Raw genomic sequence first — 135,714 nt, 5'->3', positions numbered from 1 at the left:
ATGTGTAAATCCAGCCATGTTTGTCCAAGGCTCAAAGCAAATGGAAACTAGGGCCAATACAGCTTTTACGTCTCAAAATGAAATTATGATCTTAATTCTTATGATAAGAAAGGAAAGAGGAAGGGAGTTCCCCTGGTTAGGTAATCTCTATTTCACCTTGATATCTTCCTTTGTGCTTTCTATTTGAAATCTGATTAAAAGCAGAGCTGAGTGCCATATACTGCAAATACCCCCCACACATCCAAGCACTTTCAGTACTTTTTATGGGACCAGCTATTTTAGTGGCTTTTTCTTCTTTGTGGGTTTTTTTGTTTGTTTTGGTGGGGTTTTTTTTGGTTTTTTGGTTTTTTTTTTGCTGGTGGTTGGTTTTGTTGAGTTTTTTTTCGTTTGGTTGGTTTTGCTTTTTAACATCGAAATAGACATATGTTAAGATGGTGCTGACAAAAACTGCATGTCAAATAACATTAACTAACTTAATTCATGTGCTTTGTGGACAGAGCACAGATCTGTGTTTAGAGCAGGTGAGAGTGTAAGGAAGGTGGAGGCAAAACAAATGCCCACTGGTTGATAGAGGGAAGAATAGTTCATAGTCTACTTACAGTTGTTATTCTTATTCCAAGTTGTTTTATAATTACATATATTGCTGGCATTTGTATTGCTCTGACTGTGGGAATGAGGATGTAAGAGTTCAAAACCACAAGTAATAAGCTATTTCAAATTAACTAAGAGTGCCCAAACTCAGAATTTCAGGGCTAAGAGTGCAAAGTTCAATGTACAATTTATAGACAGGGTGCCTTTTCTTTTCCTGCGATATGATACTGACTCATACCTTTTAAAATCAGTTTTAAAGTCACACTGTTTGACTTTCAGCATAAACTAAGCTCTTGAGTTTCACCTGGTGATTCTCAAATCCAGTGTGTAACATTAGAAAGGCCTTAAACCCCCGTCTCAAGACTGAATGGCAGTGATTCTACCTCCTCTTCTCTCCAGAGCCAAGTGCTCTTTCAGTGTGAGCTTTGCAAGTTGTTTGCATTGACTGGTACTTGTATTTCTCATTCAATTTCAGAAGCTGCATTACCTATAAGGCAATTCACAGTTAAATACTCAGCAAAAATAAAACATCTAGCATGTCCCTTGCCTTGGTTAAGTCAGTAATATAAACTGGGCATTACTGTGCAATTTGGTGCCAGACCATTTTCTCATATTTTTCTCTAATTGACACAGAAAAATTTTTGACGCAGAGGTTACTAGGTAAAGTTCAGATGTCCCAAATATCCCTCTAGTCTATTCTGCCATTCAGGACTATCTCTTTCAGATATCTTCTCATATTTTGCCTAGACTGATTTAAGTGCTCTATGCAACAAGGCTCTCTCCCTTTGAACATTAGAGATCAGGTTTATTTTTTAGTGCAAGACTAGTGAATCTTTTGTAGTGTAACACTGGTGAAAGAATGCATCTAATAGTGAGAGAAACAGAAAATACGCAATATTTGGGATGCAGTTTATTACTGGTCCATACATGATCTCTCCTGCTCTGCATCACTTGTGTCTGCTGCAGACATGAACAGTTCCAAGTGCCATTCAGAGATGAAGTTTTGTTCTCTCCTCAGACCGCAGCTTCCCAACAGCAGTGCAGGCTGCACAGGGAGCTCTCAGCACTGAGTAAGGAGAGAATATACTGGAATATAATGGAGATTCTTCACACAGATAAAGGAGAGTAGTTTTGACCTCAGTGTATCATGAGTAAGACACCAAGCTGGAGTCTGAAGTACAAGTATCCACCTGTCTCTTGGGAAATCCTCTGTTTGCTCTGTGATAACAATAATGCTGAAAACAGGCGGGCACTGATGAAGACGTAAGACCAAGTACAAGGGAGGTGCAAACAGGGTGACATTTTTAAACAAAGTAGAACACTGCCTACTTTCACCAGACCTGAATTTTAACTCTGATAGTTTGCAAGGGCTTACCTGGAACTGTACCTCAATTAAATATTCATTCGTGAGAAAAAAATACTTGTGTTTCATAGCAAACAGCTCATATACAATTTACAAATGGCTACATATATCCTTAATTTGTTTTCAACCACCCTACTAAACACTGAGGGCAAACTAAATCCATTTTATGTCAAGGCTGCAGATACACAGTCACCTTATCTAATCAGCCCCAGCTGCCTTAAAGCCAGTAACTCAGAAACAAAGAGGCTACCAAACCAAATAACTTCTGTGAGGCCTTGCTGGAGGAGAAGGGGATCAGGTTGATTACTGTTCACCTGCCACACTGAGGCATGCAGGTAACCTGAAACAAAGGGAGTTTTCAGTGCTTCCCAATGACACACCTACCCTGTGAAGTAATTACCTCTGACGCATGACACAAAAGATAAACAACAAGTCTTGTAGCATGTTGGCTAGCAACTCACCAAAACACTTTGGAAAATACCTGTGTGCCTCCTTTAAAATACTGGGTGAATTTCACGTGTTTACAGCAGGTAACTCAGGACCTAGGTATTTACTGAGTAGCACTCAAGCCTTCAAAATAAAGCTGACATGCTGCCTGGGATGTAACCAGGATGTCATACAGACTTGATTTGTTCCTAGGAAGAACACAGCTCAGGAATTCAGTTATTTAATAAGCCAGTTATCTTGTACGGGTGGCATGATGAATTCTTTGGTTTCTATTAATAAAAGAGAAATGTCAAGATGAGAGGGGAAAATCTGTCATATGTAACCTTATGAACAACTTCTGTGCTATGGTTTCATTTTTGTGATGTCTCAGCATTCACCAGCAGCACCTTTGGAGCTGTTTTTACCTTCAAGTGCTTCCAGTGTGGGAGGAGAAGGGTGAGGTGCTGCTGGACTCCAGAAGTAGGGTGTTGTGTCCCTCCACCTGGTATCAGTTGAGGGTGAGGATTAGGTGACTCCAGAGCTGGTGCTTCACGAGCTAATTGTTCAGTATGTTTAATTATCCTGGAACGGTAAAAGCGTTGTTGCAGCAATCAGAAATGAATTAGAGTTTCTGTATCCAAGAAGGCTGGCTGGTTTTCCTACCCATGCTATTTGGCCTTACGGACCTTGCTTTTTGGCCTTATGGACTTTGCTTTGGGTAATTTGATACAAACATATATCCACTAAAATCTTCATAGTCGTACCTTGGATCATCTCCAAAGCCAGGCCCAGTTTGTTCCCGAGTGAGACCAGGAGCACAAGATCTGGGAACACCTTGTAGTCCTGGATGAACCATATTGTCCCTAAGGCACGCCACGCTGTTACGTGCAACATTTTCCTGTGAGAAAGTGGGATGTCCTTTGTTGTTCTCCCTGGCTGTGTTCTGCCTGCCATGGCAGATGCAGAGGGAGGGGGAAGTACAGCACCAAGCTGCGGCCTCCTTTTGCAGCGTTCTGATGTAGGGCCATTGCTGTGAGCACTGGGGCTGCTGTCACAGTAAAGGCTGTGCCAGGGATCAAGGCTTGCTTGTGACCCAGCATGTTGAAGTGTCCAGGGCAGACTTCAGTGTCTGAGTGCTCTGGATTGAGGGATGCAAGTGGTTTCTTGCCTGCCACCCATAGGGAATGTGGTCTTTGAGCCCTATTTGTGAAAGCCTGCAAGGAGGGCTCAGCTGTCTCCATGTCTGCATGGCATGACAGTGGTTCCCCTGCCCAGCCCTGCATACAGCACTACAGAATGGGAAAGCTGAGAGTTCTGGCCACTGGCCTGGTTTCCCTTTACCTGTTTGACATGGTGAGGCAGGAAAACACCAAGAGGGCCTTAGAGATGACAGCAAAACAGGGTGTGCATGTACAGCTGATTCACAGGGTGGAGCAACAGCAGGACACACTGGCAAAGCAAGACACTTGGTCTCACAGGTGGGGACTCTTGTAGAGAAGATGTGCCTGGGAGGGTTCAGGAACCTCCCGGAGAACTGCACCTAAGGTGCTCCCAGAAGGTCACGTGGACAGGACTAAGCAAAGCACTTCACACACTTTATTTCTCTCCAAGTGCAATCATGTCTAACAACACACAATTTTTTCCCTTTGTGTTTGAAGTTATGGGAACTCTCCTAATCCCACAAGCAAGAAATCTAACAGCAAGGAATAATCTTCTAATGTATTATCTTTCCAGATATCTAAATGTGCTCCTTCCCTGCATTCCTCTCAATGCCCTCCACCCCTGTCGCCTGAAATAACTGCTCACTCATCACTAAAGTTTAGCCATGCTGTGCTGTACAAATCCAGAGAGATAAGAAACAATATTCTTTAGATAACAGCACAGAGTATTGCACAATGTTCTTTCTTGTCTCAGAGTTCAGTCTGCACCCTTAGTTAAAAAAAAAAAGGAATGTCAAAGCAAAAAACCAACCCCTCTTTAGAGAAATTGCCTCAAAATGCAGTGTGCAATGTAGTTAGTGCAGTGCTAAGGACATTTGAAATAGGGGTGCTGTTTCAAGTAAGATTGTGGCCACCATTTTCCCCATGGTTTCCAATGTGTAGTATTTGAAATGATGTCTTTTTCTGCGCTTCAAGTAGCAATTAAGTATTGTGTTTCAAATGCCACCACACATGAATGGTGAGTAAATAATGGCTTAAATAAAAACTAAAAAAAAAGGTTTGTTTGCTTTTGCAGGTGTTAAATTTCAGCAGGACAATCTAACTCAAACAAAGTCCTAAACAAAAGTTACTGGAATTCCTAACTGACAACCTGAGTTTCATGTTAGACAAGGCAGATAATCAAAATAATCTCTGATGCCTCTAAAATCTCTAACCACTGATTCTTATTGTGGCTGTAAATTTCTGAGATTGAGTTTTTTAACTTTAGTCAAAACAATTTTGTTTAAATTGCTATTGCATGGGAAAATGATTGCAGAAACTGCACGGGGTTAAAAGATTTATTTTGTAATGACTATCCTTAAAAAAATCCAAGCAGTAAAACTCCCACTGAGAAGTACATGCAAGATTTAAATTTGGATTTAAGTTATTTTCTTGTTCTTTCGGTAACTTGCTTATTTGTCCCTTGAGAAGAAATGTTTCCAGTACCCCGATGGATTCAAACTCACACCCTGTAAGCTATCACAGAATATCAGGAAAAATATTAGGAAAAAGGTAATTGAATAATTTTAGACACAGTAATTAATTCTGTGTAACCCTTTTATGGTAAACTCAGCTGCAGTGAAACCCTGCTTGTGGAGAAGAGAATGAGAGTTGGAAGTTGTTTTAATGCAAGCTAGTGTGCCTGTAAGTGAGCCCCTTTCCCCAGGACTCAAGCTTGCAATCCTGCCAGAGCCCTTCAGTCAAGACAGTGGGACCAGGCCTGTAACCGAGAGGTTTGGTGGAGAAAATTCCATGACTTCACTATGACAGGCTTCCACGGTAATTCTTAATTGGTTACTTTAGATTAGCCTCTCAGCCAACGCTTGTTAATGTGAAATGATAACATTGAACTGTGCTCATGGTTTAAGTATAATCCAAAAACCTGCATGAAGTGCACAGGGACAAAGTCAGAAATTATTATGCACTTGTGTGAGGACTGAATCAGGCTGATTTTGTCAACCCAATCACAGGATCACAGCAATCCAGCTGTTTATGGGCTTTATCAAACACCAGATTAAGACTCCATGTCTGTGCCAGTCATATGTTACCAGCCTGATTCTGCTACTTTTAGCCATGGTGCCATTACCTGATTTCTTATGCAATCTTATTTAAACACATGTAGAGATGGAAGAGGTGAGTTCTATGTTTCTTAGGAAACTTGAGATGACATGAATGGAACAAGTTAGTTGGTTAGCAATTACAAAAATCGGAGGTAATCGGGTAAAATTGAAATGGTCCTGGTTAGTACAGCTGTTTGTCTTCAACTCAAACTAAATGCCTATGCCTGTTTTTTGTCCCAGACAGAGACAGAAGAGAAAATCTTTAAAATAATGGATTCCTTTTAATCTGATATGTACTGGAATGATTCTCAGGCTGGCTCCAGGTGTTCTGGGCTAGAAACAGGCTGCTGTAGGTTGTGCCAGGGCCTTCACTAGAGCATGTGTGCAGGGCAGTACATGCAGGATGCAAAAGGGTGTGCTACAGCAGTCAGTAAACTTTATACTATCCTAAAAGTATAACAAGTTGGTTTAACTATTCTTCATGTCCTTTTTTTTCATTAATCATTAATATTCAGTTAATACAGCAGTGAGCAGAATGTACCCACAGATCTATCCATAAAGGAAGTAATTTACTGTCTGCTTTACAACAGTGTTGTGTACACACTTGAGATGCATTGAGTACTGCATTTCTGTGGGAGTAGTGGCACATTTGGGTGAGCAAACACAACACTTTAGAGAAAATTAAGCGCTTTCAGTCCTGCCCCAGACTACACTGCTACCAGCCTGCAACAGTGTAAAAATAAATCAATGTTACTAATTAAAAAGACTGAGGGAGTGAAAATTACCCAGCTCTTTAAAATTCAATGTTTGTCTTAGTTCCACAGCACTTCTGCTCAGTGCAGCTTGAATACAGCATTAGAGAGACCCTGGTCTTACCCCAAACACCCATGGATTTCATTGTCAGGGTCAGGCCCAGGATGGCTACTTGAGGTTTCTGACAAATGCCTTAAAATACTCTTCAAAGTTAGAAGTATTAATAAATAAATAATTCTACAACCCCGCTATTGTCCTGTTATAGCTACCTCTGGGCAAGCTAGATTGTTCTGTTCAAATCACAGTTCAGGTTTTAAATGTCATTATTCAATTGTTTCTTTCTCGACTGATGTAATGCTGTTTCTTACAGTGCAGCTTCACTGCTGAACAACGAATGGAACTGACCCACATGGAGGATCTGCAGGATCCTCGTTGGATTTGCAGCATCCCCATGCCTTAATGTGCATATCAGAACTGTCTCTGGGAGCCAGTGGCAGGGTGTGTTGTACCTCACTGTGAGGCTGCTGACTTCAGCCTTGCTGGCGTTCTCCAGGATTCAGTGAAATGACAAGACTTGTTTAACCCTGTGCATGTCCTTTAAAGTCTTGCTGAACTGGAGCCTGAGTAAAGCCCAGGCCCAGCAGGCATTCCTGTACATGCTCAAGGATAATAGTTGACTAATGAGTTCAGGGAGAGCTGATGGACAACTTATAGTGACTGTGATCTTCAGTACAGCTAATTTACATCCTTAACATTTTTAGAATTTCAGTATGGTGTCTGTACATCAGAAGTCACTGTGGCATACATACTGCCCTGTTTTCTTGCAGACATAGGAGCTTCAGATTCTTACTCTCAACCCTCCTACATTCCAATGCAATTCCTTTCCTTAATGAGCATGCACCCAAAATGACCTCGTGTTCCATTCTGCAAAATGGTGCACTGTTTCCCTGAATGCTGGAGCTCACGTTTTCACACCAGAAGTTGCAATTATTTTTCTGTGCAGCAAGATTTGCAACAAGACAGGCTTTGAAAACATATTTTTGGCTTCTCATTAGGCTGACAAGAATTTGGTCAGTCTGGTAAGAAATCTTTTGCATATGGCATATTAATTTTATTGAAGCACACCTTTGCATTAATCTTTTAAAAGAGCCTTTTGAATGCAAAGGCACATACTACTCCTCAGTCTGCCCTTTCCTGTGCTTTATAAATTTTTTTATTAATGAGGCAGGTAGAATCTGACTTCGTGCAATTGATCATGACATTGTGTTAACAACTGTAATATAGAATTAGCTACTTTCATGACTATAACATAATTTCCAAACTTTTCTCCATCACATGCTGTTCCTTATTTGTTACAGTTCATTCTTTGTCATTCTGGAGTCTCAGAAAACGGTGTGCTGTGCACTACAATGCTGACCAAGGCACTGGCAAGGCAGAAACTGGATCCATCTAATCATTAAGCACTACTCAGCCTTTTCCCCCCACAGTAGATGAGATTCACTGAGCACAAAACCTCATTGACATTCCCTGATGATACCTTTGATTTGTGGTGGTGGCAAAACTGCTTGTCCCAGTAACCTACAATTACTACATTTAAGTGATAAAACTCACACAAATCAATATCCCCACCAACGATGCAGTTTCACTATTTTAATGTTGCAGAACTACTTGCATTTTACTTTTGGCACAGGTTCTGATTTAATTCCCAGTTAAGTCAATGGGAGCTTCAAGAATCCTCCTCTGCTTCAGTGATAGGAAATAAGCCCAGCAGTCAAGGTTTATTCTCCAAATATTAGCAGAAATGCTCTGCTTATCAGGCAGTTGATACTGTTAGCTCAAAGGCAATAAAATCATTGCATCCAAACATAAGCTTTTGTTAGATCTTAGTTGACAGATGGATTTATAAGTTGATAATACAATCTTGAATTTCTTCTTAAACCTTGTTAAATTGAAGCTTTTGGGAAGTGTGGATCTTTCCAAAATAGCTCTTTGAGGAACAATACTGAAATTGTGATGCCAGTGAACTTTGACTTTCCAACCATTGTAAAGTGTCATTATAAGACTCTTATAAAACTGGAATCTAGTTTTATTTTTGTTTGGATAAAACAACCGAAGACACATGGACAAGGGCAGAGCTAACCAGATATCAGGTATCTAAACCTGCAAATTTAACTTTCTGCTCCCTTCTAAGCTTTTTCCCCAGTAAAGACAACTTAGCAGTGGGCTCTATAAAAGATTCCATGGACTTTTATGTGCTGAGGGCAGGTCCTCAAGCACTGTGACATTCCTGAAAAGACTATCATAGACTACAATGGACTTGTAATCAAGCTCTCAATGTGAGCATGAAGAAATTGCCCAATTTCAATTTCTAGATATAGTAACAGTGGTGGAAGTGCCCAACTTTGTGAAATGTGTAATTCTATAGTAAGCTGTTGTATATGGCTCAATAGTGGTCCCAAAGTGGCAGCTTGGGAACACTTCTAGAATAGTACATGTTAATTCCTGAGTGAACAGCTTTTTGGAAGTAGATTTTCTTTTAATGAGTTAATGAGCAGCAGCTGTTGGGAGGAATGCATTTCTCTTTCTTTCAACAGTGCTTCATATGTAGAACAAACACACATAATTTGTGCTGGTACAAGAATGATATGCTTCTAAATATATGGGCAAAAGACATAGCCAAGATTGTTCTTAAGACATTACAAAGCACTGCCAGGCAAATAGTAGCATAATCTTTAGTTTAAACAATTCAGTACACCTGGAAATAACTTTAAAGCCATAACATAAATGGGTTCTGAAACCCTTCAACAGGACATGGACAAACAGAAACAGCTTCTGCAAAGTTTATGTATTGCACTCTACTTGCCAGAAATGCAGTCTAAGTCAGGAAAAGGTGTGAACCAAATTGTTCAAAGTGCAACTAATTGATTATTTACTATCGCTGCTAGCAGGCAAGGAATGTAAAATGCCATTCCTGGTCTGTGTGCTTCGCATGTGACAGACCTGTGATCTGGCAGAAGCTGTCCAGAAGTCTTTTGGCTCAGGCTCCAGATTAACACAGATCTTGCCTGCGCAGACAAAATCCCGTGGGTGATGAAGGGCTTACATAAATGACAATTTCAGGGCTATACCAATATGTTGCTGCTTTTCCAACCTAACCTGCATTGCTCTGAGAAGATGCTGGGAGCATTTTTTTCTACTGGCTGTAGAAAACTGAGGATTTCAGATACCCAGCTCCATGTAGCTTGATTTCTACATTCTTCTGAGAGTTACATCCAACAACTTCGGGGATGATGACTCCTCTAAGACTTAAGGAAGGCAATTTGCACAGCTTGTTCCATCCATGCTACATTTGCCAAGCCAATAATTGCACCTTTCCTAGAGCGCTGTCTTAGCTGAACAGTTTGGTGGACTGGAGAAACTTCCACATTAATATAACAATACTGGGCAGTTCAATCTTGACACTACTTACTGTGGGGCTCTTCAATCACATGAAATGGCAGTCTGCTCTTTCACCTCTCCCTGTGGAGTTTTCTGACCCTCCTCTCATGTGTGCACTGATGTATCCACCAGGCCTGGAGAACTGAGGGACTGCAGCTGCCAAAAATCATATATCCCACTCATCTTCACACACTGTCTATATAAATGGAGCATGAAAGTCACACATGGCTTTTATGAGTAAGGTGTTCTAGTGGCTGTTTTTGAATGGCACTGAGTCCTGGAACCATTCAGCCCATTTGTTAAATGCTTACAAAGCACTCATGCTATATGCAAAAAAAAAAATAAATTCTGCAGTCACCTGAGCCCTGAGCCATCAGATTCTGTGCCATCCTGTCATGGAGGGCATCCTCACATGGGGATGTGAGGATGCTCCTATCTAGAGCTCCAAATCAGCAAAACTGAATTAAGGTATTTCAAGGTCCAGAAAAGGGCAATGAAGCTGGTGAAGGGTCTGCAACACAAGTCCCATGAGGAATGGCTGAGGGAGGTGGGGTTGTTTGGCCTGGAGAAGATGAGGCTCAGAGGAGGCCTTATCGCTCACTATGATTCCCTGAAAGGAGGCTGTAGCCAGGTGAGGGTCAGTCTCTTCTCCCAGACCCTAGTGACAAGGCAAGAGGACATAGTCCTAAACTGTGCCAGAGGAGGTTTAGGATGGACATTAGGAGGAATTTCTTCACAGAAGGGCTGGAATGGGCTGCCCAGGGAGGTTGGTGGAGTCACCATCCCTGGAGGCGTTTCAAGGTTAGACTGGATGTGGCACTGAGTGCCATGGTCTAGTTGACAAGGTGGTGTTCGGTCACAGGCTGTGCTCAATGACCTCAGAGGTCTTTTCCAGTTTAGCTGATTCTGTGAAGGGAGCCCGTACACCTAGAGATGGACGCAACCTGGCTGCTCCCTGCCCGTTCCTTTGGCTGGTGTCAGGGGTACCCAGGTGCCATGGCACACTTTCAGTCAGACCAGCGCCAAAGGCAGCTGTGCCTGGTGTCACCGCTCCCTCACACCCAGCTCCCATCACACTCACACCAGAGCCCAGCTGCCAGCCTTTCAGCGCTGCGCTGCCCGACACAGGGACAGGCGACTGCCGATGTTCTCCTGCTCTGCAGGTCCGGCTAAGGATGCACGGCCTGAAGAACCTCTGGCACCCTGCCTGCAGGCCCTGCCGATCCCACCCTCGGGCGCTGCTCCCCTCCCCGCAGGGAGGCGGGAGCTCCCCCAGCTGCGCCATCCCGAGCGGGCAGCGCCAGCGCCCGGAGGCGGCAGAGGGGCCCGGCCAGGGACGGACCGCATGTCCCCCTCCCAGGCGGCAGGGACCCTCGGGGCGGTTCGGAGCAGCCCCCGGCGCGGTGCCCGGGCATGCGCGCAGAGCCCGCGGGTGCCGCCCGTGCCCCCCCGGCGGCGTTGGGAGCGGCCCAACGGACTTTGCCCCGGGCGCGGCGGTGCCGTCACGCGGCGGCGCCCAATGGCCCCGCGCGCCCGAAATAGCGCGCTATAAATGGCGCTGCCCGCCCGGCCGGCCGGCCCAGGTGTGGCGGTGCCCGAGCGCGGGGGCCGCCGCCCCCGGCCCCGCCGCCACCGCCCGGCCCTCCCCTCCCCTCCCCTGGTCGCGGCTCGCCCACGCCCCGAGCGGCAGGCTGGGCGCGGTCCCGGCCCGCGGGAGAAGCCCCGGGGCAGGGTGTGGCGCCCTCGGGGCCCTTGGTGCCTGGCTTTGTCACTTTGTCCTCCCTCAAGGACTCGCTGGCTCTTCCTGCAGCTCTTGGTTCGTTCCTCCCTTCCAAGCGTGCGCTTCACCTGCCTCTGCAGCAACCGAGGGGAGCCGGTGCCACGCCGTCCTGAAAAACCCAAAGCTCTCCTGGCAGCGTGTCCTGTGTGTGCTTTTAAAACAGCATCTGTCTGAGAGCTGAGACGGCCTGTTCCCGATGAAGGAAGCGGGCTGATAAAGCTTATCGCCTTGGCCCGAGCTCTTCCATCTCTCCTGCATTAGTCTGAGCGCTGGTGCCACGGGAGAGGCTGCAGAGATAGCGCAGGGCCAGGCCCTCTCTGGGCAGGATGCTGCGGGGAGGACACAGGCCTGCCCTGTATCGGGCTCCCCACCCGATTAATGCACAATGAATGCAAAAACCCAAACCTACCAGTGGAAAAACCCTAGGTGGGATTTTCTTTTTATCCCCTTTCCAGCTGGGAAAGATGGGGGTGCATCACCAGGCGGTAAGGAGAGCAGAACTGTGAAAACTGAAATTACTCAGAATGAAAGCAAATAGTCCCCTATTTGAGGATGTGTGCCTTTTTTAAAAACAATGTTTAAAATATACCAAGTTCCTGGCTATACTCAAGACAGCAAGGGCTATAAGTGCAGTGGACCCCTTCCAAGATGTGTCCCTACTTGCCTGAGCTGGGCTGGTTTTGTGGACATGCTCCCAACACATGTTCTCGGTCTGCACTGTGCAATTGCACCTGTTCTCACCCTACTGCTTGGACATAGTCCTTTGCTACTCTCAGATAAGGTCTCTGCTGTAGGATCACTGAGTTTGGATTTGAGGTTGGGTTTTTTTTTTTGTTGTGTGTTTGCTTGGTTTTGTGGTTTTTTGCTTGTTTGTTTTTGGGTAGTTTTTTGGTGGCTTATTTTGCCTTTTTTTTTTTTTTTTTTTTTTTTGTGAGACCTTGTTAAGATAATAAAGAATATGCATTTTCTGTTGGGGAAGAGTATCTTGCATAATTTGTATACACACACAGATGTATATATGTATGATTTCATACAGCTGAATTCTCTAAATAGGAAGTTTATTCTCTTTTTCTTGTTGCCACTGGATTCAAGGAGAGGTATTTACTGAAATGCTTAGCATAAGAGCTGGGGAAGAAGAGTGATCATCAAATCAAACTATGAGGTGGCAGGTTCAGAAGAAGGTACCTCTTCACACAAAACAGATCTTGGAAGTTACTGCTACAGGACGTCAGGAAGCAGTTTAAGGAGCAATTAAGCATGATCATGGAAGAAAAATCTGCGCAGAGATGTTCAGCATGAACAGCTCTGATTCAGGAACTCTTTGAGGTGCAAATCCTCATCCTGCGGAAGCATTTTGGGGAGCAGCCTTCCCTGTGCTCATACTGTCATTAGGCAATTCCTGTTGGCTGCTCTGGAGATAGTCCTGGACTGGACTTGAAGTGCTGCTGTTTGACCCAGCATAGTCATCCCTGCATTTAACTGTCATTTCTCTCAAGGTGGGTTTTTTTTTCCCACGGTCTTTAGTAAGTCATAGACAGCAATTTTTGCAATAAATCTTTGTGACACAGAAATGCTCTTTCTTTATGTTCTGTACCTCTCTTGTTCTTTCCTGTCTGTTGCTTCAATTGAGGGATGGAAGGTGTTTCACTGTGTGTTTGTACAACACCACATTATCAAGCTGAGCACTGGTCCGTGCCTGCATTTCCTAGTTAATTATTTGATATAAATAAATATTAATAATCTGTATTTCTGAAGGTGGCCCTAAGCCAAAAGGCTTGCTGCTTGTTTAAACACTCAAAGTAAGAAACTGTGGAGATCCAGTCCTCGTGTGCTGGCAGAACGAGAGAGATGGGCCATTTGAGAAAGTGATTAAAATACCAGCAATACCTGCCTAAACAGTTACAAATTCCACACTCCACATCTGCAAGGGCTTGTATTTATTATCTAGGGCACGGGACCAGGCCTTGTGAGCCTGCTGACACTGAAGGGTGAGAGCAAGGATGAGGTGCCAGTGCTGTAGGGGGGCTGAGTGATGCGAGCCCCCCATCTCTGCCCTGAGCTGCCTGAGCCTGGCTGAGAGCCCATGGGGAGCTCCTGTTCCAGCCTTGCTGCTGGAAGGAGGTGGATTTCCACCCACACTTTCTGTTGAAAAGTCAGTTTGGGCATATAAATATTTGCAGGGGTTTTTTTTTGTCAAAAACAAGACAAATTTTAGGGCTCAGAAGTGGAAGTGCCCTGAGATCACATGGAGAAAAGGAGCATGATCATCCCAAGGTATTGAACAATATTCAGGCACAAGTCTTCTGAAAAAGATTCCTTTCCTGTCAAGGCTGGTGAACCTCTATAGACTCTCACGTGCTTTTCTAAACATAGTGGAAATCCAGTGTGTCAGTCATAAGGCAGGGGAGAATTACCTGAGGGAAGGCCATTTCCCTAAGGAGAAGTGAAAAGAGGACCTGTTTCTGCCGAGGAGAATCCTTGCCATATGGATTGGATTTTATAGCAGTGTAAGGCTCTAGGGTTGGAGGCGCAACTTCCCACATGTACAAGGGTCCAACTCTGGATGGATGTGGGCAAAAGCCAAGCAGTAGAGCTGTTGTTCTTCCTGTTTGTCTCACCTGTGTTCCCATTGCTCTGCTGATTGATGGCAGGTCAGCGAGAGGCTGCATATGGAATGGGACACAGCAGCTGCTTGCAGAGATTGACAGTGCAAGCCCATCCTGCTGAGAAGTCGTTTCTTTTACATGACTGCCATCTCTGTTGCTGATAACCATGCAGATTGTGGTTTTAGCAGCCCCTCAGAGACAGCTGTTTCATGAGGATGAGGAGTTCTTCAAAAGCTGTTTAAATATGAAACTACCTTGGACTTTGTATAGTGCTTTTCTCCAGAAGTGAATTAGCATATACTGTAAATAAAGACAGTAAAACAAAATTTATTCTTTAGTTGGAGGACACAGGCCTGGAAGGGATGGAATAAGGAGCTCAGTCCCACAGAACCAGCAACAGGGATTGGGCTTCAGCCCAGAAAAAGGGCTGCAGAACAATTATTCCACCCGCCCCACACTCAACATACATTTATACCACATCGTCTGCACTGCCATAGCAACCGTCTGTACTTCCCAGTAACTTCTTAATGAACCTCAGACTGGTAGTAGGTGTTCAAAAGTCCCAAGTCTGAAGTCACACAGGAAGAATGGAGAGGTCAGGGGCACTGGCACTGCTTCCCTGTGGCTGATGGGTTTTCCAGTCTCAAGTCCCACACTGCTGTGGCACCTCCTAAGCTCATGCAAAGTTCTCAGAGTACTAGGGAAGAGCTCTCCCAATTCCTGTGAGTTTCAGCTCGTGACTTAGATTCCCTTTTAGTTTTCCTTCAGTTCATCCAGTCCATTCCCACAGACACTACTAAAGCCCTATATTGTCTGCAAGGCTGGGCAGCTCCTGCAGCCCAGGTACAGGGTGTAGGTTGTTCCCATGGAGCAGTTCATCAGCATTTCTGTAGGGACTGCAAGTCACCCATGACTGGGATGGCAGGAGATCTTGTGTCTCAATAGCATTGGAGGGTAGCAATGTTTTCTTGGAGTGGGGCAGTAGCTGACACTCTTTGGAAGAGGAAATCAAATTGCCTAAAGGTACAGAGGTGGTGCCACACAGTCATAAGAAAAAAAAAAAAGAAACTTTTTTTTTAAAATTTTCCAGGAGAATGACTTATTTTTATTCACTGGTATGTCTCCAGACAGTGCTGATTTATAGGCACATATATAACATTTTCATTCAGTCTGTGTTTTCCACTAACCAGAACTAGACAGTTTCTATCATTTGGGCAGTTATATACATGAAAATATATTAATTTGAATTTGTAATTTTTACATTTTAGTAAATTATATTTTTGCTCCTTATTTGGTGTGCCAAATCTGCCAGGGGACCTCAGGCACAAGCACTGTGCTGTAAGAAGAAGAATGTTGGCAGAGGTGGCTCCCCAGCCCCATGGAGAGCATGGGGATCAGGTAAACCCATGCTGGAGCTTTCTCTTAGTTCTTAACCTTTGGCCATGTGAGGGTTTGGGCAGGCAGCTTGCAAGGTTGGTCATCCTGGAGTAACCTCACTTCTCCAGCCTCAGGACATTCACTTGCCTGTGCTGCCCAGCAGAGAGCCCAGGGCCAGCTGTCACCTGTCAGGCACAACTCCTGCACCCTTTGGCACCCCCAGCTCCCTGCCCACTTGTCAGCTTGTCCCTGCTGCACGACTCTAACGCTGCTCTGTGCAAATGTTTTGGGGCAGGTGGAAGGAAATGCAGATCAGAACACTGATCTGTCTACTAGCAAGATGCCCTCTCTGGGTCAGTGCAGTGCAATTTTATTGGCATAGGAGCCTGTCTGGCTCCTAAGTAAATTCTGTTGCCACTGCTATCTTTAAGTTAGAGCAAACTTAAATAATTCCCACTACTCAGCTGAAGGAATGTGACTGCCAGGCTGACTGCAGAGCCCAGCCGTGTCCTTTCACCGAGTCACTTGCAAAAGATGTCTTGGGAATGGCCATTATAATATTTTTCTTTTAAACTTAGGTACACCTTATCCATGTGAAGAAATATTTTTCATCAAATAAGCATTCCTGGTGCCTATGCTGCTGTTATCATTAAACAAATATTTCATTTAGGGGGTATGGAAACAGATTTATGAGGTTTTTTATCAAACACAACCATTAGCTGTTGACAAAAGAACACAGATTGCACCATATTTTAGGGTTAAGAGAATTGGCTCTCCTATTCTAATATATTCTCCAAATTTATTGCAAGGTAATTTTTGCCTTGCAATAAATTGTAGTAATATTTTCATGCTACTTTTTTTTTTCTTAAATACAGATTTTGAAGAGTGGGTATTATTTACAGGCTTGGATGTATTTGTGAATTCTAGTGATGTAAAAATGGCACTCATTTGAATGATGCTAGAGGAAAAATATCTACATGTAAGTTTTCACAAAACTTTCCACAAGTGCCCTCTACCCATACTGCAGCAGGTGGAGGTGAAATCCCAATTAGCTGAACCACCTTAGGCTGATCTTGTAGTCTCTTGACAATTTCCACAACATAAAAATCCAAACAAACTCTTCACACTCTACATTTAAAAAAGAAAAAGTGATATGAAGTCAGGAGCCTGTCTTTATAGATATAACCAAACTTTGCTTTCTTTTCTCTACTTGTGAGTTGTTCGTATCACTTCAGGTAGGTGAGGACAGGGACTCTCTGAACAATACTTTTAATGTTATGTGAAGATTAGCAGTCATGTACATACTTTGGAATTTCTCTTCAGAGTGTTCTTGACCTTTCATAAACCAATTTTACTGATTTATTGCAATTGGTATAAATAATTAATTTTTCTAACAACAATTTAAGAATAAAAATAACGTCATAGATAATTTAAATACTACAACTCAACACCCTCTAATTAAATTTTTCAGCCAATAAAACACAAGGTAGAAATGGCAGAAATTAAAATCTTCCAGTTGACAATTGTTCCTTGGATAATTCCTAAAATAAATATTAAAGTTAGCCTTCAGTGGCTTTAATCTTTTTGCAAATATCCACACCAATCCTCCTAGTGATGCTAAGTCTCTTGTAAAGGTATGAGAGGACATCCAGTAATGAGTAATCCCTAAAACTGATATTTAATATTCCACTAAAGAAGCTAACATATTTACAGTTCTCACATGCCACACCTTAATGTCCTTTTTATTTATTTTAAATCAGATAAAATAAGCCATAATAAGACTGATTTATATGAAGTCATGATAAGAGTCGCCATTCTCATGAAAACAAAACCATTGTAATAAAGCCCTGGTCCCATTGACTTCAACATCTAAACCAAATTTTCACAGCCGTGCTGATAGCTTTGCTGTTAGTAATTTCTCAGCTCCCTGTCAGGCCCCAGGCCCATCCTAGCTGGGTCTGTCTGTTCCATTTGCCTTGGGCAAAGGGGAGAGGGTGGCTGCTGGCAACCCTGCAGTAGCAGCCACATCAATCTCCTTGATTGTCTCTCTAAAGATTATCCTAATCCTCTGTTGCCCATTAGAACCATTTTGGTCCAAGCCCAATGGTAGAATTTTATTACCATTTCAGTTTTCAGGTTTTTGATTTTTACCCTAAACTATGGAAAACTTGGGTTTTGGTACCTTGCCAGGTTGCATCAGTAAGCCTGGCACTGGTCTCCTGGTCACTGCCACAGCTGTACATTTAGGGAAGCCCAGTCCCTAAGACTGGGGAGATCTGGAGAGAAATATTATACAACCCAAAGTGTGTGATAAGCAGCATGGATGCCAGAAAGAGCTTTACACTGAATAACCTCTGCATGACAAATGCTAAAGTAATGTCTGCTACGTCAACCACCCACGGCCATGGTGCAGACTGTGGGCAACAAATATGTGGGTGTGCAAGCCTACCTTTCAGGGAAGGCTCTAATCTCAGGTAAAGGTGCTTTGCTTAGTGTTATCAGTGACATCTGGTGGCGACAGACAGTAAAGTAATTTCAAACCTTTTGAAAGGTTGTGTAGGAGTTTGAATGGCTCATCCCAAATGAAGTATTTTTGACAAAGATGTATTTCCCAAAGTGTATTTCTTTCTGACAAAACCACATGGTGACCATGCTCCAAGCCAGGAGCAAACACTAAGCAGATCTGTATATAGCATGGGATCTTTTGTTGGTGGGAAACACTGGGACCAAGGAAGCCACCAAAATATGTAGTGTGCCTGAAAAGCAGTTGATAAACACCTGATCTTTGTTACTGTTAGCTGCATAGAGCCTTGTAAGTGTTCCAGATCTCACAGCCCTTCTGAATCAATGAGCATGGCAACAATTCAGCAGCTGGCAAGGAGGATCATGAGTGCTGCTGGGGGTTAAGTGGTGAGTGGGCCGGACTGAAACACCACAGAGGCCCCCACAGCCCCTGTGGGGACTGCCAGGGAGAAGCTGAGCACTTATCTGGACCCTATTTCTGTCTTCCCAGCCCCTTCTTGGGCTGGACACCTTCTGTAGAGGACAGCATTTCTCAGCGACGTAGTTCTTAGCTGAAAGCAGCAGAACCAGTGCACATGGAGACACATCTTCCTTAATTTTGCACTTAACCTCGTGGTGTAAATTGAAGACTTTTTTGTTTCAATACCTTCTGTGAGGAGAAGTTCCTTTCTCATTTTGGCCCAGTTTTGCAACAGAAGCTTTGTTCATACAGGAGACTTGTTTTGACAGTGGCTGGGGAATTTGCACCTCTCCTTTTCCTATTTGCATGGCCACATGTACTCTTCTTTCTTCTTGGGTGAAAAATAGAGAGGGTTATCTCTTCAGAAAAGCACCTTCTCACTCCCTGTGTGCACCTCACTTGCTGCTCTTCTGAATTCAGCTCTAAAAAGCAAAAGTGCAGGACTTTGCTCTGACTTTTAAACTTGACAATTCAGTAAGGTAAGCATTATCCAATAAATAAGCAGTGAAATGAAACAAAACCCAAAACTTAAAACACCACTAAAATCATATACGAGGCATCTGTGCATGTTGTAATGTCACATTCTCTGTAATGTGTTCTGCTCTTCTGAAATGTTCTTTCTTCTTGAAAGGACATTTCACATCACAGATTTCTGGAGCCAGCATTGAAACTTTCAAGTTTCATCTCACCTTGAAGAGCAAACAGTTCTTGAAGCAGTTAACTTTGATAAGGCAAGTGCAAAAAAGGACAAAGATAGGCTATCAGCTGTACTGAAAATGTGTCTATCTTTTCATAGCCTGTTCCTCCTGAGAAGCAGTGACAAAATAAAGACCTCTAGATTTGTTAGGTTGGGAGAATGATCCTCTGCTTTAAGCCTGCCAGAAAGGTTCTTGAAATCTCAGCATATCTGTAAAAAATTGTGCTTGAATCAGATATTTAACATTGGGATTTAAGTCTGGATTGTGAGTGTTGTAATTTTGAACTTCTGGAAGGCATTCCTGTAGAAAAACACTTTATTAACACATTGAACTGTCAGCAACTCTCTGTGTTTCCACAGATATATTCACATATCAAATTCAATAATTTGGCCCAGTTAGTCACATCCCTAGCCCCTTCTCATACCTGTGGAGCTGTCTGTGTGCTCTGGTGACTCCTTAACCAAGGCACAGGCAGGGAAGGCAATGTCCCCCTCAAATATTTCCATGCAGTTGTTTATGAGGAACTCCACCAGCACTGTCACCTGCACAAACAAAACAGCCCATTTCAGTCAAGACAGATTGAAAATTCTTTCCCCACCCTGCCGGCTATCTTTGTAGGAAGGACAGCACAGAGCACAGTGGCTTCTGCCAAAATCCTGGCTTGAGATCTAAGGGCGAGTCCCCCATGGGGAATAAGGCCCGATGCTGCAAACAATACAGACAAAACACCATCAGCCACAGCTTTGGCCTTGCTGCCCGAGGCCCAGGGGTGACAATGGCCACGGGTGCCCCTGGCCCTCCACATGCAAAGGCTGCAGGAGCTGTGCTGTGACTGTGGGGGCTGCAGGGCAGCTGCTGCTTTGCTCAGCATCCCCAAGGCCCAGGGGTGCTGCTGTGTTCAGCTGCTGCCATGGCCGTGGGATGGATCCCTATGGATGGCTCTCAATTGCCCCGAGGGAGCGGCTGCTCGGTGAGTCCAGCGCACCTTGTCGTTCATCTCCTTCTGCACTTCCAGCGGGAGCGCGCTGTCCGTGCCTGGGCTCAGCAGATTTGGGCCAATGCAGATGGCCAGGTTGCTGGAGTCCATCCTGTTGGTCTCAGCATTTTGGCTGATGTGGTGGAGCAGAGAGAGCAAGAGCTTGAGCAAGACGAGGTTTGGTCTCGGCAGCTTGTCAGCCACCCTGTGGGAACACAAACCAAATGTCACGTTAGTTGATGGTGCAGAGGCCTCTGCTTCTTGATTTGAGCAAGTCTCAATTAAACTTAGAGTGATACCACTTCCTCCAGAAAGGGGCATGTGTGTGCTCTCTGTATCTTTCAGAAATCCCCATCTGCAGCTGAGTGTGGGGTTAATTATGAGACCTTGAATTACAAGGTCTTGACTGAAAGGCAGCATTGCAGAAGTCCATGTACTGGCATAGATGAGGTGACATCAGGAGATGTCACTGGAGGCTTCCCAATGCCTATGGTTGTGCTATGGGGCTTTCAAAGCACTCCCAGTCAGTCCCCACACCTACTGTTCCTGAAGAGCAAAACACGGTGGTGGTCTCCATGTGCCCGAGCTCACCCCCAGCAGCTGTGGAGGCCCCGTGTCAGTGCCTGTCCCACAGCACCGTGACTGTGTTAGCTGAGGCACTGCAGCCTCTGCCCTGTTCCTATGCTGTTCTTTTTTAGGGCAGCCACCAGCAGGATCTGCCCTGGACAAAATGGAGTGACTGGCAAGGCTGTTTTCCCATCATCACCAGTTAGAGGCTCTTTGAGAGTGTTACAAAGTATTCAGAGACACTTAGATAAAGCAGAACACTGTAAGCCAGAAATGCATGGAGCCAGGGGATAGGAACATGGAGAGGGATAGGGACATCCTCTTCAGAAACCTAAGTGCTGCCACCACTAAGTCTAAAACCAAAAAGTCATTCAGATCTTCAAGAGGCTTTAGAAAAAGAGACTGTTGATCCATCACCCCAGAGCTGAGGAGACACAGAAAGGCAGGTATGTGGTTGGATGTAGGTCTTGGCTTCCAGGTGGCTGCTGCTCCCCATCTATGGGTCTGGCACACAGCCCTGACTGCATGTGGGGCTGCACAGCCAGGCACGGGTGCTACAGGATGCCTGGCTGCTGCAGAAGTTGTCAGCTGGAGGTTCTTTTGAGCATTGAGGAAACTTGCACTTCTGGATATGTCAGCTGGAAGGAAACAGTTTGGACTTTGTGTTTGATAAGAAGTCTGCCTCCTCTACAGTGTGGATTTGATAAGAAGCCTTTCACTTTCTCACAGGACTTCTCCTCCAGTTTGGCTGTGCACTCATCATGGCACAGGGGAGGCCACGGAGGTTTCCAGTTCCTGCTCCCTGCTCGGAGCCGCAGCATCATCATCGAGTGAGTGATGTGGGCACGGGGGAGCGGAGGGAGGCCGGAGGGAGCGGGCGCTGCAGGCACTAGAGGGCAGGACAGCCCGCGGCAATCCGCATGGAGAAACGGGCGCGGAGACAGCAATGTCACCTATTGCACATGGCACACCTGCACTGTGACACCCGTCTGAACTTCCCTCCTCTGCTGAACCCCAATGGTGTCGATCCCTTGGAAAATCTGGCCATACTTTAATGTCAGGAACCAAAACTTAGGGTCACCCTACACTGTCCACAGTACAAGCACAGACTCAGGTTTGGATTAGAAGGGACCTTTAAAGATCATCTATGCCCCTGAAAAGTCCACATGTCCTCTACTCAGTCCACACCACAGTTGTGGGTTCCAGGGCTTTTTAACTGCAGCTGCTGAATATTTCCACACCACACCCCAGCTTTCAAAAAGTTCAGCAGAGCTGTTTCAGCCTGTCCTTTGAGATTGGAGGAAAAAACACACTATCCTGCCTATATTCAAACATCTTTCTGGATGTCCCAGTAAGTAGCCCTTGTCACCTTCTTGCCAGAATTTGGTGTTTTAGCCTTCTGCCACCATTATGAGGTGACTCAGCTGAAGGTGAGAGAAATTGTGTGCCACAGCTCCAGCACACTTTGTGAGAGTGAAGCAGAGGCTTCAGCACACAGATTGGCAAGATGCTGAATTTCTGGGTTTTTGTTTGTGGTTGTCACAGAAATCTTCCTGCAATATTCATGCAGAAAAAGGATGTGGCTAAATTAAACCACTGAAAACCAGAAGTTGTTCTCTGGAGCAAATATTTCAAAAAGTTTGTATCCCACATGGGCTGCAAAATAAAGCTGGGAAAATTTTCAGAAGAGCTCAAGCTCCTGGGTGCTTTGAAAATGAGTCCAGGAATGTTGTCTATGTGGAAATCTAGTCCCACAGTCCAGTGGAAATGACAGGACACCCCCTTCTTTATACTGCTTAACTTCTGAAATCAAATACACAGACTCAAACCCCAATTCCATGTAGAGCAACCTTTATAAAAACAAATTAAACACTCAACAGCCACCTGCAAAATGCAAGCTGTACCTCAAAAAGCACAGATTATCATGGGCTTATTACCAAACCCTGTGCAGGGATCAGCCTTGTTCTGTTTTCACACTGCATTAAACTCATCTAGTCCGCAGTCCCAGAGCTGCCACTGGTGATTCATTTCCTCCAGCATCTCTGGCTGCTTTCCCAGGAGCAGAGCTCCCGGCACAGACCCTTGACACTGCTCCTACCCTAGTCCCCAACTAAGTAGCTGCCTGCATTAAACACCAACATTTTCCCCTCATGGCAACCTGGAGGGACAGCTCAGCAAGCTTTATGCAATGCACTTGCAGCAGTGTTTCCAGAAGGAATGCATTCCTGCTGTCTCACTGCTCAGGATTCACCAGCAACTCCTCTGGTGTTGTGCTTTGGCCTCAAGGGACAAATTCTGCCTCATCCCATGCTGCCTGATGCCAGATTCTCTCCAGACCATGGGACTGCTTTTGCAAGCAGCTCTTGCCAGTCAGGGCTGGAAATATGAAAAGGATGCAGATGTGCCTCTTTTCCAGTGCATATGTGCTTCTTTTCCTTCAAGATACAGTTCCTGAGCAGAGTTGTGGAACATCCTGGCATATGCAGATCCAAATCATTTGCAATGCCTGATCTATGTGCAGCAGTCCTGGGTGTGATCCATGACACATCTCCACCTAGTTAGCTGACCTGAACAGGAAAGTCCATCTGGGGATTATATGAGCTCTGGACTTGGACATAAACACCAGAAGAGTCCTTCAACAGCAACTGGAGAGCTGAGCAAACCAACCCAGGCACAGAGGTTGCCTCAGCCACTCTACAAGGTGCCGGCCACCAGCTCTGCAGGGAACATTTCCCCAGGGGTAAAGTGTTCATGTGGCCCAGTGCAAGAGTCAGGTACTCTCTGTTGCTAAATCTCCTTCCAGCAGAGACCTTCTGGGCTGCAGAGGCACACCCCTGCCCCCAGCACTCACATGGAGTAAGATACTCCTTCACTGCATGGTCCCTGCCAAGGGCTCAGCAGATCCCACTTCCCAGCCCTCACAGCAAACAGCACACAAAGGAGAGGCTGCACCTCTCTTTTAATAGAAGCTTAGGGAAAGCAGGATTATGGTGTTTGTCTTCCCAAGCTACCATTACACGAGCTGAGGCTCTCCTTCCCAGGGTACAGTTGGACATCTGCCTGCTGATGGGAAGCGGGGAATTAATTCCTCTTTCTGCTTTGGTCACATGCACAGCTTTTGCTTTTTTTATTAAACTGTCTTTGACCCTTGAGGTGTTTTTTAACCTTATTTTGTCCAATTGAGGAGAGGAGGTGAGAAAGCATCCAGGTGGGTGTCTGGGAACCAGCCAAGATCAACCCACCAGTCCTTTTCCTTGGGCACGAGATAAAGGCAGTTTTGATCTGGGTGTACTGTAGCTGCCGTAGGTGATAATTGGCAGGGCTCTGCATGGCACACTGGGCTCGCTGGATTTACAGTGTAACAGAGCCTCGGGCTCAGCAGTGGCTGCTTTCAGCTCCTCCTGCTGCAGTGCTTATCTCTGGGTTTCACCATGCCTGGGAGCATTCTGATAAAGCATAGCCCTGCCTTGGCCCTGGCACGGGCACTGCTTCTGTGCCAGGAGAGCTTTCCTGAGGAGAGCTGAGGGATTGCACCTCTCTCTTCCCCTCCGGGACTGATGTGCCTGCCTTCCTCTCCAGAGCTCCTCTCCACATCCTTATCTAGGCTGCTTGACTAATGTCATCTTCTTGTCATTTGCATAGTAACTACTTTTGGTCTGGTGTTACAGGGAACCAGTTTGCCAGTGAGGTGACAAGGCTTTGGGCCACCGATCCCTGGGTGCCTTCATGGTGTGTGGCAGGACTTGGTGGCTGCCTGGCGGCATTATCACCTCACATAGCCTGTGATCTTGCACCTCCACAGGCATGTTGAGCTGGCACTTGATTGAAGGGTGCCTTGCCTGCTCCAGTGAAACCCAGCAGCTCTTGGCACTACACTGGGGCTTTCCTTGTGCTTCTTGAGCCTCCCTTCAGCACCATCAGGGGAACGTGGTCGAGACAGGGATGTAAACCACATGTGGCAACACTTAGCAGTCAAAAAGAATCACTGGATGCAGAGGTAAATGGGTCCATACCAGCAATTAGTACAGGAGCAGGAGGAGGAAGTGTCTGATCAGGCAGCTGGTCCTTCAGCAAGGCAAAAAGAGGAGGAAGTGAGAGAAATGACCGGCTCTGAAACTTGGGCAGACTTCAAAATATGCTGAAACATTACAGCCACCAGTCTGGCAAGCAGATTGCTGCCACTAGCACTGAAGAGGGCATCCAGTATGTGAGACTACTAGCAGTGCTGGAAAGTCCCTATGGTGACCTGGATGACAACCATGTCTCCAAAGATGCAGATGGCCACTGTACATGAGAAAGTGCAGAAGGGTTGTCTGAAATTCACCAGCATTATATTCCATCTGCCTGGAGACAATGGGCTGACCAGGCTTGAATATATGAGCTGTGAAGAGAGCATCCCACTGACTCTGACTTTTGCAGGAAACCTGTCTCTCTCCTGTCCCCACAGGTCAGGGCCTTGGCCATCAGGGGCACTCAGACATATGCTGTGTGCCACTCTGGCTCCTCCTGAGTGACCTCACAAGGAAGTGGGATGGTGACCCTCCTCCGAGTTAGGAGCCCATGTACACAAGTTGGCTGGGAAGAGAGATGATGAGGAGGGCCATCCATGAGTGCTCTCAGTTCAGCTGCTGTTGAGATGGTGGAAGGCAACCAGCAGTCTCCCTGATATAGAAGAGGATTAAGAGTGCCTCTCTTGATTTTGGGGAAGGAACTTTTGGTCTGACGCTGCAAGGGTCTCCAGCCTAGAATAGAGGGTCACTGCCTTTGATCAGGAGGAGGAGAGGGGTGACCAGCTTTACTGGGCTGTGTGGAATTGATGGCCTGGCACACTGGATCCATGGAAGTCTAAAGTATTGCTAGACACTGGTGCACAGCGTACCCTAATGCCATTATGGCATGTCAGAGAGGAACCCATCTGGATTTCTGGATTAACAGGGAGATCACAAAAGCTGTCTGTACTGGGGGCTGAGGTGAACTTAACAGGAGACAAATGGCAAAAATACACTGTTGTGACCAGCTCAGAAGCCCTGTGTATCCTTGGCATAGACTGTCTCAGGAGAGGGTACTTCAAGGACCCAAAAAGGCATTGATGGGCTTTTGATGCAGTTGCCATCGATTCAGAGAAGTTGGAACATCTGCTTGCCTTGCCCAGCCTCCTGGAGGATCCCTGTGTCATGGGATTGCTGCACATCAGAGAACAGCAGGCGGCCATGGATGCCATGATGGCACACCCTTGGCAATTCACATCCCCCAAGGCTCCCTGTTTGCCTTCCATGATTCACCAGCTCCAGAGCCAAGGAGTGATCAGGAAGACTCACAAGGTTTTCTTTAAATCTACCTCTGTCCCCCTGTCCTGCTCAGGAGGGAAAATGAGAAAGCATCTGGGTGGGCATCTGGCAGCCAGCAAAGGTTAACCCAGCACACTCAAACTCACAGGCTGGTACATATGCTCATGTACCTGAATGTACATATGTTCTCCTCTGAGCTGATTCCCTTAGGAACAGCAGGCAGAGGAGACTGACTCAGCTTCAGGTGGTGCAAATAAATGTGGAAGAAACTTCAGGTTGGAGAATTTACATCAATTCTTTGAACTAATTATTATTGTTATTGTTAATAATAATAAAACCAACAATAATATTTTTGCTGTATTGCATAAAGCTTCCAGGAGGGAGAAAAAGCCGTGTTGAGTGAATGCCAGTGAAATGCCATCCCAGCCCCAAGGAAAGCCCGGAGCTGGCACAGGTCCTGCACTGTTCAGGTGGTCGGAGCGGGGCTGCTGGGGACACCTGAGGGGAGCTGTCAGCACAAGCGATGGCAGCAGAGCCTGGCTCTCAGCGCATACAAGACGTGGCAGATGGAGTGCAAAAGCAAAGGGGCTGGCGAGCAGCAGGGCCTTTGGTAATGAAGCTCACAGGAGCTCGCAGACTCCGCTCTGATTTTACTGGGCTGCCTTCCAGAGTGCGTCTTCACCTTTGTTTTTTTTTTCCCCTTAAGTATCCGCAAATGAAAACCTGCTAAGCCCTTGGATAAGTGTCTCTTTAACTTCTTGGTCTCTTTTGAATTTCAAATAGCAGTTTTTTATTATCTTAATTGGTGAGTGCCTGTTTTAGTTAGGCATCCCAGTTAATCTTAGTCTGTTTAAACATATGAGGCTTTGTGCAGATCAAAGTGGTTTCTTTTTTTAGCATAAGTATCAAAAGAAATATGAATTGTAAGAAATAAGATGACCATGTTTGCATTTCTGATTTCTCTCACTGTAGTCTTCAGCTGTCACCTTTAAATTAGCCAGTATTTTACATGCCAAAAAGTCCTGCCCAAGATGTTGTGTGAGCTTAGTAAAATTTTCTTCCCTTTGCAGCAATACAGAAAACATTTCTGATCTAAACAGCAAAGCAATGGTCTTTCTCACTTCTCTGGAGGTCTCTTATCTGTTCAATTCAAGCTAATATAAAATAATAAACACATTTGTAAATGCAGAAATCAATCACTGCTGATCATGCTGTCCAGGAACATATTGCAACTTCCTGAAAATCTGGCCTGCATTCATGTCCTGGAGGGCTTAACTGAGTCTTCACAATAGTTGCAGTGATGATGCCAAATCTCACGTAACTTCCCTGTTGATTTTTTGCAGGCTGCCAGAGGATGTCACAGAGCGGACCCAGCAGCTTGAAATGAACTTTTGTTAATATTTGGTACAAGTGATGTTCTCAGTAATAAAGCTGAAAAAATACAAGAAGAAAAAACCCAAACAAACCAAGAAGCCCTCCAGAAGTCCCTGAATCACACAGAGCCAGGAAAGGGAGGAAAATGCTGGCAGAACTAGGTGGCTGATTGGCAGCAGCTGGCTGTACACAAGCAGAGGCAGAGCTGCTGTCATTCGAAGCAACTTAATGCAGGGATCTGTATCTACCTTTCCTTTCAAGGGGTCTGAGTGGGTTTGAAAGGTGCTGTATTTTGCTGTTTTGTTTGGGGTTTTTTTCCCCTAAGGAGTGCCTTGTGAGCAGTCAGGGACGTGATAATTCATCCCTCCCCTCCTCAAGGACAAACTGGAGCTCTTATTAACCAGCCCAGATTTGACAGGACATTTGTCCTACTCATGGGAAAGAGCAGTTCCTATGCTTTTTTTCCTCGTGAAAATACCAAAATCCAGACTGCAAGAGCAAGTGTCCCATCTGGAGACAATTCATCATTACTTGAAACAATCCTGCAAATTTAGCTGCCAAGCAGCACAACTCAGTGAGAACAGGTCACTTGTAAAATATGATGGTTACGTACAGGCAAATCAGTAGAAGAAATAATCTACTTTGAAGCGATAAAGCTTCCCAGCACTTGGGTCACTTAGATTTCAATAAGGATATGGAGAACATTGGGTAGCAGAAAGCCAGTCTCAGTTTCTTAAGAGCTTTGTGCCATTCTTACCAGAATTAAAAAGCTGATTCCCCAGACCTATGCCCAGGACGATGAGAATGTCCTAAGACTGAAGTGGACACTTGTACGGATGATGAGAGAATTACAGAGTCTTCACATCCAAGCCAGTGGTGACACAGACCCCTATCCCTTATGCCACTTGGTCACATCCCTCATTCCTTCATTCCTGATGGACGCAAATTTCGTCTGCAAGTTGCCCAGCCCTGGTGCTCGCTATGTCTGACACCCTGCGGTGTTACATTCATACCTGCCACGCTGCCTCAGGAATAGTCCAGGCAGGGAGAGCTTGGCTGTGAAGAACCCGCGAAGGGTCTTCTCTTTGTAAGTCACTTCTCACTTCATTTCTCCCCTCGCCTATTGATTTTTGCCTCCCCTTATCCTGCAAACGCTGCCCGCGGACCCCCGGGGTTTGCTGCGGGCGGCGGCGGCTCCTCCCTCGGCGGGGAGGGCCGGGGGCGGCCGGCGCGGGGTCTCCGCTCACTCGCAGCGGCTCCGCGCCCGAGGCGGACCCGGACCGGGCCCCAGAGCGGGCGCTGCTCCGGCGCCTCCCGGGGCGATGCCGGGGCCGCGGGCAGGCGGCGGCAGCGGGGACCCCGCGCCCGAGGCGGTGAGTGCGGGGCGCAGCGGGGCGGGCAGGGCCGGGGCAGCCGCGCTCCTTGCCGGGTGTGAGAGGGGATGCGGCTGCTGCTGCCGCGGGTGACCTGGGCATAGAGACAGCTCAGGGTCTGCCGGGGTCTGAGCCTGGTCCCGAATCTGGTGACAAGCAAACCCCAGGACTGGAGATGGGGCACGGGGCCGGTGCCGGACTGCTGGGCTCACAGGGGTTCGTGGTCCCTGCCCCGCAGCGCAGAGCTCTCCTCATCCCGAGAAAGGGGTCACGGGAGCCGGGTGGACGCAGGGTCAGATGAGCAGAGGACAGGTCGACTTGCAGTTCCTCCCTTCTTGCCAGAAATGGGATTTAAAGAGAGTGCTTGGCGATGTCACTGCCCTGTCAAACTGCTCTGGCACCGTGTTAGGGCAGCAGAGTCTTGAAGAACAGAACAAACAAAACAAACATTTACTCAGCCACGAGTAAATGGACGTTGGTGGGTTTCTTGGCTATATCCATGTGAGGGGAAGAGTTTAAGATGTTTTTTGTTGTTTTTGTTGTTCTGGAGAGGTTTAACATCGTTGTAAGAAACACGTTTCCCTTTAGATCATGCTGTGAACGCTGTCCCATAGCACCTGGTAGTGCGTGTGAGCCCGGGACCGAAGCCTGGTCCCCGGGGGGGTCTCAGCTGCAGCGAACGCTGCCGTCAGCAGGGAGAGAAGCCCCGGCCACCGGCCCATCGATTGCGGGGCCAGAGGGGAGCGTTACATCATTTAGTCTGACCTCAGACAGGAGCGAGGTGCTGGCTGGAAAACAAAAAGAATGTTGCTGAGGATTGAATCTCTGCATTGAATAGTGACATTTCTTCATGACATTGTCAGCTCTGACATATAGACTTTTCTGTAGGGTTTACCTTTACACAGAGATGTGTGGATCTTAAGTGGTAGCTTCAGTGCTTCCAAATATAAAAGTTTGTCATTTTACATGACAACTGATCTGGTTTTCCATTGTTCCTCCTGCTCTTCAGAATGAGGGCCGCTAGCAGAAATGGGCTTTTTATACAATAAGAAAGAGTTTACATTAAAAAACTAAACCAAAACAAAAATGAGTTGAGGAAAAAAGAGAAACAAATAATAGTTACATTTTCTTCAAAGTTGTTTGTAGGAACATTGTAAAAAAAAGAAAGTTTCAGATATGCGTATTTTCCTCTCTCTTCTTCCCATTTCTTTCTTTTTAACCACTCTTTATTTTTCTGTTTCTGGTGAGAAAGTAGACAAGAAACAAAAAGAAAAGAGTAGGTGATTGTTTAGCAGAGAATGTTGGGATGCTGGTCGTGGCAAGATCAATTTTTACTTAGCTTTATTAAAAGGTAACCTTTCAATATACATTGAAAAATATTGCTATTTTCTTTAGTCATAACACAGTCCCAGTAATTGCACCTATAGCATGGACATAGATCCATTTTGCTGTGCTTTGACACTTCACTTTGAGTTTTGTGGATCTATTTTGCTTAAGCCTGATGTTATTCCAGAATAGCAGCAGCCTCTGAAAATGGAAAAAGAGAGTACCAAAAAAGGCTCTTCACCTTACCTCCCACTTTTGTGGATTTTAACAACATCCACAAATCCCTTGCAATGGCACAGGAATGGAACATCACAAGGAGGGCCAGGCTGTGCTGGGACATGATCCCAAGGGGCAAGGAGGGTGACCTGCTTCCCCAGCCCTGTGCATCCATCAGCCTGGTGCACCATCTGCCACAGACCTGTGGGTTCTCCTGGGAGCCTGAGAAATGTGTATGTGCTGCCGATAGTCACAGATTGCACGGTGTGCCAGGAAAAGGGACGGCGGGGTTTGCGGCTAATGAGGGCCAGTGCAAAGCTGCTTCCTGCAGTAATTTATTACCTTGGAAGGCAGGGGTGTGATGCCAGACAAATAACTGGCCCCGTGGGAGGTCAGGACACCAGGAAGGCAGGATCAGGAGGGCGGGAAGATGAGGGGGAGGAACAAGGTCCCAGAACCACAGCCGCTGTCTCCAGCAGCAGTGCCCAGCAGAACTTGTGGGGGGATTTGGCACAGCTGGGTCTTGGAGAGCCTTCAGCAAGGCCCCTGTGGAGACTCTAAATCACACTGATTGCACAGTCAATAAAGGAAATCTCATCAGTCCCCATAACCAGGCTGTCAGCTTTTAAACCTATTTAGACAAAAATCTGTTTATTGCTGTGTTGTTAGAAGCCCAGAGTAACTGTGCTGATTTGAGTGATGATAGTGGCACAAAGTAGCTTTGGAAAAGAGTTTTACTGTGGACCAGATAAAGGCAAATTCCAGTCTGGTTTATTCTGTGTAAGCCTGGACCCACACCTTGGGCTGGTTAGTTTAAATTGGCTGCTGCTGCTTATTTCAGAGGGACCATTCTGCCCACACTGATACAGCAAAGACCAGAAATCCTCCTCTTGCATGTATTTGTAAGTTCCTTCCCAGGCAGCTTGACTGAGCCAAACAAATTCTTAAGGGAATATCCATGGGGCAGCTCTCATGGGTACTGCTGGGGGCAGTGAGGCAGCAGAGCACCCAACAGATCCCAGGGGGGTACAGAGGTGCCCTGGTCCATGAAGGACAGAGGAGCCAGATAATGCCACCCATCTGTGTGTCACTGGGAAATACTCACAGAGGGCTGCTCATCTGAAATGTCAGCTAGTGGGACTGGCTGCAGAAATGGCCAGTGCATGCACCACTCAGGGTTTGTCTGCATTAATGGATTAGGAAGCACTTGAGAGTGCTGCCTGGCACTGCAGCAGAATTATCTAAAATCTGTATAAATTATAATATCACACATAAACTGCTAAAGCCAGCCCTGAACCCTCTTTGGCCCATGACAAATAGCACTGCCATGCTCAACCTCTTCAAGGCAGCAGCATCCAGGGATGTTCCCAGGAGCAGAGCCCTGACTCAAGATGAGCAGCACTGGCTCCCACAAGCATATCCTGAGCCATGAAACCAGGAGCATCTGCAGGTGGTTTGGCAGTGCAGCAAAACCAATGTCTTGAAGAGTGTTTGGATGGCATCCTCACACCTCTTGTCACCTCCTTGCTAATGACCTCATGTGAGAGACAAAATTGGGAAGAGGTCGAGGAAAAAAGCCATTTAAACTACTCATTGCCCTCAGGAGCCCCTTTTCCTCACCTTTTTGGCAGCCTCATCTGCTGGGGTGGTCACAACTGCCCCTGTCCCAGCCTCCTCTGCATGTGCCTGTACATGACATGACTGGGGAGAGTCCCTGGGAATTTCATTGTGTTCCCTGGGAAAACTTGGTTGAGGAAAGGCAGGTTTACCTGCCACCACACCTCCTGGAAATCCTCCAGGCTGTCCTCTCTTCTTCTGCTTTTGGTGTCTTGTGGGCTTTGAAGTGATCACTTCAAGTGAACTGATGTTCACATTGAGTCTTCCTGCCATTGATGGATTCTTTCAGGAGAAGAAGGGCACGATTTTCACAAAGACTCTCACCTATTGTGGTAGAAGAGGGTAAAGAGTCTTTTTGTTTTTCCTTAAGGACTGTAAAAGTATGTTAGTAGATGTGAGGGCATTTCTAAAAGTCATGAAGAAACAGAAGTCCAAGGTTTTAGAAATGGCATTGGTTTTCAGCTAGTGGTGGCTGTTACTTGCTGAAGAAGCTGGCCACTCAAAAATCTCTTCAGATGACATGTATACACACTTTAAAAGGCTTTCTGAATGAGTGAAGACAAGCAATGCATTTGTGCCTATAAACCAGCAGGATATGGTCAGCTTATCTGAAGAAGGATGACTGAACTCTGGATTTTCAGGGTTTTTGGTGGAGTGCTTTGAGATAATAAAGGAGATTAGATTTCTGTGCCAGTTGCAAAAAGGAAATAATTCAGTGCAAGGGTTGTTGTGCACCCTCAGTAATCTATATCCCACTACAATGTGCAGAGCACTGGGATACTTTTCAGACTTTCCCTGCTGTTTTTCTGGTTATGGTCGAGTCTTCAGGCAGACCTCCTTGTGGGTGCCTGGTGTGAAGCCTTTGCCTGGGGTGAAGCCCTTGCATGGTGGATGTAGGTGATTTCCTGGAGCAAATGGCTCCCAGTGAGTGCTCCTGAAGTTCTGCCATCTGCAGATGACATCCTTGCATTATTTACTGTGTGTCTCAGAATGAGAACAGGTCACAGGCAGGAGTAAGAAGGGCTGGAGCTAAACTTGTGGCAGAAACTGTGATATCCTCCGTTAACAAAAAAAGATTTCTGTTAAGTGGAGGAAACCCCCTGAAGAGAGAAAGTATGATGTAATTGATAGTGAATACTGACATAACTGTGTTCAAATTCTCCCAGGTCTTGGAACACAGGGCAAAGTTATTTTGTCCTCTCTGCACCTGCTGCAGTGTTAAGTAAAAATCACATGTAGTTTTTTTCCACCAAAGTAGCAGTAACACTGGGGAATAAAGTTGTTCTTCATGACATGACATTACCTTGTTCAATAAATCAAATAATAAGTCCCTTGTATTTGGAATGAGAGGAGGAACATCAGATCCAATATTTTCACTTATGTCAAAGTGTGCATGTGTATAAATTCATCACTTGAAATACACAGCTTATTTAATCTTGTCTATATGCATTTGGTAGATGAAATTGTGGTAACTCTAGAATAGAGTTAACATAAGAATAGCAGTAACAGAAATAATTTGCTTTACACTGATCTGGGGAGAGGAACAAAACAATTTTTCCCCACAGTGCAGAGCTCTTTCCTTGCTGTCCTGTGACACATCAATCCAGGCACCCTGAGCATCCTGCTGCCACCAGCTGTAACCCCCATGCCCACTCTGGGTGGGTGCCAGCAGGGTTGCATTTCCCTGAGCATTCCCTGTCTGCTCTGCACAGACAGTACCTTTTGGCTGGTCCTAGGTGGGCTCAGAAAAGAGTCCTGGCCAACCTCTCAGATGTTGCACCAGATTAAGAAATTAGTGTCTGCCCTCCCAAGGGCATCTTGTTTGGGAATCTGCACTGAGCAGTCCTTGTGGATTTAAAAGGAGGCAGGATGACAGACAGCATTGATGTGTTATACGTTAGTGTGGTCAGAGCTCAGAATACAAGGGAATAAACTGGGGAGAAAATGGGCCTCTGCCTGAGTCAGGATTCATCCTCACTTCCCCTGGAGGGTGCAGCTATTTCCATTGCTTTATCACTAGGCTGGTGTTTTATCCTGATACTGTAAAACCAATGATGAATAGACCATGCCTTCCATACATACTGGTATTTCAACTGGAGCTAGAGGACTTCCCCAGCCAGAGTCCCAGTGGGCTCAAACATGAAGACAACACGCTACATCTTCAAATGATCTTAGAAGGGTAACCTTTCTCCAAAACACATTTAATTCCATGAGCTCAGCAGTGACTGCTGTGACAGCAATATAGGCTTTGTCATGTACTGACCTTTTGTTGAGCACCACCTGCAGAAGAACTTCTGGTAATAATGAGTCAATACCTAGAAAAGACTTGATGCTCTGATAACATATGTAATTAGTAATTTCAAAGTTCATTTCTTTGACTTCAGATTGCATATATTTAGGTATTTGTCAAAGGTAGACACCAACAAGGGTCATGATAGTGCAGGCATGGGAACAAGCACTGCCTTCAGAAACCAGCTCCCCTGCAGGCATGAAGCAGTGTCACCTACTCCTGTCACACAAGGTCCCACATACATACACTGGGATAAATATACCAGTGTCAAACTAGTATAAACCAGGAGTAAATATACAAATCTCTCCTGTCTTTCACTGTTGCCAGGAGGAAGTCGTTTTCTAGTATCCCAGTGCAGTACTGCTGCAGCTTCGTGGCCATGAGTGCTGGCACTTTTCACTGCAGCCAGAGCAAGGTGACTTCTCCTGCTGCTGCTGCTGCTTTACTTTTTTCTGCTAATAATAACAGGGAACATCACCCATCTCCTCTGGGAAACTGCATTTGCTTGGCTTACATGGGCCATGGCACCATGGGGTGGCCTCATCTGGGCTCCCTGTCACCCTTGTCAGGGTCTCAGACACCTTCAGGGAGCACACGATGCCTCCAGCTCTGCTCCATGTGGTGCAGGGGCCTGCCCTTTGTGCTGGGCTGGTTTGCACTGACTTGGTGAGATCGTGGTAGAGGAGATCTGCAGACACCCCCAGCAGGGCTTGTTTGCCATTTGTGTACTGCATGGGGTCGTATGCTGCTAACATACTTTAAGGAGTAAAAATTGAGAGTTAGAGGTTAAAGCTGATTAAATTCTCATGAAATTGGAACAAAGTTCAATATAAAGCAGATGGTGATTTTAATCATTCCCTTTCCACTCATTTAATAAGGCCAAATGTTCAGAAAGTTCTCTGTAAATATATCACCCTGCTTTCCAAGTATCTCAAAAGAATTCTGTAACTACAACTTTAATAAGACAGGCATCCTCCCAAAAGGGCAGTAACCTGCCCTTTATTGGCCTCATGTCAACACTTGGCAGCAAGGAGCCATTTCTTGCCTCTGATGTTCCTCTGTTGTGTCACTTGTTCCTAAAATAGCCTCTTTCCTTAGCACTCATACTTGTGTTCAGATGGCAGGCAGCCACACAGAACCTGCTGTCCCAAAGCACAGATTGCAGGGATTTTAGATTTTCAGGAGGCTGGGAACTTCCCTGTGGATTTGGAGGAGGCAGCTTACCCACCTCTAATTGGAACCAGCTTTGTTGCCTCTGCATGCTGGGCTCACCAAGTGCAGCCTCCTCTCACCCTGCATTACAAAGTGTGGAGGTCTCTATCCCACCCTTTTGGTCCAAGGGCCTTTTACAGTCAGGACAGAGAAGTGGGCACTTCTGGGAAAGGACATGGCTCCTATTCTCCCAAGCCTGCTGCAAAAGTGGGGAGGGAAGTTTGGTGCCTGCAAGTGTCCATGTCTCCCCTCTCCCTGTAAAAGGAGCTCGGGTTGAGCAGCCTCTGTGCAGACACTGGTGCTGAGGTTGCCCTAAGTGACACCTGCTGGGGTGCCTCAGCTGGTGGCCCCAGGGCTTTGTCCCCAGTGCTGTGGCTGTGCACCTCCCAAGCTGAGCTGGCCCTGTGTGACAGCAGCTGTTGTGCTGACCACCATGGGGATTGGAGCCTTCACACTTGAGGGGAAATTTGGCAACATCCAGGAGTTAAGAGCACAAACACATATTCTCCTCCCATAGACAATTTGTAGCAATGACTCCTATAAGTACTCAAACCTCACTTTTGTTGGAGCTTTGCTGTAGGATGGAAACTGATGACAAACTTATTCTTGTTTTCAGCCCCTCAAGACTGTTCCTTCCCGTCGGTGTTCAGCGCCATCGCTCTTATTCAGCAAAGGTTTGAGCAAGCCATGGCTGCCTTCAGCCAGGTAGGTACATTGAGTGACTGCACAGGGGGTTGATGCCCAGGAGCAAGGTGATGCACCCTGGCTTGCCCATGCTTGTGTCATGGGGCTCTGCCGTCAGTGTCCTGCGCTAGAGGACCCCGGGAGAGTTGCAGGTGTGGGAGTGTACCTGTGGTGCCTGGGGTGGCTGGGCTGGCAGAGCTGTGGCTCCAGCAGTGGGGAATGCTGGTGTAGATGGGATGGATGGGAGAGGTGGTGGGAACTGCACTTCCTGCTACTGCATCCAGCTGCTCTTCTCGCCCTCCCACCAGGCCTGTGCAAGCCCAGCAGGAGATAAGCCTCTTCCCTCCATCTCTCACACCCCATGCCAAGGGCTACCAGTGCTGGCTCCTTGTTCATATTACTGTCACTAGTTTCTGCTAGTGCTGTTGAGAAGCCCCCATTGGCAGTTTCTCATTGGTGCATTCTGATTCTTTGTTTTCCGCCTGTTTTTCTTTCTTTTGGATAGCAAAGCCTTCAAAACAGGCAGAAGAGTTGGTTGTGATAGCATTTATTGCCTCATTTCACTACAGGTCACAACTTACCTACACAAACCAATGGGTGATGTTAGTGGCAGTGCCTCCTTCCTTGATTAAACTATTTCCAATGAGCAGAACACTGTTATTTGAACTGCAGCTATTTCACCTAAGTGCCCTGATTTCCCCTCAAATAAACCCAGTGCAGTTAGTCAAACAGGTCTGCTAACTGGGCATGGTGGTGTTGCAAGTGGGCTCATTATGTGTTACAAAAAAATCTTCCCGGGGAAAGGCAGAAAGGGAGCCAATATCTTGAGTTTTCATTTTTCAAAAATTCAAGGCCTTGAGCATTCCTTGCATGGGGAAGGGACAAGATGTGCTGTATGAGCTCTTATTAATTATTTGGCTGTTATGTCTCTGTTCAGAGAGAGCACATTTTTTTTGCATTCATTTCTTGACATGAACATCAGGAGCTGTCAGACTGTGAGAACGGCTGAGTTTAACACATTTTCCTTTTGCTGGAAACATTCCTGATTGAAGTCTGTGAAGTGGCTCTGTGTGACACCTCCTGGCTTCCCATATGGCTCCATCTTAGAGCCCAGAATCATCCTACAGCCCAGGAGGATAGGAGGAACTCAGATACTGAACGAGTGCCTAGGACCCACTGCTCTGCTTTTTGTTGATGCCATAATTTGCTAGGTGTTACGAGTGAAAAATACTATCACACACCCCACCCTACCCTCCTCCCCACAACAGCTACAAACTCCAGACACCTGCAGGAAAAAGGGGCTGTTAGTGCCACTGAAGGAAGGAGACAGCAGCATCCCTGTGTTAGCTGGTGATAAGGGTGATCAGCTGAAGGAGCAGTCGTGCCTCTTGCCCAGCCCTGAGTTCCTCCATCCTTCTCCCTCTGGCTTTGGTTTTTGGACATCTGTCTATGAAAACAGAGTGTGCTGGGCAGGAAAGTTGTCCCAGTGCCTCATCCCCACTTCATGCTTAGCATGGGCCCTCCCTCTCATTTCTGCAGGAGGCAGCATTTACCAAGCGCTCCTGCAGAGCATTCTCAGTGCTCTAATCCACATTGCTGCTGGTGCCATCAGCTAATTTGCAGCTCGTGCCAGCCCCTAATTTTGCTGCTCCAAGAGGTGGTTCAGCAGTAGCTGCCACCTCCCTCTGTCCTGAGCCTCGCCTCCACATTGTTCTCCAGACAGTGTGGGCAGGAGAGCCGTGATGCTTTTCACACTCTTTGCTCCTGTGGGTGGCTGCCTGCTTAGCCTATCCCTCGAGCTGTGCTAATCTCAGTAGCCTGGACAGAGCCCCAGTTTATTCATCAGCATCTGCCTCACAGCACTTATGGCCATCAAGACCTTGAATCAGCTCATCTTACAAAATGAAGTATCATTTCTACTGAATGCATTGGAGTCAATGAATATACAAAACCTCTGAGGTGCAGAAGAAAGTTGTGAAAGTCAGGTCAGACCCAGCTTCCTTTGTGCTGCACACACAGTCCCTCCCTGAGACCTCACAGCCTCGTGACCAAGCCACTGGTGGCTTCACTGTGATGTGAAGCAATGGAAAAGGCCCACAAAGCCCTGTGGAAAGTGATTTTTTGAGTGTGTGTGATCAGCACAATCTAATCATCCTTGAAACAAAAAATGTCAATTGTGTCTCAAAAAATGCTGCCATCTTGGGCAAACCCCCAGACTTGCTGTCTGCAGATGTGGTCTAAAGCCCCTGCACCTAGAGAAGCATAAAAAGAAAAGAAAGCCTCTATTTCACTTCACAGCAGGAAGGTGGAGTTGTTACAAGTAACCCGCCTTCATGAAGCTGTCACCTTTCAGGATGGAGAGCAGTCACAGATGAAATATTCCCTGATTTTTTTCTGTGAAGGCAGTGAGCTATGCATATGCCATGGAGCACTTACTGGAACGCTGTCCTGCATAGCCACAACACAGTGAGGATGAATTTCACATGGCAGCAATAGCCTTTGTGAGCTGGTTGCCAAACTGTGAACCGTCCACTCCTGACTGTTCTCAGTCTAAATGTGATTTTTTTCTTTCCTTTTCAGAATTTCACAACTAGATTGGGCTAATGCAGGTGATTGTTGGAGTGAACCATTAGTAATTTACAGAAAATTGATAAATTTGTTATTCCTGCAGGTTCAATGGTTTAGAAACTGGTATCATCCAGCCCTCAAACCAATTCCTTACTGCAATAGCATGCAGGCTATATTCTAATCAGCCAGTGCAGACCCAGACATTGCACGAAGAGTTGGCTCATGAGATAAAAGTCACTGAAGTGTCTGGTTTCTGAACCCATTGAGAAATTATCAGTAGCATTAGATAAAGGTAACATAAGCATAATCCTGTTCTTACTTTCTGGTTATTAATCAACAGGCCAATCAGAAATTCTTTGGATTTATGTTGGAAAACGACCAATGACTAATTTCAGGGAGTATATAAGGCAAATCTTTTGCTTTAAAGGAAACAGCCTCCATTACAAACCGAGACCCTAATGAAACTTATTCCTTGGGATATCTAGAGGATATTTTCTGAGAATTGATGTTTAATTTGTACCAGACATCTTGTGTACCTCTGAGGCTGAATTTGCATATTGCTCATTTGGTGCTAACTTCATTGCCCACTCCTGACAGGGGAGACATTAATTAACATGCATCCTCTTCAAATATTCATGGGGGCAGGATTCCTACCCCACAGGGTTTTCACTGAGATTTCCACTGATGTCATGTTAGAGATATCAGTGCACACAGACTAACCCTTGCCATGACTGCAGAGGCAGTTGCAGGAGCTGAGAGGAGCAGTGTATTGAAGTCAACACTTCACTGTCTTTCAGGAAAGTGAAGCAAGTCTTATCTGCAGCCTTTGGTGTGACATTTGGGAAAGTCATTTAACTAATGACTCTCTTGATTTCCCACCTGATAATGAAGGTGGCACTGCATTTCCTTGTGGAGGAAAACATCATTTTGGGGGGTTCTTCTCACTGAAAGAACAAATAGTGGGAGAGCTTGGGCTCTGTGTGGTCTTTTCTGTGTTACCCATGTTCCTTTTCCTGCCCAGGTAGCCAGGTCTAAGCAGGGAGGCACAGCATGTGCTGAGCTCTCCTACAGAGATTCTGGATCCTGTCCCAAAACTGAAGATCTGATTCCTGTCATCATGCAACCCCATTTATTTGCCTTTTTATTCTTGCCATGAGAAGCTGAGAAAGCTCAGGCAAGTGTCTGCAGAGATGCAGAGGGGGTGAGTCATGCAGAGCCTGGGGGCTGACAGCGGAGACCCCGGTGTGGAAGGCTGTGGTTAAGGGAGGTAGGAAGGTTTCTGGCTGACCACAGAACTAAAGTGGGCAGGTGTCAATGAAGGTTACTGCAAAACACAATCTCTGAAGGTGAATTCAGTGAGGTTGCTGGTAACACCACGGAGTTTTATGGGTCAGCTTAAAGCTTCAGTTTCCTTTCCATACCCTCCCACGACTCCTTGGCAGCTATACTGCTCCTGCCCTTCACTTTTTCTCTTCATTCACTTTTACTAACTTTATTTTTCACCCTTTGTGCACTTATAGTAGCTATATGTTTTAGCTCCCTTGTGTAACCAGCTGATAATATACTGTGAGTTTTCTTTCATACACTGACCAATGGGAAATTAATGAATAAAAATGTAATACTATCAGAGGACCAGCTGAATGGAAGCATAGCAGTCAGGGTGCTGCTTTTAGGAGAAGAGTGGGCATGCACCCCCTGCTCTGGTTCAGACAACATTCAGCATGACATTTCACCTCTGCACCACAAGTCCCCATCTGTAACACAGGGTTAATAATGCTGCCTTTCCTCATAAGGATAACAATATTGTGAGGAATGGAGAAGTTAGGAACTCAACAGAGGGATGGGGATGATTAATTTGGAGTTAGGCATAAGACAATCAGGGACTGCAGAGACCTGGAGCAAACTCAAAAGATGAGGTTTCTTCAGGGTAAGATTTGTCTTATTATTAACCCTTAGCATAGCAGGGCTCTGATCTATGCAGGATCCTTCTCTTTTTATAATACAAGTAATAAGTGAAAGTACTTCATATTTATTAAGAGCAATTTCCTTGAGAAAGAGTTTTGTGAAAACAGACCTATTTATAAACACAGAATAATGTGTCTAGCTTCTCGTGTGGGTTGGCTCAAAACAATTAATAGAAATTGCACTGCTGAGAAACTCAGAGGCTGGCTGACATTATTATAGAACATGTCTGCTTTCTTTGGAAAAGTTACATTTGTTAAAAAAAGTAACACTGAAAATATCACTCAAACTAAGAAGTTTCTCATGGGGAAATATATGTCCTTGTTGGTAGAGATCTTTAAACTTTTATTTTACCTATGACCTAACTTAAATTTGAGCTTCAGAAACTTGGCCTGTGATTCTTCATTGTGCTTTTGATAAATTACAATTTCATGAAAGCTGCAACCCAAATGCATTCAATAAACTCCAGAAACACGGGAAGTCAACATGTTTTGAAACAATATTGCCCTGACAGTGGCTGATGTTGCCACAAACATATCTGAGACTCCAGGAGCAGTGCCAGTGGGCTCTGACTAGAAGAGTTCAGTGGGGTGAATTGGGAATGTGTCCCGCCAGGGATCAGCCTGCATCAGGATGGCCTGCAGAGCCCACACAGCCATGTGACCAGAAGTGTCCCAGTGCAGTGGGCCATAAAAGCATCCACGAAGCTTTAAAAAGACTGCAGGGTCTTCAGGTGTTACAGCCCTGTTCCCAATTAACACCATTCCCTGTCTGGGGGTTATAAACAGCAGCAAAGGCTGCTGGGTGCTCTGGTACCAGTTCTGCTATTTATGTATTACAGTGCTGCACGATGGGGCTTGAAGTAAGCTGGAGACTTTCCACTGGAGATGAACTTGGAGCACTCGCTCTGTTTCACCTGCAGACTGGTGGGAGCAGAGTGCTCATGAGGTGGCCAGTGACAAGCCACACCCAGGGCTGGGCAGCAGCTGCTGCCCTTGCAGATGCTGACCTGAACAGCTGCTCCATGCAGGGCAGAATCTGTACTTCCAACAACACACCTTGTTAAAAACAGTAAAACTTTTATTTTGTGTCCAAGCCTCAGTCATAACCAGCTTATCTCTAAACAGCTAAGAATTTAATTTTACTTCTAAGTGAAACTCTGAGGTTTTCATGACCTTTCTTCACACACAGAGCTATTCCTATCTACATGCCACAAGGAACATGCAGCAGCATGTGCAATGTTGCCTAGGACTTAGCTGAGTCCATCAGCACTGCAGCCCTTATGGACAAACTCCATAAATGGCCAGTGGTGCTCATGGGATGTTAGTAGAATACAGGCTTCTTCATTGCAATTTAAAAAAATTGCACCTAGAGAAGACCTCAGAGGGATGGGGGTTTTCAGTGCTGTGACCCTGTTAAAAACTGGGTCTGAGAGGGAGCCTCAAACCGAGAGACGCACTGATGGAAATCGGGAGCATCGCGCTGTGCGCTAATGAACACCCATGACAGCTACATCCTGTGTGCTGCTGGAAAGGAAACACGCTGTGGGCGTCCCCAGGCTGACACTCACGCCTGCCATCTCCCCCTGCTGCTGCTGCAGACTGGGCAGCACAGCCAGCAGTGTGCTGGACATGCAGACCATGGGCACTCCAGAGCCTCCATCCAGAACCCTCCCATCCTCTGCAGCATAAGGCAGCCCCAGAGGTCTCCAGAGCAGGGCACCTGCTCTGCTAGCAAACATGTTGTTGTCAAGGACTTTCCCCATCACTCAAACAAGATTGTCCTTCTCAGAAATTGCTCAGGGGTTCCCAGCACAGCACAGCTCGGCCCAGGCCAGCCAGCCCTTGCCAGCAGCATCTTGACACCATCTGGAAACTGGCACAAGCTGGACAGGCCCAGCAGGCAGCTTGGATAATGTCTCCTTTGCTTGGCAGGGTGATAGCCTTGGACAGCAAAAATGTGGACTGCCCCATGCCAGGTCACCACAGAACCAGGTTCGTGTCACTGTGAAGAACCATCCTCTGCCCTGAGCCCAGGGTGTGGGCAGGGCCCAGCTGTGCCAGCAGTGCAGCCCTGGTCTCTTTAGCTTCCTTCTCCACTTCCAGCCATGAAAGGACATTGCTAATCTGCATAGACCCACTCCAGTGCCCCCAGCTGACCTAGGTGGGATTCCAAGCTAAAGCCAAAGCAAAGCCAAACTAAATGTTTCAGGCTTAGGAAAATTTGGAATTTTCCTTTTCCATATTACTTCCAGTCCCACGTGATTTCCTGCATGCCCAGAAACAATTCACTTTGTTGTCCTTCTCAGCATCCTCCCAGGGAGGAATACTGAGATTATGGGTGAATGAAAAGCAGATGAGAGCTGAGTCCTGTTGTTACCCCAAAGCAAAGGCACTTGGCACGTCCTTGTGCAGCCCACTTATGACAGTGGCAATGGGCACCTTTGAGATCAGGAAAGACAATGGGCTGCAGGGCCATCTCAATGCTGCAAGAAGCCCCAGGGCTGAGTTGAGCCACATGACACTCATCCTTCCCTTGCTCAGGTATGCCTGAAGCAGTTCCCTGACAGGGAGTCTTTGGTGTTTATTGAAGCTAGGAGAGCCAGGGTGAGGTGTCTCCAAGTTTGTTTGGAGATCAACTTTGAATTGTGCCATGATGTCACCAGAAGGAGTGGAACCAGAGGGTTTCCTCCCACTCTCTGTCTGTGGTCTCACATTTGGCAGGGTTTTTAAGTTCAATCACACAGTTATGCAATGCCTCTAGTGCCAGGCAATCTCCTGCTACCCAGGCCAGGAATACTTAGCTCCCAGGTTTAGCCAAGCATGGGTGCCTGTAGCCTCACATGGCTGTGAGGGACCCAGAAGGGCTCTGTCCTTAAGACAGCCAAGGTCAAAATGTGTAAACATGCTCAGACAACTCTTACTGGATGACACTTGCTACTCCCACTCTTTCTCCTTTCTACATATCACCTCCCACAAACAGCACCTTTCCCTTCAGTCTCCACAAAATTGGTTAATAGTTAAAGGTCAACCAAAGCAGCAAAACCTTTGCAGTTCTCAGCAGCCCTGAGCTCCCTGCCAGCACTCAGTTGGCACAGAAGCAAGGGCAGGGGAGGAAGCAGTGTGTATGTGGGTGTGCTCTTGTTGCACGAGAGAAGGGATTAGTGGAGCATCATCTGTGATTTTCATTCCAAATGTCACCATGTCACCTGCCCTGCAGAGGGAGAGGGAACTAGGCAAGCAACAGGCAGATGAAACTAGCTGGCTGCTGGAGGAGAACCTTCTTATGCCTTGGAAGTGTGCTTCACATTGTGTCTCACTCTGATTCTGCTCTCTTTGAGGTCCCTGGAGGTGTGAATGTTACCTGGTATGGGAACCAGGTGTCAATGAGATAGAAAATACATTTGCACTTCTTAACCCTGCATGAAAGAGGGCAGGCAGACTGGAAGGCACAAGATCCTCGGTTGGTCTCAGCCCAGTTCACTTGAGAATTTGCAGCCATGGAGGGACCTGCAGCTTGCAGAGGTGAATGTTCTTTCTTCCACTCCTGCAAATACAGGTGTCTGTAGGCCACCCAAGCCAATGAAGGGCCCTGGTATACTGAAGACAAGACCAGGTGTTTGGGTTTTATGTGGCAACACAGATCTGTTAGGGTCTCAAACCCCATCCTCTTCTCCTCTCTCATCCCAGGCAGCAGTCACTTCCTACTGTCCCCTACTGGAAAACTAAGTGACAGTATAATTTCCTAGTAAACAGTATGAACAGAATATATATATATACATATACATATATATATATATATATATATATATATATATATATATATATATATATATATATATATATGTATATCTGTATCTGTATACAGGAGTTTTATCAACATTATTCTACTAGGGTATGAATTTGGGTTTCCTTGAGACTGCTGGTGTAAACTTTCTGGGGGTCCTGGCATCCCCAGAGTCATGGGAAAGATGTCTCCACTGCTCCTGCTGCCGAAGTCCACAGCATTCTTTCTTCAGACCTGTCCACCAGTGTCTGCATGGCCCATGGCACCTGACCTCAGGTCTCCTAAGGAATAGCAGAGCTCTTTTATCCTCTGGGTGTCCATGGTCCATATCATGCTTTAATTAAGGTGGATGATGGAAACTGGAACAGGTAACTGGTTTTAAAGCATCTTTCACGTATTTATTACCCAGACAACCACTTGTAATGAAGCTTTTATTTACTCAAAGCTTGATGTGACCTTTGGGTATACACAAAGCAATTAGCAGAAGTAAGGAGATTAATTTTAAATTAGAAAAGTGTTTGAAATAGTGGGACTGAAGGATGTCTGACGCATTAGTGTCTAAGTTTTTTAAAGGATTTGAAAACTTGATGAAACTGTAGAAGGATCTCTTTAAAACTGTGGAAAAGGTTGAGAAAGCCCTGCAGAATGAATCTGAAGGATATTAGCCTGGGTAAAATAGTAAAAGGAAGATCAGAAGGTGACTTGGATTATGTGTGGGTGTGTTATTGTAGGGGAAACAACTGCAAGATGGGGCTCTTGGAAGTAGGTGAAATTGGTATTAGGAGAAGAGGTAGATGTGCAAACTGGGAAAAATAAAATCTGAAAATAACCGTGCTGCCAATAAGCCATTGTGAAAGATTGAATCACAGTAAATCACACATTGCTGGCTGGGTTCACTCCAAGACTAACCAGATGAAATTCCAGTGTGGATATGGAGCCAGACTAGATGATTTAATGGACTGTTTCCCGGCCTTGTGGATGAACCTATGTGTTCATGTTACCTGTTTTCCTAAGGAAAAAAAAAAGAATGTGTTTCTTCTGATAGACATTTCCTCATCCTGCAGTCTCACCTAAGCATAATTTTCACCAACCTCTTCAAAGTGTTGTTCACACAGTTCTGTAAGGCCCAGGCCAGATCTCACCCTTGGCCCTTCTTCCAGCTCAGAACATGACTCTGATGTGTCACTTCCAGAGCTTCATTGCAAAGACCAAGACCTCCTTGGAGGATGGCAAAAGAATAAGCATCTAAAGGCACAAACCCATCCAATATGCATCTAGAGAGACAATTCCTCACTTTCTCGGGCAAGCAGCAATATTTAACAACAGCCAGCCAGCCAGCCAGGGTTTCCACAGTTCTAAGTTTTGACCCATGGCAACCTTGTATCACAGCTTCCCAGAAACCCAGCAATGAAAAGCCATCTCGCCTTTGCTAATAGCAGTAACCCTACTGATGATGTCTCATAAATATAAAGTAAAATAGATTTTCTTACATCTTATATTTTCTTTTTTTCATATATCTAAAAATAATCCCTGAAACCCCCCATTTAAAGTGTTTCTTGGGAAATAACAAAAAACCCCAAGACACCTTGTAGTCAGTTATAAACAGACAATGGGAAAATCCTACACTTGACTAATTGTAGTACTGTGGCTAGGCTTTGTGTTTGGGGATTTCTCAAAGTTTAACTTCTGCACGAGTGAGCTCAAAGCCAAACTGAAAGTGAAAGTCAGGCTCTGCTTGGAGCCATGCTGAGCCAACCACCGGTGAGCTGGGTGAATCTGCAATTCTGCTTCTGACCCACACCAAGACAATCAAACAAGTATTTTTGGAGCTGGCTTGAAGAAGAAACTTGAAAGGAGCTTGATTTCTTAAGAACAGCTGCTCAAAATCTTATTTTTGGCAGGCTGCTGGGAACTTTGGTCCTGAAATAGGAAGAAGTGTAAGAAGTTGTCTCACATTTTGAATAGCTGGCGTTCAGCTGAAGAAATGCTATTTTTTTCAGTGAAAGAATTTTATGTTCAGTTAAACTTTTCATAATGCAGAAGTAATTTTTAGAACAGTTTCAATCTTCCCTTCATTTCGTGAAGAGACGAACCTCACCTATTTTTCCTCAGCAAATGTCCCACTTTGGACCTGCTGGAGGCTCACATATGGATAGGTGGCTGGGGGAACAGCACAGTCAAGGGGCTGCAGCTTTGTCCTCAGCACCGGGCTCATCAACCTGGACCTGCTAATGGGCATGTCACTGCCCCCAGGGGATCTGCCCACATCCTAACTTCAGAGAGCCTGCTTAGGACACAACTCTCCAGGCTGTTATGCTTAGGTTATAAAAACATTTCCCAGGAAACTGGTAACAGGTTCTTCACATGAAAAGCTGGAACCTTCTCCTTGCACAGACCTCAGGTACCTGTTGTTCCAGGCAGAAACCTGGTCCCTGTGTCACCTGGGGTGCTCTCATTTGGCTGAGCCCAGGCCCTGTGCTGTAATAAGCAAGGTCAATAATAACCACGCTTATGGTGAGATCAACAACAGCAGAGCCAATCAAGCATGCCCACCCTCGGACCACAAACTCAGCCTTTCTATATATACATAACATACCGACGCAGAAACTCTTCCCTAACAAAGCAGTCAGTAGAATCTCAGAATCACTGAGGTTGGAAAATACCTCCAAGATCCTTGAGTCCAACCCTTGACCTGATACTGCCAAGCCCACCACAAAACCATGTCCCCAAGTGCCCCATCTACACATCTTTTAATTACCTCCAGGGATGGGGACTGCACCACCTCCCTGGGCAGCCTGTTCCAGTGCCTGACAACCTTTCAATGAATCTAGCACTTAAACATTCATCAATGAGTTTCAAATCAGCCATCTGATGTTTCTAGATATGCATGAAGGGCACAAGCTTTCATTTCAGAAGAGCAACTTGCATTAAATCTGTGCTCACCTTGAGTTCTGAACTGGAGTTCAGCCATGGTCAGCTTTCTTCCTTCTCCAGCACTACTTTTCTGGTTCAATTTCTCCACTTAGACCCTGGTAATACAGTCTCTGGTTCAGATGCTATCTGATGAGCAGATACTTTGAAACAAATGGAAATGAGAGAGACATAATCTGTCTGATTTGAAGAAACTTTGAAATATAATCATTCAGGAAGACACTAAAGGCAGAAAGGGAATTTCCCTGGACAGTCTTAGTGTGAGAGGGGCTGCTAGCATAACTCCAGAGAAGTTCACAACACAAAAAAGATTAAGTTCAACATTTAAATGCATATCATCTGCTTCACATATCATAAATGTTTCTCTAGCCCATTTGCTGGGTAAAATGCTAATTTCAGGATCCCAGCTCTTGGGTTTTTTTGTAAGCTTCACAGGAAAGAGGAAAATGGAGACCAGGCACCCTGAGGGGATCAATGGTTTTAAAGTTTTTTGTCCTCTCAAAAAAAATGCATCAGGAATCTAGGACATGGTAGACCATTATTCAGAAAATGCTGCCACTATAAACAGGTGCCAGCTGGATGCATTGCAATCTAGTGTGTAAATCAATCTGACTAGTGACCCTTAGCAAAGATTTTGCCCAGTGGACCAGGACAGCTCCTTTGTAGTAACAGAAGGAAAGGCTTTCTGTACCCTAGCAGGCACAGAATCTGTTATGAAGTATGATGTTCCTGGCACCTGCTGTTTGTTTTTTGGTTGGGTTTTGGGGTTATTTTGTTTTTTCCTCTAACTGTTCTGCAGGCATACATCTAAACTCTGTGTAGCTCATACATGCAGTAAAAAGGATGGCATCCTCCTGCCCAGGTAACTGTGCTGCACATTTAGAAAAGCACCACTACAAATCAGACTAATTTTCCTTTTCCTGTCAGTATTGGAGAAAGGGACTTTGATCATTCTACAGCACACAAAGAATTTGGTTTGATTCTTAGAAAGATGCTTTCCTTGGCTAAAATTTTAAGCCTAAGCTCCAAATTCTTAGGGAAGAAAATATACCAGCTTTTCTGAAAGACTTGCTGCTACAGTCTTAAACTGCAAAGACCCCTGAACAGCCTTTCTCTTCTCACAGGCAAAACATCCAGCCCGTGCACAGGTCAGTCAGACCACTGCATTCTCTGACTTTTTACTCTCCTCCTACATTCTACAAGTTAGTACTTCTTTGTAAAGCCCACACTTCTTAAATTAGTCAGAAGATGAATTAATTTATCAGTCTGAAGGGGTGGGAAATAGCAAAGGCTGCACCTACTGATTCAGCCTCAATTGCAGTATTTGTCATACTAATGGTCAAAGAGCATCTTCTGCTTCCCATCAATGCTCTTCATGTCTGCTGAGAAGTGACTTATCAGAGAGATGACTGAAAAAGAACAGAAAGACATAAATGCATTCTTATTAATTTCTTCTTAAAACCAGCTCAGATGTAGTTTTTCATTTCCATTGTTTAGAGTAATTAAAAAGTTTCAGTTACTGTTCAGTTATTGTATTACTGTATCAGATGCACTTCCTATGAGAAATTTCCCTAGAAGGCACCTAAAGGCAGAATTCCTAAAATCAATATGCAATGCCACTTTTGTGATACCATGGTATAGGTCTGTGCTTTGGTTTTTTGTTTGTTTGTTTGTTTTGTTTTTTAATTTTCCTTAGAAACACAAGAAAGAGCAGCAGTCTTTCCTAGTTCTTTGGGGTTGTTTGGTGGTGGGGGTTTTCTTCCCATTAAGTTTTTTTCCTGATAGGTCTACTGGAAATCGGAAATCTTTAAGTCTTTATTTTTACTGGCAGCTTCTCAGGTGGCTGAGGGAAGTGAATGGCAACACAGCTGTCACTCAAAGAAGAAAGGCTGTGCCTTTAACAGAAATGTTTTAATCTACCTTTGTTAGCAGACAGCACAAAAAAGTACCATTTAAAGGTGCCTTTGAGGAAGAAATAGGGTAATTAAACAAAGAATGTTGAGTGTAGGCCCATTCAAGCATTTTTCATCTTGCTTTTGTTGCATGAAAGGACTAATGCATTAAAAGAACACATTAATTCACTTAGTGAATGTCCTCGTTCTTTAACATGACTGTATGCTGCTTTACAGAGAACAACCAAGGTAAGGATCTTCCTGGGTCTCTCTGGCAGAGAGAACAGAGTGCTGAGAAAAGTAGAGGCTCTGGCACAAAAAGGCTCTTCTCCCTTCAAGGGCAGCAAGCTCACAGTCCCACTGCCAAGGCATAATGCAAAAGGGCAGCATATGTGGGACAGCTTGCATGGATTACACAAAAGTTTGTAGAGTGATTCTACTTTGGAGGGTAGAAGGTGCCCAGAAGAATGCTCTGACTCCCTACCAGCAATCTTTCCTTTGAACTCTCTGCTCTTCTGCTCATAGGGACAGAAGGTGATGTACTGGTAAAACTGGAATTGTTACCAGTGTACTATTATTCCAACTCTTTATAGGAAAACAGTCTTTAATTAAATAAGAAACTAAATCAGCCTACTCCCGTATGCTTTTCTCAAGAGTATATAAAAGTAATAAACTAGAGGCTTGGAAGAAAAACATTCTTATAAAGGTGTTGAGATCTGCAACTATTTCTGTAACAAGTAGCTTCATTTGCCATTAGAGAGAGAAATCTGAATTAGGTGAATAATTCAGGAGAATAATCCAGCCTGCTTATTTCCTACATTCTTATGTTTTTATGTACACTAGTTTTCTCCAACAGAATGGCCCAAGCTGAAAACTCAACTGTTTTCAAGGCTTCTATGAGCCGCTGAATATTGGGGTGTGGAGGTTTGCTGTGGTCATCAGTAGGGGCTTACCACCACCACACATCTTCACAGGTCTTGGTTTCAATCACAACTACAAGCAGAAGTTCCAAAATAACCCAAGAAAGGAAGTTCCCCAAGTTGTTTTTAAAGTCAGGAAGTAGAAGGATGCTACTAAAGCCTCCAGAGTTAATACAAATGCTAGTCTCATTCACAGGGTATGCCATTCTTAATGAATGCTTCTGTAACTCAGACTTTTTGGGCTTCCCCATCCTTGAGTATATTTTAGAGACAATGTAAGGAGACTGTGTTTGTCTGTTCAGAAAACCACAGCCCTGAGGATCAGACTGCCATGAAGAAGCTTCAGATTAGGCATTGCCTGGGATTTGCTCTGCAGACATCTCAACACAGTCAGCATGGAGAAAGGGCAGGGTAGTCCCCTTAAACAGACACTGGATGCTCAGAACTAGTATTGATGTGAATTGTAAATGTAGTCTGCCAATCTGCCCAGGATGTCCTTATTTTTTTCCTCCAAGTACAAATGACAGAATCATGTAAGCACACAAACCCTGCCTACCTGTGTATATGGATGTCTGGGATTGATTTGTTGGGATTGATCCTGTTAGTTTTTGCCTTACACAGTACATTTTTGTCAGGAAATAAAGGTAATACTCAGAGACACTCTGGCCAGCCTCCTCAAAATGTAGGTTTTCTTGGTCAGTTTGGGATAATTTAGAACACCATCAGCTCAGAGCAGTGGCCAGGATGTTGTCTGTTGCAGTTGCTGTGCATCCAGTGTTGTCTGATAGCCATGGAAAACCTTCCTAAGGCTGGGAGCACTGTCTACACTTCCCAGCACAGAGTACACAGGCTGATGGCAGCTGGTGTCTTGAGAACCAGTTAGAGCTCCCTGACCTTCCTCCTTGCCCCAGACATTAGGGACCTGGCTTCAACATCTTCTAGGTTAGAAAATATTTGCAAAAGATTAAGTTTCCTACTCTGAAAAGAAGATTTGTTTGTTTGATCACTTTTGCTCTGCCTCTGATGATGCCTCATACTGCAAAGAAAACAGAATCATGGAGAGGTCTGTGAGCTGGCTGGCAGTGGTCCTGGGGACCAGCCAGGATCTGGGGAGATCTGGAGAAGAATGAAGCTACCTCAGGTCATGTCTTTCTCACCTTGCCTTGCAAAACCCATATTCTCCCTCTGTCTTTTGTCCTGGAAGTGGGGAGGATGGCAGAGGTGCTGCTGTTCTAACATTGCAATTAAATGAGGCTCTCATCTGATGGGACACTGAGGCACCTCAGGAACATGGCCAGACACAGAATGTGCCCCAGTGACTTGGACTGATAAATGATGTTCAGCATATTTTATGTACAATCTAGATAAGTGTTATGTCACAGAAGAGTTATTTCTATTAATGCTGATGGATACAGGTGTTAGTGTGTATGTGTGTATGCGTGTGTGTGTGTGTGTTTTTGAGTTTCTGAAGGTCTACAAAGGAAGTCATCTGTGAAAAGGTTGAAATCCCCCAAGAGAAAAATGTGAAAAAAAAAAAAAAGCTTGAAGTCACCCACAGGTGGTATTGACAAATAACTGTTTCCCAGGCGTCCAAGAGAATTTTTGCCTTGTTTTGGGCTGACTGAAGGCTAGTGAGTGAGGCATGATTGTGACAACCATTCTTCTCTGTGTTACCAAGTAATCTGAAACCTTTCTCTCACTTTTTCAAATGTATTGTGGTTTGTAATCACAAACCTAAGTCCGTCAGCTGCTGAGGCTGATAGAAGCAATGGTCACCTCAGCACTGGGGGAAGACCCAGTGAGGCAATGATGACCAGCATGTCTCAGAAAACAGAGAATTCTGGTCGTGGGAATGATCAGTTCAGCAAATTTCTCAAACAACAAAATGCACACAGTTGCTTTTCAAGAGAAAAACACAAGTCAGGCTTGACTGGCAACAAAGTAAAAGCTCAGTAAAAAGAAGTTGAGTGTATCTGAGTTGTAGAAACCTTTCACGCTTGCATCTGAGTTGAAGAAAACTTTCATGCTTGCACAACAAGGCACTGGGTGTTGAGGCAAGAGACCGACCAGCTGACACAGATCTATGATGCTGTCTGTCACGTGAACCAGGTTTGCAGAGAAAATCCCTCTGATGTGCCTTTGAGACAGTTACTCAGAGATCAGCTGCCATGGCCCTGGTGGAAGGCTTTCTCTGGCCCTCACTTTGTATCATTCTGAATGCTTAAACTTTTGCTCTCAGGAGCAGCCTTAATGAGAGAAATGGGCAAAAAACCCAGTCTCAGCAAGGTGAATGAACCTGGGCAAACTCTTACCTATCTGTACTCTCTTGTAGATTGTTGCAAGTCTAAAAGTTACTACAACTGGTCATATTAAAGGGACTGTTTGTTCCTGCTTCCTTGTTAGTTCATTGCATGGAAGCAGACCCCACTTGTAGTTTTATCAGCCTCCCACACACAAACCTCTCAGAACCTGCCAGTTCCTCTCTGAGGAGGAGGATGATGTGAAGAAATGTCACCAGTGATTACTTTTTGAGTGCACAGTGGGCTGGAACATCCTCTCACTGGCACCTGCTACTATGTAGCCTTCACAGGAGGCCCTTGCTGACATGTGCAGTCCCATCTGCCAATCTGCCTCTGCTCTCACTCCTTTTTTTGCCTGCTTTCTGCTTGGTCTGGAGGCATAAACCCAGCTCCAGTCCCGAGAGTGTTTTGCACGCTGTGTCCTGGGCAAAGCTGAGATCTGGACCCAGCTTAGGGCATCTCCAATGGAATGGCAGGCTAAGGCAACTATTACAAAACCATCAGGAGAAATGAGACATGGGAATCCCAGGCTTCTTTTGTCATAAAGGAGGCATGAGAATGGTATGGACTCATGCTGCTGAAGGGAACCTAGGCAGGTAAATGAGATGCACTTCAGGGCACAAAAGAGCAGAGTGAGAGCTTCTGCTGGGAAGAGGAGTTTAAGAGCAAGGTACTACTGTTGAATACTGTGAGCAGTATGGGTGGAAGGAAAATGGTGGCGTTATTTCCTAATTGTCTTTGACAACATTTGGTACTTTCTACCTCCCCATTAGCTTAGTGGGCTTGAAGAAAATAATGCAAAGATATTTGCATCACTCTGTCTTCAGGCCTCTTCTACAGAGAGCTGCAGTCAGCAGGGACCACAAAGGTTTGCTACTAGCTGCTCTTCAACTGAAGTGTAACCATTCTAGGAGGTGTTGAGAGAAGTGTGAGCATACATGCACTCTCCCATAGGACAGCTGGTAAGTAGGATTCAGGTTAGCCAGCATTAATGGGGTGAGGCTCAGTGACAGCTGGGGAGTCTGTAGTACAAATCAGCCATGATGTGTGCAAATGCCACTATCCATAGTCAGATGATACACTAGGATGGCTTCTTGGTTTTCTCTGCCCTTCTGTTATTATTTTGTATTATACGGGAAGATCCCAACACCTCCTGAATTCCTGCAAGATCTTAATGGGATTTGTATTTTACACTTTGCAGTGTAACACTGTTCATGAAAGAAAATTACACCTTCCTCATTTTTCTGGGGTCATGTGTATGCTTTTTTAATGCAAGGCTTGTGAAGAAGGAATGGTTCCTGCCTGTGCACAAGATTATTAGCATGCCAAAGTCCTGTTAAAGTCTTATACATATGGTACGATGGTGAGGATGTGCCAGAGGATAGCAGTGATTCAGTGCCCACTTACAGTAAAAGATATTGTACTAAGGGAACCTCTCACTGTGGCCCCATAAGTTAGTCCAAGGCAGAGTTCATTCAGAACATCTACTCTAGGGACAATGAAATCTCTCCATTCATAAGATTTTGTCTGGAACTAGATCTTTGAATCATACTCATTTTTTTAGAGACTAGTCATTGACTGAAAACATTATTTAGAGCAATTCATCTCTGAATCCCAGCTTTGCAATGTTTTTGTGCCATATTTCTGTGACAACTCAAATCAAAACCTAGATGCTGAGCCACATCCCTTTTCTATCTGTGTCCCTAGACCTAGAATTCCAGGCAAGCACCCTGATATTAAATCCATCCTCTATATTATCTGGTGCAGTCTAGGTCATGGTTATATGTTTTTTTTTTTTATATCTATTTTCTATAGAGGTGATTTGGGGGCTGTATCAGGTAGACTCCCTGTACCTTTCACTGGTACTGAAAATCAAAAGGATCAAATGGAAAGCACTGCCTAAATGCAGGTTAGCTTTATCTTAGCCATGCTTAGTGCACAGTAGTCATGAAAAAGAGCAAACTGCAAGGAGTAATACCTCAGGCTGCTGGAGCCTGCCTGACCTCTCCCTGACACTAACCTCATCCAAAATTTGCCAAGGCAGTTAGATTCTCAGCTTCTGTTTTAATTCAGGGTGAGTGGGTGATTAAAAAGGCAATAGGTCCCTAAGCACCTTTGAGGATTTGGTCTTTGGCTCCACTTCCTCACCAGAATCCCTAGTGGTAACTCCCCAGCACAAGGATTCCCACAGCCACCAAAGCCAGCTCCAGCCTGCTCCCACTGAGATGGTGTGGAAGCTGGGGCAAAGGAGATAAAATCCCACCAATGGGCATGTGCTGTTTCCATACCCTCTTCTCTTCCAAGGAACAGGGACCAGGATGATACCCATACCATACAAAGCAGAGCACTCAGACATGTATCATTGTGAAACCCCCATTCTGTGGTTCCTAATGGAAATTCCCCATTTTGAGAACAGAAGTTCACTAAAAATAATAGACTATTTCGTGACAGCAGGCTTTTATAAGTGCTCTCTCAAACAGCCACAATCCAAAAACAGAGGCCTGGGATTTTTTCCCATTTTCTGTGGAAACTTATCCCTGTTTAATTTTGAACACCACCTAAACAAAATGGTGGTATTTTTATACCTGGGATGCCTGGAGAGCCAGGCTGTAGGAATGGGGCCCTATTTGGTTATTCCTACACAAGTACAGAAACAGCCACACAAACCACTGTGAGAGAAGGCAATTTTGGCGGGAAAATTCATTCTGCAAGACCGGTGGTGTCTTGCACATTGAGAAAAAGAGAACAAACAAAAACTGAATTTTGAGGAACTAAAACTTGGATCTGCTAAGCAATTGTAAAGAATAAAAAAGAGAAGGAAGAGAGGAGAACCAGTGTCTGACTGTAATTTCCTTTTAATGAATTATCTCTGTATAAGAAATTAGGCAACTACTTTCAAGCTGATGAAACTTTTTGATTTTTTTTTTCAGTAAGTACAACATCATCCAGCATTTAGAAACTAAACTGGAAAATACAGGCATGAGGGTTTTTTCTTATTTTCATTAAATTCACTTTATCTACACAGAACACTGGCCAAACCACATCCAAATTTCTCTAAGGTAAGCCAAGAAAAAACACTGGTTGACCAAAGAGAGGATGTTCCCATTTGTTATTGGATTCTTCCCCTGTTCTTAAAAACAAGCAATCTCTGGGGTATAAAATGGGCCTTGTCTCTCGACCAAGTACATTTTCAGTGTACTGAAAATGAAAGAGCAGAATTTCAAGCTCTTAAGGGATACATTAGCCCAAATGCAATGATTTTCATTGGTTCATGATAAGAGTAGAGCAAAGGGACAAACCTACTAATTACAAGGAGAAAGCAGTGATTTCTGCCTTGGTACCAAAAGTATTTAGTTCATCCTCCTGCCCAGAATTTCAGCTAAGCACTTTTCTGTGCACTTTTCAGCAAAGTGATGAACTGCATCAAATACTTTGGCATACTGAGCATCTCAACCTTCACAAGATGGTGTCACAGTGGTGGAAAGGAGTGTTCACTGGCTTGTCATTGGGATGCAGAGCAAGCAGTCAACCTCCATACATATATCCATCCAGTCACTGTCCCAGTGATTTTTTGAAGATTAAATATGAATTTTATGGAATTTGCAGCTACCTCTTACCTTCAGCACTTCTATGTTGAATATATAAGGCAAGGACCTTCTTAGGAACTTGGAGATAAAGTAGTCGCAATTACTTCAGTGCCATGCAGCTCTTCCCAAGCTTGCATTGAGGGAAGCAACTCCTGATAGAGCATGTAGACATCAGGTGACACCATTTCCACTATCAGCCTGAGGATGAAAGCATAGCCTCTGCTGTGACCAGGTTGGAGCCCCCATGTCAGATCCCCTGCCAGAGGCCAGGCAAAGAGAGAGGAGTTCATGCTCAGAATGTTACTAATTACACAATGCAGACAAAATGGCTGGTTCAGTCACCATATTGAATGTTTATTTCATTGGTACATGATAACATGTTGTCACATTTTCATATATTATCCTACCATAAGCTTCATGCTTAAAACAAATGTGTATGTGACATGGCCAGAAGGTGACTGCTACATTCTGATGTGGCAAGTAGAACTGCAAAGACCTTGGAGGGACAAGCTCTTGTCCCAACAAATAGTGCCCAGACAAAAATGTAATTTTCTCATGAGTGATGCACTTCAAAACATGCTTTTATTTGTCAAAGGTTTGCCAGTAGGGCTAAAATTAAGGTTTTCTCTTTGCTGTATAGTGCATAGGAGGCAGGAGAGGGAATACTGAACTATTTACAGGCTTCTCCTGGATGTACCGGTTTTCAACAAAAGATATCAAAGCACGTTATGCAGTAGAGTGACCTTTTATTTTCAGCCCATTGTTAATAAGAAACTGAGGCAGAAAGAAAGCAGGCTACCTTTCAGATGTTGCATGGAAAATCAAAGGGCAAACTGAAGCATCTCCCAGAGTTCACCTACAAAATTCCAACACAAAGATGCAATTACAGTCTTTGGTTAGTCTAAAAATTCCCTAATAGGGGGATTACTGTGTTGTAGCTTGTTTACATTTAGAGGTTGATTACTGAGTGCTGAGTAAGCATGTTCCATTGTTAATATAATGACTTTTTCCATGCCTGTGACGTTCATTAGGACTGTTCCTTTAAGGCCAGAATGAAAATATTATCTGCATTGTTTATTTATGTCAGTCTCACATTTATGACAGGTTTATGTTGCAGCACACTCTCATCCAAAGAAAACTGTGAGAATGCTTGGTTCTGGAAGCAAACAGAACCAGGGAGGAGGGAGGAGGAACAACCACTGGGACATAAGAAAGGTCTTGCAAACTCCTCTTCCAGCAATCCAGCTCTCCTAAAACAGCCCAGACAGGTGTCAATTACTATGATATGTTGTATCTTCAAACATTGTTTTGCTGAGTATAGCACTGGAGGTGGTAATGTAATGATTCCAAAAGGGTAAATTTGAAAGATAAACTCTGGAGATTTTTGTCTAATGCAATGATAGCCACTTTGCCCTACCACGTACTAAATGGAAGAAGAACTCCCTGACACATGTACCATCATCTTCAGTTTGGCATAACTTACAGGCTAATGAGTGTTCATGTTTATTCTCTGAATACTAAGTTTAATTAAGTTATACAAGGAAAAGATCACTTCACAGTGTTGCACAAGCCTTACTCAAATGTTACAGCAGTTGCTGAACTGTACATCTTTTGGCTTAGCATTTTGAGATCTTTTGGTGCCTAAAGGAAAGAGGATTTCATCTCTCTTTGAAAAGACCCTTCTTGAGGTACTTCTGGGGTATCTGATCTTTTTATAACAAGTAACTGATCAATGGATCTGGTAAAATTAAGAGTGTTTCTTCTCAGCTTGTCCTGAGAGTAAAGACAGACATTTCTTTTCAGACCTGAGGAATGGTTTTGTAGCTGTATCATTTGGCTTGGTTAAAGATATATCCTCCCCTCACAAAATTTCTTGCTATTTCTCAGTAAAGCAGTGTGTGACTGTAAGAACACACAAAGGGACTGCTTTCAGAGAAAAAAATCCCAAAGAAACATCCTCTGCTGAGTGGGAGAAAAGGTAAATCTCAAACACAGCACAAACAAACCTTTAAAAGGAAATGGAAATGGAGAACAAATTCTTCCTTTCAAGCCTCCACCATCACTGAACAGGAAAATGAACATTGTGGCATGCAGGGTACCTTCTCTACATACTCTTTAGTGTCATCTCTGTGCAGTGACTGCAGGACTGGAAGCAAATGCAGGGTCCAGAGCAGGCACACACAGGCAGAATGAGTAAAGGCAGTGTAACAGCACCTGCTTTGCATGTCAGCAGCACAAATTAATGGCTGACTTTGCAGGAACGCAGGCCTGAAGGGAACAGCCTGACCTTCAAGCTGGGCCCTCTCCAGCAATGGGTCCAACAGCTGAACTCAAAAGTTTTTGTCTTTCTCTGACCCCACTCTCCCAAGGGGGAGATCCCAGCTCCTGCTTGCCCTGCAGGGTGGGAATTTCTCCCTTTTTCCTGGCCTAGAAGTGTCACTGTGCTTTTGCAGATGTGAAGGTGAGGACGTGGCTGCCCTAGCTCTGGGTGCAGCAGCCCTCAGTGCCCTCCAGTTGTGCTGGCTGGGGCTGGTGCCTGAGGCCAGCCTGGCCTGCCCTGGGGGCACCTCCACTCCCTGCACGTCCCTTCCTCCCAGAGACCTCGTGATGATCTGCAGCAGGAGGCAGAGCCCATGCCATGAGAAGCATTTGCTCTCAGAAATCCTCATAAGGTAGTCATGCTTTAAAATGGGATAGCAGTACAGAAGTGGAGTGTTTATTTAAAACACTAACGGGGCAGCTGTTGCTAGTAGCAACAATATGGCAATCACCAGCTAATATGGAGATGTTTGTTTCAAATTTATCATCTTGAGTTTGATGGGTGGCCAAAACTTCACAGAACATTTTATTTTGCAGTGTGTGGATGTGCAAGGACAAGGACAGCACATGACAACAAATAATCCTTTCGAAGCATGGGGTCAAATGTGCTCAGGGGAGTTCAGCTGTAGTTAGCAGAGTAGTCCCTGGAAAGATTTGCTTTGCCTGACACTGCTTTTGCCCGGAGAATGAAATCTAGATGTGTGCTCATAAAAGTTCCTATTCTTGGTGGATTTAGTGGTGTTGAGGACCTGGTTACTGGCAGTTGTACTTATTACTTAGGAAGCAGGTGACAACACAGGAATGACAAACTCACAAGGGCAAAACAATGATGAAGAGTTTGGGGATGCTCCCATCAAACCCCTGGGGCTCAGAGCAAGCCAGCTGGAGAGAAATGATGGGCAAAATCCAACTACTTCTGGTTGTTTCTCCTGGGCACCTATAATAATAGCTGTGTTCATGGCACTTGCAATGCTTGGAGCCAGGGCAGTGGTAAGGTCTTGCATTGCCAAGCCTGCCTTTCTTTTCTAGTTTCTGTATCAATGGGACACACGTACAATGAAACCCCAAATTATACTTCGACCAGGTTTTCTTGGTCTTATTCCAGACTGGCTCCTAGGCCAGTGCCAGTCTACAGATCATAATAAATGTGAAAGTGACATGACTTATGCCTGAAAAATCACATGCAAGTTAGAATTCAATGTCAAATCCAGCTTCTTTTTTGTTTCCCTTAATTCACATTTTGAGATCTGAGAGAATTTTGATGCTGAAATTCAATGCAAAACAGAAGCTGCAGAAACAAGAGATATACAAGCCTATGTTTAAAAAAATCTAAAAGAAAATATTAGTGTTAATCCTGAAAAGTAAAATCAAGATTTGCACTGCTCTATATTTGGTAGGAAGCATAATTGGTCCCTGATGGCAAATGAGCTTGGCAAAAAGTCCTATCTCATTTTCTGATTTGCAAATGAAGAGCATAAAGAAGCAAATTAGGTGAAAAACCTGCTGGAGTAACAAAAAAAAGTAAGCATATCACTTTTCAATATTGTTTGAGTACCTTCAACCAGAGATCTTGAAAAGAATAGATTTCAGACTGAATTATACATGCTCTCTACTATTTTCGTGTAAGTAAGCAAAAGTTTAGATCTGCATCTGCTCAGTCAGAAACAATGGGCAACTTCAATTCCCTGATTCCTTTGGGCTAGTCACCTCAGGGAACCTAAGGAATGAGTAATTCCCAAGTGCCACAGAGATACAAAAGCAAGCTGAATGCAGAAGAGCCAAACAGCAGCACAGACCCTTTGGAAAAATGGCCCATATGCACCTGCCCTCCACAATTGAAAAATCATCCAGTGGACCCAGTCACCTGAGGATGAGTAAAAACCTTTAGAGCTGCCAACTTAGTCTTGGGGGAAGCACCCATGAAAGAATAAACAAACAATACTGCAAAGCAAATGCAACCAAAATGGTGTAATGGGAAGGGCATAAAATACACCCTGTGCTGTATTTATAAAGTTATTTTTGATTTGTAACCTTTTCCCATGCAGTAGTAGCACAGTGTATAGAAGGGTGGTGCAATCTAACCCACACTGCAATCTAAATTTGATATCTAATTTGGAACAGAAATCAGCTGAACAGAGCTGGGGAAAACTGACTGTGTTTCACTTTCCAAAGGCAGGTTTAGCATGAGCCCAGAGTCTACCTGACTAAACCTGTAGGAGTTCAGCATCGGCTGGGTTGATGGTTTCTGCTCTGAATTGTTACAGGTAGGAAGCAGAGACTGATCTGATCAAAGGTCTGTCTGACCTCTTTTCTGTGATCAAACCCTGAACCATGTCTATGCATCCCACAACAGACTCTGGAGAGTGGTAGGAAATCAGAGCTGCCTTCAGAAGGCATCTTAAATGTGGCCTCTTTCCAGGAATGCAGTTGCCACCTTGTTCTTTGAGCTCGTGGACAGCTTGTACAGAGCTTTCCCTTCCAAAAAACAACCAGCCCAACAGCTTTCTGGGTTTGGCACAACTGCTTTCCTTATTTTGGTAAATGTTCCTATTGTTCCCTGGGGAGACTGCAGCTGTGGCAGTGAAGACAAAATGGGAATACAATCCCTTTTCCACATGGAGAGGCACTGATGAAGGCACTGCTCTATATGGGCTTGAGAGGATCCCTGCTCCAGGCTCATTCCACCGTACCCTCCTCACAGCTATGCTCCTGCTGCCTCCTTGCTGGTATGATAACAGGGCAAAGGTGAGTTTCAGGATTCATTCACACAGTCCCTCCTTCCTAAAAGCCATGCTGTCAAACATTTGCAAAAGTAAGAGAAATAAACAACAGTGAGCTGTGTCTGGGGTTTTCCCATTTGTGGTTTGATAAGGAGAGAAGGAAACAGTCTCCAGTCACAGCAGATTTATTCTTTATTTCTTTTTTCACTGTAAACTCCTGGTTTCTTTCTCATGCCAATCAGTGTTGCTCTTTCATTGCTATTGTCTAAAGTCCCTCACATAGCCACAGTGTAAGAGAAGAAAAGAGGAGAGAATGCCTAGGTTGACTGGCGCTCACACAAAGGGGACAATCACCAAAAATCACCATTGGTCCATGTTTGCAGCAAGTGCTACATAAGCCTTCTCTCCAAACACTGGCTGGGCTGAGGGCTTGGGAGTGGACCACAAAAACAGCCATGGTCTAGGGGGAGAAAGGGGCTGGCTGGGATCAGCCAGTGGAAGCAGAGGCATCAAACTGTTGTCCTGGAAAATGGTTCACACCTCAAGGGGCAAATACAGTCCTTAAGAGGGCTGGATCCACCCAGGCTTGTCTGCTCTGCAGGACCTCCCTGCTCCTGCTTTCTTTCCAGTGAATGTAGAACACCTCAGGAGAACTGAGGGAAGCATCCAGGTGCACAGCAGGGGAAGAGCTTCTACACAGGCTAGTCCTACAAAACCCTTGCAAATCCACTGCCTCTCCCAAGCCTTGATCTTTGTGTAAACATCCAGTGTTTTTGAAGGACAGTGCATTCACTTAGTCAGGGATTGACTGGGAGAAACACATTGACTGCAAACAACTCCAGGTGTACCCCAGGCACCTGCCATCTGTTCTCCTTGCCCCAGGGCAGTGGCTCTGGTACAACAAACACATTGCTCTGATGCATCGTGCTGTAAGATCTGTACCAAACTGAGGGAGGAATGGACCACAGCAAAAATTTCAAGTCTGCAAAGCAGAACTGGGAGGTAGAGATGGAATCAGCCTCCTCAGGGAGAGAAGTTGTTCATATAATGGAACTTAACTTGTAAACACCTCATATGACAGGCCTCTTCTGTTAATATTCAGGGTGGAGACTGGCTTTGGGGCCTACACCTGTGTTGCCTTTTCCACGCTGATGGGGAAGCTGTGAAGCTGCTCAGGCAAGTAGGTGTGAGAGCAGCTCTTCTGACCCTGGAAGCTTGCACACAGCTCTGTGGTGCTTGGCAGGAATCAGCACATGCTTCCTTACTGCTTTTCACAAAAACTGCCAAGATTCCCTCTGTGTTGCCATACAATTACTCTGCCAAACCATTGCATTTCAGGATCCCTGCTTATTTGTAACAAAATAGGCTGCTCTAAAGTAATTTTGGCATTACTTAAGTGTTTGTGACACACACCATAAAAGAGCTATTAAATAAAGAATGATATAAGGAGGGTAAAAAAATCAAATTGTTTTTCATATGGGCAGGCCTATACACACACCTTCCACATACAACAGCCATTATATCCCCACAACTGTTAATGGATAAGAACTAATTGATAGAGATACAGCAGTGTGTGCCAGTGGACAGCCTGGTGATGTGCTACCAATACATCACCCATTACCGTATTGTCCCCTGGGAAACACAAAGCCCAGTGCTCTGTGTACAGCTGGTGCCAGAACTGTAATCTGAGCTTCTGGCCTGGCTAAGCACCACCCATTAAACTCACAAGTCACACATTTTCCAGATCAACCCTATGTCTTAATCATGGAACAGACTGAGCTCAGATGTATTTGTCTGTGCAGAGTGCTGGAAGTGAGGGGAAAGCAGAATTGAACTGCATAGGACCCCTCCAAGATGCTTAACAGACAGGTATGTTTGGATATACATTTAACAAATGTAATGAAAAATAGATCTTTCTTGTTGAGGAATCCCACTGAAACTATCAGCAGTGATGCTGCAGCTGCCAAGGATCCTTAAAAGAAATTCTCAGGAGAAAGTGACATAGGGTGACAATATTTCTGCAAGCATGTGCAGCAGCCCATGGAATTTAGTTGAGAAATTACAAATGTCGTGGGACTGATAATTAACAAAAAATCAGCTAGAGCAATGAGTAAAAAAATCAGTGGTAAATGCACAGGGCTGTAGACTAGTTGATTGATATTGCTGTAAGTTTCAGCCCTAAACAAGTCACCAGACCAGTGCCACTACAATAGCGTGGAAATGATGGGCCTCAGGAGGACTTAAAAGGTGACCTATAGCAACTCCTCCCACAAAAACAGAGCAAGTCTCCATTTGCTTTTCTGGACACATCTCTATCGAACCAAAAGTGAATTTGTGCTTTGGATTTCTGCCAGAGTCAAACTGAGATCACCCCTCTGTTCCTTTTCCATTCTGCATGAAACAGGGTCAGTAGTACCCTGGCTGGGTCTGATGTGGCTACACAAAGAGGCTTTGAGGGTGAATTCAGCAGCAGATGTAGCCATTACATGCATCTGCAAAGAGCAGTGCTAAGACAGCTCCATCCTCTGCACATGTGAAACAGAGCATCCACGAGGGAAGCAGCAGAAAGGCCACAGTTTTACAAGGGTGCTTTCCACCTAAATCCACTACTGAAGAATTCCCAATCTTGACTCTCAGCCTTAATTCCTCCTTTTCATAAGATCAGTAGACTGGCACCCAGAACAGGGCTGTAATTTACCTCAGTCAATAAATCAATAGAAATAATATCATATGTTTAACATCAAATCTTAATGAATTTTCATAATGGCCTGGTAGAGCGAGTGCTGTATTCCTGATATGCTCAAGCTGGGGGGCAGTCAGCAACAGAATGGTACAAGCAGAGGTAGATTTTTCCTAGATTTTTTTTTAATCTCTTTGGTTGAATCAAATTTTAATATGTGCACACAAATATGTCTTACTGAGATTTATTTTAAACAAGACTTTTTAATTACATATTGTCATACATTACTAAATTACTACATAACACCACTTTGTCTATAAATGTCCAGTAACTAGATTCTCAAGAACTACTTAGTACTGACAAAATGTGTGTCTACATCTGCTTGTAGACAGTAAACTGTTGCAACTAGCTTTAAAAAAGTTATAAAGAAACATTTCTCTGAATCTTGTCTATTCCATCACCCCATTGTTTTCACTGCTCTTAGTGTAGCTTGATCTGGCAGTGCATTTTAGAACTGCCAAATCTAATGAGTCTGAGCAAAGGACAGACTGTACCCACTGCCCTTTAATGGTAAAGAGAAGCTGCCCACACTGCAGCCCCCTCTGCACATCTCACCTCATGCTGGTGATGATAGCTGGAACCTTTACCTGGCAAGTGTCTCATCTTTTCCATCCATAACAGCTACCAGAGTTTCTTTTTTTTTTCTCTAAGGGGGGGGAAAACCCAGAAAAGCATCTCCTCTAAAAGGAAAGAGGAAGCCAGAAATTCGGTAGTGTCTCGGTCCTGCCCCATGATGCTTCTTCCTGCCTGTGAATTTCCACCTGCCCCTTCTGCATATATAAGGCAGTACACGCAGTATGCACTGTTTAGTCGCTGCCTCTGTCCAAAGGATTAGTAGCAGTGGGGAATGATGCTGTTTCTCCTTTCCTCTGCAGTTCACGGGAGGTGAAGGAGCTCTGGCTGGATTCACTTCTTGGGTAAGTACTGCCTTTGAAAAAATCTGTGGCATCATGGTTGAAATCAGTGGAGAGCTTCAGATGCAGCTGCACAGAGATGTACAAAAAAGTACATGGGGGAGAGGTGCACCCACTAAGCATAGCTCATGGGCAGAGCTGACGGAGTTGCTCAGCCTCGGGTGCGCAGATTAATGACCATACATAGCTGTCACCACTTGCTCACTTTTTGCATGGATTAAAAATGGAAAACTGCTTTTATTTTGTTTGAATCAGGAGGCAGCAGGGCTGAATGACCTTCCGGAGAAGGGCTTTATAGTTTCCTTGTGTGGGAGATCTTGCTGGTTCAGGATCATACACGCTAGATTGGCTTACAGAGGAGAAAGCCAAGCAGGGTGCAGTTTTACAAGACTCTTTGTCCATTCCCTGTTCAACAAACAGGCAAACAAAAGGACTGAAGGAAACCAGACTGTCCAGAGCTCCTCCAATCAAACTCCTAATGAAAGTGTTAAGCAGCTGTAATACTGTGAGTATCTTAATTATTTCAGCTCTGTCAACCTAGTGACTTTGAAAAGCTCTGATTTCCAAACCGTGGGATTCAGTTGCTCAAAGTGTCTTTGTTTTCTTGCCTAGTCAAAGACACTCAATGCTGGGAACATGGAGAGTCTGATTGAGTGCCAGACAGAGGTAAGCAGCCCTTACATTTTCCTGGATCCTTCGTGGGTACTGTGTGAGATACCTTAGCAAAGTGGGGGTGACTCCTCCAGCAGCCGCTGGCTGCCTACCCTCACCCAGGAACGGGCAGAGCTCTTCAAAGGCACCTCTGGGCGGCACTGAGCAGAGGGAGCAGGGCATTTCTGTGGGCAGTCTGTTCATTCCCCTGGCTCACCAGGAGTTTTGCTCAGGGATTTTGAAGGCTTCAAAGCCATCAAGGCTCCCCAGAGGAGTTTGGAAGGAAATTTCCAGTGCCGGGGAGGACACAAAAAAGGAGGCTGTGTCCGACTATGGCTTCTCTGGATCAAAAGTGCAGCTTGACAGAGCTCAGGGTTGTGACCTGCCAGCATGACTGGGGTGTCTGGCTGCAGAGTTTAACACAGACCCCTCTACCAGGCAGCGAGGCAGTGTCAGTCCTGGTCTGAGGCACACCTTTAGCAGGTGTTGGGCTTGTCTGGTTATTCCTCAGAGCCTCCCCAGATTTCTGAGGAGCTGCAGCAATTTGCTGGTGGTTCTCACTACTGTGGCAGCTCTGTAACCTAGCATATTTTTTGCAGGCTGATGCCAAGAAATGTCTTCTGTCAGTCCCAGCAGATACTGAAGACAGACTCTGCCTCTCCAACGGTGAGTTTCAAAAGCAAACTGAGGAACTGCCTTCTTATATAACGTTTGCAAGCCGGCACTTGTGCAAAACCACCCGAAACTGCCTGCTCCCCCTCCTGGAGGGCAAGCCACAGTTCGCACCCAGGAGGGGGCTTAAGCCCTGGAATGCCACTCATTTGCAAGCTGCTTCCTATATGCTCACTGGCAGAGTGCTGAGTGCCAGAGGTCTTGTATTCCCGTTCCCTGGTAGCAATAGGAAGTAAATGTGTTTCTTTCTCACTCAAGCATCGCCTTTGAGGTGTGGCAGTTCAAGTGAGTACTGAGTACTGTAGCAGATGTTGCACACCACAGTAAATAAACCCTCTTGGCAGCAGCACCAACACTTGTTTTTCCTCACCATGCAAAACCTCAGCAGCTGTAAACAACCCAGAGCAGACCATTAATAGGGCAGGGTCGGATTTGGAGCAGACAATCATATCAGATCAGTTTCTAAGAGTATCAGAAACGAATATTTTAAATTACACTATAATGTTAGGTGACTTTCTCAAATTTTTTTAACCCCTACCTACCAAGAGCTTATGCTAAATCACAAAGAGAGGTCTTAAGAATTTCTCATCTGGGTAAGACAACTTCATTTTGGAGTAGAAGGCATGACATTAATTGCAAATTTGCAGAAGGCAAATCCTTTAGAAATCTTTTTCACAAAAGGTTCCTTCTCTCACTGTTTGTGAAAGGGGAAAAAGGCACACCCCACCCCAATACAACTATCCTCTTAAAATTCCTGGCCCTCCTCTTGATGAAGCAGATGCAAAACCCATGCTAAGAGATTTCTAACTGTGAAGCCAGTGAGCACTTTGATGCTCCCATCCTCTGGAGCAAGTATGTTCCTCTGGCGGGGGGGCAAGCACCAGCTCTAGGAGTATTGTCATTAGAGCTGGCTGCAGAGCTGGCAGAGCTGGAGCCACATGTTTTCCTTTCAGGCTGTGAAAGAGGTCAAAAACTAGGAGCCCCTACTTCTACTCCTGCCCTAAGGCAGGGGCACAACCAGAGCATGTAGTGAAAATTGTTGTCATTGCCAGCTGCTGAAGCGGTATATCTGCCTCAGAGTTATCAGAGAAACTACTGCAATATCAAAAATCTCTATAAATGTTCTGTGCCTTGTATGTTCCCACTCTCTAAGAAGAAACAGTGACTAGAATGTAAAAAGCACCCAACCCAAAACAGGAAAGGTGGTGGCCTTAGGGGTATGGCCACAGTTTTACAGTTTAGGCAGTTGTTTCCCTAGTAACCACTTAGTTGTCTTTCAGTTTCCCCCAGTTTGGTTTGTTTCAACATACATCCCTGCACTGCACACAAATGAAAGACCACATAGTGCTCTGGGTTTTGGATTTTTTAAAAATTTTAAATTTTTAAATTGATCTTTTGTTTCCCTTTTACTTGCAGCAGATGGAACAAAGAAAAGAAAGAAGGTGATATCGCAGTCATTTACTCTGAGACAAAGCCTTACCAAAAGAAATTCCTCAGGACAGCTAGACTTGGGTGGCAAAATCCCTCTGTTTGGCCATCCTCTGGCACATATCTGTGGGGAAGACGACACACTGCCCCAGCCAGTCCAGGTAAGGAGGTACCATTATAGTGGAACTGTTTACAAAGGCCTGAAGTGTCAGGACAAGGGGGAAATGGCTTCAAACTGACAGACAGCAGGGTTAGATTGGACATTGGGAAGAAATTCTTAGCTGTGAGGGTAATGAGGTCAACCAGAGAAACTGTGGCTGCCCCATCTCTAGAAGTGTTCCAGGCCAGGTTGGATGGGACTTGGAGCAACTGGGTCTAATGAAAGGTGTCCCTGCCTATGGCAGGGGGTTGGAATAAGACAATCTTTAAGGTCCCTTTCAGCCCAAACCATTCTATGATTCTGTGATACCTCTGTCTTAAATGTGAGGCAGGATACCCAGTACTTCTGCTGCATCATCCAAGAGATGATACTGGTGTTTCCCAACATACACGCCCCTGATAAGCCCAGGGCCCATCCCAGATGTAGAAAGAGTCAGATCTGAAGGTTTTGCCCAGCCTTCACTGGAAGTAACTTGGAATGTAGAGAATCCAGGACCAGGAATGAAAGATCTGCTTCTTAATATAATCATCTGTGATTTTAAATAAGTAATTTAAATAAATCTTTCAGAAGCATAAACTTCCAAGGATTTCTATATTTCCATGAAAAACAAGTGTTCAGCTATGGACTGTCACAAAAAAATACCTAAACAATAACTTCTGAATAAAAATGGTCTCGTAACAGTTCTTCCACTGAACTGGCTTTCCCAATAGACATGCATTTGTCTCTGCTAAGTAATATTTGCCTGGCTTGTGAGAGAGGGAATGTGAACTTAGATTTAAGCCATCCCTTGCTGCCTTCTAAAAGTCAGCAAGGATGGCTCCAGTGAAGTTAGTGGAATTCATCAGTTCAAAAAGAAGGTGGATTAAGGGAAAATCAAGACTACTTCCCATGTAATGTACTTGGAACAAGAACTAGATACTGAACTAACCACAGTACAGTGTACCTCCAGACAATTTTTATTCCATTTCTAAATACTCATCTGCTAACTTCCTTCATCCATGTAACTGTTCTTCCATTCCTGATTTTTTCCCTGCAGGATCTCCTAGCCATATTATATATGAAAGGACCTTCTACTGAAGGGATATTCAGAAAAACTGCCAATGAGAAAGCACGAAAGGAGTTGAAGGAGGACCTAAACAAAGGCGGGAATGTTGATCTGAAAAGCAAATCTGTGCACCTGCTGGCAGTGGTTTTGAAGGTGAGTAATTCTGAGCTACACTGAAGGGAGGACATTGCTAATATGCACAGGATCAATCCAGTGCTCTGAGCTGATCTAGGTGGGACTCTTGGCCAAAGCCAGAACTAAGCCAGACTGAATTCTTCAAGCTTAGGGAAATTTGGCCTTTTCTACCTGATTGTCAGTCCTACTTGTCAGGCTGCTGATTTCCTGAGGGAACTCACTTTGTTCTCTTGCTCAGCATCCTCCCAGTGAGCAATAGTGAGATTTGTGAGCGAAGGAAAAGCAACTGAAAGCTGGATCCTGTTACTACACAAGTGCAAGTGCACTTGCGCATTGTACTTCTCTGTCAGTGCTGATGGTCAGGTAGCTCAAGTCAGCCTGCTAGAGCCCAGGTGACAGTAATACTCTCTCTGTGCTCGGGGATAGTGTCAAAACTTCATCTAAATCTCTTGGCCTTGCAGGATTTTCTCCGAAATATTCCCTCCAAACTCCTATCAGCTGACCTCTATGAGAAATGGATGCAAGCTCTAGAGAAGCCAAGCAAGCAAGAAAAAATTGAAGAATTGAAAGAGTAAGTTTTTCAACCAGGAAATTTTGCAACCAGTGCCAATCTAATGGAGCAGCTGGTAGAGGCCAACAGTATCTTTCAAAATCAAGAGTCTCACTTAAAAGCCTGTCATTTGTATCAGCTTGCTATTGCTTCATGGGGCTTGGTTTAGAGGGCTCCAGCAGCAGCACTTCCTGAAGTTACTTCAGATTGCTTTATGAAACCACCAATGCAGGAACAGGGCAGAGGCTGCAGTGCCTCAGCTAACACAGTCACGGTGCTGTGGGACAGGCACTGACACGGGGCCTCCACAGCTGCTGGGGGTGAGCTCGGGCACATGGAGACCACCACCGTGTTTTGCTCTTCAGGAACAGTAGGTGTGGGGACTGACTGGGAGTGCTTTGAAAGCCCCACAGCACAACCATAGGCATTGGGAAGCCTCCAGTGACATCTCTTGGCATCATTCCATCTATTCCAGGACATGTGTTGTTCAGTGTTGCCTTTCAGTCAAGACCTTGTAATTCAAGGTCTCATAATTAACCCCACACTCAGCTGCAGATGGGGATTTCTGAAAGATACAGAGAGCACACACATGCCCCTTTCTGGAGGAAGTGGTATCACTCTAAGTTTAATTGAGACTTGCTCAAATCAAGAAGCAGAGGCCTCTGCACCATCAACTAACGTGACATTTGGTTTGTGTTCCCACAGGGTGGCTGACAAGCTGCCGAGACCAAACCTCGTCTTGCTCAAGCTCTTGCTCTCTCTGCTCCACCACATCAGCCAAAATGCTGAGACCAACAGGATGGACTCCAGCAACCTGGCCATCTGCATTGGCCCAAATCTGCTGAGCCCAGGCACGGACAGCGCGCTCCCGCTGGAAGTGCAGAAGGAGATGAACGACAAGGTGCGCTGGACTCACCGAGCAGCCGCTCCCTCGGGGCAATTGAGAGCCATCCATAGGGATCCATCCCACGGCCATGGCAGCAGCTGAACACAGCAGCACCCCTGGGCCTTGGGGGTGCTGAGCAAAGCAGCAGCTGCCCTGCAGCCCCCACAGTCACAGCACAGCTCCTGCAGCCTTTGCATGTGGAGGGCCAGGGGCACCCGTGGCCATTGTCACCCCTGGGCCTCGGGCAGCAAGGCCAAAGCTGTGGCTGATGGTGTTTTGTCTGTATTGTTTGCAGCATCGGGCCTTATTCCCCATGGGGGACTCGCCCTTAGATCTCAAGCCAGGATTTTGGCAGAAGCCACTGTGCTCTGTGCTGTCCTTCCTACAAAGATAGCCGGCAGGGTGGGGAAAGAATTTTCAATCTGTCTTGACTGAAATGGGCTGTTTTGTTTGTGCAGGTGACAGTGCTGGTGGAGTTCCTCATAAACAACTGCATGGAAATATTTGAGGGGGACATTGCCTTCCCTGCCTGTGCCTTGGTTAAGGAGTCACCAGAGCACATAGACAGCTCCACAGGTATGAGAAGGGGCTGGGGATATCACCAACTGGGGCTGCTGGGCCAAATTATTGAATTTGATATGTGAATATATCTGTGGAAATACAGAGGGTTCAAGATTGTTGAAGCCCTCTTCTGAACTCTCTATGTGTATTTCTCTTTCATCCTCAGGTGGTCAGCGAAAACTAATGTCTGCTTTCTCCCCACAGAACAACTCTGTGCAGCTCATCAGAATGACTCTGCCTATGACAGCCCAGATCCAGAAGCAGAAGGCAGCCCCTGTACCCCTGAAATGGAGCAGGCCAAAGGGAGGAGTGCTACTGTGAGCAGAAGATATCCAACAAATGTCTCTGCCCCTTCCCTGACTAATTTCAGAAATTACATCAGCACAATGGACAGGAGGTACTCAGAGTCAGACCTGTCCTTCCAGAACTGCCTTGATGACACAATAAGGAAACAAAGGCTAAACAAAAGTGAGGACAATTTTCCAGTTCAGCAGAAACTGCTATGGATGGAGGCACTGGAGGAACGTCTTGCAGGCTTACCTTCACAATTATCAACTGACTCTCTACCCAAAACATCCTCCAGTTGCTCCCTGGAGAGCTCTGATGGCTCAGTTTTCACCAGCTCCCCCATAGTTTCGCCCTCTAGTCCCAAAAAAACCTTTTTAAATAGGCCTCAGTCCTTTTCCACCAAGGCCACTGAAGACGGCAGTACACCTAGCAGAGAGATCAAAAAGCATTCCATGTCATTCTCTTTTGCAAACCGCAGGAAAACACTAATAAAAACCCAGAGCTGGGGGCCTGGAAAACCCATGTTTTTTCAGAGAGACAGTTTCACAAAGAAAGAAGATCAGTTCTCCTGTAGAATTGTCCAGGAGGGCAGCTGTAATGATGACAAGCAATTGCCTGTGGAATATCAGCAAAGGCCCCGTCTCAGGTCGGTTGATGAAGTGTTCAGAGAGGTAGACCAGAAAAACCCTAGAAGACCACCCTCTTATGAAGAGGCTGTTAAAAACTGCCTGGCTGCTAAAGTTCCCTCTCAAAATCTCACGGTTCAGACTCTGAGATTAGCAGCGTCAAACCAGGATGTTTTGCTGCCTTATCCATGCAGCCACAGTGCACAGGACACAGCACATATGGATCTGAGGGATCTACGCAGTGCCAGAATTTCTGCAACAAAGGATTCTGACCTGGAAACTGAAACCTTCAGCATCACCGTAGGAGTAAACTCCCGTGTAAATTTACCTGTGACCCCAGGAGTCTACCGGATGAGAGCCATGTCTGAGTCTTGTCAAAAGAACAAACTCGAATATGTGGCTCGGAGGTGCAGCCAGCCGGTTTTTGAGGTAGAGCAGATCCAGTATGCTAAGGAGTCCTATGTATAAAAAGCCTGTCCTTCCTCTTTGCACTGTACAAAGTGAATATTGTAAAAATAGACATCTTGCTAATCATTTGTAGGATTTTACTTTCAAGAGACAAAGAATAAGCTAGCTCTGCATAAACTTTTTTTCTGAAGTGTCAGTCAGCTTGACATGTCACATCCTTTTACCACAAGAGTTGTTGCTGGTGAAGACCTGTGTATATTATGTAAAAATATAAGTTAGCATGCTGTACATAACCTGTTGTGTGGGAAGAGTAGTTAGCAGATGATAAACAGTGTTGTGTTTGTTTTCCTCAAATGACAATTACAAGGTTGGCAGGTCCAGAACTTGTCTCACCTTCTTCTTGTTTTCTGTATGGTCACAGACCCTGTACCATTTTCCATGTGTATGTTGCCAGGCTGATGCAGTGCTCTGCTGATATTTTGCATTAAATGTGGGTTGGCAGTTACCTTAATGGGGGAAGAGCTATTCTGTCATCTAGGTCACTTCAGTGCTCTTCCCTGTACCTGCTGCCATTCCATCTTCCTGCTTGCTGGTGATAGGAATGATCTGACCACTATGCAGCATAGTGTTGTACACTGAGCCTGGGGTTAGAGCCCTATGAGGTCATCATGGGAAAGTATGAAGTAACCCTCATGTGTCCTGAGGTGCTTTTAGACTAAATAAACTGGACAGGCAAAGAAAGGAAAAGCAAGAAAGAAAGCAAGAAGGAAAAAAGAAACCAAAACTCCTACAAGGAAATATTCTGGATTCCAGCTTTAAATAGTTATAGTTAATTGGAAAAAAAAAAAAAGACAAAAAAGAAAATAGTAGGTGTTCTTATAAACTTGTAAAAATGACTGGAAGTGCAATGTGCTTTTATGGGTCAGCATAGCCTTAAACCAGAAGCAGGGAGACATTTTTCTCCTGTGTAACTTCACTACAATAAAACATTTTTCTGCATGAATGCTTAAGTGTCCATTGTCTGATTTTAAAATACCCAGGCCCTATTTGTACTGTACCTCCTTTTCTACAGGCACTGCAGGTCTGCTTGAATGATGTGGCATAGCTGAGTAGCAGGAAGCAAAGTAAATGACCAGCAGTATCACTGCTATTGTTGTAAGAGGCTTCAGGCTACAAATCCCTCTCTGACAGGAAAACAACTTATACTACCATGTAACAGCAGCTAAGCTGCAAAGAGGTGATGCTGCTCCAAAAGTGAAACACGTTAAAAATGGCATGCCATCTTCTCAGGACTTATGTTTTCCAGGTGTAGGTGTTCCCAGGACACAGAGAAGAGGGAAGGTGGCTGCCTGACCTGATAGAAGAAATTATGAGAAGGACCATATTGGTAGGCTGCAACTAGAGAAATCATCACTTCTCTCAGCCACCTGGACAGTGGCACTCTGCTTCCAAGCAAGCTGAGAGAGGGCTCTGATGCAAAAGGTGTTTACCTTTTTCTAGAATCTGCATCTCCTGAGTCACAGAACCAGTGAGGCTTGAGATCCTCCTGTCCAACCCTACTGCCCAAGCAGGGTCAGATAAAACAGGTTGTCCAGGATTGTGTCCAGACAGTTTTTGAATATTTCCACAGATGGAGGCTCTACAACATCTCTGGGCAATCTATTCCTGTGTTTGACCAGACTTACAGAGAAAAAGTGTCTCCTTGAATTCAGATGGAATTTGATTGTATTTCAATTTGTGCCTATTGCTTCTCGTTCTGTGTTAAGTGGAATGATATTTTTCTTGTGTAAAAAACACAGTTGTCTTACCCACGTGGCACAAGTATGAAGAGATAGTCCATGTGCTGTGAAAAGGCTCAGAAGCCACAAAACAGAAAACACAAACCTTGAAATGTAATCAAAACCCAATACAGCTCCTTCTTTGTTAAGTGACTCTTTCTTTTTTGACTGTGAGAAGACTAAATCGCCCAAGGAGATGCCTGCTTTGTAGCCACACCAGAAAACCCGGGGTGAATAAGCCCAGTCACTTCACCAGAGATGAGGAAAGTCTCTAGGTCTAAGGTGTCCTAAGGCATATATGACAATCCCACTCAGAAAGCTTACCTGAGCTTAAATATTCAGTATAGACGAGTCTAAATCTTCCAGCTTCTGGATAAGAAGGACCATTTGGAAAAGATCACCTTCAATTGGTGAAGGAAAAAGAAGAGAGAGAAGCTCTACAAATTGTAAACAAAAAAGGACTAAGGTGAAGGAGTTGTATAGAAGAGTGGCCTAGTCCCTCTCATCCTGCTCTTCCATTTCTTGAGGTCCAGGGAACACCATGATTAAAGAAAATGGGAATGCAAACAGACCCCAAAAGATACTTACCTCCTCATTGACAGATAACTTTTGACTTCCTTCATCCCTTCAGACTTGACTGTTTAGTCAGCATTATTTTCATGTCATGTGTCTCCACAGAAGTGATTTTTCTTCTATACAGGCAGATAAGAGATCTCAAAAGACTAGAATGACACAGGAAGTAGAGAACTTTGCTTTAGCACTTACTTATCTGCCTTTCGTTCAGAAAACCATTTAATCATACTACCAGTCCACCCTACCACATCCTAGGATCCAGACCAATTATCCAGGACTCCAAGAGTAAGGTCCTTTAAATCCTATATCCAACAAGTGGGTTATCTGTTTTACAAGTGCCGTGCCAAAGCTGCCTTTGACTTCTCAGCCAGAAAGTTCAAACACCCATTTACAACTAGGTCAACTGGAGATGGATTTTGGAAGAAGAGTTGAATGATGGCAGCCAGCCTCCCACTCTCCACAAGTTTCTCCATCATCAGTATTGCACCACTTGCTTCACACACAGCATTTTCTAATTAAATTTCATGAAGACAGTCCAAACGTGAATTTGGAGGTAGGACTGGAAGAGGGGAAAAAAGCAATATTAAAGCAGGAAATCCAAGCCATTGCCTTGTTAGGCAATGCTGGAATTAAGGCTAGTGATGCAGCTTGAATTCAGTCCCTTATGTTTGCATCCCACTGTTGTCTTCAAACACATGGTGCACTCTGTTCTTCCCCACAGGATTTTTCCTTACCTGCACTGGTAAGGAAAAAAGGTTGTCCAGCAAAGGAGAAAACTTTAATTCTGGCATTCCCCAGTACAGTTTGCCTAGCAGACATCCAGGTTTTGGACATACAGCTATGTCTCATTTGCTAGGATTTGAAAGAACAAACAGAAGACCAAAGGAGTTCCTCATGGAGTACCTCTTTCCATGTTGTGCACCCAGAAGTTGCAAATTCGTTCCCTGCCACTTGAATTAGGATGGCAACTTAACAGAAAAGGGATGATGGTATCAATTCTATGTCCAAACATTGGTGAGGATTGAGAGAAACATCATGCCTGCAGGTTTCACAAACATTCAGACTGCAGGAATTCAAATACTCAGGTGCAGAATGCAAATGTAGACACATACATTTATTTATCTGTATGCAAGGTTTATATTTATGTAAGCTTGTGCTTTATCTTCTGCACAGTCTGCAGAAAATGAGCTCTCTGTGTCCCATTTCTCTGGATTCTTGGGACTGAATTGAGTGCAGGTAGAATGCAGTTGTCTGAAATAAGGTGTCCCTTCAGGCCATTTGGATATCTTAGGACCACAGGAATTTCCTAAGACATCAAAAGTGGATACAAATCCTGATACTTAGGTTGTAAAATCCTTTCCCAAAGTCTTCTCTGTCTGTGATGTGAGCTTAGACTCCCACCTCACACATACGTGATACATTTATACCTTGAATGTAGGGCTCTATAATCTAGGGCTGACATTTTTGCTGCCACCAGAGAAATAGTAACATTTGGGATTTTAGGCACCATCTAAGCCTTCAAAAGAAGCCTTCTTGAACTTAAGCTCTCATGCTTACCTCCCACCCCAGAGTTTGGTGTTTTCTGCTCCATCCCACCATAGAAAACTATGACTCAGACCTTTATCTTTTCCATCCCTACCCCTTATCTCTGCCTCATTTTCATTCCCTCTCCATTCCCAGCCTCCATTCCTGATCTCATCCAGCTATTTCTCTTTAAATTGAACAAGCTCCAATCTTTGATTTGCTCTCAAAGTCACAATTTCATTTCCTGTCCATCCCTTGACCCACTTTTTTCAGTCAGCCAATTTCAGTTTACCCCTTCCAATTCTCCCACATTTTCCTGTCTTACCTGCACTGGTTGTTATTGCAATAAGTCCCATCAAAACTCATCTAGCCTCAGTCCCATCCACATGCTCCACCTTGTTTTAATCTCTGTAAATACAGAGAATCAGAATGAGAGAAGGAAAATCCCAGGAAGCTACAAGAAAAAAAAATACAGAATTCAAAAAGTCCAGTGATGACCTCAATTCACAGCTGTAACCATAGAAAGCCTCAGGATGAACCTTCCATGGCTAGAGGTCCTTGAATTTTTGGGATTTCAGCAAGTGGTCTGCACATCTCTTGTTGTATGGAAATATGGGCTGTCAGCTAGGATGGAAGGACATTTGGAACTAGGTTAAGTTGAAATAAGGAGTCAAAATAATCTGTTGCCCCTGTGCTTCATGAAAGCAATGCATCAACTATGATGTAAGGGATATTTTCAGTAATTTGCTCATATTCTCTGATAAGAGGCATTGTTAGGAATTTTTTTTCTGCCTCTGCAAGCAGGGTCTTGGGGGAGAAGCCCTCTCAGGGTCTGACCTCTTCTCAGAGCTATTATCTGAAGGGCACTTATTTCTGGGAACTGTGAAAACTAAAGAGATAATGAATTCACACCTGAGGAAAAACAACTTCTTGTTACTTAGCAATGATGCATAAGAGAATTGCTACTGCCATGGTCACTTTCTGTGATAGCTGCCTTGACATAACCCAAGAAACAGTGGTTCTGTTCCAGACACAGTCACAGAACAGAACCACTGCTCTACATAAGATCTTTCTTCTGCCTCTTCCTCCCATGATTACCACCTGTGTATCCCAGGCACAAGATGCCACACTGATGTAATGTTTGCTGATACAAACCCATGGCAAAAATATTAGTGAACAGAATTTCACCAACCTTGTTGCTCACACTTTGTTTTTCATATTTACCTCCTTACAACATGAACAGTTGGCTTTCCCTTTTGTGTGTGTGCATTTGGCTCTTCAGAGTTCCTTAAACTGTATCCAGTTTGATGAAATAGGATTTGAAATCTTCTTCTTTGGGCATCATGTAACTGATGGACAAGACTGCATACCCTGCATTGACAGGGAATGTAGAGCATCCTGTTGAACACACAGAAACTTTGCTTTTGAAACTGAACCACTCCATAGGATGTGACTGTGGTCCACAATCAATTCTGACACTTATAATAAAGCCAAAAACTTTGGAATTTGGTTTTTTCTTTTTTTTTTTTTTTCTTTTTTTTTTTTGTAATGGGATTGTATCTCTTCAGTCTTTTGCTTAGAACTAGATCTCTAATTTCTTCTATCACTAAAGCCAAAATGGATAGTTTAGGGATTCTGCTTGGGTAATGTACACTTTAATGTTAAAAAGCTAATACTGATGTTAAAAGCTAATAATAAAATTACTGCTTCATAGCTCAGTTCCATATTGTAGGGAACTCCACACAGTTTTTATGTATGGTTCCTCTTATAATATTGCTATCAAATGTCTCCAATTACAGCATGAAGAAGTATCACAGATGATAAAATCCCCATCTGTGTTGTTTTTTATCTGGGAATAGTTCTTATTTCTGTACTGACTGTTCTGGTTTTGGTGCTGATACATCACAGGACACCTGTGATGGTGGTTTGCTGCAGCACCACACCAGATTATTCCATAAACTGCAAGTGACAATTTCAGCTTCCCATTGTACCCAGGCAGGTCTCTTAACCTGAGAAGAGAATATTACTTTTTATTACAGTGAGGCCACTTGGCTATCACAGGGGTGAACTCTGAACCAACAAGAACATGATGCTACTCTGGTAGCAATGTGGCAGACCACAGTGAGTGTGCTATCGTGTGTTTCCAGGAGGACAATTTCTGACTACAGGAAAAGGAAACCTACCTTCAGTAGGCTTTCTGGTTACATTTTTCTCTGAATTTTGTTAGCAGTCACTCCTTATCACATGTGTCATCAGAACAGAGTGAAAACTTCAGAGGACCTTCTGAAAGCTAAAAATTCAGAAAAGGGAGCAATTTTTAAATAAAAAATTGACAATGATAGAGAAAAAGATCAATGGAAAAAGGGCAACCACTGTTGGAGAAGTGACGGAATCCTCATATGGACAGATGACTATCATATAGGTAGCTGCCTGCAAGTCTCTGTGGATGCTAGGTAAAAAATTGCTTTTTCTGCCTCCCTGCTATCCAGAAATGCTAATTATCTTATAATATTTTTCTATAAATAAATGGATTTTATTGTTTTAATCAGTCTTTATCATTCACTGTGATAAATACAACAATTTAAATCTCACTTCTGACTGAAACCCATTCCAAGTTCTACCTCTTCTTCTACAAAGGGAGAGGAAAACAGATTATTTTGTTTCTAACCTGAGGTGGCAGCACATAAATCTGAACAAATGGTTCACAAACTCTAAACACAGCTGACTCCATTGAGCTCTGCTTCCTCTGCTAGGTAATAATATGAAAAGATTTTTGTGAAGGGTTTCACACTTTCTAAACAAAACATGCTCTTCAGCCAACGAGTCTATTTACAGAACTGATCCAACGGCTGCTCAAAACTCTTCCTTCCTACAACCCACAAACCTCCCACCAACTTCCTTGACAAATGCAACAATTCATGTTCAAGCCCTGCACCTTCAGTATCCCACAGGTTATGCTGAAAATTATAAAACTGTATTTAAAAAAAAAAAATTTAAAGCCAAATCCAAGTTTCCAAGTCAGGTGATCAGAGAAGATGTTCTTATAATACATTAGGGATTTTTCTGGTTTTCCACATGCTTGCTGCACAGTCTTGGGCCATGCAAGTCTCTCCACCATGAAGATTTAGCAAGTGCACCTGTGCAGCTGTGCCTGTGATTCACCTACCAGATTTCTTCAGCACAACTGGGACCAGGTGAGAAAGCAACCACATTATCATTCAACAACTTTGCAGGGCTGTACTCTGAGGCGTACACAATGTTACACAATACAATACAGAGATGCACACCCATCTTGTGAGCTACAGACACCATGGCATTTGAGAAGTCCTTGGGTGTGAGAAAGAGCACAGCAGCCACTATTTCTCCACAGGTCATCAGGAGGATGATTTTGAGATGAAGACCAGAGACTTGTAGTTAGGAAGTTCAACATCTGGATCTGCTTTTTCCAAAAGGCCTCCTACCCAGTGCAGTTTTGGACTGTGCAGTTTATCTCAAATTAAGCATGGGTGATACTGATCTGCCTCCCAGAGATGTTAAAAAGGGGAACTTATATCAAGATGAAAAAACACCATGACTACAATGAAGGACCAATAGAAGCAGATCTGTCTTGTTTCTTACTCTGCAAGTTTAGTGCAGTTGTACCATTGCCCTCAATACAGGGAGATGAAAAATAAGGAGGCAGAGCTTCCTGAGGTGAAAAGATGGAGAGGGAGAGGCCTCTTCAAGGCAGGAAGAGGTGAGAAGGGGCTGGAGCAGGATAGCACAGAGTCTATTTGAGCTTAAATAGGAAGGTCGCCAACAATTGATTTTCCATTTGATAGTCTAATGAATGATAGCTTGAAATTCAGTGAGCTCCACTCTCTAAGGTACTTCATCACCCTTTCATAATTTTTCTAGTCACTCTCTCTGAAAGCACATGGTGGCAAAGAATGCAGCCTGAAGAGCAGGCACACTGAAAAACAAAGCTTGTGGGGAACGTGGAGGAAAAGCAACCTAGGGAAAATGGTGCTGTGAGTCAGAGGGTGAATTGTAGGGGAAACAGCCTTGTAAATTTTGGCTGGGAACCATGATTAATAAGTTCTGTTTTTTCACTTGTGTTGGAGAAATTAAGGTCTTGAGAACTGAAACTTTCCAGTCCTGCCCAACCCCACAAACTCAGAACCAGAGTCAAGAGGAAGCTGTGCTGCTACACAGAAAAGGAAGCTCAATAATTTGGGTTGAAGATATGAGGGATAGGATCTCCTTTCTTCTCTATTAATGTTTATGTATTACTATTAACAACCCTTATTAAAAAATATTGATGGCACCAGCAGAACTCAAGTTTAGATCCGGTATTTATTTTTCATGCTGTGTCTCTCATCTGAGAGTCAAAACTCCAGGTTGGCACATTATAATTTTTTTAAGCTGAGTATCTCCCTGTTGGGACCAGGCCTGTTTATCTTTGATGCTCTGAGCCCAGCACCCCTGAACAGCAGCAAAGACACCATTGGCTGGCAGACACCAGTGATACAATACTGACACAGTATTTGCTAATTCTCTTTGATCATGTCACTGCAGCAAGTTGAAACAGGTTTCAGGGCACTTCTATTAATTGTTCTCTCACAGCATCAGGACAAACAGTACATACACACCCCACTTGGGCTCTGTGATTTTTTCATCTTTGCAGTCACACTGACTGCATGTCTGTGCTCTTTGTGTTTCCATCAGACATCTCAGGGCATGGATTAGCAGTGGTATGATGATTTCTGGTATTTTCAAGGCTATTTCAAGCATCTCCTGGAGATTTTCAAAAGCTGCCAGGGGAAGGCCCTGACCAATCTGATCTACCTTTGAATTTGTCCTGGCTTAGGCAAGAGGGTTACACTAGAGAGCTCCAGAGTCCTTTTCAGTTTAGATTGCTCTGTAATTTTTGATGTCTACTTGAAAGCAATGGCATTTTGGCCTCAATCAGAATTGCTTCCAAGACTGGGTAGATCCACATCTTTAACTGCAGGCTCAAGGGGGTAAGACTCACAGATTAAAGTTCCATTTCAGGACCATGGAGAACCAAATCTAACCCAAATTTCATATAATTACACAGTTTTACACCAGGGAAGCATTCCTGTGATTTTATAAGCAGCCACGGTCCTCCTCCAGACAGAAGGAGGACCAATGCTCTAGCAAGGCATTATGCCTCTCCCTGTCTTTTTGGACAATTAAGCATTATGCCTAGATCCATAAACCTCCTTCCTTTCTTAATTTTGAAATGCTGCAGAAAGTTAAGGTGGTGGAAACTGGACTCAGCTAGTCTGCTCAGCATTGTATTGTGTAATGAATTGTGGCAGAAGGTCTCCCAGTCTAGCAACATCCAAGCTAGGGCCCCAGGAAGACCCAGGCTCAGCACTGCAGATCCCTCATATTGTATTTCAAGGTGTCATTCACTAGTTACAGATGCATCCCGAGTGCTGCAGAAAGAGTGGGTGTACATCTTCTGTTACTACACACTGACACCTTCACATTTGCTTTGCTGTGAATAAACTTGTTTCACATCCAAAAAAAGAAAGCCAAGGGCATGCCATAAGGTATGGCAGAATGCCAGGAAATTCTTATGAAAACAAACAAAAACCTAAGTATGTTCAAAGCCTTTTAACAGACCCACAGCAAACCTGGAAGGAGATAAAGCCCTCGTTCTGCAGCTTTCAAGTCAGCTGAAGGCACTTCAAAAGACCTTTCTTAGCTGCCATATGGGAGATGGGCTGATTTATTCCTTGCTAGCTAGGCCCATTTTCCAGGCAGCACCTCTGGCACTGCGATTGTGCAGGGCCAAGAAAAACCTCCAAAGAATATGTGAAAAAGCCATTGATACTGTAAGATCCAGAAAGCAACAAATGGCAGGAATCTGATTATAATCAATGTGGTTTTGCATCCTGCTCCACTCAGTCTTGTGATGACACAAAGTGTTCCAGAACTCACCATGTATTTTTAGAAAAAAAAAAAAAAAGCCAACCAAAAAACAAACAAAACAAAACAAAAAAACCCCAAAACCCCCCAAAAGCCACACTAAAAAAACCAAACCAAACAAAACCAACCAACCAAATCAATTCCAAAGAACAAAAAAACAAACAATCAAACCCCATAAACTCAAACAACAACAAGAACAAAACAGCATAAAACAGGGCAAGGGAGAAAAGCTGGTTTTTTTTCTGGGAATGGGTCTGTCACTTATAAACCTGCAGAGACCTTTGCACTGAACTGGTAACTCAGGAGGCAGCAGTGTTTCACAGAGATAAAGAGGAGAGTTGCTGCCATTCAACCAATGAACACATCAGGTGAATGAGAAATTCCCCCAAAAAGTGAGACACCAGCTGGGACCAGCCTAACAAAATGAACTTGTGATGCAACATCTTCATCTTCACAAGATTTGTGGGCAATAAGGAACAGGCAACTCCTCAGGAATCTTTGCTCCAGTGGTAACAGGCTGTTTTCTTTTTGTCTTCCTATCCAGTCCATTCCAGCCAAATTTCGAAGGTTATTCATCAAGCACATTCTGGACAGCTTTAGACTGACATTTTTTAGGCTATGCTGCAGCTGTTTTTCACATGAAGAGAAACACCAGATCCATAACAATCCTGGAAAGATCTACCCAGATTTCAAGTCGCCAGTCTAAAAGAGTAGAGCCAACTCTATGACCAAACTTAAATTTTCAGCAAATATGAGTCTGGTCTCCAAAATCAAAGGATTGTGTTGGTTCAGATCAAATTTAAGGACCATAGTTCTCTGACTTGGCTGGACTGAGAACCCATTCATTAACTTTGCTTGCCCAGACACAAGCAAATATTGAAGGACTACCTCAATAGGGTTTTTTGTTTGTTTGGTTGTTGTTTCTTGAGGGTCCTTTTGTTTTGTTTGTTTGGTTTTTAGTTCAGGGCGGGTTTCTCAAACTTGTTTTTCAAATAGTTTCTCCTGCTCCAGAGCTTTCCCCATGCCTTTGAGGCCTCTTGTGAAGTACTTGGGGCTGCAGAGGAGCACAGATGTCTCAGCAGTAACATAACTGAGCTGAAATAAATAGAATTTAAAATAAGAATTTAAAATAAGAATTATATTTAAACCAAAGGTTTCAGAAACAAAGGGTATGGGCTATTTTATATGCTAAGTCTTGTTAAAAGAATCCCTACCCACACAGGTTAAAAAAAGGGCTATCACTGTTTCAGTAACCCTTCAACGCTTTCATGTTTCTCTTAATGGAAATTTTTCACAGAGGCTGAAAACGCGTGCTCATGATTTGCCCTGGCAGGGAGCGCAGCTCACCACGGGTGGGGCAGCACACTGAGGACTCACCTCATCTTCCCTCTGCCATCAGAGCACACCTTTACAGGATCCAAATCTCCTGCTTACGTGGAAAACACAAATTTGGGGTGCAGCTGTTCGAGCCGGTGCTTCCAGGACGCCGGTACTGAAGCCACCACCACGCCACCCAACAGGGTTCCGCGTCCCCCCACGCCAGTGCCAGGGCACCCCGCGTGTCCCTGGGGAGCTGCGAGTCCCGGGGAGCTGTTCGGAGGCGGCGGGAGGACGGTGACACCTCGCGGTCCGACGCCCTCATTGCCTCGGCCGGGCGGGCCCGCAGCGCTGCCGAGCGAGCTCGGAGCCGCTGTGGGTGACGGCGGCGCTTTCCCGGGGCCCGGCATGGCCCCAGGCCCGGGCTATGTCCCGGCAGGAACAGCTCCGTGAGGGGCGAGGGCCGCACACCGCAAAGGGAAGGCTCCGGCGTGGCCTGCCGCTTTCCAGTACCGGAGAGCCGACAGGAGGGGGGCTTATTACAAGGGCATGTAGTGACAGGACAAGGGGGAATGCATTCAAACTGGAAGAGAGTAGATTTGGATTAGATATTAGGCAGGCATTGTTTGCTGGGACGGTGGTGGGGCACTGTAGCAGGTTGCCCAGAGAGGCTGTGAATTCGCCACCCTGAAAGTGTTCGAGGTCGGGCAGGACGGGGCTTTGAGCACCCTGTTCTGGTGGGCCGTGTCCCTACCCACGGACGATCCTTTAGGAGCCTCCCAGCCCCGGCCGTTCCGCGACGCCCCGCGAGCCCGCGGCCGCCGGCCCGCGCACGCGCGGCGCGTTGCCCGGGAGACGGACGCCGTTAGCGCTCCCTCAGGCGCGCCCTCCGCGCGGAGCCGGAGCCGCAGCATGGAGCCCACCGTGGGGCCCGTGCAAGCGGCCGCCGACGGGCCCTACAGCTACTCCAGCCAGCCCCGCTCCCTGCCTCCCCGGCCCAAGTACCGAGAGCAGTCCAATGGCTCCGAGACGTGAGTGCCGGTGTCCGGCAGGCCGCTGCCCCGCTGCCTTCCTCGCCTTCCCCCGGGCCCAGCGCCCTTCCCCGCTTTGCCTTTCTCCCGCCGGCCGGGGGAAGCCGCAAGCGGCGCTGTGTGTGCTGTGCCGCAGGGAGAAGGTGCGCTACGGCAACATCATGGTCGACCCGAGAGTGGTGCGCGGAAACGTCCTGTCCTCCCGTCCGACCCCACCGCAGGTACGGGGGTTCGCTAAAGTGCATCACGCTACGTTTTTTGTTGGAAAACCATAGGGCGGCGAAGCTGTTCCTCATCTATAATGAAGCTGTAATTGAACTTCCAATGTTTCACGTAAGTCACAGGCTCTCCAGTTAAACCAGCCTGTGACTGTTATTAGCTCTTCTTTAAAACACTCGGTTTCATACGAACTTCTGCAGTTCTGATTTTTTTACCCCCCCATTACATACTCGATGACTTTATTTTCTTTATCTGTTTCTTTAGAGTAGTGGTCCTGAGCACAAGTCATTACTCGATAATCTTTTATCATATGCAAGGTGTCATCAGGGGGAATTGCAGCTCTTGGGAAGTTGAATTGTGGCATAGACTTTGGTTTATCCTACCACAGAAGCAGAGCTAAATGGTCCAGCTGTATGCAAAAGCTGCTTGTGAGGATGCCAAAGTTTTTGGTTTTTTTTTTGTATTACTGCTATATCCTGATATAATAGTAAATCATAGAATCTTAGAATGGTTTGGGTTGAAAGGGACCCTGAAGATCATCTAGTTCCAACCCCCTGCCCTGGGCAGGGACAACTTCCACTGGTCCAGGTTGCTCGGAATCCCACCCACATGTGATACTTTGTTTTCAGAGAATATTTCTACATAGATAATTTGATCATATAGGAATTTAAAGCAGTATATTTTAAAAGCTACTGTTTGAAAATAGCTTTGTGTTGTTCAGTAGCCATTTCTTAGAGTGAATTTTACGTAAGTTTTGTTTAAGAAGTTCAAAGCTGATGTTTATCTCAATCTATAAGTAGAATACTGAATTTAAATGTTATTATGAGTTTCTTTTGTTTCATTAGCAGTAATTGGTCTATTATATAGACCAATTATATATTAGTCTAATTTTTATCTAGCAAACAATTCTGTTCATAATATGATAACTGGACTTGAGTCCATTTGACCTCTCAAAATTTGAAAACATACCATTTTAATATACTTTATCTAACAAAGTTCTGTATACAATATTCACTTTCAAATAAGAAAATAATTAATTATTACTCTTAGCATGAGATGCTGTTATTATGTGCCTGTAGGCAGCTAGCATACCTTAATAATTTTATGCCATACAGTCTTTAAGTCTGTGAAAATTTAGGGCCAGGACCCAGGAAAGTAAATCCAAAATACTAGATAGCTATCATTAAGATCAAAGAGCAACCTTCATTTTTCTGTAGAGGCAATTAAATATCATTTTCAAGTATAAAGTGTGTTCTGTTTTGTGGGTATCTTCCTTCTTCACCCAGGCTCTGAGTACCGAGCCCCTTGCCATTGAGGTTAAAAGGCCGAGGAGAGCATCGAATTCGAAACACACCCCGGCCAGAAGGCTCACGCTGGAGCAAATTCGGCCAGGAACGCCGGAGCCTGTGGCGGGCAGAGTACATGTTCACGTGCAGACAGGTAAAAGGCTGCATTTTTTTTTTATATCTGTCTGAAAACAAAAGCTTGTTGATCTATATTTACTTGCTAAATCGGTGATGAAGTTGGTAGAATCACACAGTTTAAAATCACGGAATGCTGGAATCAGAGGTTCTATACTTGTCTAATTAGTGACATTTTCCCAGAAGGTCTATTTTTCAGTGTACATTCTTGAATACTAGTCAAGACTGCTTCCTTTACTCTTTCCATTTTCAGTATAATTAGAGAAATTTCATATATGCTTAAAATGGAAAGTTTTAAAACTTTTGCTTAAGGTGAACTACTGTTTTTGGAATCACTTCTATGAAGTGCACCTGACATTACAGAGAACACAGCATCAGATGGCCTTTGCAGCAAATTGACCTATGTTTTGAGAGGCCTTTTTTCTAACTTTATAGAAAGCATTTTATTGCATTCTTTGGATGTAATTCAGAATATAGAGTCATCTAAAACAGTTGAAAGCTAAAATGAAAGGAATCCCATGTTGTGTATTCATTGTGCTTTTGTTTCTAGAACTGTATTTGGAAGAGATTAGTGATCGGATAATAGAGGTTGATGGAGAGTGTCAAACAGATGAATTTTTGGACAGACCTCCCACTCCACTCTTCATACCAGCCAAATCAGGAAAAGATGTGGCCACTCAAATAGAAGCAGGAGAGGTATGAAATCAGGCCCACAAGTGCTGTCAAAATATCTCTTCCATCCAAAACACATTGCTGATACAAAATTGAAGTAGAAACAGAAAGAAACTAATCCTCACGGAACATGCCAAAAAAGCCCCCACAAACCACCCAAACCCAACTCACCAAGGTTTGCTTTGAGGTTGAGTGCAAAATCAAGGAAGTTGTGCTGCCATGTGCACTGGTTCTGCTGCTTTCAGCTGTGATACAGTGTTGAGAAATGCTCTCTTCTGTAAAACATGTCCAGCCCAAGAAGGGACTGGGAACACAGAAGTATGGTCTAGGCAAGTGCTCAGCTTCTCCCTGGCAGTCCCCACAGGGGCTATGGGAGGCTGTGTGGTGTCTCAGGCCAGCCCACTCAGGCCATCCCACGCACCCCCAGCAGCACTCATGATTCTCTGTGCCTTAGCTGACACTGGTCCCCCACCTCCCCTTCCCCAGCCTGACTTCAGTACAAGGGCTTTGTTCATCCTCCTTTTCTCCTTGCCAATCCTTGTTAAGAGTAATTGTGATCAAGAGACATTTCTCTCTGTTTCTCTGACTCTCATCCTCAGTTGTTTGACTTTGATATCGAAGTTAAGCCGATCCTGGAGGTGTTGGTTGGAAAAACAGTTGAGCAGGCTTTGCTGGAAGTCATGGAAGAAGAGGAGCTGTCCCAGCTGTGGTCACATCAGCGTGCCTTCGCAGAGCTGCGTAGTGCAGAGTTTGCTGAGTTACAGCGCTTGGAAGAGCAGGACAGGCGGATCAGAGAGGAGAAGGTAGGACTTCCTAAGGGACTTCCTGTCAGAAGGGAGAAAAACATTTCCAGTACTGAACAACAGCCTGTGATATAAGCTGGGTATGCCCAAAAGGGTACTGTCAGCTTTGACATGCCTTAAAGCATTTTGATGACATACAGCTGCACTCTGCCACTTGCTCTCATACAACAGCACCACACTGTTGTGTTTATTGGGAGCTGTCATGCTTGAGTGACTTGGTCAAAAGGTCAAAACTAACAGCATTTTCTTCTGTACCTGGTACAGCTGTTTCTTAAGCCTTTTCGTTATAATAAGTGCTAAACAAATAGTCAGAGTGCTTGGAAGTAAGAGAGACACCTCCTGGTCTTTCACACACAATGCATGCTCTACTCTGTGTGCACATCTCAAGATTGCAAAGTATCATGCCAAATTAGTAATCTTTAGTAAATAGGAATAAACAGAGAAGGCAAGTGTTAATTACTTACTATTTATCAGCCTTGTATAATTGTGTTTTCTAATGGTTTTCTGAACCAATTTGAGTTTTAATCTTTTGGTATTTGCAATATTATATAATATTGGAAGATAAAAAGTTTGGGAAATACTTATCTGAACTTCATCCTATTCCAAGGCAAATAACCAGCTTGATCTGCAATAATAAAGCAAAAAGTCATGAGATTAATATATATTAAGGCATTAGAGAAGGGTTTCATTTGGCCAGCTGTGATGCCCTTATTTTACAGACTTGTCAAATTGAAAAAAAGGAATACTACAGAAATGTGTTTCTTTGTAATTTGGTCTCATTGATAAAGTACAAACTTGCTTTCAAGCACTCTTTCATGTGAGGAATTTCAGTGGAAGTTAGAAGCTGCAAATACCAGGTAGAGATCATACTGTCTTTGCTATTCATGGGACACACACTGTGATAATTCTTCAAAATCTAGATCAAAGGAGTAACAGCTAAAGGCCTCTAAGTTTTACATGCATAATTGCCTTGACAGGAACGTCGCAGGCTGGAGCACCTGGAAAAGCTGCGGAAACAGAAAGAGACTGCAGAGAAAATTGCAGCTCGGGCATTTGCTCAGCGTTACCTGGCTGATCTCATTCCCTCAGTCTTCAACAATCTTCATGACAGTGGATTTTTTTATGACCCTATAGAAAGAGGTTTGTTTCGTTTTTTTCTTTTTAAATACGTGAGCAAAGTTATATAAAGCTCAAAACAACCACGAAACATAGCATATTATCCTATTATTTAGAATAATGTCATAAGACTATTCATTTACATTTGTGGCTGAACACAAAAAACATTATTGCTCATCTGTACAAATAGTGAAGAATAAGCAAGAGCTAACAGTGTGACAATGAGAAGAGCTACTTTGGAGCTAGACAGAAATAAATGGGTGGTTAGGATTGGGAGAGAGATCCAAACTGAAGTACATGTATTTTTATAGATCAGACAAAGAAATCAGTATGTCATTCTGAATATTTTTTAATGATTATCAGAGCAAGTGAAAAATTAGTCAATTGGAATTGAAAACTGAAAATAATTTTGGAATTGTATATCAGTGACTTCCAAGCCCTTAGAATCAGCAGCATTTCTTATGAGTTATCTTGCTACACCTCACTTCATCAGTCTCCACAGACCACAGCTTGGGAATGGTTACACTCTCTCCAGGGTAAATCATGAGATCAGTGCAGAAACTGAGTGTGTTTTGCAACCAGGGCAGGCTTTGGGATTACAGTGTTCAAAAAGTATCATTTGAGAAGTACATAAGTGACCAAGAGCTCCTTAGTCAGAGAGAACAAATGCCTTCAGCAGACCAGAAGCCAAAAGTCTTTGGAAAGCAAGGCAGGAAATGTTATTCTTCTGACTTGTTCAGGATAGTTATTTGGATCTCACTAGAACATGACTGTGTATCTCATCTGTGCTGAGCCCTTCAAGGGTGCCAGACCTCTTTGAAAATAACTGCAGTTGAGAGGACTCTGAATCTATAATGATTATGAACCTCAGTAAGAGAAGCTGGAGATAAGAAAAAATAACATCTGAGAGATTTCATGTGACTCTTACAGAACAAGTGCCTTTTGGCTGGGTGTGGGGTGTCATCCCTTAATTGTTGTAGCCATAATAAATAAATAAAAAACAGCCACCAAGTCCTGTTGGTCATCCTTTCTAAAGTGACATTTTCCCTTTGTTTCTTCCTCCTAAATTCCGACAGATATTGAGACAGAATTCCTTCCATGGCTGATGTCAGAAGTGGAAGAAGAACTACAGAAGAAGGTTCTGGGAAGAATAATGCTTGACTGTAAGTTTCCAAATCTTGGAATGTAATCCAGGCTGCCTGATGTTCTTGATTGTTTTTTTGCTGGTCGGAACAAATGTCACGTTTATATGGTCACTGTGGGTTAAGGTAGGAAGTGTCATTTTAGGAAAAACTCCATGTTTTTTTGTGTTGGGAGTTTTGTTTGCTTGCATTTGTTGATTTGGTTTGGGTTTTTTACTATATTAACATGTTTTAATGTTGGAAAATTACTACTACAGACAACCAGGTAACTGATTTTCAGCTGAAATAATGGAAGTGTCAGTCATGTAGCACTATCCACTCTCTTCTGACTTTATACTGTTTGAGGTTTGTTAATGCTGGGAGATACAACACCTATGTCAGGAACAGAATGGTTAAAGAGCACAATTTTTTTGGCTATAAAGCTTCTACTTCCTCTGTGTTACACTGCTGTAGTGTTCTCTGTAGTGCACCTGATTGTGCCAGTGGGAACAGAAAAGCCCAGCTTGTGTATTGCCACATGTATACCATGAAAGCGTCTTAATTTGTTGTGTAAGCTCATGGAGCTATGGATTATTTTCCTACATTAAAAGGAGAATGATGGTGGGCCATGGTTGACTGAGAAGTGAGGTGACCAATATTTTTCATCAAAACAAGGGCTTACCTCCTTATCAAACAATAACAATGTCCTTGCTTTTGAAATAGATTGAAATATCAGTCTTCTTTGGCTAGTTCAAGCTAAATATTTGGGCTCTTTTATTAGTTTAGAGGCTGTAGTTGAAAAACCTGAAAAACCTGGATTCTCTCTTGTGTAGGAACACAAAAGTATGGTATATCTGTGCTCAGCAATGTGCTCCTAGATCAAACCACTTTTTTACACTTGCATAACATCTTCATTCCTATAGTTTTCCTCTTGCTGGGATTTTGGGTTTGTATTACAAGTATGTTTGCTTCCTTTGGTTTATTTTTAGTTTAATTAGGACCCTGAATTTTACTTGTTAAGGTATAATATGATTTGGACAATTAAAGCTGGTGTGTTAGGTATTTTATGCTGATTCATGTACACTCAAGGATCACTTCTTAATGTAGCTCTTCAGAAGGAAGGGAAATGTCTCTTCTTTAAGAAAAAAATATTGTATGTGACTACTGAATAAACATCCTAAGGAGAATGTTGCTGCAGGATATAATAGTGATGAGAATATCTATTGTATTCTTGTTAAATCTGTTTAAACTTTTAACCAGATACCATTGTCTTGCTCCAGTCCTTAGATATTTCTTCATTTTCAGAGTTATTTTAGGGTTATTTCCCTGAATATTCCCTGGATTTATAGGCCAGTAATACATACAAAAAAAATCTCAAATTATAGGGTTTTTCTTCTGTGGTTGTAAATGGTGGCTATCTCTGTTTCAGCTTTGATTCGTACGGTGGTGGAAAAGCGCTTAGATGAATTTAGCCGTCCACCTCCACCTGCTCCACCTGCTGAAGAGCCTGGGGAAACAGATGCAGCTCCCAAGATGTCTGGTGAGGAGGATGATGCTGACCAACCTGTTGCTGAGGAAGAAGAGACTGACCAACCTGAGGAAGGTGCTGAGGAAGAACCTTCAGATTCCAGTTAGAAGAATAAGGTCAAGAAGGAGCAGCAGATTTGGAAACTGAGTAACAAACAGGCAAGTCATCAAGTAAATGGAGACCAGTGGCTTAGAAATAAGGAATTAATTCCTATCTATTTACAGGTATTGTGCCCTAGCCATTCTGAAGGGTGAACCTAAGCAACAGTAGAGCATTAAAACATGTTTTCCATATGCTGGAGTTGCTGATTTCAGGCTGCTAGAATCAACAGAGAAGTTACAAGTGCAATGAATGGCACAGAAATTCTGTCTCCTTTTACACAATCCAATCCATCAAAAGTTGAAAATGCTGTCCCACACCCTGTGCTAGAAGGTCATGAGAAGGATGTTGAGAGCATCATAATAATCTTTGTAAATGCTTTGATAATGTTCTTGGAACAATATTTCCTTACTTTCCTTGTTTTGAAAGGTAGTTACTACAGCAATTAAATAAATTGCTTTTGACTCATGTTAGTCTTTTCTTTCCTCACAAACTTGAATGGACATCTCAGCAGGTAATAGAGCCGAAGCAGCTGTTCCTCAGCCTTGCCAAGTTCAGATTTACCTGCCCGTGGGAATTTCTGCCTGTGCAAAATCCTCCTCAGCATCCTCTTAGAACCCCTCCTGGAGGTGAGGGGCTGGAGCTACACGCTGAGTCCTGTCTCGGTTTTCTTTGTAATCGTCCTTTCCTGCCGGTTCACTGGAAGCAGTACCAGACATGACTGACAAAACGTGCCTTCACTAACACGTGTAGTTAGTTAGTTGTCCGTCCACAGGCCAGTTCCTCAGGTGGGGCCGTCCCCCTCACAGAAGTACACCTGTGCTACATTGCAGCAGCACCGTGCCTTGCTGGGTCAGTGTTGCCAGCAGCAGCTGTCCCCGTCAGGCACAGGGCCGCAGGGTGGACAGCTCTGCACCCACGGGGCCCGGGGGGTGCACGGGGCTCTGCAGCTCCTGGGGGCGTCAGTGCAGCAGGGAGCCGAGGGAGGCCGGAGGGAGCGGGCGCTGCAGGCACTAGAGGGCAGGACAGCCCGCGGCAATCCGCATGGAGAAGCGCCGGGGAGGACACTGCTGGTGCCACCTTTTCTCATTGCACACCCTGCGCTAGTGACGCCCGTCGGAACTTCCCTCCTCTGCTGAACCCCAATGGCGTCGAACTTTTGCAAGATTTACTCATTTATAGCATGAGAAGCCAATACTTGAATCACCCAGTGCAGTCCACACCGGCTCATAGAACGACAGAGTAGTTTGAGTTGGAAGGGGCCTTTTAGATCATCGGGTGCAATCCCACGCCTGCCCTGAGCGGGGACATCTTTAAGTAGGTCAGGTTGCTCAAAGTCCCATCCAGCCTGGTGGTAACGGAGAAGGTGGAATCATCTCCTCAGGGCTGACCCGTGACAGTACAAGAAACAGACACTGGTTCCTTCAGGGGAGGTGCACGCCGGCCGGGGTGCGAGTCTGACACCGAATCCCAAGTAAAGGGAGCAAAACCGGGACGTGCGTGCAGGACATTCTAAATGTTGTGAGTTGCCTTCCTGGGAAGTTGCTAACCACCAGCAGTGCAGGTCAGGACGTTCTGTGGATCCTCACAAGCACGGGCAACTCCGCGGCTACGGCAGAGACGGTATCGACAGCCGCGGCACCCGCACTCCCCTGAGAAGGAGCTTCCCGCTATCGCCGCTGCATAGCGATCGCCGGGCACCGGCGGCGGCGGGGCCGCATCCCCGGGCCGTCCCCGCACTCCGCCCGGGGCTCACCCCCCGCCCGTCCCGGCGCTCCGCAGGGGCGGAGCGGGCAGGGGAGGCGGCGCGGCCGCCCCTCGTCCCGGCCCTCCCCCGGCCCGCCCGCCGCCGCCCCGCCGCCAGGCGTCTCCCGGGGCCGGGCAGCGCCGCGGGGACGGGAGGAGCCGCCACTGCCGCCGCTGCGCTCCCCGGCCCGGCGCTGGGGGAGCGGGCGGCGCTGGGGGAGCTGGGCCATGAGGTGAGCGGGACCGGCGTGCGGGGCCGGGCCGGGGCGCTCCGCCGTCCCGCAGCCGTGCCGGGGCGCTCGGGGGAGCGGGGGGCCCGCTCCGGGCGGGGCGCTGGGGGGCGGGCGCCGAGCACCGCGGCTGTCGGACCGGGCCCGCCGCCGCAGGAAAACTGTGCCACAATGTGTCCGCCTTCAGGAGGAGAGTTTCGTCTTTACTTATTTGTTTTCCACTTGCCCCCCTCGGCTTTCCTCACGCCCCGGGCGCCGTGCAGGCTCTCCCGCTTGTCCGCCCGCAGCGCCGCGCACCGGAGCCCCGGGATGGGCGTCCGCTCCGGCCCCTGTTGCCTCTGGGCACAGAAAGGCCGCAGGATCGCGAATTTGGAGGAGGAGGGGACATCTCCTCATCTCTCCTTGGTGCCTCTCTGCAGCCCGCAGCCCTCACGGCGCTTTCAGGGCAGGGCGTGGGGCGGCGGGCGGTGCGGTGACCTGCGGGCGGCGGTGGCACCCCCGTGACGGGAGGCACGGGTCGCGGTCCGGGAGGGAGGTTTGTTCCCGCGTGGAAAAACAACTGCGGCTCCAAAGGTGCGCCCGCCGCTCGCACACGGGTCTCGACGGCTCCATCAAACCCCCGCCGACAGAAGCCGCCGCAGCAGGGTTTACACAGTTCTCCATCTCTCTTCAGGAGGCTGACGGCTTGCCGAGGTCAAGCCTTGAGCTGTCATTGACTCCTGCGGGACACACAACTTTGTAAAATTTTTTTAAAATTTTTTTGTTGTGTGGAAGAGGGATTTACTATATTTACTACTTTCTACTACATAGGATTTGTTTTTTTCTTAAAGAACTTAACTTGGTTAAAATTTAACTTTCAGTTATTTATTTTTTTCTCTATTAGAAGTTTCTGTCCCTTAGTCAAATGACAATTCATTTCTGAGAAAGGGGAATATTGGACAGCCAAACTTTTCTCTGGTGGCTGTTGCTTCCTGTCTGACTTTAACACAACAAGTATGTCCCACCTTGCAATGCATGGCCAGTAAGGCAAACTGTTTTTGTAGAAGGTGTTTAAAGTAGCTGATGAAGAGCAAAAGTACTAGCTGCCTTTAAAACGTGACTTAAAACACAATCTTCCCACCTCAGCTGATATTTTTAATTTATAAAGCATTATATAGGACAGAATCCAAACCATGTTTTTGCGTACATGATATATCTACATGCATGTTTGTGGCCACTTTGACTAACATGATGAAGATCTTCATGAATAAATAGAAATGACATATACGTCCTATTTCCAGGAATCAGTAGGAGAGGATGTGCCTGGCATTATTACCGGGAGATTAGCAATCCAGCTCTGACAGAACAGGGAAGAGGTTTCCAATCTGAACACTCAGATTGGATTGCATTGCAGTCACAAAATTAACGTCAGCAGGTATAACCCAATTCTTCTTGGTTGTCCCAAAGCTTAGCAGAAAATCTGGCTCTTTAAGTCTGAGATACCTTATTACATGCAGCAGCACAAAGTGTCAAGAATTCCTGTCCCTTCTTGGCGCTTTGCAGGAGTGTCCCTTTTTTATTGTGAGGTCTTCAGTATGCCATTGACCCTGCAACATCTCTCTATGCTCTGACCCTTCATCGGGGAGAAATAAAGATGCTGTCATTGGGAATTTCCCTTCCCTGGTCTTCCCGTCCCTGTTGTTGTTTGGAGAAGCAGCTCAAGGAGCACTGCTCCTCCTCTGTGCGTGGGGAGTGGTCACACAGCACAGCACAAAATGGGGCTGTAGGGAGCAGGTGGCTCTGGGTGGAACACAGGGACTTGTGCTCAACAGAGGTACAGGTACAGTCACAGGATTGGTGACAAACTGTGCTTTTATTTCTCGATATTGTGTGTGCTTGCTGCCCTGGTGCCACTGTATCTGCAGTATAGTTTCCACCATTAGGGTGTTACTTGCCCTGAATTATAAGTCAAAGCAGTCAAAATCTCATTTGCAAACCTAATGGGAGCTGAAATAGATCCTGGAGTACTATCTGAAACAGATCCTGGGGTACTATAACTGTGTAATGGGCTGACTGCTGCTGCTTTTTGAATTGCTCAGTGCTCTGACATGCAAATAGAAGCTGGTTGTTCTGATCATGCAGATGCTGAAAATTGATAATAGGATTATTTGTGTAAGAAGCAGAAGATGGGATGAGCAGAAATAAAAGAGAAATAAGATTAGAAGGACTGTACCGGTCCCTCTGGACCTGTGTATCAGAGTGGGAACAATAGTGGGAGGTTTGGAGAGTTTGGTACAAAAAAATCACATAAATACAAGAAAGTAATTATTTATTTCATAAAGGGATCCATTAAATCATGTAGTTTATTCTCTAAGTTTAACTAGGGTAGGTCACAAATTCATGGTCTCTAAAGTCAATAACTTCTATTTCCTCTAATGTCTATAATTTTCTCTGCATCAAGAACCTCCTGTTGTGAAGTTCTGTGAGCACTTGCATGTCCTTTTTCAGTGCTCAGTGGAAAGGAAGCATCATAAGATAATTCCCCTCCCCTTGACTATTGAGACACATTTAATCTACCGTGCATTGCCAGGGCTGGGACCTGATCTGCTGTCCCTCCCTCAAACTCCTAATTTCTTGAGTGATGATTAAACCCCAAAAAACATTGAATCTCACCCTGCCCATAAGGGAATACATGCACTATACTTAAGGCAGTCATTGTAAGTTTGATGTGTTTGAGCACTTGACTTTACACTTAACTTTATGAATCTAAATCATCCTCTTCAGTAAGAGCAACCTGGCCCACAAGATGTTTTCAAAGCTAGAGTATTGCCAGCTAGTTCCCTACTGGCCCCTCTGAGCTTTTATTTTAAGATGTTCCTGCTTTCACAGATAAGCATGAAGCCAACAAGACACAAGGGATCAGCAGTCACACACTTCTACTTCAGCCTGTGCCACCCTGCAGGCGGCTGCATCTTTTAATTGTCACAACCCAGAGGAATCTGTTTGTTCTTTTCTTGTGTTGTGTGGAAAGAAGTAGGAAATCTCTTTGATTGATGCCAAGGATACTGCTGTTTTGTGATAACTAGCAGGAAATAACAAGAGTTAGGACAGAAAGAAGGTCAGTTGACTTGAATTCTGTGTGGGAAAATCTTGAAAGTCGATAATAAAATTTAATTGCACACATATCCTGGAGATAGTAAAATAAATATTTTGCTTCTAATTTTGCTTTTTTTGCTGATTTATGTCTATGTTCCAATGCATTCTTCTGTATATGGGCTATTTGCAATTTGCTGTGAGAGAGTGTTTTGGGTTTCAGATGTCTCTGACATGACAATCCAGAAGGAAGAGCTATTTCCAGTGGACTTTACTGTCTCTATGTTTCTCACATTTCCTCTTTTTCTGCTTGTACTGATTGATCTTTTGTAAAATGGCATGAGTTTCAGTGCTAAATAAGGATCAAGGATGCCTTTGTAAACTAGTTCTGTCTTGGAGGACAGAGTAGGTCTGCTTTTATCTTTCTGTGTCTTGCACCTAGAGCACTATTTCAGAAGCTGTTTCACAAACAACTTGGGATAGAAAAATATAAGCTTAGGAAAGCACTTAGGAAAATATTAGTGTAGCAGTATTTAATCTGTGCTAACATGCACAACACCAAGGAAATGTAGTGCATTGAGCAATATTAAATTTTGCTCTTCCACTCACTCTCTTGTATCCAGGTTTCTGTTGCTATTAATGGTGTTGAGGGACTCTTGAGGAGAAGCAAGGATGTCTTCTGCACGAGTGACACTTGTCTTTCAGAGAGAACCACAACAGCAACAGTCCCATGTGGTTTTTTTTTGGTCATAAACTGTCACTGCAATTTTGTTGGTGTACTTTAGCTGGAATGTTATTTCAATCACTGCAGCTGTAAAATGTGATGGACAGCTTTGGTTTGTCCTGTCCTGCAGAAATAAGTAACTTTAGATTCAGTATGGCTTTTTTAAAGATTACAATAAAAGTGCTGTAAAATTGAGCAACAAACAAGTTGTTTATATGGCATTACAATTCTATTTCACCAGTGCCTTGATAGGTTGATGCTCAAAGAAGACACCAAGTGTCTAGTCATTATATTGTCCTGCAATAATAAGCAGTGGAAGGACTGGTGAAGCACATATCAAAGACATAACTAAAGTAGTTCAATGCTTATTTTGTCTCTGAAGAGGTAGAAATTACTTCTTTTCCAGGTGCAATTTCCTCTAGAGTCATTGTCACAGTTATGGCATGCAGAGAACCAAGAGGATTTTGAAAGGAAGGGAAGTAGAGATGCTAAATAAAGATCTGCAAAGAGGGAGTAAGCAAAAGGCAGAGGGAAGATAGTAAAATGCTGGAAAGTATTAGCTGAGGAAAAATGTTACCAAAAACATAACTGATGTTTGATTGGCATAACAAAAGAGAAACTGGTAGATAAAAGTACATAACCCTCAGAGATATGTTTTGTAATCACAAGTTCTATTTCAATTCAATTTTCATTTAGTCTTAGCAACCAGCTTAACTTTCTGTGCAGAGAGGCAGCCTCTGTAATGCTCCAGAAATATTCCATACAGCTCTAGGATGCTTTGTGACTTCTGTTTGTTTTTTTTTTTTAATGTGCTGAGAGACACAAAAAGACATTAAACCCTTTAAAAGTGGTTAAGATAATCCAAGAAGACGTAACAGAATCTTTTTCTGCTTCAACTGCACTTAGGTATCACTTGGCAATCACCCATATTAATTAGGCAAGTGATCTCTCACAGTAAGAAAGAGCAGCAGATTATTTGCCTGCTGAAACACTATTTTTTTGTATTCTCAGGGCTCACCCAAGAAAAGACCAGAGCTGCTGGTCAGAATGAGTCCAAATGCACTAAGACAAAATGACTCCTCCCTCTTTCAGTGGAGGAAATTTCAGAAATTTGAAAACTAGCACATGAAGTATCCTGAGTAGGTGCATCATCATTTGCTTCCTGTAAACCTGGCAGCCAGACAGCCCTTCCTCATCCCAGTGGTGCCAGGCACTGGAAAGAGATCACTCAGTGTTGGTCCTCAGTGATGGATGCCAATGAAAGTAAGAAAAAATGTGTCAGGTGAGAATTTCCACAGTTAGGCTGTTAGACCCCAGATGAAGATGAATTAAATTTCTCTTGTCCAGAAAAGGGCAACAAAGCTGGTGAAGGGTCTGGAGCACAAGTCTTACGAGGAGTGGTTGAGGGAGCTGGGGTTGTTTAGACTGGAGAAAAGGAGGCTCAAGGGAGACTCTCCACAGCTGCTATAGCCCACTGGGGGTTGGTCTCTTCTCCCAGGCAACAGCAACAACGAGGACATTGTCTCAAGCTGGCCCATGAGAGTTTTAGGTTGGACATTTGGAAGGAATTCTTCACAGAAAAGGTGATTAGACATTGGTATGGGCTGCCTAGGGAGATGGTGGAGTCACTGTGCCTGGAGGTGTTTAATAAAAAGCTGAATGTGGCACTTAGTGCCATGGTCTAGTGGAGATGGTAGTGTTTGGTCATGTTGCACTCAATGATCAGAGCTCTTTTCTCACCTAGTTGATTCTGTGATTCTGTAACTAACAATTTCAGCAAAATGTAGCACAGCCTGGAGCACCAATTCATCACAAGCCAGTGAAACTGATACAAGTCTGCAAAATGTTTTGGTTTCAGTTAACTCAGGGTATTCAGGCAAAAATAAGTTCACTGGAAATATTTTGACTTGTTCATGACTCACTTGTTTTTACAAATCTAACACTCCTTTCCTCATGAAGCAAGTAAATATGCAGGCAAAGCAAACACATTTACGATAATATCTGTGATACCAAAATTCTGTAGTTCTGAAAGGTATTCTCAGCCTGCCCTTATTCGAAACCATTTGAGGGGGTCAGGGAGGTGCTCATGTGGTGACAGTCACTATGTCGTGGCTTGGAAACATGTTGCTTTGGATTTCTAGTTTTGCTTAGAACAAAGGATTGGCGAGACATTTTGTGTCTCTTGGGGGTTGCAGATGGATTGTAATGATATTCTTGTCACTGGTTGTGCCCAACAGGGCTTCTGGACCTTGTTACTTCTCACATAGCAGCTGCCAGGGACAAGAATAATTTTCACACTTGGAAATCATCTTTACTTGACTTGTGCACATTTACATGCTGCTCTTCTCTCTGAAATACTCTTAGTGTAATTGATAGAAGGAATTGTCTCCCTTTTAAATCGTTGCATTTGCAGATTTTTCACTGAGTCTGTGGAGAGCTCTGGCTAATAAAATGCATCCTAATTTTTAAGCATTTGTTGAATGAAAAGAAGAAAGGCTGCCCTGGCCTAAACAGAGAGACTGACAAGATAGAAAACAAAGCAAGGATAAATGGGAGATTAAATTGCTTTCCACCCTTTGTCTTTCTCTAATAGAAAAGATAAGGCTTGAATTTTTTTTTTTTTTCCTTTAAATTGTTCTTATTGTTTCAACAATTTGTCAGTGTTCATGCCTGAATCTCAGAACACTTCAAGTCTTTGCAGGCTTCTGGACCTATACAGCCAAATATTTGCAGATTTGTAGAACTCTAACAAAAATAAAATACTGAATTACAGAGTGTATACTACGATGCTAGGGGTCATCAAAGTGACGTGATTGAGAAGGGGTTGTGGTCTCAGTCCTTTCAAAAATAAAATTACCAGATTTTTGCTAAATTTTTCATACCACTTTTCTCAACATCAAAAATCTCAGCATTATAAAATAATTTAAAAATAAGATATTACAAAAATGAGTACAGACTTCTAAAACTAACAGAAAACAGAGAATATAAATAAGATTGTTTCATATATTTTTACCCAAATAAAAAAAAGCAGTTCATTAAATAGCTGAGACAATGTAGTGTCTTTTTTGATCTGTAAAAATATCAGCAGGATATATTACTTTGAAAATTTTTATTTGTCAAATTCACTAATTTTTTCAACTGTATAAGTCTCTGAATTATCTTTGTGGTCACTGATTTGCACTGATAACTTTATAAATTTATTAAGTAATCATCTAATTTAGAAAAACCCGTAGTCAGGTTATAATTTTTAATATTAAATTCTAGCCTGATAGCAAAAATGGTCGCACATCTACTGAGGTGTTATAGTTGCTATCATACTTTTAATAATATATTTGAGTCCCAGAATCTGAAATTGCATTAAATTTTAATTTGAATATCATGTGCTTTGACAAGGATATTCTTCCAAAGTTGAATCCACAAAGTTTATCAAACAACTTAAGACAGCATAATTGTGGAGAGTGTGACCTGTGCCTAAGTTTGTCTCAGCAGAGCACTGACTCTTGAATCATATGGGTTCTCCCAATGTGAATATGGTTAGCAAGTCGTTAGCAACCATTTATTAGAGATCTGTTAGCTTGTTATTGAGATTGTAGTAAATGTTGGAGATTAGAATGTCGTGGTGCAACAAGGAAAATGCACTTTGGTGGCTGGTGACAGAAAACATCCAAGTATTTGACAGTGGGCACTTTTAGATAACCCTAAGTTCTTCCACTTGCAGACCTCACATGCTGTATAAACATCTGACAGAGTATGCTCATGTAGGTTTTTGTAAATTACTAACCCAGCCTTCTGGTAACTTGGGGTGAGCATCTGAGTTGTTTCAAGTTACTTTCCATTAACTCACAGAACCATACTAAATGGATGTTTCAAAAGTCAGAGCTGGAGTAAGAGGTCATGCAACTCAGCGAAGGAATGAAGACAAGTGTCCTCTCAGTGAATTTTAATAAAAGGTTGGAGATCACTTAGCTTGTTTTTTTCTAAATTATTGTAACTTTTCTATGTCAAGATCACTTTTAAATGAAGAAATGGTGTTCTTTGCCTCTGTTGTTAGAGCACATGGAGCAGTTAATCAGGTTCCAAGGCTGTCTCTGAAAAACTGGCATACAGACAAGTGACTGCAATAAAAATGCCAAACTGCTGAAATACAAGGTGTATTTTATATCAGCCTGCACTTGGCATTCATTAATCTGTGGTGCACCCTATTCCAAGCACTTTATTTGGTACTGACAGGGGATTTAACAATGACTTGTTTTTAAGTTGTTTTTGTCATTCTGTGGAGGTAGTGGCTCTTCCTTTACTTTCAGTCTCCACATCATTGACCTTGTTATCCTGTTTTCATAATTCCTTTCATATTCTCTTTCACTGAAAAAAGAGCCTTGTGTAGAGAAGAGACAGTCTCCTTTAATTCATTCAAGTTTCAGTTTTGCTGGACAAAACAGTAGAACAACATTGCCCTGCAAGATGAAATTTTAAATGAGCATGAACACTGTGCGTGTAATGCCACATTTTTTTGGCTTCTTGTTTGGCTTCTTGTAATGTGCAAGAAGTGGCACAGAATTCCAGACAGGTTTGTATACCATGCAATTCCAGGTCTGCAAGTCCAGACCTCAGAAGGGCAGGAGTCCAGTTATAACTCTGTGTGACCAGTTGTCAGTATGGGAGAACAAAAGGTTCAATTAATCTTTAGTTGACAGTGGAGAGCAACATTTTATCTCCTTTTTATCTGAGAAAGAGGTTACTGGGCTGAGTATGAATTGTCTGCATTTATCTCTGCTTTTATTCAACAATAATCTGTGAGCCACAATTTGCAGATCTTTGGAATTATTAAATGGCTTGATAACCAAAGGAAAAATTAAGGAAACAGCCAAGTAATATTTAGGAACATGTGTAGCTTTCATTATTAAAGCATATATGCACCATTTGGAGGATTTGGTTATTATTAGAGCAGTGCATTCTAGACACTGCTATGAAAATATAACCCCTAAAACAAACATACTTTTTAAGAAAAGGCAATAAGAAATCACTCCTCGAGTTACAGTTTAGTTCCAATAGAATCAGTCCCTGACAATTAATGCGATGGCTAATTTCAGTAAATTAGTTCTAATAATTACCCCTTGCCTCTGTGCCATCTGAAGTGGCAGCTTGCATTTCCCATGCAGTATCCTGCTCCAGCCAGTCCACGTGTGAGAGCAGGAGGGAAGGAATGTGGGTGGTTTGGCTGCCGAGTTTGCCACTGACAGGTCCAGCTGCTGTCCAAAGGAAATCTGAGCTTGCAGGTTGAAGCAAACAAATGGAGCAATGTGACGGGCAGCTGTTACCCAGTGTAAGTCTTGTAGTGTTAATTGAAACTAATCAGCTCCTGCTGTTCTCTGCCTCCAGTATTAAGTTCTCAGTGAAAACTTTGCCTATGCTTCAGAGTTATAAGGATGTACTTGTGTTATCATTGCCTACTTCTGGCAGCTCAAGCAAATCTCTGAAGTATAGAGCCTTTGGGAGTGGAGAGGAAAAAGAAAACATTTTTACTTGCCAAGAAGCTGTTAACTAACAGTGAGGCATATTGTGGAAGAGCATTACTTATGCTTTGCCACATAATTTAGGTACAGGGACATCCAGCTTTTATGAAGCAACTAAAGAGACTAAGCTGCTAAACCCCTTAGAATCACTGTAAAGATCACTTTGCATCTAAAATAACTGAAAAATACCAATATTCTTGACCCAAAATCTTTTGCAGATGAATCTTCCTCCCTTTCTGAATGAAGTAATTTCACAGCATTGAAATTTAAAACTACTGAAAGTGTATGAGAGTGAGCAAAACAGAGAAGTGAAATTTGACCAAATAATTTGTGAGTGTTTTTATAACATAGCAGCAACATTACACATTGGATCACCTTGTTGCAATAGTGCTTAGGTTGCATATGTTGTAGATAATGTGCAAGATTGTGAGCATTTTGAGGGTGGGAGGTTTTAGATTACCATAATCTAAGCAAGATGTGTGAGGTAAGGTGTTGGCTTCTAGATGATAAATCTGTTTTTATGATTTCCTGAAATTTACTGACATTGCCAAAGTACTGACTAAAAGCATATCCCCCGCTCTGGTCACGGGAGTGACTTTTGCACGGTGTGGGAACTTGTCTGTTTGTCTGTCTCTCCTGTGGGTTTTGCTCACCACATTTGGAAAGTTTTCAGCTGCTAGTGTGTGTTATTTGTATCAAACTTATGAAAGAAGTGAGTCTTAAACCCCAGGTTTTTGTCAAACCTTTTTTGAAGCCACAGACTTGTTGACTCTGGGGACAGCTGCTTGAGGGTGATTGCAGGAAAGGGACAGGAAATCTCCCTGCTGACCAGTCTGTCCAGCAGAGGAGTGGCAGTGCCCTTCCTGAAATAAGTGTTGGGATGCAGGCTTGAAGTGATGAAAAGTTTAGCTAAGGTATTGAGGTAGAACAGGAAAAAGTGCTTTTTCACGTGACCTTGTACAAGTGGGTTTGGTGTTTATTTTATGCTGGGGCTCAGTCCTGAGTTTCAGCCAGTAGACCAGAGTCCTCTCCAAGGGCTCATTGAAATGGAAATGGTTTTGCCCTGCTGCTGTGGAATGCAAATTATTTTAGGAATGTTCCTGGGTCTTGAGGCTTTCTAAAGCTCACACTTACAAGATTTATTTTTTTTTAGCTCATTTTATCCAATTCTCATAGGAAAATAAGGATCCAGAAAGATGATTGGTGCCTTGATCCTGACCCAGCAAAATATGAAGTGTAGGTTTGTCTTCATGTGTACAAATAGTTCCCTTCAAGTTAGTGGTGGGAAAACATGGGAAATGCAGAATTGCTTTGCTGGATCGCAGTCAAAATTCTGAGTGCTTTGCAAAGCCAAAAAACAAGAGCAGCCCTCAGTAAGGCAGGCTGGCATGAGATGCTGTTTGGTATCTTTTCCTAGGAGTTTGTCTCCCTTTTGTTACTGTCTCTTTTAAAAACAATCTATATAATAGCTTTTCTTGTTATCAGGGCACTGGAGATGGGCAAAGACTTGTTTTGATGTCTTGTCTGCCACAGATCTTCTGCTGACCAAAATAGACCAGTGTCAAGTGATACAGGCTTGGAAAATATGGTGAGAGACAGTGCCATATTTCAGAACAGGAAGAATTCACTTTGAAACGTGGAGCGGGATTTGTTAATCTTTGTGTTTCTGGTATCAGGGCACAGGATATAAGGTGTATTTACATTTAATGAAAATTGGGGTTTTTTTGCTCTAAACTGAAAACAGACTTGGATAGATGAGTTGCCTGTGTGTGGACCATATTTGCTGATGCTACATGTTGAAGTGATCATAAGCTGGTTAGGGTATTGATTGGTTGGTGGAGGGAAATAAGGTGGGATTTTTTAATGTATCCAGATTTAATGCTTGGTATAGCTTTGCAGAAATATTAGCTGAGGGATCCAAAAATTTTCAACAGGATGACTCTTGAAGTCACTGGGAACTGACAGGGCTCTTAGTTGCTTGCATACCACTGCATTTAATCTGTGGAGATGTGTATATAGTTATAAAGTTTCCTTCAGCAGCAGGACTAGTTTATGTACTTGTATAGTGTTTGTGTGTCTGTAAACACAATTTAAAACATTATCATGAAGGTATACAAAATATCCTTAGTTAATACATTAGAGAAAACATCCTTGAGCACATGACTTTTGTCCATTCACAGTCTGCCTCATGATTTTGTACAGTTCTTTTACCTCTGCATAGTCCTTTGTAAAAGAGAAAGACATTACGTTTATAACCTTGGGTTTTCCTTATTTTTTACACTCACAAATGAGACTTAGGGGCCTTCTGCAATATTAGTGAGTCAAATTTCTGGATTGTGGACACAAGCTTTCATATGTTGTACTTCACAACCTTTTTTGCTTGATCAAGGGAAAAGATGCAGAATCCTGTACATAAAGAAAAATATGATGGCAAATCAGTTTTTCTCTTTTGCAATTATGAAATAATACCATGACTTGAAAAAAAACCCCAAGTAATTGTAAAAGTACAAATTATACTATTTTATGTTGTAAATAAAGTGATTTATAATTTCATCTATTTTCCTAGTGAGAGACTCTACATATGATAGACTAAAAATGCACAGAATATCACTGTTGATCAGTGACATCAAACAAACATAAATCATATGTTTGAGGGGTTGTACTTAGCATGGACTAAATCCTGATATGGAGGTACATGTGGGGACTAACACAAACTTGAGAAAATCTATGTGGGTTTCTTTACATGAAAATTTTGGCCGTGCATATAATCTTTCCTTGTTAGTACTCTGTCAATATTAAGCAATTTCTACATCATTATTATTGTCTTTCTTGTTCTTGAATTTGGGAGAAGACAAACTATGTCAGCAGTTAGCCCAGCACAAGCACTAGCAGTAGCCAAAAGAACACAAGCAGGGACATCAGTGGAATGCTAACGCTGTGTGATAGATTCTTTGTCTCCTGAAGGTGTTTTCTTCTGAGGGATTGCAACCTGAGTCATCAGGTGTGCTGAAAGTTAAACCCCCACAACTGATTTCTGTGGTGGTGGAAGGAGAGTCCTTCCTGATTTAATCTCAGTGTAAGTAGGTTAAGTGTGGTTTTCCTGTCACTTCTTTGCTTGTGCATTTTAGACATCTGCAACTCTATTACTTACCATAGATGTCTTGAAAAAATACATTTCCTTGTGTTTTACCTTTACTCAGTTAAAATATGATAAAAGGTACTTAGATAACAATGTCACTTACGTGAGGCTGTTGTGAATCTATAAATGGCTTGTGCTGGGCATTTTTCTGAGTATCCAAGGGATAGCAGTGCCCCTTTTCAGCTGCATGAGTAAGGTGGACAGATGACTTCACATGGTGAGATTAGTCTTTTGGTGACTGGTTAATTAATGTTCCTCTTTGGTGGGCAGCATGAAACTGAGGTGCATTTGGGGGCTGTATAACGTCAGATCACTACAAAGGGTGTGCCTGTGTTGACAGTTGTCTTTGTTTTTGGACATTCTTTTCATGTGGAAAGCAATGTAAGGAATTCTGTAATAACCTCTGAGGACTTGGTGGGGGGCAGAAGCTGACTGGTCCCAAACAGCCATGTTTCAACTCACAGTGGGTTCATAATTCAGAGGCTCTGATTCAAGTCTTTGTCTCTGCATGGCACAGATCTCTTTTGCAGGCAGCGTGTTCTCTTGTTATCTACAGATGGCATCGTGTTGCAAGCACAAGGTATCACCCCACAGTGTGAAAGCTTTTCCTGTTGCTGCCACTTTTGTCTCTTCCCATATCTGGGCCTGCTTTTCCCTTGGCTTTCTGTGGTATGATGCCAGGGAAGATAGATGTACATCTTCTGAAAGAGAGGTCAGTGCAAGAGCTCTGTCACATGAGCCCATGTGAGAATCCTTGGGTGTTACATGCAGGGCAGCTGTCTCAAACAGCAAGTTGTGGTCTTAGGCTGCAGAGATTGCAAAGGTGCCTCACACAGCACTTTCCTGGCTTCCCTTGCCGTGGAGTTTGTCATCTCTGGTAAAGATGAGCTTCAAGGTCAGGGAAACAAGTGCTTTTTGATGAAACCTTGTCATCCTCCTGGAACTCTGCAGTGACCTGCAGCAGCTGGAGAAGGTGGAGTCTTTGCTGCCCTTCTTGCTGGCTCCCAGTGTGAACACTGGTTAGCAAGGAAGTTATCAAGGTCATTGCTGGCAGCCTTCATGGATGTCTTGTGCATCATGAACAGCCCCATGGGTCCTGTGCAGGCTGGTTTTCCTTACTGTGCATTTCCTTGTGGACTTCACCTTTCCTCTGGTGTAGCAGTGACTTTGATCCTCATTGTAGATCCTCCTCATGGTTCCATACTTCAAAACTGCTGCCTATTTTCATTACTTCCATGTCTTCTGCACCAGAACAGAGCAAGTAACAGGCATTTTATTTCCCAGTGTGGGCTCTGGAAATATCAGGACTGTCCCTTGAGACTGGATCACCATTATATGTATCTGAGTCATACATGCCCACAGTGTGCCCACTACAATCACGTATAAAACATAAAATGCATAGACTGAATTTTTGCCAATGGTGGAGCAACTGAAAATAACCCAATCCCTAAAATCCTGTCTCCTACACAAAATGCACTGTGACACGTCCTTCTAGGCAGTGCAGAACCCATCCCCACTTCCTCTAATGGGTGCAAACCACTTTCCACCACCACAAAGCATTGAACTTCTCATCATTCAAAGTGCCTGTAATCACTGCTTTGCTATCTTTTTACTGTTAACTATCTATTATATTTAACCCATCAAGTCTTCCTCAGCCTAAATGAATAAGTTATTTTCCTGATACCTGAAAGCCTGTAAAAACCTCATTAAGCTTTGCCTCACATTTTCTAGGCTGCAATTTTCATGTATGGGAAACATTCCCCACCCAGCTTCTCTTCCTCTTCTGCCCATTCATTGATGAGAAAGGAGGCTACTTAAGAGCAACTGCAAACAACTTATTTTGGCTGTGTGGGCAGCACAGCAAATTTGGGCAGTGTGGTTCATGGCCAGGCACCTGAGTTTACATGTGGCCAGAAACTGCCTGGCACCGTGCCTGCTTGGCACAGTATCTATGGCTGGCACGGCTCTGTGTGTGTTGGAGCCCCCTGGGTCAGAGGGCAGTACACTGCACAAGGGGAGCCCTCATACCCTTGAAGAAGGAGAGGGATTTACAGTATGGTTTTGTGCAGCTAGGATGATGGGCAGCTCTGGGTCCCTGTTGAGGATAACTGCAGGTAAGAGCTGACATAGCTTATGAAAGAGCTTGTAGTTCTGCTTAAACTCCCCTGCCCCTGCAAATGCAGGTCAAGCTTTGTTGTACTTATCTTCACCCTGTCAGAAAGAAAGTCTGAACCAGCTGTTGGGAGAGGAGCAGGTCCTTGTGGTGGTATGCCTGCTGTTCTTCTGTCCTGAGAGTGGGTTGTGTTGCAGTGACTGGGATGCCCTCACAGAGGTGCTCCCTCTTGGTCTGTAGTTTCTGTGCCCTTCCCAAGGGCTGGGCTTGGGCACTTGGGGTTGCTGTTGCTAACAGTGTTTCATCATAGAAATGTACAGGGGGAAGAATTTCTCAGGCGTCAGTGGCCTGTGGAGAAAATGTTAATGAAGATGTGGAATACAGTGAACTGCTCTTAATTAAAATGCATTACATTAAGATTGTCAGTTTACATGGTCTGTGAAATGAAGTGAAATCAGTTTTTCTTCTCCTCTAAAAACTGAAGCTTTTCCTTTTTAGATTTCTGTAGCTATGTTCTTATTTCTATGCATACGATTATTAGCATGAGATATAAACATGAATAGCCCTAGTTCAGAGAACTGATAATTCTTTTTTCATTTATTTTGTGTAGGTTTCCTTTGCCTGATCTGTAAACATGTCCACAGACCTGCTCTGTAAGTACATTTCCATCATCCCACAGTGATTTTTTCGTACCATATGTTTTTATCGGATTCCCAGATGTACTTATGATTGATGTCTTTTATCTGAAGTATAAAGTCTGCTTTTACATTTGCGTTTCTTCTGGGACATCTGTGAAACAATATTACCATTATAATCAATGAGATTATTCTTGGAGTAAAGCATGACTTAATGTGAGTAAAATTGTAAAAATCTGGCCCAAGTATAAGAACAGACTGGTTCATTGAGATTTAAAACTGTAATTCTCTCTAAAATGTTTTATCTATCTTTGGCACAAATACCATCCCAGATTACTGCAGAGTGATGTGCTTGGGGTTTTTTAATCATCTTGGGAATTTAACTCCTGTGCTTCCAAGGCATCATTAAACCAGTCACATCCAAATCTCCTGCTGTATCACTATAATTTGTTCTTCTTCTTAACAGACAAGTGCTATATCCTTATGCTTTGCTGTTGTGACTGCCATGGAAGGTTTTGCTCACGTTTCCCAGATACTTGCACTCTCTCACTTCAGCTGAAGTTATCTGAAGCATTAGGCACAATTTTTTTCTGCTTGTTGATCTGATCTACATGCTTTCTTTTGGAGTCCCTCCAGTGCCTCAGCTGCCTTTTTTTATCATTGCCTCCAAGGGCTGCCCAGCTGCTCACTGTGCAATATAAGAGATGGAAATTTCAGACACACATTTTATCATTCTTCGGTACTTCCTTAGAGGAGCAAGGAAAACAGGATTGGAGGTTTATTCATTGAAACTGCAATCAGTTAATAAATATAAAACCATCAGTGGCTTAATGGAAGGTAGCAATTATGTGTGGAGATCAAGTTATTTGTTAAAATGTATTTTTAAAGTTTTTACTGTGAAATGGAAATTTCGAGGCATGCTTAAATGCCATTTAGATACAGAGAGAACTCTAAAACAAGGAATGTAATATGCCTGACTGTATTGTATTCAACAGGCAAAACTATCATCAGGAATGAAATATTAAAGAAAGCAGAGGACAGGGTGACTGCACAGGGGTCGTGGTCAAGACTCCTCAGCTGTACTCCGATGTTTGTCTCTTTTAGGAATTTTATCCACTGGCAGTTTCATTTTTCTTTTATTCAGCTCAGCAACAGTGCCTTTCTCGTGTTCCCCCAATGACCAGGGAGCTAGAGAAGTTGTCACCTGCGTAGAGGCAGAAGGAGTTGGGTGTGCTCTGCTCAAAGAAGAGAAGGCTCAAGGGGATCAAGTCATGGTCTTGCAGTACAGAAACGTGGTTATGGAAAAGGAGTTAGAAGCAGCCTTTCCCCAGGCATGCACTGTGACAGGACAAGAGGCGATGGCCACAAGCTGGAGGAGGTGCTTATGCATGCAAGGGGCATTTTCAGTGGGGGATCAATCAAACATTGGAATGGGCTGCTCAGGGAAGTGGTGGAGTTGCCCACACCAGAATTTTTCAAGATACAGCTTGACAAGGCCCTGGGTAATGCTATTAAAGGACCTGCATTCAGCAAGAGTCTCAGCTAGTTGATCATTGCAGGTCTCCTGCCACTTCAGTAATTCTGCAGTTCTGTATTTCCTTGTGTTCTCAGCTGTCTTCTGTGCAGTGAGCCGTCATCCCTACCAGCTGTCCCTGGTCTTCTCAGTATTGTACTGCTTGTGCTGTGCCAGATCCTGTGATACTTGCTTATGTTAGTGGGATAGACATTTGTCTTCTCACTTGGAGAAGTGTCAGTGGCCTGGAGGCAGTGCCAGTGCTGAGGGAACTCTCCAGGTTCCAGCTGGTGGGTGTTTGTAACAGCCTGGTAGTGCCTCCGTAAAACATCAGTGCACAGAGAATGCTAAAGAATGACATGGCAAATCTCTTCAGGTGTGAATTGACTTCAGAGCTTTATGTCTGTCTGTATATAAATAAATATTTCAGGGCCAGCCTGTGAGCTTCGTACTAGCATATAATAACAAGCAACAAACACTAGGGTGTGTGTGAGGGATAATATCTACCAGACTGTGTTCCAGTTAAGGAAATTGGATATAACCAAACTGTTTATGGGGGAAAAGAGAAGGAGATGAGGAGCATTTAGACTTGTGGAGATGGTGCCAGGTGGTTTCAGCACCAGGTCTCTGGCTCTTACTGTTTAGCAATAGATGTGAAGCCTAACCACCAGTCCTTAAGCTTGACCATGACATTGTCTTTTTGTTGAATACAAAGTCAAATTTTAGCATTAAAAATCTTGTTCCAGGTTACAGGAATAAAGACAAGATGTATAATGAAAAAAAAGTAAAAATTCTACGTAAACTGGAACGAACCCCTTTAAATTCCTTAGAAGAAACCCCACTGCAGTCTAGGGCAAATTGCACAAAGAAAATATCATGGTTGCACAATACAAGGGCTGCTGCAGCTAGACCTCAAACTCCAGCAGCTAAGTCTTCAAGCTTGTGGAAATAAATCAGAAAAGCCAACATTCCAGAGAAGTTTCAGCACAATGAATTTGAGGTAGCAAACATTTCTTCGGTTTAGATGGAGAAGCTAAGGAAAAAAAAGACGTTTATGAAGAGTCTGTCAGCTACTGCGGTTCGGCTGGTCGGGGAAGCAGCAGACTTCCCTTGGAGCTTGTTTTTCTTTTTATCCTTGGATGAGCTGGTGTGCAGTACATTATGCTGCCTGAATGTGGGGTTTGTCACGGTTAGCGCCGGGGCTGCCCCAGGAATGCAGGAAGGCGATGGGCGTGAATGGAGCGTGCAGCGCTCGGTGGGGACCGAGCCCACTCCTCAGGAAACCTGTTGCTGCTCCTCTCAGCCCAGCCGGCCAAAGCCAGGCAGGAAAGGAGGTGGGTCTTTGATCTCTTTGTTGTAGCTGCTCCCTGGGAATTTGCTGAAATCAATGCCCTGTTTTCCTGAAGAAATGAATGGCTATGCCTAACTAGCTTTGTGAAGCACTGGGGAATTCACTGCTTCTGTTTATTGACAGCTGAAAAGGAGCACATGGTCCTGAATGGGTCCTCCTGGGGAAACAAAACAGAGCAGAGTTAGACTTAGTTGAATACAGGAGCATTTGGAAAAGTCTGCCGAAGGAGGATGACATGGTTCCTTACACCCTGAACTAGCATAGCCTGACTTTTTACTAAAATTTCCATTTAAAATAAGGTAAGGTTTGTTTTGATTTCCCATATGTAGTGCGATTATGAAATGTTTGCAGTTCTGTTCTTGAGTGCAAAACCAATGTTTGAGTTGTATTCTGTCATGGGAAATACCTAAGTAACTCTTGTGCTGTTTCTAGCCTCTGTGTGAGTTCATTTGTTCTTTATCTAGTGGTGATTAATGAATATGAAAAGTAATAGAAAATCAGTATTTGGGTCTTCCAGTCAGGTCCTGAACATCAATCATTCATGTACGCTATGATATGTAAGTTTTTGTACCTTTGAAAATCAGCTGAGTTGCATCAGATGATTACTTAACTGGTACAGACTGCTGTGTCAATACTTACACACAGGGCAGTGACTAACAAGAGACCCTGTCTGGCAGACAATCTGAGAATCTCAAAATCCTTTGAAATGTATTTCCAAACCTCTGTTTCCACGTGTGGACTCCGGGCAAGAGGCAGACTGACCACTATTCTTGCTGCTGGCTTTAGGTGTATGTGGGTTTTTTGTAAAGACAGAAAAGAATAGCGAGAGGAGGATGATGATGAAGAAGCAGTATTTTCATTGTGCAAGCTCAGAACAGTTTATTAGACCAAGAGCATTTGGTGTGTAATTCATATGTAAATTTTCTACTGAAAACAAGAGAACCAATTGCCAGAGTTTCTACATTAGTTTCTGTAGTGAGTGAAGGAAAAGATTTCTGGGCTCATGCAGCTACAACTTCCAGGTGTGGCCCAATTATGATAGCAGGAAAAACCTTAAGTAATGTCACTTCTTCCTTTGTTATTTTAAGTGTGAGGGCAAGCTCAGAGCAGAGTAATTGCTGCCATGCAGCCTTGTTCTTACATGGCAGTAGGAATTGCTGGGGTTTTATTGCAAACCCCATTAAAAGTGTCTGTGCATGGGTGCAGTAGTTTGAAAACTCTCAAGTTGTCCCCTCATTTTGAGAGAAATGCTTGGGAAGTTTCATGTTTTGTTGGAATAATTTGTGTTCCTCAGTCTGGCATTTTTTTCTCCAAGTGATTTTGAGCTAGTATTCTTAACTAGTTTTGTTGCATTTTGTGCTTTTCCCAGCAGATAGCTTGTCTGTTTTTCTTGGAAGAGTTTGGGCTCCATATGCAAACATGCTTCCTTTAGATTACTTTGTGATCCTTAAAATGAAAATACATTGCTTAACTGTAGAGCATCAACATGTTTGCTTGTAGCTTCTACTGTTAAGTTTCCAAGATTTTCAGAGAGAAAAAGCAAAAAAAAAAAAAAAGCATATGCATTTATAATTTTGACTAAGATGTGGAAACACTGAACTCAAGCAGGCACATATCAAAGTTTGTAGGCTCTGTTGTCATTATTGTTATCCAAATGTGTCAAGACTGTTTTTTGACCTCACTTAAGTGTATTTATGCATGATAGGCATTGGAAGCCATTAAAATGTAAAGCTAAAGCTAATATAAAGTTAACATTTAAGTTGGACATGAGATATATTTGTAGGTCCTTTTAGTGCTGTAATCTAGATGTGTTATGAAAACATTGACCAGTGAGGGCTCCTGGGTACTTGTGGAGTGGTGCAAATAGAAAGGAATTGCAGTTGCGGAAAGCGCAGTTGATCGGGGCTTTTTTAGTTGGTGTAATGGGGAAGCAAGTGGGTGATTCATGTGTGACACGGAAGGTGGCACTTGTTCCCTGTTCCCTGGGCGATAAGACAAGGCAGAGTGTGTTGTTTGACTTACTGGACTGGAAGGTGCTTAGGAAGATGTGAGTGGGGAGGTGCGTAGGGATGTTCTGGCAGGACAGTTGTCCCTTCGCCTCTTCTAACATCTTTATAAAATATGAAATTGTTTTTACCTGTTGGCAGAGTTGAAGGGAAAGAAGTATAAAATGTTGGATTTCTAACCAACAAATAAAATATACCAAATACAAGGTGAGATATGTAATCATACACAGCTTTAAGTAAATATGTATGTTAAATAACCAGAGTTATGTAAATACGTATCTGAGGAATGGTGCATTTCTCCCAAGGTGATGCCTTTAACATCTGTTCATCTTGTTCTTTGAGCTAGGAAAGTATGAAAACAGGAACAAATTCTTTGCAACTTTGCATTGCAAGATTGTTTCTTAGATTCACGTAAGAATTTATTTGTGTGTGTGCGTGTAACTTTTGCAAATTTTTTTTTTAAAACTACAGATTAATCAGAAATCTATAAAAAGTGAATTTTATTTGATCTCAAACTAAGATGACTCTCAGTAGAATAAATACAGCTGTATGGAGATACTTTATAATCTGAGTGGAGAGCTTAATCTATAGAAAAAATCTGCAATTTTTTTAAACCCACAAATTTTTGCAACTCTTACGCAATTCTCTTATAGTAATATATAATCATCTACTTTGTATTTCTGTGTCTTACAGGGCTGTTCTTGTGCCTCAGGAGAATAGTTATTGTAAGGAAAATGTACTACACTGCTGTCTAATTTGTTGCTGCCAATCTTATCAGCCTTTTTTAATCGATCTGTTAAAGAAGTGCAGGTAGAGATAATTTCTTTATTACAATATCAGTCAAGACATTAGCTAATTATCATATGGTTCCCTGTAAAAATATTTTTTGTAGGAATAAAATAAATGTTGGATCTTAGGAAAAAGAAAATGAGTGAATGGAAACACAGACATGATACTTGCACATGTGAGTATTTTTTCACAGAGATAAATTTTTGTCTCTGTTCAGCAGCAGAGCTTCTCAATGTCTATGTGTTTTTTTTTAAAGAAATCACTTCATGCCTTAAAAGAGGAAAATAATTTAACAGGGTCATAAAGGCTAAGGATGAGAGTCTCCTACCCATGTTGTTCCCATCGAGGCTGGGAATCAAGCATGCTTTTCCTGTTGGAAATGAAGTAAGGAATAACAGAAGTTGTCTGTTATGAAGGAGATGCATAGTAAGAACTAAAGCTGTTCTGCTAAGCTGTTAATGACCCTTCATTTACAAAAGCCAATTCTTTTAAAAGATGACTCCTTCATTTTGGTATTTTAGATATATACTTTAGGGTTCATTGAGAAGAAAAAAAAAACAACTTTTTTTCTCTTGGGTGAGTGGGAATATCAGCAGGAAGTTTGGATGGCTCACTGAGGAAGTTAACTAATTTTCCAGTTTTAATAATAGCTTCTACTGAATGTAATATGGACTGGAGTATTCTTTTAGGACTCCAAGGTCTCAGCCCTGATCAGTCCTAAGTGTCTATGTGTTCACTTCTCCACATGGACTTCTTTCTTCCATAATGTGGCTACTTGCACATCACTGGAGCCATGTGCACAGACTAATTCCTGCAGAAGTGGGTCCTGGGGTGCCAGCACTGCACTTTGATTCCCAGTAGCTGTACTTGCTTCATGTTGTTGTATGCGCCTCTAAAGACATCAGCTTCTGCAGCCACGGGATGAATGTGGTATCTCTACACTCTGCATGCCATGCTTCCTCTTTGCATTCTACAGTAAACTCATGTTACCTGCTCCAAAGTGGAAATATGTCCCAGCTGCTAATGTCTTTGCTGGTAAGGTTCCCTCAAGTCCATGTTGAAAGTCACCAATGGAAAATAAAGAATTGATTTGGGCTGGTTTCCTTATGAGGCGTAGCTTTATTTCACCAAGTTTTCCACCAGTCTCTTCAATGCAACATCTGGATTTGCTGGCCACTGACAACCAAGTTCAATGAAGGAGCAAGACACCCAGTCTGGGGTTCCCTTTTAAGGGAATGTTGCAAGGCTTGGAAATATTTCAACTAATCGAAACTAAGCTTTAGTTATTACAAGTGCTGCACTTCCTTTATCAGAGTTCAAACTGTGGTGTTGACCTGCCATCAATAAACCTGCTGACAGTATTAGTGCACTTAATGTGGTGTGTGTGTGGCTGTGTGCATGTGTATTTATACATATATGCATTTAGGAAGATCTATTATATGAGGTTTTTTCTGCTATTACAAAGGTGGACGATTCTGGTGTCTGTGTTAAACTGTGTTAAACAGTAGCATTCACATTTTCCACTAAAACACCTCACACTAAAATAAATCAACTGTCCTGCCAAAAAATCTCTCCAAAAGGAAAGTGCTTGAGATAGATAAAGTGCTTCTGCTGTGGTAGGTAGAATTTGTGGTGTGAGAGATGCAGTTTAGGGGGTCCAACATGCAGCCCAGGAGCCACAGGGTGCCTATGATCAGTTTGAACATGACTCTCCTGGTGGCTGTCTCTGTTTCTGTGACAGGGGGATTTTAGTCTTGCCATCTACAGTACAGAAGCAGGGCAGTTTGGACAGTGCCAGTGAAGACCTAAAGCAAGCAGAAGGTGTCACAGACAAGGAGCCACAGCCTTGCACCAGGTTGTACTGCTGCTGGCTGCTGGGGAAGAGTTGCAGAGTGCAACAGAAAAGCTTCCCTCTCAGAGAGCTTTTTGCTGGGCATTTAATAGGACCATGCTATGCTGACTCAGGTTCTTTCTCATAAAAAGTAGTAGTTGTTTCTGTGAATTTGCTGTTAACCTCCTTCCCTGTTTCTGGATCGAATTTTATATGACTTCATGCCAAGACAGTGGAGGGAGAGGGAGAGAAGGAAAAAAAACGCTGGAAAATCCAACTGCATTTTTCAATATGATTGTTTGAAATGTGCTCAGCTTTCAGCAGAAAGAGAAGTCTCTTTGTTTGCACTGATTAGAAGCTATTACATGTAAACTACGGGAGGTGACTTCACTTGAACTGTGCTCATTTATGTGTATGGGTTCTGATAACAACCAAACCCCATGTGGTGTACTGGAAATGGGACACCTAAGTTTTATCCCAAGAATAACTAGAAAATGATTATTTTTTAAATTAGCTTTCAATCAATCAATGCATTATTTGACCTCAGGTCATTTTTAGATGAATGAACATACCAAGAGCTTTGGTAAACAAGTTGATCAGACTACAGTGAAGTTTGCACCTACATACTTTCCCTCCTGTTTGGTTTGTTAGGGCTTTTTTTCTCCTTTAGTTTTGCAGGAAAGACGTGTTAAGTTACTGTCTTTTCAGGTGTTCAGGCAGTGAAGGTAACTTTTTTCTGTGGAGTTTGTAAGATGCAGCAGAGCACAGGTGTGCTTTTGCTGCACAGCCTTCATGGGAACATGCCAGAACTGCTGAATTCCATAGCCCAGCTGTGCTCCTTGAGGTTTCTCTATCTGTTTTGCTCCTCAGATTTGCTAGACAAAATGAGCACAGTAGAAAGCCTCATTGGGATTGGTGTAAGACTGACTTTTTACTGAAAGCTGTTTAAATTCCTCTGGGCTATGCCTGTTGTAGTACTTCACGCCCACCAGGTGAAAGACTTACTGTTCCCAGATGAGCTTGATTATCGTCGCGATTGCTCCCTATTAGGGACGAATAATGAATCATAGTGTTTGTTATCTTGTATGTGTTTGTATAACAAATTGTTCTGCAGCTTGGAGGAATTTACATATTGGAACTTGTGCCAGAAAAATGGACATGTGCTTTGTGTGAGGTTTCTTTACAGTCAGATAAGTGCTGAGCCACTCTTCTAGAGGCATTCTTCCATAAGAGCAGCTGGTCAGGATCATAGTGCTGTGAGGAAGGAGCAGGTGCCTTGACAGATGATCTCCCACTGCTGAAAACCCAAGGGTGTAACTCTTCTTCCAAATCTTCATTCTTCTTGGGAGCAAAGGCAAGCACAGGGAGGATGGAGGTGAGGTGAGGGAAGGTGTCACAGCACATCAGAGGCTGGGTCAGGGTTCTTGAGGGGCAGGTTCACCTGCAGTGCTGGGTTTTAGGGAATCAGCCTGACTTGCAGGTCTGACTGAATGTATGGGGTGGGGTGGCAGTAAGGCATGTTTGCTGTTCTCTTTCTCTGTTTCTGTCTCCAAATATAGTAACTCCTTTTTAAAGTTTTACATTTTAGTAGAGTGAGGTCATGTTCCCATGACTATCTTTAATGTTCAGAGTGATTTCTGGGATGTTTGCAAACCACCTACTGTTCTCCTTCCCAGGGAGGGGGCCCCAAGAGCAGTAGGCATTTACGTGCAGGGTGCCACTAATGCCTGAGCAGGACCAGGACTCCTCCTCACCCTTCACCTTTGTCTCAGGAGCTCCCATCCTCTCACCAGAAACCCTTGGCATGGCAGCACAAGGCCTTGCTAAGGGGCCAGTATTGCCCCAGCAGCGTGTCCAGAGGTTCTGTGCTGGTGGTGCCACCAGGTAGGGGCTGCAAGGCTTCAGGGTTTCTGTGTGTCAACGACAGAGGAACTCTGCTTGAAATCTAAAGTTTCCTCTCAAGCACACAGGAGTAAAAATCTGCCTCCTTTTTTTTTTTTTTTTTTTCATTTTCTTGTCAGGATGGTGTTATTTTTGGGTGCCAGGTTATGGAAAACACTGCACCTGCTTCCCAAATAATACAGTGTCATGCACAGAAGTGCAAGTCTTTATTCAGGTGAATGATTATGATTGCAAAGTCAGCCTGTAGTGGGCTTTCTTGATTTATGTATTTTTTCTTTTTTTCCATGCAGAGCTGAGCAGTTGTACATCTCTGCTAATACAAGGTTTTGGTGTATGACATAGAAAAGAGATGAAAAGGAGACATTGAGGAAATGTTCACCTGTTTTGATGCTGGATTAGGGAGCAGTTTTTCCAGTTAACAAGTAAAGATCATTCTGTCGACAATTTAGCATAATAAAATATCAGAAGTTAATGGGATTTGAATACAATTATTCTGAATTCTGGTAATTATGACAAGTTCTATTTTGCTTCAATATAAATAGAATCAATTATTAATCAGTTAAAAGCTTTGTTTTGCACATCCAACTTAGGCTATAAGGCTTCTTTCATAAACTTTTTTTCAGAGAAAATGTGTGTCAGTGGTCCACAATAATGGGAAAATAACTGTTTGCTAATTGAGTACTTTGAATTTTTTGCCAAATAAATTGTGGAACAAGGATTTCAAGTTTTCCAGCACAGAGTGCTGAGAACAGACCTCAGGCTAGAAACCCTCGTGCACCTTTGGCTAAGAGAACCAAGACTGGCCTGTGCAATGTACTTCAGAAAATATCCAGGAGGTGTTTTTGCAGCGTTCCTCTCTGTGAAGGCTGAACAAGGCTAACGGAGCGCTACAGTTTTACTCTGGAATAAATTACTGTTGTTTGCTATGCAAATCTTATGATTGTAATTAGGCTAGGATTTCAACTGCTTGTGTACACTGATCTTTGTTCCCTCTGCGCATGGGAGCTAATTCTAATGCTGCAAAACAGCACAGCACATGCCAAGGTCTGCTCAGCCTCTGATCATTTCTCACAGGGTGCATTTGCTCCAAGGGGACAACTGAAAAGAAATTATTTACCTCTGCCTTCACAGGGTACGTAATTGCACCGCAAGCATCTTGTGGGCCGCTGAAATGTTCAGGTACTGTAGAGTCTCACTTGAAAGCAGGGGTGGGAGAAAAGGCAGGGAGGAGGTCCTGATAGGCATCTAGTTTTTAGCAAACTGGGTTTAAGAAGCGACGTTCTGCTGCTGAGTGGCTGAGGCTCGGGTGGCATGTGTGAGCTGTCAGGACAGTGATTGCAGTTCCTGGCATGGCTATGTATAGCTCCCGTTATCTGTGCAGCGGGGCTCTGTGGAACCACAGCCCGTGGCTGCTCGCCCACACTAATGAGCTCTCCCCGAGGCCGGGCTTGTGCCTCTGGGGGTGGGTGGCACAGTGCTCCAGCCCTGCTGCTGTTTTGGAAACCAGTTTGTTGACTGTGCTCAAGTCCAGCTTGCCCAAGCTGCCGTGCCAGCTTGGCTACTGTTGGCTGCAGGAGCTTGTCCCAGCGCAGCGTGGCGGCCCCAGAGCTGTGTGGAGGACGAGGCAGGCTGGTAGCTGGGGCTGCAGCAAAGGAGAAGGGTCACCTAGACCTGGACTGGGGCGAAGCACCAGCATGGTGAGGCCGGTACAGGTGAGCCACACTCACAGCCACCAGTGTCCAGCCAGCTCATGGGGTGGGAGCGCATCCTGCGGGCAGCGGGTCGCAGTTTTGTGATGGCCCAAAGAGCAGGGGAAAGCCAGGGGGTGGCTGCTGCCAACCATGCCTCCCAATATGTGGGAGAAGTGGGAGCAGAGGCATTCAGGTGCAGGGGTACCAGCTGGAGACGCTCGGGAGGTGTACCCACCCTTCCCTTAGCCCCTCCATGGTTTGTCTGTGTGATTGAGGTGGTGGCTGTGCTCCTGCAACCTGGTCAGAGCCTGCACCTGCTCCAGGGTTGGGCTCTTCTGTATACCTGCCTCCCCTCTGCTGCAGGATGTCCAGCAAAATAAAAATCTTAACTGCAAGATCTATTAGCTTGTGCAGTTTTATATACAGATAGATAAAAAGGCATTATTTGGAGTTTTTTCAGAATCATTGAGAGGACAGAGGAAGAATGAAGAAGTACCCTCTAGGGGACAATATAGCATTGTTTTTCTAAGGATGTAGTAAATGACACGGTCTGGTTTTTAACAGCTTGTAACTCCTGTAAATCTTGTTTATTTCTTTTTGTTGCCTACTCATCTAAATCACAACAAAGCAAAAGAATAGTGGCAGTTTTACTTTACTTTACTTGCATGTTTGCACATGACCTCGAATCCATTAATTTTATTTGTGTAAATACAATTTAAGGGAGCAAGGAAACTGAAAAATGTCGAGGTACTAACGTGCCTAGCAAAAAGCAGAAGAAATATTCTTTGCAGAAAGTAATTTTTCTGACCAAGTGTTTTTCATTTCTAGTGCTAGTACAACAAAGTGTATGTTGTTTCTATAGCTGGATGAACCCTATTTCAGAACAGGTTTGAGTGTGTTCTGAAGCTATTGTTGAAAAAATATATTTTACTTAATTAGCCAAGTTAAAAAGTGGCATAAAATCTGTGTGAGCTTTACAAACTCTGTGCTGTGGCTCTATGTACATTCCTTTGTCAATGGCATCTGTAATTTAGCATTGAAACATAAAGGATCGTTACTTGGCCTGTAATTGTCTCTGAGAAGGAATGTGAACTTGACAGTTTTGCACTGTTAGTTTGGGGGAGAGAAATTACAAAGATCTCAGTTTCCTTCAGTAGCTCTTAAAGTTATTCTATTTGCAGTGTTCTAATCCTGTTTTTCTGGTACACCTGGCAATTTTTAGAATACAGTAAATTTGCACTCAGGGTACTAAGATGTTGGTATGGTGTCAGAAATGCTGTGTAGTGAATGTAAATCCTGTATGCCTGTTATTTAATAACTTAAGTCATTCTAGATATCTTCATGACCTGTATACATAGAAAACCTTACAACAAGTGTTGTACAGCTCTGGATTTTTCACAGAATTGCTGAATATTCTGAGTTGGAAGGGACCCACAAGTGTGATCAAGTCAAACTCTTAGGTGTACAGGGACTGAATGCACAGCCTTGGTGTTGTTGGCACCATGCTCTAACCAACTGAGCTAATCTCATGTTTCAAGGTGCTGGGCAGCTGTGCCAGGTCAGAATCCCAGGCCATGCTGGCTATTGAGGTGCTTAATAGGGCTTCCAGCTCTGCAGGGAGTTTGGTGCAGGGCTGGCTGATGTTTTTGTGCTGCTGCTGCTCAGGTGTGCTGTGGGGCTGCTCAGCGTGGAGACCCTTGCTCAACACCCGGTTAGATGCAAAGCGGTTCCTGAATTTAGAGAAGCGCCTCTCTACTACCCATGTGTGAATCATTTCAGACCTTATGTCCTGGATCAGGAGGACCAAGGTGGGTTAGCTGATGGAGAATTTGGAAGCTGATTCAAGGGATGTCCTTTTCCCGCTGCTTTCCCTTTCCAGCTTTCCTGGGAGCTGCCCACCCTGGAGCCTCGGAGGTGGGCACTGCCTTGGGGCAGCTGGAAGGTTTGCTCAGGAGCTTGCTAGTGATGAATCACAGAGGAATGGCATGGATTGATAAGGTCGTGTACTTATGATTAGACACATCCTTCCTCCAACAGCGGTTCTTTGTCTCCATTTTGCTTTTGGTAATGTGTTTCGGCCGTTTGCATACAATGACTCTCCAAGCAGGAGCTATTTGACTTGAGACAAAGTCACTATTATTCCAAGCAAGCTCAGGAAGCCCTCATAATTTTGTTGCTCTCAGAAGGGTGAATTTATTTAAAAGCCAATTAAGTTAAATCACCAAGGAAATATTTTTATTTTCTTGCAGCCTTGCAGCTGTAAAGGGCTTTTGGGTACATAAACAAATGTATAACAATAAAAATATACCTGGCAGCTACATTGTTGGGCTTTTTGTGCATTTTAAGTGATGGCTGTAGGGGGCATGTTCTTTATCTGTAGCACTAGCAAAAATAAGTAATTTGATTAATTTTGAGCTATTCACAGTGCAGGTGGGTAGCCTGGAAGGCACGGAAGAAGAAATTATTGAAATTATTATTCCACATTAGTCCACAAATTATTGAAATTATTATTGAAATTATTATTGAAATTATTATTCCACATTAGTCCACAAATTATTGAAAAATACTGACTATTGTAGTGCTTACAGCCTGCCCAACACACAAGTCTATCTATGTCCTCAGCTGGAGTTGATGGAGAGCCCAAAGCAGTAGGTAGGAACACTTTAGGCTTATCTGGGGAGATTTTGGACTAGACTCTCAAGATGCATGATTTAGTCAAGTGCCTGCTTGTGTTTACAAACAGAAACCTTTTTGGGGTACCCTGAATATGACATTTCTGGTGCTGCTGTCCTTTTTCAAAGACCATCTCTGCTGTCTCCCCCGGCAGTGTCTCCTGAGCCCTTTATGCCCCTTGGTTATGATCCCCTGCCTGTGATGAAGCCTCACCTCTCCTGCTGCAGTGTTCCCTTGGGCTCTGCTGGCTGTTCTGGCTCCCCTCCTCTGCTCTGTATTGTCACTTACTGAATAGACTCGCTCAGCAGAGTTTTCAGAAGGAAAACAAAATGAGGTAGTCATGGATGACCAATATCAGCTTTTCTTTTTAACTCAGTCGTAAAGCATTGTTGGCTCACTGGTTTGGCTTCTACTGTCTATAAAAAGGTTTTGTGCAACAAGTCCCCTTTTTCCCATCGCTCTGTGTGACACCAGTGCTGAGATGACCTTCTGCTGGAAAGTCTCATTGCTCAGTTTTGTCACTGCTCTGTATGAGTTTCCCTGGCAACCAGTTTGAGCTGCACTGAACCAAAATATCTCACTGTGCTGGGGGAAAGTCAGTTTGCAGACATGTATTTCTCTTTAACGGGTTCTCTGGATGGTCCATGTGTTCAGCCTGCAGATGTCATTATTGGGACCAACAGCTGGGAGATGCAGTGTGCCCCTTTTCCTTCCTTCCACAGGCAGAGCAGCCTATGAGGAGGCTGCCCTTGCATGATTGTCAACTGAGCTGTGGCTGTAGGACCCATCATACTCATTTCTCATGGTACCCTGAGGGTCTCATCTTCTGCTGAGAATGGTCTGTGCAGCAGACACAAAGTCTTTCTTGCATTCCTTGGATCTCTGCAAATTTCAGAATTTTTTAGTCACAGAATGGGTAAGGTTGGAAGGGACCACCAGCCTTACCTAGGTTATTACTAACAACTTTGTCCACATTTCTGTATAAATACATTCATCTTTACAGCTGGGCAGGCACTGAAGTCCAGTTTTGCTCCCATCCTAGTCTCTAAAGGCACCTGAATGAGAATGTGTATAAATCTTTGGAGGTTGAGACACACCAGTATGCTCAGGAGAGAATGCACAAACTGGAGGTGTTATTTTAAACCTTCCCTGTTTAGTTTTGATTTGCAGATAATCTTTTCACTACCTAATGTAGAAGACTGATGTGAAGAAAAGCATTCGTAATTCCAGATGTGTTCTCAAGATGACAAAATTAGAAGAGACAGAATTGGAAAGCAGTTGGTCATTTTTAGTAACAGGTTCCCTTTTCTGGATTTGTAGGGTGTGAGGATTGCGGTAAAAGCCTTATAGGAGAATGCAAACTCCACGGACCACTCATCAGGGCTAAAGATAGGGTCATTCCCAGCCGGGCCCGCCTCACCCTACCTCACTACCTCACTCTGCGAGTCTTGGAGCTGAGAGCTGGAAACCAGCAGAGTAAGTACTTTAGCTCTTTTTCCCACATTTGAGAAAAAAGGAGACAAAGACACTGGCCTGTTTTCATGAGTAACTCAAGGCATAATGATTGGGCATTTGCGTTATGAAGACTGTTTTCAGCTGAGCACAGCTAAAGCTCACAGTCAGCCACTGTTTTTTGTGACTGGTTTCTGGTAACAGACACATCAACTGATGGCAGGACATTAGCCAGAGCTGGTGTGATATTTAGCTGTGAACAACCAGTTAGCTCTGTTCAGTCAATCCAAGTTTAATGAATGTTGAATTTGTGTTTAATAATAACAACCATGCACTACTACTTTTTTTTTCTCTTTTCCCCAAGCATGCAAAACAGGAAAGAGTATTCAATGAAAGGTCAGAAACAAAATGGTAAATGACATCCCTTATCCACCCCCTGCAAACTCCAGAGATCACAGGGGGGTAATTTACCTTTTGCAGCATTTTCAGTTCATATTGTGGAAAGACTGTTGTTTCCTTGTGAAAGCAAAGCAGTTTGAATGCCCAAACATGAACAAAGGAACGATGTTCTTAGTGTGCAAATTTTCCACAGCTACCTGTGTATAATTAGTCCTGCCTAGATTGCTTTTCAGACAGAGAATGACAAGATGCCTACACTGTCACTCCATTGATCTGGCAGTGGAATAACCAGAATGATTAAGAAGGCTAATACTGTGTTTTTATAGATTCTTTCCACTCTTATTGGGAGAGAACAACCTCCCAAATTATGCCAAAAGGCAGAGAACTACGACAACATGGGTTTGTAGATTGAGAAGTATCAACACGTTTGTGTTGCATACTCAGTTTAACATCCTGTCATGGATTTTTGGTACTTTTTTATTCAATGTAGTTCCCATTAAAAAAAATCAGTACCTATTTACATCCTTTTTAGATTCTTCACCTTAGAATTATTTAGTGGGCTTATTTGTCTAGAAAAAGAATCCATGTGTTCTGCACTATTTTGTCTCTGTTTTCACAACTGTAAGCATACAAGAAATAATTTGTGATGTCTGTACTAATATTAGACTGCTCTTTGTTTTCTTCACAGTCCTTGGTGTATTTGCAAAGAAAGTAATACAGAAGAGAACACAATTTGGCCCTTATGTTGGTCAACTGTCCACAAAACTGACCTGCTATGATGAGAGCAGACTAGTCCTGCAGGTAAAAACCCACTGCCTTTCTATGGAGTGCATGTGTCTTTAGCAGCTCATACTTATTTAGGTATTTTAATCAGTCGATTTGCCATCTGATCTAGTTCATTATTTGTACTTTTGATGTGTAAGTATGAGTGTAAATCACATTATTAGGCAGTACAGAATAACCTGAAGTACCCAAGTGTTCCTGTATACTGTGTTTTCTAGAAGTTTGGTTTCCTGCTTTCTAGTTTTACCATTTCTAGGGTGTTAAGCCTATCAGTCTGATAGCTCTTGATAAGCTTTTCAGGGAGCATGGCTACTGAACTTTCTTCCCAGGTAACACAAAAGGATTTGTGCTTTGCACCATACCACTGGGAGATTTGAGTTTGTGCACTGACTTAGTGAGAGTGACAGAAATATGCACTGAGACACTGGCTTAGTAGGGAGAAACACTTCTTAATTATTATAAATGCTATTGTTATTAATTAGTAATAATTGTTAATTTATATGTAGACTTTATTGCACAGTGCACTACCTCAGTTTGTTTAATCAGATTGTTATTTAGGGCTGGTACCTTCTGTTGCTGCACACATAGGTACTGTTGCACCTGGACCATGACACTATTACTTGTACTTTATCCAGCAAAAATCATGGCCTCTCAGGACTAGCCCAGCTTAGACAAATGTACATGGACATCCTTTCCCACAGGAATTCCTTGGGAGTTGGTTGATTGCGGTCCTCTGGGCCCCAGTCTTTGCATTTTGCTGTCAAGGTCGTGGCTGAGCACAACTCTGTGTCATACAATGAACCCATGGTCAAGCCACAGCCTGTGTCAGGACTTCCCAACAGATCATGGCTCTTCCAGAGTTTGCAGTTCCTATCAGGCCCTCTCACCCTCGAACAGAGAAGCACCAGCAGCAGCTGTCCTGTGACACACTCTGTGTCTTCATTTGAGCTTTCTCCAGAGGCCTGGGGCTGGAAAACGCTGTGTTGTGAGGAAATACTTCTGAACTTTAGTTTGAGAGCTTCAAAGCAGTAATAACTTCAGTAGTTGCTGTAAACTTGATTTGCACATGGAAATCATGGGAATTATCTGCCAGGAAAATAATGCTGTCCTTCTATGGGATTTTCATAGCATGTGAACACCAGAAAAGGTTTGTTCTTCTCTATTACTAAATATCTTCAGTCTTTTGATTAGACACCGAAAATGTACTTCTCTAACAATGGATGGATGAGCTAAGCACCCAGTTCCTTCCTTTTCACCAAGCCATTGTAAACCACACCCTATCCTCTATCAGTCAGCACCATTTGCTTAAAAGTATACAGTGATAAGCACAGCTCTGGCTGATGAATGGACTGTTTCTTCAGAAGAGGAGATTAGAGTCCCAGATTTCCTACATGACAGCAGTAGCTGCCTTGACTTCTCCCTAGCATGAGTATGTGACCAAACTTGTCCAACAGGCAGGTGCTTTCATCGGAAACATGATGAAGTTAGATAAAATAGTTCCCAGAAGCAATGAAAATGCAACTTTTTTTTTGCAGTTACTTGCTCAGTTATGTGGTTAGTAGAACAAATACAAACTGTGCTGATATCAGTTATGCAGCTTTGTCTGTCCATGTTTGAGACATTTTTGCAGAAAAGCAATAGTCTTGTTTGAGGTCGGTAGTTTTTGCCTCATAGGGGCGTTCTCTTGGAGGGGAATCTAGGAAGAATGAAGTAAAGGAAAAAGAAAAAGATCATTCTGGCACAATTGTTCATTTGTATTTACTTTTGCATTGTTAAGAGGAAAAAGAGAAGACTGTTAAAATGCCATTATGTTATATGTTACCTCTCTGGACTTATTAACACAAGCTATACAATTGTTCCATGCAAAATGTGGTAGCACTGAGGCTTGAGATTATCGAGTGCTCAGGAAGTAGATTAAGGCATAAATCTTATCTTTCTGCCTGCCTGCACTTAGTTCTTAATATTATCTTTATATAACATAAAAATGATGAACTATAAATGGAAAATACATACAAAGGCCTACAGTTATTTTAGTAGCAGGGTGCTCAGCAGGTATTCTTTCTTCACTTTCTTTTGCACTCAGTGTTCATTAAGAGTGATCTATTTCAAAACAACCATGATTTCAAGGGACATATGACCAAGACAAGATAGATAACTGATTGCAAATTAAAGAAAACTAATGTGTCTTTATACAGGACTTGGTTTTATCATATTAGTCCTGTTCCCCCCACTTTGTTTCAGGTGTTGAAAGATGGAGGGAAGTACTTTCTGGACACTCCCAATGAGGACTGTGGAAACTGGATGATGTTTGTCCGGCTAGCCCGGAACCAAGAAGAACAGACTCTTGTGGCTTATCAGCACTGTGGAGAAGTCTACTTCACAACAGTCAAGGTAGTTAAACCTACACTGCTCCACCTGTCATCCAAAAGGAAATTTATAGACAAAGGTTCTGAAGGACTAACTCTTTTACAATGACAGATTGATTCTATTCTGCTAACTGGATCATTACTTACATACCACCTTTAATGTCATTTGATCTGTAGTAAAGCAAGCAGTATATGGGGTTTGTCAGGAAAAGGTGTTGTGTACTTGCTGCTGTGGGTAGTGAAGAAACTGAGCTCTGAGGGAAGATAAAAAGCATTCCTGCTGATAATGTTTAAACTAAATGCTCTTTAACGCCAGGAAGGTGTATATAGTGGGATTATTTGGCATTATTACATTCTGCAGTACTTCATTCTGGAAATAACAAAAAAATTCCTTTCTCTATTACATTTCTGGACACATATAGTTTTCTGAGCACATTGCCCTGTGCTCAGGAACAAGGTGTTGAGTGAGTCTTCATGTACAATTTTCCTTGCTCATTAAATCTGAAGACTTAACTGCAAAACTTAGACTACTGCAATGTTGCCATGAAATGATCAGTTTATGTAAGAGATTCTGAACTGCATCTTTGTTTGAAAAGAGAGAACAAGGTACTCTATGTTTATAAATGAGACTAGAACATACAGTCTTGGTTTTTATTGTTTTGGCCATTTTCTTAGGCAGAGTTGGTTTCAATCAGAAGTAACTCTTTTGCACACTTGGGAGAAAGAAATCTATCTGTTGAACATAATGCTTGTATATCATTGTGAGCAACATAAAAATTAAAAAAGAAAATAATATTAGTGAAAAGTAGTTACTATGAATTAAAATCCAGTGTTTCAGTTTCATATCCAAGATTGGCACATATTTCTGTGGCATAGTAGTATTTACATTTTTTATTCCATTTTTGTTTCTCCACCTGCACAGTGAGAAAAATATTTACTGTATAGTGGTGATGAGAGAATAACATTTCATACCTTGAAGTCTTTTATAACAGTATGGAGCATAGTTGATTCTAGAATTAATATCAACATAATTATTAAGAAAAAAAAGAAAAATATAAAATAGATATACTACCCTAAGACATATTTAGGTTGTGTTTGATTCTCATGCAGTCCATATTATTTGAGATTTCAGCTTGATTTGAAATGCATTATATGCTTGTAAAATTGACAGGATTACTAATACTATATTTGGGAAGCATGAACTTTTCCAAGAAGTAGTTGTTATAAACTAGTAACTTAAAATTTCCAGAATAATTTAAATTCTATTGAACCAGCTCTCTGCTGACTTCAGCAGAACTCTGCACATTGGCATTAATGAAGAGTTGCCTCCTATACACTGACACAAAGAGTGTCCTAGGATGATGCATGTGGAACCTTTGCTGTGCTGTGGGTCATAGGGCATTATTTGCGTTTTATTTCTCCCAAGTCCTGGTATCGTTCAGGGTGCTGTGGCATCCAGCAGATTTTGTCCTGGTCAGTGAATGCGATGGCCTTGTGCTGCACTTAGGCACACCCTGCTGGTCATGCTGTGAGGCTGGCTTAGGGCTCATTCTGAAGATACTTTCTCAAAACATTTTTAGTAAAGTAGATTAAGATAGGAGTAGGATTGGCTCCTTTCCCCACTATTTTACAAAGAAATGAGGTTTCAGTGACATGAAAGTACAGCTACTAAAGCAGATGTGTAAGTGGCATTCTGACACCGCCATTAGCTTACTTTCTGACCTAATCACTGCAATCCTTGGAAATAAATGCTTTAAAAGATATGGAACTGTGGAGAAATAAAAATAATCCATGATTGCTCTTGGTCTGATCCCAGGAGAGTCTCATGTGTGCACTGCAGTTCTCTTATTGTCACTGGTGGCACAGAGTAAGACTACTTGTAGTGGATTTGCATATTGATATTTAATGTCAGTTTTACTGAGATTAGAGCTTTTGAATTACTTGACTGTTTCACACACTGATGCACTTGCTCTCCCTTCGAAGTCACATTGACCAGCTCTCAGCTTTCCTTTAAGGAAGTGGCTGCTGGTCCAGGAATGCTGGGCAGAAAGCAGTGACAGTGTTATGCTGTGCAGTTTTTTTGTGGGTATCAGTCTCAGCTGTCACAGGCCAAGCTCCCAGACATCCTTAAACATTTGTCTCACAATGCATGATGAGCCTCCTCCTTAATGGCTCTGCCTCGTGTCCTTAATTGAGTGGAGAATTCGGGACAGACCATTTTTATTTAGGCCAGGTATTATCAAAATGTACACCCAACCCACAGGGGTTGTAGTTGGCAGGCGGGTTTGTGCCTGGGAATACAAAATTCAGTTTTCGGCATTAAACCCACAATTAACCCGTCACCTGTCTGCATTCACAATCTACATTGTCTTTTGCCTGCTATGCTTATCCCACACCAATATTACAGAATAAGTGGATTTTATGATGGAATAAGACTCAGCTGCTCTCTTTCTAGGCTAGTTTGCCTTTTTTTTTTTTTTTGGTGGCACGTGTTTATCTTAGTTAAAATAAAACTACAAGTACAGTGGGCAGTTTGGCTCTACCCTTGTTGCAGCAATGATAGTGTTTATTATAGATGAAGAGAATTGTGTACAGGGTCAGGGAGTCATATAAATCATGTTTAGTTCTCTCCTTTGCATTTAAAGAACTAATAGATCTTTAGCCAGTGAGTGTAACCATGCCTCTCCTTTTCTCTCTGCTATATTATTGACTGAAAGTATTTGTCAGAAGAGGTCATAGTCCAGTCCAAGGAGAGATTTGGGCAAGCATGACTGGATGGGAGACTGCAGATTATGGGCTCCTTTAATCCTGTGGGGGAAGGCTTCAGTGGAAGGAGGGCAGAGTTACAGTAAAGCACGCTCACAGCAAGCCAGGCACATCAGAGCCAGCCCGGGGAAGGTGCCAATTTGCCTGGCAGTGCACATATTGATCAGCTCTGCACCCATGCTCAGCCTAACATATCCAGGAGGCATCCAAGATCTTGTGCATTCACAAGGCATTTTTCCTTTGCCTGTACCCTGTAGTTAAGTGTTGTGTCCAGAGGGCTTCCAGACATCAAGGAATGGCCATGGGATATTGCTTGGAAAGACTGATGGATGTCTCAAAATCACAGGCAAATGTATCTCACTGAGCAAAGGTTATGAGCATTGAGGCATCCCTCCTGCTACAGGGCCCCCTGCCTCAAAACTCTGTGCATACACAATTCCACTTTTAGTAACAGAAAATGTCAATCAAGAAAGCAGGCAGTAATGCTCAAAAAGTGCTTGAATCTTGAAACTAAGTTACCAATAATTTAAACAGAGTCAAAAATGCAGTTTGGATAAGGACAAAACACTGCACACCCCTGCCCCTCCTGTTTTTCTTATTGTTTGGTTTAGGAAAATTGACACAAGTAAACATGTGCTGGTTTTTTCCATTCACAGCCAATTGAACCCCACACAGAATTGAAAGTATGGTATGCTGCCGATTATGCCAAATTTATGGAAGCTTCTGCAGTCTTCATTAAAGAAGAATCAGATGTCTCTCCTTTGCCTCCAGTAGCAGTAAGTACCTCTACTCTGCATTGAAGCCATCACTAGACATAGTAAATTATGGTTTATTTACATGTTTTCTTTGTTTGTATAACTCTAGTAATGCAAGTGTAGGCCACAGAGTGCTTTTAGTAATTTTAGCTAAGCAGCTGCCCAGAGAAAAGCTGTTCTTCCTGTCCTGTGTTTGTAATCCAATGGAGCCATCAGATACAGTCAGAAGTAAATGGCACCACTTGATGTGTTGGAAAGACTTAAGATGGGCACTAATTTTTGGATAACCAAGCTGTCAAGCCTCAGAGTTTTTTCACCATTTCTCATTCTTTTGCTCTGACTGATTGGCCAGAGTACCCACTAATTATTTCAGTCTTTCCTGTTCAGTAACCCTTCTCTACTAATTCAAATACCTTCCCTCTGTATCATAGCAGAAATCCTTAAACAGATAGGAGAAGTTTGTTAAGTGTTGAAAACAGGGCTGTGGAAATCAATACTTAATCTAGAAAGAATGTGAAACAAATGAACCAGGAATACAAATGAACCAGGAATTCATGTTCCAAGAAGGCTTGTGAGGTGTTCAGAATATTCCCCAGAAGGAAGGTGAGGGAGAGCCACAGCATCAGGAACAAGTCTTAGCAGAGAGGAGAGCTCAGTTTGGTAGTAAAGAGGGATTGGATACAGCCTCACCATGCTCTCCAGAGCAAGCTAGCCCAAGAGCAAGGGAAAAGAAGGACAGTTTATGAGAAACTTACTTATGAGAAAAACAACTTATGAGAAAAGGTAGATGAAGTTGAGGAGGTACATGGTCATGCATTAATTGGAAGTATATTTCATCAGTGATAGGAGTTTTTCGGTAATTGTTTTTCATCTGAATGTTTATAATGTCAGTATTTAAAGTGAATTCAACTGAATCCAGTAGAGCTCTTATTTCCATGGAAGTAATACTTCCAAATAATACCCTGTCTGGAAAAAAAAAAGCTTTAAGTCACGATAGGCTTGAGATCCCTAAACCTAAGATGTTTCTTATCCAGTTAATGGAAGTCTAATGCCAAATGTCAAGCTAAGTGAGGAAGCCTCTCCTGGAGTCATTGACCATTGCTGTGTGGTAAAACATGGAGTCAGCCCAAGACACAAGGAAATCTGTATGGCTAAACTACATTTTTGTACAGAAACCCATTCCATTTTTGTGTGGCTGGAATAGCAGATAAACTATGTCAGTCCAAGGATAAAAGTACAATTTACAACTGTTTATGAGTAATTTCATAAATGCAACAAATGTAGAGACTTTGAAATTCAGTAAGCACAGATAAACAAAGGTGAAGAACTCAGGACTGTTACAGTAAATGCTAAACAAAAACATATGAACCAGTATTTAGCCAGCCTTACCTTACCTTTGAGTTTTTACTCCTAGACACAATCTATTGCCAGTTGAACAACTAGGTGGTAGCACATGGAAGTAAATACCACCAGAGACAATGATGGGTCTTAGAAAACCACAGGAGAAGTTGAGTGAGAAGAATATGACCCTTCCTTAGAATGTTTAGTAAGAAAGACCTGTCTCTGTTCTCATTGCAGAAAGAGCCTGTAGACTCTTGGATATGCTCCAGCTGTGGAAGCACTTTTGCAACTTTTGCTCTGCTGGAATCTCACCAGTGCATCCATAAGGACCGAGTCCTTCCTGCAAGGTTCAGACCACCAAATAAATTGGGACCTGTAAAAGCAAAGAACAAGCTCAAAGGGAAACTGAGAGGAGCATCATTAGGCAAAAGCATTACTCAATGCTTTGGGACCATTTCCTGTTCCTCTGCTGCAAAGTTCAGCTGTGCCAGCTCAGGAAGCACTTGTGGTGCTCTCGTGAGGTTTATACCTAAATGGAGAAATGGTCGGTCTTCACTGCTGAAGGGAAAAGAAGTGAAGCAGCCAGATAATTTTCCCTGCCGACTCTGTGGGAAGATTTTTGATTCCATTGACAAGCTCACGGTCCACACTTATGTGCACAAAGGGGAGCGTCCCTACAAGTGTTCCCAGCACGGATGCACAAAAGCCTTCATTTCCAAATATAAACTGCTCAGGTACAGCTCTGAAGGCATTCCTTTTCTACTGGGGGTGTGGGGGGGGAAAAAAGACATCTTTTTCCTTTGGGTTGTTCCAGTGACGGTTAATCCCTGAGGTTCAGTTTTTATTTTTACTGTTTTTGGTAGAATTGAAGACTAGTCTCCCTTAATTATGGTGGCTACTCAAAAAGATTATGTTGAGCAGTTTTAAGCTGCTCTGTACTTTATGATTAACACCTTCCTTCCCGCCTATGAAATTTAGGCTTTTACTAATAACCTGAGAAGTAGTGAGAATGCCTTCCTTCAAGAATTCCAGTGTTTTCAAGTTTTGAGGCTGCTAGAGTAAATGTACTAGAATAAATGTGAACACAAATAACTTTTTTTGTGTCCGTGTTTTGTTTCTTTTCCTCTTAGGCACTCGGCCACTCATTCTCCCCAGAAATCTCACCAGTGTGGCTACTGTGAAAAGACCTTTCACAGGAAAGACCATCTAAAGAATCACCTTCAGACTCATGACCCCAACAAGATGGCCTTCAAGTGTGAAGAGTGTGGCAAGAAGTACAATACCAAGTTAGGCTACAAGAGACACTTGGCTCTTCATGCTGCCACCAGCGGGGACCTCACCTGTAGGGTGTGTGCCCAAGAGTTTGGTGGTACCGAGGTTCTGTTGGAGCACCTCAAAAGTCATGCAGGGAAGCCGACTGGCAACATGAAGGAAAAGAAGCATAAGTGTGACCACTGCGAGCGTCACTTCTATACCCGCAAGGATGTGCGACGCCACATGGTGGTTCACACAGGCTGCAAGGACTTCCTGTGCCAGTTCTGTGCCCAGAGGTTCGGGCGGAAGGACCACTTGACACGCCACACTAGGAAGACTCATCCCCAAGAACTGCTGAAGAGCAGGTTGCAGAACGGTGACTCAGTGGGTCTCCTTGACCAACTCTTTTCATACAGACTGAAGGAAGATGCCAGCATGCTGTCCCCTCTTCCTGAAAGGGTCCCTGTGCCAAATGGGATTATGAATAGTTCAGAAACAGAGGAATACAACTGTTCACATCTTCATTCCCAGTCAAGCTTACAAACTGCTCTTCCTCTTGAGTCTTCTCCTCACTTGCAAAGGATGGGCTGTGCAGACAGCCTCCCGGCTGTCCCTCCCGCACCATGTTCAACAGCTGTCCCTGTCAACCTGAACCTTCATCAGCCTAACAAATACGACCTTAGTTCTACCTCATTTGCCGCAGGAGCCCTCAAGAATCTGCCAATAAAAGTGGATGTTAAAGGTTACAATGTGCATCTTCTTGAGGACCTGCCGTTACCAGAACCTCAGTCTCTCCACAAAATCAGTATGGAAGAAGCTTCCTCAGGGCCTGTAGGGGATACTAACAAGTACCCAGTGCACAAAGAGACAGAGGCAGCAGCTGAAACTGCAAGCCTGCCTTTCATGGATCTCACTCATTTGATGGGCTTCTGGCAGCTCCCACCAGGTGACAACCAGAACACTATTGGGGACATCACAATGGCGTTTGGCTCAGAGGAACCATCACACAGGCTGAATGGCCTTGGCCAACAGCAAGGTCTTCAGCTAGCAGCTGGTGGGATGGCCATAAACCAGCTGCACCATCTTCCTCGCTCCTTTCCATCCACTACAAATTCTGTAACATTGCCTCACTTTCACCATGCCTTCAAGTAACCATCATCCTGTGTGGGTTTTTTTCCTTTTTGTTTTTTAAGACTGTGCTTCTTACTTAAATCTGTTAGGACCGGGGTGTTTTTGTTTTGTTTTGAAGAAAAGCTGCCCCAGATGTTTTCAAAGCACGTTATGAACATGGTAGTTAAATTCAGGATGTTAATAAACAAGAAGCTCTATTTTTCATACTGTTAGTTTTTTAGCATATGACAACAGTAGAACTAACATGTTTCCCTCAGCTCCCTCTATATTTTTGTTTCTTTTCATGCAAACAACTGAATAACTATCTTCAGTGACAGCAAAGTATCATAACAGGCACAATAAAACTATGGCTGCTGCAATAGGAGAAATATGGTTAGGGTGATTGGGAAGAGGGGGGAAATCACAAAGAAATCAATTTAATGAGCCATAAATCACAGCAAATTTGTACACATGGCAAATGTAACAAACAATTTATCAACATCAGATAGATTTCTATTAAGCACTTAATTAATGAAATTTATTAATCCTTAATTTAAATCAGAATCATTCCAAGAGTAAATCTTACGTCCTTGTTTCAATGAAGTTTATCACTATTATGTTAAACTAGATTTTGTTTTCCGGCAGTTCAGCTGTGTGCCTTTTTCCTGGGGCTGGAAATAACCACCACTTTTGAATGGCTGTGTAAGAACTGCAGTCTTGGATATATGCAGTTCTCAGAATGAGAAGTGAATTGTCTCAAGTTAGAACAAAACATTAATTTTCATTTAGAGCCGGATCTGTCAAGACATCAGACATTTCTCTTTCTCTCTCTTTCTCTCTCTCTCTCTGTTTCTAGTAAAGCATTTGAGCATTTGCTTAAATTTAAGCTTATGGTAACCCATTGGGTCAACAGCTTGATTAATTCAACACTTAATAAAAAATAATGCATCCTACCTAAGGGGCCTTTATTCACCTTTTGTTGATAAAAATGGCCATTGTTTAGTTGGGGAAATGATTAATAATTGCAACCATCTGAAAATATGGGCTTTCACAGAAATCCAGCCCTGGTGCAGGGGAGCCTGTGCTCAAGTGGTACCCCTATGGAGCCAGGGACAGGTCCATGCACAGAGGGGCTGTGGTGCTGAGCTGACACTGGGCCCTGTTCAAAACCA

At 43.7% G+C, this 135,714-nt stretch overlaps 3 protein-coding genes across 4 annotated transcripts; all 3 read left to right on the top strand.

Annotated features, from left to right (window-relative positions):
* Nucleotides 1-64,746: 64,746 nt before the first annotated feature.
* Nucleotides 64,747-73,249, top strand: TAGAP (T cell activation RhoGTPase activating protein). The gene is made up of 10 exons (XM_059468294.1): nt 64,747-64,839; nt 65,257-65,341; nt 65,449-65,502; nt 66,087-66,153; nt 67,576-67,748; nt 68,784-68,945; nt 69,389-69,498; nt 70,183-70,378; nt 70,822-70,939; nt 71,129-73,249. The coding sequence occupies exons 2-10, from the start codon at nt 65,315-65,317 to the stop codon at nt 72,304-72,306; spliced, it is 2,085 nt and encodes a 694-aa protein (XP_059324277.1). The 5' UTR covers nt 64,747-64,839; nt 65,257-65,314; the 3' UTR covers nt 72,307-73,249.
* Nucleotides 73,250-83,805: 10,556 nt separating this feature from the next.
* Nucleotides 83,806-91,757, top strand: RSPH3 (radial spoke head 3). Its single transcript, XM_059467665.1, is given in 10 exon segments — nt 83,806-83,925; nt 84,151-84,433; nt 84,436-84,511; nt 84,513-84,630; nt 85,915-86,068; nt 86,600-86,745; nt 87,321-87,524; nt 88,502-88,664; nt 89,717-89,803; nt 91,191-91,757. Coding segments are annotated over 10 exon segments (1,557 nt in total). The 3' UTR covers nt 91,397-91,757.
* Nucleotides 91,758-93,249: 1,492 nt separating this feature from the next.
* PLAGL1 (PLAG1 like zinc finger 1) lies at nt 93,250-135,495 on the top strand. Of its 2 annotated transcripts, XM_059469612.1 has the most exons (8): nt 93,250-93,367; nt 108,536-108,578; nt 123,637-123,792; nt 124,856-124,968; nt 127,192-127,341; nt 130,739-130,858; nt 132,416-132,912; nt 133,309-135,495. In XM_059469612.1, exons 2-8 carry the CDS (start codon nt 108,560-108,562, stop codon nt 134,582-134,584), a joined length of 2,331 nt encoding a protein of 776 aa, XP_059325595.1. In that variant the 5' UTR covers nt 93,250-93,367; nt 108,536-108,559; the 3' UTR covers nt 134,585-135,495. The 2 variants fall into 2 exon arrangements, with proteins under 2 accessions (XP_059325595.1, XP_059325596.1); XM_059469613.1 differs by lacking the exons at nt 93,250-93,367; nt 108,536-108,578 and adding an exon at nt 111,589-111,723.
* Nucleotides 135,496-135,714: the final 219 nt, after the last annotated feature.

The sequence above is a fragment of the Ammospiza nelsoni genome, chromosome 3 (assembly GCF_027579445.1).
Source record: "Ammospiza nelsoni isolate bAmmNel1 chromosome 3, bAmmNel1.pri, whole genome shotgun sequence".
Lineage (NCBI taxonomy): Eukaryota > Metazoa > Chordata > Aves > Passeriformes > Passerellidae > Ammospiza > Ammospiza nelsoni.
The sequence above is the reverse complement of the archived record's forward strand: the minus strand, read 5'-3'. Positions and strand labels throughout refer to the sequence as shown.

Excerpts from the sequence above, each read along its gene's own strand:
- TAGAP (XM_059468294.1), top strand. The coding sequence starts at position 65,315 with ATGAAAGTGTTAAGCAGCTGTAATACT. Across the intron at positions 65,503-66,086 it reads TGATTGAGTGCCAGACAGAG|GCTGATGCCAAGAAATGTCT; the intron begins GTAAGCAGCCCT and ends TATTTTTTGCAG. Across the intron at positions 68,946-69,388 it reads TGCTGGCAGTGGTTTTGAAG|GATTTTCTCCGAAATATTCC; the intron begins GTGAGTAATTCT and ends TTGGCCTTGCAG.
- PLAGL1 (XM_059469612.1), top strand. Across the intron at positions 130,859-132,415 it reads CTCCTTTGCCTCCAGTAGCA|AAAGAGCCTGTAGACTCTTG; the intron begins GTAAGTACCTCT and ends TTCTCATTGCAG. Across the intron at positions 132,913-133,308 it reads TCCAAATATAAACTGCTCAG|GCACTCGGCCACTCATTCTC; the intron begins GTACAGCTCTGA and ends TTTTCCTCTTAG.